General features: G+C 36.5%; 6 protein-coding genes and 4 pseudogenes across 6 annotated transcripts; 6 read left to right on the top strand and 4 right to left on the bottom strand.

Moving 5' to 3' along the window:
• Positions 1-3,196: 3,196 nt before the first annotated feature.
• LOC120121310 lies at positions 3,197-12,336 on the bottom strand (annotated as a pseudogene).
• Positions 7,347-10,064, bottom strand: LOC120121325 (glycerophosphodiester phosphodiesterase GDPD4-like). The gene is made up of 7 exons (XM_039140713.1): positions 10,061-10,064; positions 9,876-9,940; positions 9,271-9,339; positions 9,071-9,163; positions 8,512-8,601; positions 7,659-7,786; positions 7,347-7,562 (listed from the first exon to the last, which is right to left on the bottom strand). The coding sequence occupies exons 1-7, from the start codon at positions 10,062-10,064 to the stop codon at positions 7,394-7,396; spliced, it is 618 nt and encodes a 205-aa protein (XP_038996644.1). The 3' UTR covers positions 7,347-7,393.
• Positions 10,768-11,172, top strand: LOC120121326 (organelle RRM domain-containing protein 6, chloroplastic-like). The gene has a single exon (XM_039140714.1). The coding sequence runs from the start codon at positions 10,768-10,770 to the stop codon at positions 11,170-11,172; it is 405 nt and encodes a 134-aa protein (XP_038996645.1).
• Positions 12,337-18,677: 6,341 nt separating the features above from the next.
• Positions 18,678-19,388, top strand: LOC120121327. The gene has a single exon (XM_039140715.1). The coding sequence runs from the start codon at positions 18,678-18,680 to the stop codon at positions 19,386-19,388; it is 711 nt and encodes a 236-aa protein (XP_038996646.1).
• A 2,539-nt stretch (positions 19,389-21,927) lies between these two features.
• LOC120121328 lies at positions 21,928-41,366 on the top strand (annotated as a pseudogene).
• A 1,220-nt stretch (positions 41,367-42,586) lies between these two features.
• Positions 42,587-66,111, top strand: LOC120121314 (protein SABRE-like). The gene is made up of 23 exons (XM_039140701.1): positions 42,587-42,689; positions 43,319-43,430; positions 50,339-50,614; positions 51,053-51,255; positions 51,488-51,710; positions 52,262-52,432; positions 52,535-52,612; positions 53,425-53,688; positions 54,400-56,514; positions 56,658-58,436; positions 58,628-58,714; positions 58,977-59,333; positions 59,542-59,660; positions 60,725-60,968; positions 61,895-62,119; positions 62,781-62,920; positions 63,272-63,344; positions 64,026-64,127; positions 64,218-64,367; positions 64,500-64,733; positions 64,823-64,990; positions 65,391-65,742; positions 65,840-66,111. The coding sequence occupies exons 1-23, from the start codon at positions 42,625-42,627 to the stop codon at positions 65,983-65,985; spliced, it is 7,683 nt and encodes a 2,560-aa protein (XP_038996632.1). The 5' UTR covers positions 42,587-42,624; the 3' UTR covers positions 65,986-66,111.
• Positions 66,112-68,196: 2,085 nt separating this feature from the next.
• Positions 68,197-71,379, bottom strand: LOC120121308 (GATA transcription factor 25-like). The gene is made up of 7 exons (XM_039140692.1): positions 71,074-71,379; positions 70,750-70,830; positions 70,547-70,677; positions 69,404-69,496; positions 69,115-69,220; positions 68,764-68,823; positions 68,197-68,648 (listed from the first exon to the last, which is right to left on the bottom strand). The coding sequence occupies exons 1-7, from the start codon at positions 71,377-71,379 to the stop codon at positions 68,541-68,543; spliced, it is 885 nt and encodes a 294-aa protein (XP_038996623.1). The 3' UTR covers positions 68,197-68,540.
• A 13-nt stretch (positions 71,380-71,392) lies between these two features.
• On the top strand, positions 71,393-72,902 carry LOC120121329 (annotated as a pseudogene).
• Positions 72,903-76,083: 3,181 nt separating this feature from the next.
• On the bottom strand, positions 76,084-76,612 carry LOC120121319 (annotated as a pseudogene).
• An 18,333-nt stretch (positions 76,613-94,945) lies between these two features.
• LOC120121330 (protein MAIN-LIKE 1-like) lies at positions 94,946-95,410 on the top strand. The gene has a single exon (XM_039140717.1). It carries the CDS (start codon positions 94,946-94,948, stop codon positions 95,408-95,410), a length of 465 nt encoding a protein of 154 aa, XP_038996648.1.
• Positions 95,411-127,177: the final 31,767 nt, after the last annotated feature.

Below are 127,177 nucleotides of genomic sequence, written 5' to 3' on the forward strand. Positions count from 1 at the left end.
TCTTGTTGGCAGCCTATTCAAAACTGTCATTCAAGCGATAACGCAATTCCTCGGAATGTGATCCGAATGCCACACCAGTCTATCATAAGGAGTGTTATCGACACACATACAAATGTTGGAAATCAGAGTTGAAGCATCAACCAGGAGGCTTAAGAACGAGGCAGCTTTACTCTGCAACTGCAACAAACTTGACCACACCCAGCCCTCTCGAGAGAATTCAGAAACCTGCCAAAAAGAGCAACACTGCATCACTCTGTACACTATACACTGCTATGGAGTATTGGAGTTGGAAAAAAAATCTTCCCTCTGTTAGTGGCCGCTGTTCTCTCTTCCTGTAATACTAAGTCTAATATTCGTACAGTCGTGAGGAATTGCCTGACCACATTCTTTTCTCAACCAATCCAACCCCACGAAGCCCCTCCTTTGCCTTCTCCTTCTCCCCTCACGTCAACACCCTCACCGCCCAGTCTGTTGGGGCGGCATCTCTCCTGTCGTTTCAGATGAATGAATCACCAGGTTGTTTCCGACTCTCACGCTTAAGGCTTTGATTTCTTTGATACACACTCCTCAAAATGCCGTCGGCATGGCTGTCCTTTAGATTTATGTTCTACTTGGCTTGGAAGACAATGATAAGCTAAGCGTTTTTATATTTCGTATGAAATGTAAGATTGGAGTGATCAAAACATGAAATAAACAAAACTTGGACATACATTGTTTGGACTTAGTTTCTTCCATTTCTAGCAGAGTAGAATTATTACAAAGCAAATTAACTTTCTTATCCCAAAATCCTTATGGCTTTCAAATTCATGGTTCGAGTGGCATGTTTTATGATTTTTATCAATATGTTAGAAGAAGACCCAAATTACTAATTTGTTGCTTTGTTTTTCCCCTGAAAAGATGTTGTCATAGTTAGGCTATATATATTTGCATATATTGCTCGAAGGTTTGCTCAAAATTATATCTTTGAGGTACTTAATCGTTGCCAGGTTTGCTTTCCTTGAGGTTCAGAGATCATCAATGCTCATCTTCTTTAAACACGGAAGATGATGTAAATATTGCTTCTCTCATAAACACACGCAGCATTGAGCAATTAATGGAAGTGCAGAAATATTTTTTAGCGTAGACATATATTAACAACACGATACCTTTAGTTGACCTTTAATTATAATTTTATGTACACAAATAAAATCTCAGGGTGAACACTATCCGAATTATTTTCTACCTGTTTGAAAGAAGTATGGAGAGAAAAGCTCACAAAAAAAATATGTTAAGGGGTGATATGTTAGGAGCTGGTCAAGGGATGAACTAATATTTCAGCAATATTACCATAATACCATCAGTGATCTGACGGAAAGCTATTTTAGGCTTTCCATTAATGTCGATCAATTTGCAGCCCATATGTACAGTGATAGTGTGGAAAGAAGAATATTTTGGCTTAGTGAGGATGGTTTCAAACATTTCATATCAAGCCAGTGGGAGGTCTTACCTTGTGTTGTAAGAAGATCCTCCAGTGCTCCATTGGTGGTGGATGAAATATTCACATCCAAATGCAATCTCCTAGTTTTAAAGATTCATTCCCTGCTGTTCTCTCTTCTGTCCTTCAAGATCTAAGTTCCTGCTTGCCTATTGATTCCGATGAAGCACTGGAAGATTTTTACTGATTCGAGGAAGGGAAAACATCCGAGGACATGACTGGGATAGACAGGGATAAAAGATATATTTGCTGTATAGGGATGGCGGAAAGTGTTTTCATGGATATCAAATTGAAGTTCTGCAATACGACGATGTTACTGCAAACTATAAGAAATTTGAATGGAAAGTATAAGGAGGTTAGAAAGCAGTATATGAAAGGAATGTTGTCTCGACAAACTGTATGATTGCATCTGCATATTGAACGATTTTCTCAATTCAATTTGTTTCCTTCAAATTAGAATTCATTACATTTCTAGGCTTCATTGCAATGCTTACATGAGAAATTACTGTATAAATTAAGTGAATAAAAATTCTATGGCATAGGATGTTTGGGGATTGGAGTTGGATGAGTAGCGACCCCATGGTAATCTATGTGGTAATCAACTGTCTGATCATTATCATCATCCATATTTTCTTCCCATATTGATTCATCAAGTACCTCCTGCATAGTGCATGCACACCATGATCAATTTCCTTAATTGTTTCAGGAGGCATAATAAGATGAAATGTGCAGGCTTAGTCTTCATTGTTTGTATTGCAGAAATAATGACTTTTCTCTATGTGGAAATAAGTTAATACTTATAGACTAGTAGGAAAATTTTTAAAATGCAATTGAACTGACGTTTAATTAATTATTGTTGTTTGGGTAGGGAGTTTACGTGTGAGCCCCATGCCCCATCATTTTCTGTTGCTGACTTGCTTCCAACACTCACCGCCATGGATGAACCGAGGGGCAAATGGGAAGTGACAGTCTCTTTGAATTTTGAAATTTTCATATAATTCAATATAAATTATATTACTATTGATAATCTAATTTTATAATTCGTTTTTTTTAGACCCACCAACTCAAATCTCCTCCATCACCATCTGTCTTTGATTTCTTGGTTATACGTTAATCCAAGAGTGCTTGTGGTTGAACATGGTTATTACGTGAAGAGGGAAAAGGGCAGTGAAAGGAGGGGGTAAGGGACCAATGGGGTGAAATGGAGCAGAAACGAGAAGAAATGGGTTCACGTGAAACAAAACAACTCACCTTGAGGCCTTATCCATGCTTTGTCTTCACCAATAATGACTAAAGTCTCCTGTGGGAATCTCTTTACATTTTCTTTTACTTAAAATTTTAAAATCATTCTCAACAACCTCCAACCTCCCATCATTATCCATTAATCAAGTAGTGTTTTACTATACTCCAATGAAAATACAATACTACAGGTCTAAAACGAAGAAAGATCACCGTGAACACTTTCTTTTGACAGTTTTCTTTTAATGTACTGAATAAGTCTTTTTGTCTTTCTTGATGATTTAATTTCACATCTTCTGAAAATTAACTAAATTCAAGCAATTGGTTTCACTCAGAGAGAAGCAGGCCTGTAAATGAACCATGCTAAAAGAAACTATAGCCCTCGAGTCAATGTTCATTTACCTCTTAATTGTTTGTGTTCGGTGTTTTAAATTGAATTTTAATAAAACTAACTGTTTCGAACCTAAAAACTAAACAAACATATTTACGAGTTTAATTCATTTCATAAACAAACCTTAAAATCTTGTTCATGATAAACACACCATTGCTCAATCATTAGTTTTCCTAAAGTAATATGCACATCCGGATGCATGCAAGCTCACGAACAATACTCAACACAGTAAGCTCCATAAATTCTTTATCCATGGATTAAGCTTCCTGAAATCACTTATATACAACAAATTATTATCAAGTTGGAAACATGTGTACTTGCAGTTTCAGTCAATGAAACAACAATCAAAACTGTCTCACCTGAAGCCCAACTTCTGGAAGTGAATGATGTTGTTTCCTTGGGCTTGAAGGGACACTCCTGAACTTGGGGACGACAACCTTGAAATTTGGCAAAAATATCATGTAGAGTATGGCCAAAATAATGGGTGCCGCAACAAGCCATCCCAACAACTGCAGCAATTTCCATAAGATGATTTTCAAATTTAATTCCATATTGATAAGACAAGTCTCAAATAATGAACAATCACAAAAAGTCCCAAATGCCATCTTTTGATAAAATTACATCACCTTAAGCATACAGGATAAAAACCTTTCCACTTCAGACTATACTAATGTCAAGTTGAAGAACAGAGTAGATTGTTTAAAACTACAGTAAAACAGAATGGGGGAATGAATTATACTATCGGATAAATTGTCTATAGGTTCATAGTTTTTGGACTCTTCAGCATTAAAGCTGATGTCACGGTGGAGATAAGAGATATGGAAGCAATTATAGAATACCCTGGAGAATTACATCTGTGTTTAATGCAGAGTATCTAGAAGGAAATGAATAAACATTCTTTCTAAAAATGGGAAATAACCTAAGCAAGCACAAACTTAAAATAATGTTCTAAACGAAAAGATACTTTACAATCTGTATAGATTCAGCCTTTCTTCAAAGTTTCCTCTCTCTCTCTCTCTCTCTAGACTTTCAAATCATAAAGTTTTCAGTTTTTTCTTGTACAATTTGTCCACATAGGATAAACCTTTGCATTATTTATTGATATATCTTCATAACAATATTAGTATCATCTTTATGAGATTAATGACACATTGGAACATGAACTATGATCTATTATTCAATTTGGTACCAAAAGTTTGAATATTGGCAATTAGATACACAATCTTTGCCTCAGTTAAATAGCTTGCACCTTTAAGATAACTCTGTTAATCAAGATTTAGAAAAGAACAGCAGATGTGAGGGTGCGCAAATCTTAACTCCTATTTATAGTTCTTGACATGTAACCCCATTTGTATAACAGAGTTTGTAAGCTGTTCAGTCTACAACAGGGAATAAAAGTTGAAGTACTTAATTGCAAAGTTATTTTTCTTCAAATATCAAATTGATAATTTCATTATAATTCAAGTAGCAAATATGTAAGTGGCCCTTTTTTATATTATGCCGGGAGAGGAAACCATTGACAGCAAATATCTTTAAAGTTCTTACATAGAAATGAACAAGTATGCAAGCTAGTTCATCTCTATTTCTAGATGATGTTATGATACATGCCCCATAGATAATATTTGATTTTCTATCAACGAGATCAGAGATAGATGAAGGCATAGTAAAATGTCTGTAAGCAAATTTCCATTCAAACAAGTTGCAAAAGAAAAAATCAATTTTCACATAGACACGCAAATCTAGATGAAGAAATTAAAATGTTAAGGTAAAGTTGAGCAAAAAACAAATTCAGATGACTAATCGATTCAACACTAATTCATGATTGCTACCATTATCCAAACACCATTAGAATAAAGTAGGGTTCTTGGGGAAATCCTCATCACCAAAATTTCAAGCTTCTAAGCTCAATTTGATTCAATCAACAGTTTAATATTTCAATCCTATCAAAATTGACATCTCTATCTACCATAATATGAAAACCAAATCTATAAGATGAAATCAAATAAAGTTCAAGGAGGAACAAGCATATGATCAAAAGAAAAGTTAAACAAGTTACGAGCAGAAAATGAATACTTACAGCACGGGCAATACTAAAGAGGAGCTCACTCGAAGCTTGGCCAGACAAAACTTTCTTCAAAGCATTAGAAGTTAGGGGAAATGAGGTCCACCCGATAACATTTCACCAAAGCGAAGGAAGGGCACCACCAGACTAGACGACAAGGTAGATCCAACCACGGATAAAACAAAGTGAAATGAAGGTAAATTTGCACTCCGAAAAGGAGGGCAAAAGGCTAAAAAAAATAGAATGAAAACAGAAGAAGTAATCACCTCAACTCGATCGGAGTAGCCAAGAAGTTAGCAAGCATGACAGTTGGAGAGTGGCAGTGAGATCCCAACAACGCTATTGCCATCCCACAAAGCAAGACTGTAACCCCTGCAGTATAAACCAATCAAAAGAAAAGCAAAGAAATAACAAAAAAGAAAGAAAGAAAGAAAAGGAAACATTACCGCATATTGGGAAAATTCCCAAAGTAATTCCCAGCGCTGCAGAGAATGCCAACTGCCTGGGTTCTGCTCCCCTGTAATAGGAAACCAATCAGATTTATTGATAAAATATATGAATGAAATTTGGAGCTGTAGCTTACTTGAGGAGGATCTGGAGAAGAGGATCCACGATCTTTTTGTTGAACCAAACCTTCATTGCCATAATGATAGAAAAACTGGAAATCTTTGATTAGATTTTGCAAAAATTGCTTCTCTCCTATACCTGATTTGAGACTGACTAACAAATTTATTTATTTTTTTAATCTTCAAATAATATTAATTTCAGTGGGGGGAAATAAATACTGGAAAATAGGTAGAGGAAGAGAGCAATGAATGAACCGTTTCCCCCTTACCATAATTTATACGAGAGAGGCGCATTTGATGTGAGTGAAGTGCGATTAATTTAAGTTAGTGAAAATAGAAGTAAATTTGGGTTATAATTTGATTTAGTGAAAAAATAATTTATAATAATGTTTTAATGTTTAATTAATATTAAGTATTTTTAGTTAATAGTTTACTTTTTTATTAATTTTGTATTACATAATACTTTATTAAATTTTATAAATAATTTAATTTTGAATAAAACTGAATGTATTTAACTTTCTTTTGTCAAGTTAAAAAAATAATATAAAATAATTGAATTTAAATTATCTTAATGGTTAAAGAGATAATTATTATTCTTAGAGATTCAAGGTTCAAACATTAAATATTACAAGGATAATAAATTATTAATGTTAAATTATTAAAAACATTTAAAATAAATACTACCATCTAATCATTGGTAATTAATAAAAAAAAACAACAAAATAAATTATAGAAATGAATTCCCGTTGTGATTGTATGAAATTATATAGTACTGTAAAAATTTGGTTGCGCCCTTTAGATGGTTACGTGCAACAGAGGTAATGAAAAGAACCAATAAAAGGAATCATTTTAGTTAATTGCACCATACTCTTTAAATTATAATTTTTATTTTAAATTTAATTTAGAATTATAAATTTTAATTTTTTCTCATTTTTTAATATTTTAAATTTATATTCAAATTATGACTTTTATTTCAAATTAACCCTTATATTTTTTAACATTTTAATTTAATCTTTAAACTATCAATAAATAATAGCCGCGTCCTCTTCCAATAATATTATTTTAAAAAGTATAAATTATCATGTGAATATTGATCTACGTTATGTAATAGTATAACGTATCATAAATGATTATTAATATTATATTAAAATCATTATTTAAAAAGGTAGTATTATGCATTTTAATTAAGTCTATTAGAAGTCTAAATATTATATCTAAAAAGTTTATTTTAATTCTTCTACTATAAAAAAATATTTTAGTCCTTTTACTAAATTTAAAATTTTATTTTGATTCATCCACTACAAAAATAAATATTATAGTCATGTTTTAAAAGTCAAAATTTGGTTCAAAATCCTAAAATTATTGTTAATTGACTTAAATATTATATTTTAAATAAAAATATATAAAATAAGTTCTTAGAATAAATCCTATTTTTTGATATTATTTTATTTTATTTAAAGATGTTATTCATTATAATATATTTTTTATAATGGAATAAATCCTAAAAAGATGTTATGCACGTGATTAAATAGTGTCGACAAATGTCATATAGATGGACCCTCAAAAGAGAGTTGAAATCAATAAAGTCAAGCACGATTAGTTTACGCAGTGTACAGAAATATCTTCATCACATCAAATACTTGGAAAATGAAGAAGAATGTTCATCGTGTCAAAGAAAAACCTTCTTCAAGGCATTGTGTTCTTTTATCTTGCATGGTACGTTGAAGTAAACTGGGGTTGCTAGTGACAATGGCATCCGTGTGCGCATGCAACATCCTCGTCATGGAATCGGCATCGTCGACAGTCCAGGCATATACCTTCTTCTCTCTCCTGTCGAAGACCATAACAGATCGAGCAATGGATCAAATTTGCATAACTGAATACACATCAATTACACCAATAACCAGCTCAAAATGAGTTTCGTACCCATGCAGAGTCTTAACCAATCTTTCATCGATCAATTGATGGTATACGCCAGTTACCTTGGCCCCTTTCATTCTAAATAAGCTACATCGAGCCCCAGTATGGGGATCCACCATTATAATGTAGCCTACCTGTGAGTTCATCCACAAACCGGTCAAATGCATAGAAAGAGTTGTTATCGTCAAAACTTCAACAACTTATACAGTATAGACTTAGTTATCGAGTTCAAGAATTATAATACAGAATAGATATTTTTCTAAAATCCAAAGAACGGATCCTGCAAGAACAAGTCGGACATTCTGTAATTTCACAAAGAAACGACATGAAACACAATATGGCAACACAAAATTCCGGGTCTAGTATTAGATATTGAAGAGTTTATTTTTTCAGAATCGAAAATCTATGAGAACTTTAAACAACACGGGTGAATCGATCAGTGAAAAGGAAGGAAAAAGGAAAACAAAAGCAGAAGAGAAGGGAAAAAAATTTTGAGGTCACATATGTGAAAGGACAAGTTGCACAGGATAAAGAGGTCTTTGGGTTTCACCATGGCAGCTGGAATCCCGGTTTGAAACAACTGGTCTGATTTCTTGGTAAGCCGGATTTTGAATGAGTTGGAAGGAATAGTCAAATCAAATCAGTTACAAATATGACTGTATTGAAGCATGTGATAGTTTGCCAATCCACTCGGAAAGAATTTTCATTACCCATAGAAAGTTACTATTATACACTCCACAATCTTGCTCGAATTATGTAAGATAGCCATTCATAAGACATCGCAAGAACCCTTCCAATAGTAGTAACTTCTCTAGGGGGGAAAATCCAAAATAGCTCAGAACAGTATAATTCTTCTCACCATAAGATCCGATGAGAGTTTGATTATGTCCCTCACTAAACTGTCGCTTTTAGCCCAAACGAGGCAATTCTTACACCGCATCTTCTCAACCTGAAAATTTTTATAATAGAACTTTAAAGCAAAATGTTTTTGAATTAAAAAAGCCTGTTGGATAAAACAGTAAAATACTTCAAGCATTGTCTACTAAAAGAATATACTTAAATTTATTTGAAATTTTCAATTCATCTTTTCTATCGATATAGACCGATACAGTCCCACAGTTTTCTCAATCAACTTTAAAGCAGGTAAAACCGTAATATTCCCATGCATTTCTTTCTAGTAAACCTCATAAGTATTTCAAAGTCCAAATTAATTTGGCAATATTTTCTTGCTCCTTCATATTTAAGTATCAGAGATATCATAAACAATAATAGTCTGTCACAATCACATTGAAAAACTAGTCATGACAGGAGAATAGATAGAAGAAAAATAAGTGCAGTGCATAATGCCTCATTTACACATTTCTAAATCAAAAGTTCCAAGAAATCAAGACAAAGGCAGAAGGGGCAAAATAACTCACAGCAGAAAGAATATCTTTTGCAAGTTCCTTTTCATATAATGGAGGCCCCACCTTGGCATCTAGAATCACCTGCCTAACTGATGCCGTTATAAACTGAATATTAAGATGAACCATAATCAGATATTCATCATTACCTTTTGATAGAATAAACTATCAACAACAGAATCTAGTGTATAGACGAAAAACTATCCTAAACATACCGTCAAAGCCTCTTCAATTGTAGGAATCTTTGAATTACCAGACTGATGATAGACATCAAGTTCTTTTATCTACAAAGCAAAACAAAGAATATCAATCAACATTACTCACCAATATAATTCATACTATCTAGTATCTTAAAAAGCACATATTGCCAAAAAAAAATCAATTGATCAATTAAGACCTCATATACAAAGAATTTTTCACAAGATATATATTGATTCTTCTTGTTCAGACTAAAATATTAGCTGAACGAGCAAGACATTAAAGAAATTAATATTTCCTTGCTTAAGCTCAAAGAAAACACATTTTCTCGAATCCAATATTTTACAAGGAAAACCATAAAAATTTTAATCAGAAATGGGAAGGCATGCCGCAAAATAAACATATTAACAAGATCAAACTGAACAGTCAAATCAGATAGAAAGAAATGACATTATCTTAATTCAGCAATTTATATTTTTTTCTTTTTCTGGTTTGGGCCTCGATCCTTGTTTGTATGACATACATAAAGCACAATAATTAGGTGTCATTAGTTATGAAAGTAAAAATGGATTCTTTAGAACTCAGCAAAACAAGCGAAGAATATATTCAGAAATATTTTCACCTCGTGTGATCTCAAATGTCCAACTTTAGAAGTGCTGTTACCAGATATTCGCTGCAAATCCCTGCCTGTGTAACATAAAAATCAAGTCTCCAAACAGCTGCAATATAAGCTTGCAATAAAAATGCAGGAAGATAGACCAGATTTGTAATCCAACAATACCAAGCAATTATTGCATTAAGTATTACACATTATTTTGTTATTCTGCTAAACCCTTTTAATACTACCCACCCACAAAATGCACTTTCAGATTACTTAAAAAGTCACTTAACTTACTAGTAAATGGTTTTCCTTAACACCTTACTCTAGAAAATCAGCAAAGATGAAAAGAAAAGGAATTACCATTTTTTGAGTTTGCAAAAAGAACAAAGAGTAATAATATTGTAAATAAAGGAACAAATAAAGTAATCCGAAACCTTGGTTCAAACTCCCACCAATATGCAGCAATCTAATAAATCAGAATCAGTACAGATGTAATGAAAAATCCAAGACCATGTCCTGAACTGAATGTATGAATTATGATAGTATTCAACTAATTATTATTCCACCAATTATATGAGACAACACATGAAGATTAACACCAAAAGATTAGAGGACCTGGACTGCGAGGGATGTGGAATATAAATGAAAAGATGTTGCTTACATCTTAAGTGTCAACATTTCAGCAAAAGCACTGGGTTTTTTTTTTAAATATTTCTATATAATTAAGATACATCAAGAAAATTTAAAATCCATATATATTAAACACAGGAGTAAACGGCTAATAAATCAACAAACTGACTGCAGCATTTTTTTAAAATAAAAATGACTACTGAAACCATTCAGGGAAGTAAAGTACACATGAATTAGAAGATCACATAACAGGTACATTGGCCACAAAAATTTTAGTCAGAGAATGAGTGCGACTGGTACAGAGAGAAATAGAGGAAATTTGAAAAAGTTCAGTGCTTCCGGTGAGGAATGGACAGCGTTCATTGATAATCTTAGTAAGAGGGTTTCAAGACGTGTGATATGGGATTTTTTTAGTCCATATGGTCAGATTTTAAGAATATTCATTCCAAGGTTTTTAGAGAAATCAAACTACAAGTCCTCGACGTTTGCTTTTGTCCAATTTGCTAATGAGGAAAGTAGGAAGAGAGCTATCCAGTATGTGAATGGGAAGTGGTTTGATGGGAGGAGAATATACGAAGGGGTTGCTAAGTATCAAAAGGTAAATAGGAAGGAGGATGTTGATGGGAAGAGCACGGTGATGATCAAGTCAAGAAAGCAGGATTCGATTCAGAATGGGGTAAAGGCATAGTCGATGAAAAGCTTCAGGGATGGTAGATCGTATAAGGAAGTTGTGAAGTCTGATGTTATCAGGAGAAGAGAACAAGAGCCAAAGATTAACGTGGAGGGTAGGAAGCGGACAGCTACTGGTGTGAGGAATGTGTGGGAGATGCATATTTCGACTAACGATTCGGAATGGGTTAAACGTTCATTAACAGGTATAATGAAATCATCTTATGAGTACGAGTCGTTAAAAGAATCTTGGGAGTTGGAGGGATTGAGAGTTCAAGTGTCGCGATGGGGATATGCTTGGAAGGCTTGTATCATCACATTTGCCTCGGTTGAGGAATTCTCTTATGTTTGGGAGAATAAGATGGAAGAGCTATCCTCGTGTTTCGATTGGTTAGCTCCGGTATTAAATGAGAATGGAATACCTTTGTCGTTGTGCCAGTTAGAATTGTGTGGTTTGCCTTTACTGTGCTGGAATGAGGCTTTCTTGGAGAAACTTATAGGGAAATGGGGAAGGTTCATTTGTTTCAAGGATGAATCAAAACATAGATATGATCTCTCGTCTGCAAAGGTTTTGCTTAGGGTGGAGAGTCCATTCGATGTTCCTGATTCAATTACAGTAGGCTCTTGTGGTAGATCTTTCAAAGTTAAGATTTCCATGGGGTCTGTGTGATTCAACCGAAGGAGTCGGGGAGGAAGAGGATGAGAAAATTTCAAATAAGTTGAGCAGTGATTATGTCTTTTCTGAAGCAGGGGATGATTGTGTTCCTGCTATGGCAGTTGACAGAGAAGAGCCAGTAGAGCTTTCTAGGCAGAAAGTTATCTCATGGTTGAATAATGGCCATAACAGTGATATGAATGGAGTTAGTGGGGACAGGCTGCATCAAGGAAGTCAAATGCAGAAAACTCTAATTGTGGGCTGTCAGGTTTGTGGAAAGTAGGTCAATCCAAGTGGGAGGTCACGTGGGGCTAGGTCTGGGAGAAAATATTTTAGAAGAGGCCAAATCTGATGACAACGAGGTTGCCTTATCCCGTATTAAGAAAATTAGACCTTCTGGGCCTGCTTATAATATAAAATGGATTGGAGATAAATTCATTCTACAGCCCAATTTCAGTTCAGCTAATTCTATGAATTCTAAAGAAGATGTTGAGCCTAGGCGAGTAACAATAATTTCAGGGGGGGAAGGGAACTGGCGCAAGGGGATAAGAGTGTTGACTTGGTTGTAGAGAAGCCTGTTGGGCATAGGAGTATGCAGGAGGATATTATTTTAGGTCCTAATAGGCAGAATATTTTTTGAAGGGATAAAGTATCAAGTGACCAAGTGGTTGTTTCAAAGAAGAGGAAGGAGGTTTTGGAGGATTACCAGGGCAGTCTTAAGGAGGGTAGTGTTTCTAATTTGAGTGTCAAAGAACGAATGTCGGTCTTAAGAGATGGAACTAGTTCAGGAACAATGGTGGTTGACAGGAATTTAATTAAGGAAAGCAGTTTGGATTCTTCAAATATTCTATTCAGGAATTTTCTCGGGCAAAAAATTCAATGAATCGGAGAAGGTTAAGAATGGCTCCATGTCATTCGGGTAGTGTGTGTTCGGAGGGTGAAGTGGAGGTGAGCTTTTATGATAGAGTTTATAGGAGGGTGATTAATAGTATGGTCAGGGAATCCTTGGAACATGTCAGGGAGGACTCTCAGCCTTCTCAAGAGTATGTTAAAGCCAAAGCCGAAGCTGCAGCTACTAGGGAAGTATGTGAAATGCTATGAATTTCTTTTAAAGGGGGTATCAGATGATAGAAGAAGATATTTTCAGGTTGGAGATGTTGGGGTCTGGAAGGGTTTCGGATTATAGTTTGAGGAGCGATTTGGGTGTTGTATGATATAAATCAAATGTCAAAAGTAAAAATTATCACATGGAATATTAGGGGGCTGGGGAAAACTGAAAAAATCAGAGCAGTGTCAAGATTGGTTTATAGAGAAAAGTCGGTAATTTTTTTGATAAGAATTACAGGCCTCATTAAAAACCCCCTTCTTGACTAAAGGAACTTTTGAGAAAGTTCCTTAATCAGTGAAGAGAGGAAAAGAGTGCCTTAGGATTTATTTCTCAAGAGAACATAGTACATAAGAAACACCCCAGACTGACTAAACACCATAAAAAATACAGACCAATTATCACAACCAGTCTGCCCCTATACAATAGCGAAACTACCACATCCCCTACAACCACAATAACCCAAACCCCTGAATGACCTCTAAAACTATGATGTGTGTCAGCCAATCCCTGTTTCGCTAAGGTATCAGCCTCACAATTACAATTCCTCGGAATATGTCTAATAATGATCGCCCTCTCCGAATGATCAGAAATTTAAAGCATGATGAGTGAGAAAGTTAGTGAGAGAGTGAGAGTGGCGCATGGTATTGGTTCTTCAGACAGAGGCGGAGCACTGCCTGGCGAAGGAGTATGGGTAGCTTTCATTGATAATCTTAGCAGGAGAGTTCATAGAAGTGTTTTATGGGAGGTTTTAGTTATTTCGCAAGGTGATTAAAGTATTCATTCCGTTCGTTAATAGTAGGCCAAAGTACAAGGACTACACATTCGCCTTTGTGCATTTTGCAAGTGAGGAGGGACTGTTCAAGGCAATGGATAGGATGAATAACGTGTGGTAGACGGTAGGAGAATATCGGTGTCGATTGCAAATATCAGAAGAGGGCGTTCAGAGAGGCCGTGAGCAAGTTCCTGGAGCGGGGTCAGGAGTGGAAAGAGAAAGGAGTCGAGTGGGAAGAGACCAATAAGCCTTGTTGAGACTAGGAAGAGGGAGTTGCTTAGTAATTTTCACGATGGAAGATCTTACAAGGAGGCGGTAGTGGGAAGGGATATTAAGGAGAACCAGCAGAGGAATAGTGGTTGCGATGTGAAGGGGGGTAAGAAGACTTTGGATGTGCATATTCCATTGGAAGAAAGAACTTGGTTAAGATCATCTCTAACTGGTATATGTAAGCATATTTTCGAGGTGGAGCTTGTGCAAAGAAGTCTAAGGACTGAGGGCTTCAAGGTCAAGGTGGTAAGGTGGGGTTTTGCGAAAAATGCCTGTCTGATTGTCTTTCAGTCGGTGGAAGAGAAAACAGCAGCGGTGAAGGATAAATGGGAGGCACTGTCTTTTTGGTTCGAAAGGCTCGAGCCTGTTATGGAGGAGAAGGGTGTTCCTTTATCTTTCTGTGCAGTGTCTTTGATGGGTGTCCCTGAACTGTTGGTCAGTTCCCTTCTTCTCTAGCTTAGCAGAGAGATGGGGCAAGTTAGTAAAGATTCAGGAGCAAACTGCTCAAAGAACGGATTGCAGGGTGGCTCAATTGTTGATAAGTGGAAAGTCCATTTGATATTCCGTCCCAGGTATCATTAATATATATGGCAGATCATTTATTATTAAAATCAAAGTGGAAGGATGTGATGAGTTTTTTCCGGAGCTGGATGATGGAGTGGAGGAAGCTGGTTCTGTGGAAGGACGAGTCGACCCGGGGGAAGAAACTCATTCGGAAGGGAACATAGGAGATGATAGAGAAGTTGCAAGGACAGTTGAATTTTCAGCCGATGTCAGGAGCCTTTCATGGGGTTGACACGCTGTTTGATGGCAATTTGAATTTAAAAGTGGAAGTCAATGATATTACAGGGACTGTCCAGACTGAGCAGGGGACAGTACTAGGTAAGGTTAAAAGTAGGAAGAACGTGTCAGAAACCTTCTCTGCTGAGAGAAAAAGGTTGTGTAGTTTGGGAGGTGAATCCTCGGGGCAAGATAAAGGTGGTAAAGACTGGGGATTTACCCCAAAACGGGCATATGTGGGGTTGGGCCTGAGAGAGGGTATATTTCTTCAGCCCAAGGTTGTCCTGTGGAGAATGAAAATATTTTCCAGGACCAAACTCTTTTCCAAACATATGTGGAAAATAATAATTTCATGGGGGAGGGGTGAAGGAAAACACAAGGAATTGGAAGAGTGGGCTAAGGGTGGTAAAGAACGTAAATCTAAAAGGCTGTTAGCAATCCAAATGGGGAGAGGTGTAAGAGATGAGAGTGGGATATCAGGTTTCGAAGGATTGTCAATTAGTAATAATTCTGAAGGTGTGAGGGGTGTGGACGTATTGATAGGGTTACAGAAGGTCGAAAACAAGAAGAGTATGGCTATGTTCAGAAAAGAGCCATAAGCAGTCAAAACAGCTGGTTCTTCATAATTTTAAGCAACTTTCTTCAGTGGCAGAGGATAGCGGCCAAGGCAAGATGTAACAGGTTTCTGGGCAAATCCAGAATACTTCTACGGGGCATATGAAGAGCGTTCTTCTCCAACCAGGGGGGCAGACCCTCTATTATTTCAAAAAAGTCGAAGATTGTACAAAAGAGAGAAGAGCTTAATTGCAAGATGCTTTGGCAAGTGCAGAAGTTCTACAGTCTATTCTCGGTCCTTCTCTAAAGTTTTGGAGGAAGCATTGTCTACTTGGGAAGTTGTCAGTTAGGCATTTCTTTTAAGGAAGGGAGGGAGGCTTTCATGGATAAAATTAGAATGATGGAGGAAGGAGCAGGGGGGGTAATGAAGCAGGTCAGTGACCAGTTGCTGTGTCATGCAGGTTTCGGTAGGAAATGCATATGATGGAGTGCAATCTTATTTCGTGGAATGTTAGGGGATTAGTAGGAGAAAAATTAGAGGTGTCGAGACTTGTTAATAAGATTAAACCGGTTATATTGTTTGTACAGGACTAAACTAAATAAAAGTCAGAAGGGATTGAAGAGGAAGTTAGGAGGAAAGCTATTAAGGAGCAAGTATTCAGCCAGCGATGGTCTGCTGGTGGACTGATGTGTTTTGTGGATGATGATGTTTTTGAGGTAAATGACGTGGCCAACCATAGTAGATTCCAGATGCTAAAAGGAAGGTTCAAGGTGTCTAAGACGGAGGTGTTTTTATCAATGTATATGGCATTCGGTTGAGGATCGGTTGAACATGCTTATGCTTAGAAACAGATGAGAGATTGGTGCCTCTCAAACTGGCATTCAATGGGCCTGCTTAGGAATTTCTTACAAAATTCGAATCTAATTGACCTCCCTTTGGTAGGTGGCACCTTCACATGGGGAAATAGAGAGGTTACCACATGGGTTAGGCTGGATCGTTTCTTGTTGAGCAGCACTTCTTAATTGCTTCCCCAAGGTGGTTCAGAAACTTCTCCCTAGATCTCTTTCTGATCACAACCCGATTCTATGGCGGAAGATGGGAAGAATTGGGGACCGAAACCATTTCGGTTTTTCAACTATTTGAGAGGAGGATGGCTTTTGTATATGGTTCAAATGTAGTGTCAGATCAGGCCAACGATAGAGGGGGAAGCAGAATGTTCATTTATTAAAGGAACCAAAAACTTATCAAGGAATGGCCAATCAGAAGTAAACAGGGGATATCGAGGCTATTACTGGGTTAGAGAGTAAATTTATGATCTGGAAATAAGGCACAAAGCAGTGATTATCTTCTTCGGACTGGGAACAGCTTCTATCTTCCAGAAATGAGCTATGGAAATGTTTAGAATCGAGGAAAGTATTTGGGCTTCAATGTCGAGACAGAAATGGATTAAAGACGGAGACAGGACACTAGTTCTTCCACCTATGTCTGTTAACAGAAACAGATTCAACTCTATTTCGGAATTGAAAGTGGGAGGGGGAGGTGTTGACAGACCCAGAAGCAATAAAAGTTGATGTCTCTCAGTTCTTCAAGAAAGCATATAATTCCAGAGATTTTCTAGAGGTAGACAACTTGAACCTGAATTTTGACATATTGAGAGAAGAGCAAAGGAAGGGCCTCGGGTTATTTTTTCAGAAGAGGAAGTAAAGGAGGCCATTTTTTCCTCGGATAGCTCTAAAGCCCCTGATGGTTTTACAATGGGGTTTTATAAGAAAGTTTGGCCAATTATAAAAGGAAATCTTATGAAGTTTATGGAGGACTTTTACTATGGAAGAAAATGGGATCATGGAGTCAATCATGCGTTCATTTCTCTGATTCCAAGAAAGGCAATCCGGAATGTATTGAAGATTACAGACCTATAAGTCTAGTCGGCAGTCTCTATAAAATCGTCTCCAAGGTTTTAGCAAGGAGATTAGTTTCGGTGATCCAAGATATTGTGAGCCCTTCACAGTTTGCATTCATTCCGGGGAGACAATTACAAGATTGTGCTTTTTGCAATGAAAGTATAGATAGTTGGCGGAAGCGAGGGCTGAAAGGGGTGGTTTTCAAAGCTGATTTTCAGAGGGCTTATGACACGGTTGAATGGCCAATTATTTTAAGATTACTGAGAGTCATGGGTTTCGGGAGAGATGGGTTTCCTGGATAGAATGTTGCCTCTCTACGGCGTCGATATCGGTATTAGTGAACGGTTCACCTACAGAGAAGTTCTCGATGGCCAAAGGATTGAGACAAGGATGTAGTTTGTCTCCTCTATTGTTTAACTAGTGGGGGAGCTGTTAAATCGTATGTTGAGGAAAGCAGCGGATGTGGGATTTTTTCAGGGCTTCACTTTTGGAAGGTCGGGTGCCCTCAGTCTAACTCACCTACAGTTTGCGGATGACTTGATTGTGTTTTGCCGAGACTCAACTTCCTACTCCTCAATATTAAAAGAGTCCTGAGAACTTTAGCATAATGACTGGTCTCCATTTGAATATGTCGAAGAGTAGTCTGTATGGAATCAATGTGGAGGGCGAGGTATTGAATGAATGGGCTAAGGAGATTGGTTGTGCTGTTGGGTTTTCCAGTAATGTATCTAGGGTTACCAGTAGGTGCAAAAAGGAACTCAGAGGCTCTTTGGGAGCCAGTCATACACAGTTTTAACAAGAAACTAGCCGGATGGAAAGCTTCACTTTCTATGGCGGGGAGATTAGTGTTGATCAAATCAGTTTTATCCTCCCTGCCAATTTTTTCCTCTATTTTCAGAATTCCGAGTAAGGTCTACAGGAAACTAAATTCTATTATGGCAAACTTTCTGTGGGGGGAGGGTTCTTCAAAAAGCAGAATTCACTGGGTGAATTGAAAAAGGGTGTGTCTTTCCGTAGAGGAGGGTGGGCTGGGAGTCTTGGATTTGAATTTTGCTAACAGAGTACTACTAGGCAAATGGGTATGGAAATTCGCTAATGAGAAAGACTCACTATGGAAGAACTGATTGCAGTATACACAATGCGAGTACTATGTCTTTAGACCTTAACAAGGTAATCTCTCCTTCGGATTCTTGGATATGGAAGGGGATTACAAGAAATTACTTGGCAGAGGATGCAATTGGAAATGGTTTAAGATCTCACTCGAAGATACAAGTAGGTAAAGGAAAGTCGATTGTATTTTGGCATGATGTGTGGCTAAATGAGGAATCCTTGAAAGGTCAATTTCCGAGAATATATGCTCTATCCAACAATAGGTGGGGAAAAGTTTCAGAGTTTGGAAGTATAATAGGCAATAAGTGGATTTGGAACATTCAAACGAGAAGGAATATCTGTGACTGGGAGATGGAGCACTGGATTTGACTGATGACACTATTGGAGAACGTGGGGCTATCGGAATCGGTGGATGATTTTTTGGCGTGGTCGGGAAAGGGTCATGGATTGTTTACGGCTAAAGCCTGCAGGTTGACACTTTCTTCTAACTCAGGGGGCAGTCTCACTTGGAAGAAATTCGTTTGGTCAGGTTTGGCCCCACCGAGAGTCGAAACTTTCCTATGGCAGGTTTCCCATCGAAGACTGGCAGTCAGATCGGAGCTGATAAAAAGGGGTGTTACGTTGGAGGAGGTGTCTTGCCCGTTATGTGCTAAGCAAGAGGAAACAGTTCAGCATTTGTTTATCTCGTGTCAGGTTGCATGGGATTTATGGAGCAGTTTCTGGAGGTTATGGGGAGTTTCGGCAGTTTTACCTAATGATCCAGCCTCTCTGTTGTGTTCCTGGTCGGACTTAAGGCCAAAGTCATTAATATGGTCCTTTATACCGGGGGTAGTTCTTTGGTCATTATGGAAGGCTAGAAATTCGGTGGTTTTTGATGATGGGAAACTGGACAAACCTAATCTTTTCTTCATTTGCAGATTTAGGTTGGTTAAGTGGTTCCTTGCTAAATACCCAAATGATTTCATTCAGGTTGATTCTCTTGTTGGAGACCCGTCGCTTGCAGACAAGCACCAGACAAGCCACCATAAAAGGGTGAAGGTTCAGGAATGGCTTCCTCCTCCACTACATTTTTTCAAAGATTGATGGGGCGGTTAGTGGGGACGGCCTGTTGGGGGGAATCGGGGGTATTCTAAGGGACTCGGAAAGCAAAATCCTTGGGTCTTTCTCACTTGCTGTTGGTCCATGTCCTCCTCCACTTGCTGATGAAAGCAATAGAGAAAGGCATTGAATTTTTTCTATCGTCGATGGGTGACTCAAGGAAGGTTAATTATTGAGTGATTGTAAGACAGTGGTGGATTGGATCTTACAACCGATTTCTCTCCTCCTTTCCTTAGGTTAATGGTTCTAAAAATTGCGTCCTTAATCTCGAGAGGGCGATCATTATTAGACATATTCCGAGGAATTGTAATTGTGAGGCTGATGACCTTAGCGAAACAGGGGATTGGCTGATCACACATCAGTTTTAGAGGTCATTCAGTGGGGTTTTGGGTTATTGTGGTTGTAGGGGATGTGGTAGTTTCGCTATTGTATAGGGGCAGACTGGTTGTGATAATTGGTCTGTATTTTTTTATGGTGTTTAGTCAGTCTGTGGGGTGTTTCTTATGTACTATGTTCTCTTGAGAAATAAATCCTAAGGCACTCTTTTCCTCTCTTCACTGATTAAGGAACTTTCTCAAGTTCCTTTAGTCAAGAAGGGGGTTTTTAATGAGGCCTGTAATTCTTATAAAAAAAATTATATGTTGGAGGAGGAAGGGTTTTAGCGAATTGTTGACAAATGAGCTGCTCAAACTGGGTGCACAGGAAAACTTGATGCCCCTCTCCAATACTTAACAGGGTGAAGGATGTGTAAAAAACGGGTCTAGTAAGATTATCTTCAATTACCAGGAAATCAGAACGTTAGAGTCTGCGATCCAGGATATGGAATTGAAACAACAAGGGTCTTCCTTGGTTTCAATGTTCTTGTTGAAGCAAAGAGAGATTTATGGAAGTTAGAAGGAAGAATCAATCTGGGTGCAAAAGTCTAGATTGAAATAGAGACTGGAGGGTGATAAGAACACAAGGTTTTTTCATAACAGTGCAACAATTAGAGGGAGGGTAAACTGCATTAAAGCCCTCAAAGTTGATGGGAAGTTATAGAAGATCCTAGGTCAGTTAAAGCTTAAGTGATGGAGTTCTTCAAGAGCTTGTATAAATAAAAAAACACCTGGAGGTAGAGGAATTAATCTGGATTTTCTTAGGCTCTCGGAAGGTCAGTGTTTAGCATTGAGAGAAGCCTTTTTCTGAAGAGGAAGTTTGGGAAGCTATTGTTCATTCGGATATCAACAAAGCTTCGGGTTCGGATGGTATGACTTAGGGTTTTTTAAGAAGTTCTGGAATATTTTGAAGGATGATATGATGCGATTTTTTTAGGGAATTCTATGTAGGAAGGAGTGAGATCCGGAGGTGAATTTTCCTTCATTTCTCTTATCCCAAAGAAGGCAAATCCGGAGGGGTTGGAAGAATTTAGGCCAATTAGCCTAGTGGGAGGTCTATATAAAGTTATTCTAAGGTCTTAGCTAGAAGGTTGAGTGTGTATTAATGATATTATGAGTCCGTCCCAATTTGCTTTTATTCCGGGGAGGAACATCTTGGACTGCTCTTTTATTGCAAATGAGCATTGATTTTTGAGAGAGAGGGCTGAAGGGAGAATTCAACTGTCACATCTTCAATTTGCGGATGATTATAATTTTCAGTAAACGCTCTATTCATGAGTTGAGGAATGTTAGAAGAGTGTTACTCATTTATGAGCTTCTGGTAGGGTTGAAGTTAAATCTAGGCAAAAGCATGATTTTTAGAGTAAATGTTGAAGATGGGGAGTTAGCTACTTGGGCAGACGTTATATTCTGCTCGGTAGGATATCTTCCATCGGAATATTTAGGACTGCCTTTGAGGTACAAGAGGAATTGGCTATGTGGGATCCTATAGTGGCGAGATTTCATGCTAAATTGAGTGGCTGGATAGCCAAATCGTTGTCGATAGCGGGAAGGGTGGTATTGGTCAAATCGATGCTTTGCTCTCTATCGATCTATTTTCTGTCTATGTTTCGAATTCCAGCTGCTGTGCTACTTAAACTTAATTCTATCATGGCTTCTTTTCTGTGGGGGGTTCGATGGACAAGGAAAAAATCCATTGGGTCAACTGGAAGTTGGTTACTAAACCAAAGAATTGGGGGGTCTAGGGGTCCCTAATCTAGCACTAATGAACCGAGCCTTACTAGGGAAATGGGTATGGAAGTTTACTTCTGAAAAAAAAGTCTTGGTGGAAGAGAGTAGTTTGTGTTGTTTACAATCTGGATCCGAATTCCATTATTTTGGGGAATTCGTGGTCAGCTCGTGCATCGTGGATTTGGAAAGGTGTGGTGAAAAACTTCTTCAACAGTGATGATTTTGGAGATTGTCTTAGAAGGAATATGCATTTGAAGGCTGGAAATGGGGAAGCTGTGGAGTTTTGGAATGATGTATGGTTGGGTGATGTTCCCTTGAAAATTTTGTTTCCTAGACTTTATGTTTTATCAAATAATAGAGTGGGCAAAGTGATGGAGTTTATGGTGAAGAATGCTTCGGGTTGGGTGTAAGACATCCAAATGAGAAGGAACTTGGCTGATTGGGAAATTGAACAGTGGCTGCAGTTGATCACTATGTTGAATAATACCTCCCTTTTTCCTGCTGAAGATGATTGTTGGATTTGGTTAGGGAATGGGGAAGGAACTTTCACAGCAAAGTCTTGTATAAACTCTTTCTTTGACCAAGGTCGTTTTGAGCATAATCATGTGAATTGGGAAAAGAATATTTGGACAGGTTTAGCTCCTCCAAGGGTGGAAATGTTTGTTTGGCAATTAGTGCAGCAAAGAGTACCGGTTAAAGAGGAGTTAGCTAAGAGAGGTGTTGCAGAGATTGTTGATCAGCTTTGTGTTTTGTGTGGTCGGGAGGTGGAATCAGTTTCCCATTTATTTCTGCATTGTAGGGTTGCGTGGGGTCTGTGGGCTTCCTTCTTGAAAATGTGGAATGTGTCGTTGGTGATTCCAAAGTGTACCATGGACTTTATAATTTTGGGGATGATTTTATGACTAACTCTTTGATTTGGAAATTCATTCCTAGGGCAGTTGTGGTCGGTCTTGAAATGTAGAAATGGGATTATCTTTCAGAAAGGAAGCTGGATTTGGTCAGATTATCCTTCATTGTTAGATTTAGAGTGGCTTCCTGGTTTAGTGCTCGTTTCAAGGATGTGAGCATTCCTTTAGATTCTCTTGTAGGTGATTTGAAACTTGCAGATTCGGCAGGTAGATCAGGAAAGGGTTGCTATCAATCAGCTTGCTGGGTTCCTCCACCGGATGGGTTTCTAAAGTTAAATGTTGATGGAGCGATGGTTTCGGGGTGGGAAAAAGGATATTGGTGGTCTGGTTCGGGATAGCAGTGGACTATTGCTACAGTGGTTCTCTGAATCAGTAGGGGTGGTCCTCCTATCTTGGCAGTTGTTGGCAATTAAAAGAGGGATTTGTCTTATGGAGGAGTTGGATTTTGTCCCAAATCAGAGATTTTATCGTGGAATCAGATCATCTAACGCTCTGAAGTGGATCCAGAATACGGGTTTAAGCCCCCTATGCATCTATCCTTGGTGAAGGATATAGTTCGAGTTGACCGGAAAAGATATTACATTTAGGCATATTTGAGGGCGGCAAACTGGGAAGCTGACAAACTAGCTAAAGATGGATAGGGTGATTTTTGGGTTATATGATCGTGCTGATTAGTAGGAATTGTATTTTCCTGTTTGTTAGGTGGTTTGTTTTTAAGTCTTATGTTCTTCAGTTGAAGTTTAGGAGTTTGTTCAGTCTTTGTAATTTGGCTCTTGTGAATAAAAGTTTCATGGCACTCTTTCCTCCTTCTTTGTTCCGTCATGTTACCTTCATAACATAGCAGGGCTTGAAGGAGGTTTTAATGAAGCCTACTTTCTATCAAAAAAAAAAAGTCTCATTCATTGTTGCTTTCAACTCGGGAATTTTCATCATTGGAGGCCACTGTTTCTTCATTTTGATACATATTTCAAGACTTACTTGTCTTGTAGGAAAGATCTACTATCAGATAAACTTCTAGAAGATGATAGTCCATTTCCAAAGCATGCGGTTCTTCAAATACTACGAGTATGCAAACAATCTTGGAGAATTGCCACAGTAAGAGTTCATTTGATGGCTTGGAGGTATGCTGAGATGGAGTCTGAAATTGTTTTTTAACCACAGTAACTTGCAAACTTATAAATTATTGGATGCTCTCTCTCTGTCTTCCATGTTGTTTCATCTAATACAACTGCCATTCTCCTTTCAGCATTTCAAGCTTCTACTTTTCATCCACTGATCCTGAAGTTCTTATAGCTACATTAAGACTCTTTCTGCTCTTGTTAAAATAAATCCATCTAAGGTCCATGGTAGTGGCAAGCTGATTGGATGGGGCTCGGTAAACAGCTATCTTCTGTCTCTTGCTCAGGGATGGGGGAGCAAGGAGGAGGGGTTGGGCTTGTAATCGTGTGTTTTGTCAAATGAGAGATCACAGGTGGAATGGATTACCTTGTTTCCGTCCGACATGGAAAATGATTGTGATAAGTCAAATCGGATTGGGTCTGACCTTTATTTTGAATTTCATGGGCTCAATACTCAAAGCAACGAAGAAAGCATTGGCAATTCAAGTTCTACAAGAGCCATACACATTCCAGATCTGCATTTGCAGGAGGAGGATGATCTGTTGATAACGAAGCAATGTATTGAGCAGTATAATGTACCACCTGAGCTCTGGTTTTCATTCTAACAAGAATTAGATGTGCATTCCTTTCGGTCGCCCAGGTATGCAGGCTGTACAGCAGGATTTGCCTTCTTGCTTTATTGTGCTTGTTAAGTCTAATGATGCTAATGATGAGCTGTCATCTTTTTTTGCAAATGAACCGGAGTATACAAATGAATTATCAAGATAGTGCGGTCAGAAGAAACTATTCCAGGAAATATTAGAACTCTTGCGATGCTTGCATTGGGTGCTCAGTTAGCTGCATATTCAAACATCTCATGACAGAGCACGGATTTTGAGTGGATCAAGTATTAGTTTTACTGCAGGGAATCGGATGATCCTCCTGAATGTGCTCTAGAAGGCAGTTTTGTCACTCAAAGGTTCCAGTGATCCGTCATCTCTCTCTTTTGTTGAGGCCCTTCTTCAGTTCTATCTGCTTCATAATAATTCTTCCTCAGCATCGGGAAGTAATATTAGAGGGTCAGGAATGGTTCCAACCTTTTTACCTCTCTTAGAGGATTCTGACCCCAATCATATGTGTCTTGTCTATTTGGCTGTAAAAGCTCTACAGAAGCTAATGGATTACAGTAGTTCAGCTGTAACATTGCTTAGAGAACTGGGTGGAGTGGAACTTTCAGCTCAGAGGCTACAGATAGAAGTGCACAGAGCTATTGGTATCTTGGTGGAAATGATAATTCTACAGTCTATGGTGAATGCTCTGGATACAGTGATCAGTTGTATTCACAAAGAGGCTTATCAAGGTACTTTTGAAGGCTCTGGTTCTGCTACATATGCTCCTGCAAACTCCACTAGACCGCAGAATCTTAATGAAAGTTCACTGCCTGATACATTGTCACTCATATTTGGGAGTGCAGATAAATTTGGAGGGGTATTTACTACTCAGCTGTGACTGTTATGAGTGAAAATTATCCATAAAGATCCCATGTCTTCCTGCACTGCTTGATTTGGGTCCGGATGCCTTTTGTTTTCAGTGTTATCAGGCATACTTCCATCTTCAAAGGCTATAACATGCGTCCCAAATGGCCTTGGTGCCGTATGTCTTAATGCCAAAGGCTTGGAGGCTGTGAAGTAAACTTCAGCATTGCGGTTCCTTGTTGATATCTTTACTAGCAAGAAGTATGTGCTGGCGATGAATGAAGCAATTGTTCTTTGGCTAATGCAGTTGAAGAGCTTTTTGCGCCATGCATCTTCATTGAGAAGCAGTGGTGTTGATATAATCATCGATATTGTAAATAAAATTGATTCCTTCGGGGACAGTAGTAGTTTCTCTGGATTATCATCTCTGGAGAAAGTTATGAGAGCACTGCAATGGAAACTGATTCTGAGACAAAGGAAATGAAGAAAACCGTTGCCTTGTCATGGCAGTGGATTCTGCAGCTGAACGAGTCAGTGATGAGCATTTCTTCAATTGTGCATTTTGCATCTTATGGTTTTGCTTCATAAACTATCGATAATTCTGAAACATGTCGCCTGTTTGTGGAGAATTCAGGAATTGAAGCTATATTGAAGCTTCTTTTAAGGCCCAGTATTGTAAAATCATCCGAGGGCATGTCTACTGCTTTACACAGCACCATGGTTTTTAAGGGGTTACTCAGCGTCACTCTGCTCCTCTAGCTCGTGCCTTCTGTTCTTCTCTTAGGGAAAAATTGAAGAAAGCTTTAACTGGATTTGGTTCTGCTTCAGGGTCCTTTTTACTGGATCCCAAGTTGATGCCCGAAGATGGAGTCTTTCTCCCCCTTTTCCTGGTTGAGTTCCTTCTATTTCTTGCTGCTTCCAAAGATAACCGTTGGGTTAGTGCTTGCTTGCTGAACTTGGAAATGGCAGTAAAGATGTTCTGGAAGACATTGGTTGTGTTCATCGTGAAATTTTGTGGCAGATTGCTCTCCTTGAATGCCAAGCTTCAACTGGACAATGATGGTGCTAGTGCTAGTTCTGCCGATCCTGATTCCAGCAACTGGAAACGAGTGCAAGTGATGCTTTTGAGCAAAGGTTGAACATCTTTAGACGGTTCCTTGATCCCTTATTAAGGAGAAGGACACCAGGATGGAGTGCTGAATCCCAGTTCTTTGACCTCCTAAACCTTTATCGTGACCTTGGCCGATCTGGTGGCATCATCAGAGATTGGTATCTAGGGTTCAAACATGCGCCTTGCAGCCAATCATTCACCCCAACAAATGCTTCTGAAACTGCCAACAAAAAAGGATCTTGACCATCTGAGATCTTATCACACCTCTTGCTGTGATATGATAAGTCCCTTTCCTTCCATATTACCCATTTATTTCAAGAGTGGGAAAAGTGATGTTACTTTCTCATCGTCGGTGATACTGTAATTCATCCCTGCATCAAAATCTGTTTCCTCTAGTTTTGCCTCTATTGCATTGGGTCACATGAACTTTGGAGGTCATTTAATTCTCCAGGTTCAGAAGCATCTGTGTCAACAAAGTGTCGCTACTTCGGTAAGGTTATGATTTCGTTGATGGTGTTCCAGGACAGGCCAGATTCTTGTAATGCTATTATATTAAACTGCTTATGGATATGTGGAGTTGTTCAATCGATTTTGATAACTTTCGAAGCTACCAGCCAATTTCTATTTGAAGTTAATAGGACACCAGCATTTCCAATGGATATGGATGATGGTAATGTAAAGCAGGATGAAAAGGAAGATGGAGAACCATAGTCACATGAATCGCGGTTAGGGATGGCAATGGGTCGGGTCGGGTTTTTGGGCCACCCGACCCGACCCGATAAGAAAGGATTTTTCACCTGTGACCCGACCTGATCCGACGAAATTAAGGTTTCACCCGACCCGACCCGACCCGAATATATGATTTAGAAACCTGACCCGACCCGAAATAATAATAAAAAAAATTTATTCAATGAAAACAGTGACTTAATTGAAAAAAAATTATATATGGAGGGACATTATTGTAATTATCCCTAAATATATAGGATAAAATTATATATATTTTTCGGATCGGGTCGGGTCGGATTTTTTTCACCCTAAACCCGACCCGACCCGAACAGTACATTTAAAAAAAACCCGACCCGACCCGAACCCGATTTTTTTTAAAAAAAATCCGACCCGATCGGGTCGGGTCGAAACCCGTCGGATTCGGGTTGAGTTGCCATCCCTAATCGCGGTACGCTCCGGTACAGGAACGTGGAACGGGATCGCAATTCGTTAGGTCTCTAAAATTTGGTATGAGGAGGGGTATCATTTCGGATCGTTCTAGTACGATGTACCATATAAATTGATACGATGTATCAGTTTCTTAGGTTGCTATTTTTCTACCTTAAATTTTATAAGTAACTTTAAGACTTCAAATATCTTAGAGTAATTTCAATACTATAGATTTCATTCAGTAACTTAAATACTTCAAAGTTGAAGGACTAAATTTATAAAATTAAAAGACTAAATTTATAATTAAATCAATATCTTAAACAGTAAAAATACAACAGTAAAAAGAATTGGTCTTTACTTGGGTTTCCGAAATATTAACTTTACTTTTTTTTTTCTCACACTTCAACGCTTCCTCATCTTCTTTTCTTTTCCTTCTCTAAAATGCTAATCCATCTTTCTTTCTTTTCCTTTATCAAATTACCTATTAAAAAAATATGTCGACTCCACCGTCGATCGGCAAGATCAACCTATCCACCGTCTTCATTACCGCCCCTTCTCCTACTTAATACTTACCCCTATATTTGTTTCTTTGTTTTGTGATGGGCTTTTGTTTCCTTTGCTTCTGCTGTGAGGATTTTTGTTTTCTTTGGTTTGTTGTGGTGGGTTTCTTCTTTCTTTGGTTTGCTTTCATGGGATTTATGCTTCCATTATTTTCACTATGGGTTTTTGGTACACTAATTTCATCTGCTTGTGCAACCACTTGGAAGTGGAGATGTTCCTTTCCCAAGGGATGCTGAAACTTTTGTGAAGGTGCTTCAATCTATGGTGCTCAAGGCTGTGCTTCCTATAATCCACAGTTTACTGATTGCAGTTATGATTTCATCACTAAAGTTATTTCTATTATTAGGCACATTTACTCTGGTGTTGAAGTGAAAGATGTTCCCAGCAGCAATAGTGCTCATATTATGGGCCCCCCTCCTAATGAAACCACCATAGCAACAATTGTAGAGATGGGATTTTCCAGGTCTAGGGCAGAAGAAGCTCTGAGGCAAGTTGGATCTAATAGTGTGGAATTGGCAATGGAGTGGTTATTCTCCCATCCAGAGGAAACCCAGGAGGATGATGAACTTGCTCGTGCACTTGCCATATCTCTTGGGAACTCTGAAACTGACACAAATGTAGATGTTATAAATGACAGTAGTCAGGAACTTGAAGAAGAGATGGTCCAGCTTCCTCCTTTTGAGGAGTTGTTGTCAACATGTACAAAGCTGCTTCAGATGAAGGAACCTCTAGCTTTCCCAGTTAGAGATCTCCTTGTATTAATATGCTCCAAAAATGATGGTCGATATAGGTCCAGAGTCATTTCTTTCATTCTTGACCAAGTGAGAAATTCTAGTTCTGCTTCTGAAAACAGAAACAATTCTCTGCTCTCTGCCCTTTTCCTTGTTCTTGCATTAATTCTTTACGTGGATGTGGGGTCACGGGAAATTGCCGCGAAGGCGGGACTGATAAAACTGGTAACTGATTTACTCTCTGAGTGGGACTCTGGTTCGGTAGACAAGGAGAAGCGTCAAGCTCCGAAGTGGGTAACTACTGCTTTCCTTGCTCTTGACAGGCTACTTCAGGTGGATAAAAAATTGAATACTGAAATTGTTGAGCAGTTGAAAAGGGACAATGTTAGTTGTCTGCAGACATCTGTTAGTATTGATGAGGATAAGAAAAGTAAGTTGCATTCTTCATTTGGATCTGCAAGACATATCGATCTTCATGAGCAGAAGTGACTGATAGAGATTGCTTGTAGTTGTATTAGGAGCCAGTTTCCATCAGAAACAATGCATGCTGTCCTACAGCAATGTGCTACTCTTACTAGAACCCATTCTATAGCCGTTTATTTTCTTGATGGTGGGGGTGTAAGTTCACTTCTTTCATTGCCAACTAGTAGTCTTTTTCCTGGGTTTGATAATGTAGCTGCTACCATCAGGGCCGGCCCTGAGCCCAGGCGAGGGGGGCGACCGCCTAGGGCCCAGGTTTGAAGGGGGCCCATTTTTCTCAAATATTTTTAACTTCTCAGAGCACAAAATCACGAATCTAGGAAAAGCAGGGGCCCATTCTTCTCAACAATCTATCTTGTTTTCTATATTCTAACCCCAAATTGAAACTTTCAATCCCTAACAGGCTAACACCACGACTATCAATCTGTGCGTTGGTGCTTTTGTATTCAACCCACCTCAAGTTTATTGTCAATAGAGACCTGAATCCATCGTACTTGAATGATTTTGAGCATTCAGGGTTGCTTCTCAGTTCTCATGTTCTTCTGCTTAGATTCCATCGCTTTGCTTTCGGAGAAAACGAGGTTAGTCATGGTGTTTTAATCAGTTCGTAGACTTTCTTTGTTATTTGATAATGATTTTTATGTTTTTTTTGTGTGTGTAAAAATATGAATGAAATGGAAAGAAGAAGAAGAGGGGAGAGGATCAATCATCAATGGACTTTTGCCTTTGATTTTGTTTACTTTGGAATAACCGACACACAAGATTCCTTTTTGTTGAACATTATGTGAAAGCATAGAAAACCTGCTTTTAATTTTGAGAATCAAACATGACCGTGGACATTAATCAAGACAATAATTAAAGAAATTGCTTTTAGGAACAAATCTTTCTCTTGGTCTCACTTTTTGTTTTATGAATAGTTTAACAGTGCATGTAATGAAGTTGCTGCCAAGTCACTTTTGTTTGCCCTCACTTTGCAGTTCCAACCCTTTTTTTCAGGAAAACACATGGAAAATAGCATTTTTTCTTTTTGCTTGATCAAAAAAATCTTGAACCTCCATTAAACTGATATAATCATGCTTTTGACAGAACATGTGTGAACTAGGTGGTCTCTGCCCTTGTTTACTTTACAAACAATAATAACTTTTTCATGGGATATTTCATAATGAACTAATCCAAAATGTATCTTAGTTTGGCAACAATGTGTTTTTGAAAGGTATAGAGCCGTAGGGGCAGGAGGGAGGAAGTTATAAAGGTTTTATAATCCTAGATTAATGCTTCAAAAATTCAATTCCATCCCCATGCCTAATAATTAATAAACAACTGAATAATGAAATAACTAATAGCTTAATAGCTCCGCATCCTCCAAATGTGGGTAACAGTGTGATACATGTTATTTAAAAGCCCTTAATTTATTGTATCCGCTCACTTGCTCTCTTTACTTTCTCATTTCTAGTCCAATTCGCTCTCATTTCCAGGCTTTATTTAAAAGCTCTTAATTTTATGTCAGACTCTATTTGATAAGAGATTTTATGTATCCACTCACTTGCTCTCTTAATGATGTTTTTATTTTGGTGTTCATGTTATAACTATTAATATTTATGTCAACAGTGTCAATTATCAAATTAGGAATTTGGGATTTTATCTTACTCCAATGGGTTACATTCTAATTGAAGAATCCAGGTGCAATGTTCTTTCTTATACTTTTTTTATAGGAATCTTATACTTATTATTAGAATTTGTTTGTGTTTGACTCTTTGATGAGATGTTGCCTAAAAAACATTTGTCTGGAAGTGAAAAAAGAAAAAAAAAGGAAGCTAGAGGAGGAGTTAAAGAAGTCACAAAAAGGTGCTCTTGACAAATTTGTGTTTAAAAAGGATGATTCTCATGAAACTTTGAATCAATCAACTGAAAATTTGCATACCGAAAATCCTGAAAATGTGAATGATGAAGTGAATGATCCAATTGACTTTAATGATGTGCCAATTGATGAAAATGTTGAAAATTTAGGCATTGGTGAAGAAACACTTCCTCATTGAATATATATGATCTATAAATTGGGAGAATCTTGACAATAATACGAGGGATATATTAGTTGAAAAAGGGCCCATAAGAGAAATGGATCTTGAATTTCCTGTTGATAAATATATAGACATTTCTCATATGCATGTTATTCTAGAAAGTTGAGCAATGGTGAGACTAGTGATAGAAATGGTTAGTTTTTCCAAAAATGTTGACAAAGTATATTGTTTTTGTTGCAAGTTGTTCAAATCGATTAGTAATGTAAGTTTGTTAGCAATGATGGCTTAAGTGATTGGAAACATATTAGCCAAAGGCTTAAACAACATGAAAATAGTGTTGAACATATGACTAATATGAATATTTGGAATGAATTGAGAGTAAGATTGGATAAAAATCAAACAATCGATAAAAATTTGCAAAAAGAGATTATGAAAGAGAAAGAACGTTGGAGACAAGTGTTACAAAGAATATTCTCAGTTGTGAAATGTCTGCTAAACTAATCTTGCATTTCGAGGATCTAATGAAAAACTATCAAGATAACAATGGTAATTTTCTGGGATTGATTGAAATGATTACAGAGTTTGATGTCATTATGCAAGATCTGTTAGACGCATTCAGGATCGTGAAATTCATTATCATTATCTTGGACATAAAATTCAAATGAGTTCATTTCCCTTTTGTCTCAAAGTGTGAGAAATTCTATCATAAGATCATTAAAGAGGCTAAATACTTTTCCATAATTCTTGATTGTACGCCTGATGTGAGCCATCAAACAAATGACCCTCATAGTTCGATGTGTTAATATATTAAATAACAAAGTTAAATTGAGGAGTTTTTTTTGGAGTTTCTAAAAGTGGATGATACATCTGGATTAGGACTCTTTAATGAACTACAAAATGTTTTGAAGTCTCTTGATCTTAATGTTGATGATGTGAGGGGACAAGGTTATGATAACGGTTCTAATATGAAAGGAAAGCACCAAGGTGTTCAAAAAGATTTCTTGAAATTAATCCAAAAGCATTATACATGTCTTGTGCTTGTCATAGTCTAAATCTCACTCTTGGTGATATGGCACATTCTTGTGTTAAAGCTATTTCTTTTTTGGAGTTGTTCAACGCATATAGCATTGTTTTCGGGTTCTACAAAGAGATGGAAATTTTACTTGATATGTTCCTGAATTAACTGTGAAATATTTATCAAATACTCGATGGGAGAGTCGAATTAAAAGTGTCAAAGCTATTAGATTTCAATGTCCCCAAATAAGATGGCTTTGTGTGAGTTATATGAATCTTGTGAAAATGATGCAAAGTCAAAAGTGAAGCTGAAAGTTTGGTGAATGCACTCTCAAGTTTTGAGTTTTTGCTTGGTGTTGTGATTTGGTATGACATTTATTTTCTGTTAATATGGTAAGCAAGAAATTACAATCTAAGTCTATGTGCATTGATACTACCATAAGGCAATTAGAAGGTGTGATGTTCTACTTTGAAAATATAGAGATGAAGGCTTTACAACTAGTATGAATGTAGCTAAAAGTCTTGCTCTTGAATGGATGTGGAGCCTATCTTTCACACAAAACGTTGTGTGATTAGGAAGAAATTTTTGGAGAGAAATAATGAGGATAACGAAGTTGAATCGCCTGAAGAGTCATTTAGAGTCAATTATTTTTGGTTGTGGTAGATATGGCAATACTTCTTTGAAGAATAGATTTGAGAATTGAAGACATTTGAAAGTATTTTTGGATTTTTATATGATTCAAATAAGTTAAAGTCATTAGATGATAATGAGTTGAAAGAATGTTGTGTTCATTTTCATTCTACCTTTTCTCATGGCAATTCATCGGATGTTGACTTAGATGATCTTTTCTCTGAATTGAAGTCTTACAAATGACTTTGCCGACGAATTGTTATCCGCCATTGAAATTCTTAAGTTTGTCAAATTTGCAGATTGTTATCCGAATGCTTCAATTGCTTATAGGATTTTATTAACTGTGCCTGTGACTGTAGCTTCAGCGAAAGAAGTTTCTCAAAGCTTAAATTAATAAAACGTACTTGAGGTCATCAATGTCACAAGAAAGGTTGAATGGTTTAGCAATATTAGCTATTGAGAAGGAGATGATAGGAAACATTGATGTTGATGTTATTATCAATGACTTTGCATCTCAAAATGCTAGAAGAACCCGTTTCTTATGAGAATTTGTGTATGTTGTTTTGTAGGTGAGACGTCAATTTTTGATTGAGAGAAACGATTCTAAGAGATGATTGAAGATATAATAGGAGTAAATTGAGTGAAAAATTGTTATGTCTCTTTATATTTGGTAAAATAATGTTGGTTAATGTAATAGAATCTACTCGTATATTTTTTAATAAAAAAATTTGTTTGGCGTTTACCGAAATTTATTCTTGAATTTTAAATTATTTTTTTAAGGGCCATTTTCTCTTATTTTGCCTAGGGCCCTTAAAATATCAAGACCGGCCCTGGCTACCATTATCCATCATGTCCTTGAAGATCCTCAAACCTTGCAGCAGGCAATGGAAGCTGAAATAAAGCAGTCTTTTGACTATGGCTAACAGGCATTCTAATGGAAGGATCAGTCCGCGTAATTTCCTTGTCAATTTAAGTTCTGTCGTTTCACGTGATCCAGTTGTATTTATGCAGTCTGTTAAGTCTGTCTGTCAAATTGAGATGGTTGTCCAGGGATTGGGCATGATTCAAATTCTAATGTCTGTTAGATGCACTTCTGAAAGCTCGGTAATGTGATTGAGCTTCTTTTGGATTCGGTTAGTGCATTTGTACCTCCCTTGACAGATGATGTCAGAATAGAGGTGTCTGTTGATGCACCATCATCAACTGATATGGAAATTGATGTTGCTTCCAGCAAGGGTAAAGGAAAGGCCATTGCAACCGTGTCCAAGGAGAATGAAGCCTCTGGTCAAGATGCTTCTGCGGCACTTGCAAAGATGGTCTTCATCATGAAACTTTTGTCCAAGTTTCTGTTAATGTACACTTCATTTGTTCATGTTCTGCTCCGGAAAGATAGTGAAATTAGTAGCTGCAGGGTCCCTCATCAAAGGAGCTCAGCTTGTTTATCCACTTGTGGAATATTTCACCACTTCCTTCACAATTTTATTCCTTGTTCCTGGAGTTCAAAGAAGGAAAGCAAAACTGATGGTGACTGGAGGCATAAACTAGCAGTCAGGACCAGTCAATTTCTGGTTGCCTCTTGTGTGCGTTCTGCAGAGGCCAGGAAGAGGGTGTTTACTGAGATTAATTGTATTTTCAATGACTTTGTTGATTCGGGTGAAGGTTTCAAACCTCCAAGTAGTGATATGCAGACTTTGTTGATCTGTTGAATGATATACTAGTTGCTCGTGCACCAACTAGCTCATGCATCTCAGCAGAAGCTCCTGCCACTTTTATAGATGTTGGTTTGGTTGCATCATTAACACGGATGCTTGAAGTGTTGGATTTGGATCATGCTGAGTCGCCTAAAGTTGTAACGGGACTCATCAAAGCTTTGGAACTTATAACCAAGGAGTATGTCCATTCTGCTGATTCTTCTGCTATCAAAGGTGAGAATTCTGTCAAACCTGCTGATCACAATCAGTCTGGGAGAGCAGATGATGTTGCTGATGCATCACAGTTCACGGAATTGGCATCTCAGTCTAATCGCGATGCTGTTGCAGCTGGGTATGTTGAATCATTCAATACTGTCCAAAATTATGGTGGGTCTGAAGCTGTTACAGATGATATGGAACATGACCAAGATCTTGATGGAAGTTTTGCTCCTGCTACTGAAGATGATATATGCAAGAAACTTCTGAGGATGGAAGGGGTCTTGGAAACGGTGTAGACAATCTGGGCATTCATTTTGAAATCCAGCCCCATGAGCAAGAAAACTTGATGATGAAGAGGCTGAGGATATGTCAGGAGATGAGGGGGATGGAGTGGATGAAGATGACGATGACAAAGATAAGGACCAAAATGATTTGGAGGAAGATAATGTACATCACCTCTCTCATCCTGACACAGATCAAGATGATCATGAGATTGATGATGATGAATTTGATGATGAAGTATTGGATGATGATGATGAGGGTGGAGTTATTCCAAGGTTAGATGAGGTATGAATGGGGTGGATATGTTTGATCATGTTGATGTTTTGGCAGAGACCACAGTTTTGCCAATGAAATCTTCATGTAATGCCAGTTGAAGTTTTTGGTTCTAGACGACATGAACGTACAACATCTATTTACAGTCCTTTGGGGCGCAGTGGTGAGAATTCAGGCTCTTCAACACATCCTCTTTTAGTGGGACCTTCATCACTGCTCTCAGCCTCCACAAGGCAGTCAGGTTTTTACTTTCTGTATTTTAATATGTACTTTTGGTAATTTACAGTTGAATGCTCATTAATTTTGTAGTTCTACATTGATCTCCATTTTAATCACCCTCCACCTCTCTGTTTTGGTCTTCTCCAGAAAATGCCCCTGATATTATTCTTTCTAGAGAAACTCAGACAACACCTCATCACGGCTGGATACTATTTTCCGATCTTTAAGGAATGGGGTCACAGCCATCGTTTGAACTTGTGGGTTGATGAGAGCCAACAAAGCAGTGGGTCCAGTGCAGCCACTGTACCACAAGGCCTTGAAGAGCTGCTTGTTTCCCAACTCAGGCGGCGTGTACCTGAGAAATTTCTAATCACAACACATCAACAATGGAACCTCAGACTCATGGTGAAGGTAGTCAGTTACAGGGATCAGGGCCTGATGAAAGACCTGACATTCCTGTAGTGAACAATGAAAATAATGAAAATGTTAATATGCCTCCATGTTCTGCAGCAGTTGATAGCTCTCTCAATGCTGATGGGAGACCTGCAGTTACTGCCTCTCTGCAAGGAACAGATGCATCAAGAATACATCCACAATCTGTTGAAATGCAATTTGAGCAGAATGATGCAGCTGTTCGTGTTATTGAAGCAGTGAGCCAAGATAGTAGTGGTAGTGGGGCTACTTTAGGGGAAAGCCTTCGTAGCCTTGATGTTGAGATTGGAAGTGCAGATGGCCATGATGATGGTGGAGAAAGGCAAGGTCTGACAGAATCGTTGATCCACAAGCTGCGCGTTCAAGAAGGACAAATCTGACTTTTGGGAATTCACTGCTGTTGGTGGGAGGGATGTACCTCTTCATAGTGTTACTGAGGTTTCAGAGAATTCTAGCCGAGAAGCAGATCAGGATAGTACAGCTGAGAGCAGCAGATGAATAGTGATGGTGGTTCTGGATCAATTGATCCTGCAGTTTTGGATGCTCTTCCGGAGGAGTTGCGTACTGAAGTTCTTTCAGCTCAGCAGGGTCCAGTGGCACAGCCTTCAAATGCTGAACAACAAAATTCTGGGGATTGATCCAGAATTTCTTGCTGCCCTTCCCCCTGACATCCGAGCTGAAGTTCTTGCACAACAGCAAGCACAAAGGCTTCATCAATCTCAAGAACTTGAAGGTCAACCAGTTGAAATGGACACGGTCTCAATAATCGCAACATTCCTTCTGATTTACGGGAAGAGGTATAAAGCTGTTATATTGTGGTTAAATTTTCAGTGTAAGTTGAAGATGTCTAGTCATTTTCCTTTTGTTATTTTTTATCCTCAGTTTCTATTAACATCTTCGGATGCTATTCTTGCTAATCTCACACCAGCCCTTGTGGCGGAGGCAAACATGTTGCGTGAGAGATTTGCACATCGGTATCATAATCATAACTTGTTTGGGATGTACCCTAGGAGTCACAGAGGTGAATCTTCTAGGAGAGGCGAAGGTATTGGATCCAGCTTCAACAGGATGGGGGGAAGTATTGTGTCACGCAGATCTGTTTCTGCTAAGCTAATTTAAGCTGAAGGCACCCCTTTAATTGGCCCAGAAGCTCTTCAAGCAATGGTTCGGTTACTTCGCATGGTGCAGGTGCTCTCAGATAATTTTTCCTTTTGATGTTTATCTTTGATTTGATTTATACACTAACGTCTTTGATCTTGCAGCCACTATATAAAGGTTCATTGCAGAAGCTTCTCTTGAATTTATGTGCCCATAATGAAACCAGAACAGAGCTAGTTAAATTATTGATGGACATGTTGACGCTGATACAAGAAAGGCTGTCAATTATTCAAATGCATTTGAACCACCGTACAGGCTTTTGGTTGCCAGAATAATGTGATGTATTCTCGTCCTCAGCATTTCGATGGTGAGATATTCTGTACACATGATTCAAGTTCATGATCCGTAGTGACTCAATGTGGATGCCATCATAACATTTCATTTTTTCTCATCCCTTTCTTAGATGATTTATCTTTTTCTGGGTGGATCTTCTTATTCTTACCGAGTTTACTCTCTGGAGAAGATTTTAGGTTTTGTTCGTGATTTAATCTGTAGTATTTGGGTTCTGAGCGATTTATTTTATCATGTACTTTTCCCTTTGTAGGAGTTCCTCCTTTGGTGTCTAGGCGAGTTCTTGAAACTCTCACTTACTTGACTCGAAATCATCCATATGTTGCTAAGATCTTACTTCAACTTAGATTGCCACTTCCTACCGTAAAAGAGTTAAGAAATTATGATCAGTCACGTGGAAAAGCTTTGATGATCGAGCAGCAGGAGGAAAGAAACTTTTCCATAGCATTGCTTGTGAGCCTTCTCCATCAACCCCTGTACTTGAGAAGTATAGCGCATCTTGAGCAGGTGATAAGTAGTAAGCTTAATAAAGATTTTACATCCGTGTGTTCATTATTTGCTCATTTATAATTTTGCTCCAGTTGCTTAACCTGTTGGATGTCATCATTGACCATGCGGAAAGGAAGCCTCTTTCATCTGAGAAATTGAAGGCATCATCCACTGAACAAACACCTGCTTTGCAAATTTCAACGTCTGATGCTGAGAATCCTGATGCTCCTGTGGTTGCTGAATCACTTTTAAAGACTGTTGATTCCTCGACACCCTCATCAACATCTGGTGCAAGTAATGAATGTGATGCACAGAGTGCACTGAACAATCTCCCACAAGCAGAGCTCCGGGTTTTATGTTCATTGCTTGCACGGGAAGGGTAAACTATATATGTCTAATTTATGCCATATATTTTGACAGTAGACACCCCCAACAAACTCCACCTGCCAACCCACCACCCAAACACACACGCCCTCACAAGAAAAAAATTACAATGTAGAGAATGTCTGGGTGTGGCAGTTAGCACCCTTTGTCAGATATTTCTTTTTCTTTGTTAAATTTTTAATATGATTATGCACTTTCCATTTGCTTGGGCTCATGTTATGTTTCCTACCCAGGTTGTCAGATAATGCATATAGTCTGGTGGCAGAGGTAATGAAAAAGCTGGTTGCTATTGCTCCAAGCCATTGTCGTCTTTTTATTTCTGAGCTAGCAGATGCTGTTCAAAATTTGATTAAATCTGCCATGGATGAGTTAAAGATGTTCAGTGAAACAGTGAAAGCTCTACTCAGCACAACATCTTCTGATGGAGCTGCAATTTTAAGGGTTTTACAGGCACTAAGTACCCTTGTTACCTCAATAACTGAGAAAGAGAAGGATCTGCAGCTGCTTCCTGAAACAGAGCGTTCTTCTGCTCTTTCTCAGGTGTGGGACATTAATACAGCTTTAGAACCTTTGTAGATAGAGTGAGCACTTGCATAAGTAAAATTGAGACCTATTCAGATTCTGTACCAGGTTTATTAGCTCCATCCAGGACTTCCACATCAAGACAATCTGGTTTAACACCACCCTTACTTGCAGGCACTCAGAACATCTTACCATATATAGAATCTTTTTTTGTGATGTGCGAGAAATTACATCCTGCACAACCAGGTTCTGTCAATGCTTTTGGCATGGCTGTACTTTCTGTTGTTGAGGATTCGGCACTCCATCTTCTGGCGTGCAGAAAACTACTGCTTCTGTCTCAAAATTTGATGAGAAGCATTCTGCCTTTGTGAAGTTCTCAGAGAGGCATAGGAAGTTGTTAAATGCTTTCATCCGCCAGAATCCTGGGCTCCTTGAGAAGTCATTTTCACTCGTGCTGAAGGTTCCGCGCTTTGTTGATTTTGATAATAAACGTGCCCACTTCAGTTCCAAAATAAAGCATCAACAACATGATCATCATCACAGTCCTCTAAGGATATCAGTCAGAAGAGCTTACATACTTGAGGATTCATATAACCAACTGCGGATGCGGTCAACTCAAGATTTGAAGGGGAGGTTGACCGTTCACTTCCAAGGAGAAGAAGGTATTGATGCTGGCGGGCTTACAAGGGAATGGTACTAGCTGTTATCCAGGGTCATATTTGACAAAGGAGCATTGCTTTTCACGACAGTGGGCAACGAATCAACATTCCAGCCTAATTCAGTCTACCAAACTGAACATCTTTCTTACTTCAAATTTGTTGGACGAGTTGTTAGTATCTTCTCTAGTTTCCTATTGGATTGACACACTTTTTTCCTTTTAACTTTTTATTCATTTGTTACTGAAATTTTCCAGGTTGGCAAATCACTTTTTGATGGGCAACTCTTGGATGTCCACTTTACCCGTTCTTTCTACAAGCATATCTTGGGGACCAAAGTTACGTATCATGACATTGAAGCAATTGATCCTGATTACTTCAAAAACCTGACGTGGATGCTTGAGGTGTGTCATATGTCAGATTCCCGCATTTCCCCCCTTTTTCTTAAGTGCAGATGGAGCAATTGAGTTATTTGGTTTCCTGGCATTTAGCTTTCATGGTTTATTTGAGAGTATTGTTTAGCAACTTCTCTTCCCTCAACTTTTTTCAATTTTGTTTTCAGAATGATATTGTGATGTCCTGGATCTTACATTTAGCATTGATGCTGATGAGGAGAAGCTAATATATATGAAAGGACACTGGTATTGTTTTTCATTGATTCTATCATGAAGCCCATTGTGGCAAAACTATTTTCTCAGTTATAAATCCATCTTTACCAAATACGATGCAGGTGACTGACTATGAATTGATTCTGGTGGTCGGAATATTAAAGTTACTGAGGAGAATAAACACCGATACGTTGATTAAGTTGCGGAGCATCGTTTGACCACTGCTATTCGTCCTCAAATAAATGTATTTTTGGAAGGATTCAATGAATTAATTCCTAGGGAATTAATATCCATTTTAATGACAAGGAACTGGAGTTACTGATAAGTGGTCTTCCAGAAATAGATTGTAAGCCATTAAATTTAATGTTAGAATACTTTATTTTGCCACTATCTTCTGAATATGACCTGATTTGCGGTTTATCTTTCCTAGTGGATGATATGAGGGCAAATACTGAGTACTCCGGTTATATTGCTGCATCACCTGTTATACAGTGGTTCTGGGAGGTGGTTCAAGGGTTCAGTAAGGAGGATAAAGCTAGACTTCTACAATTTGTGACTGGAACCTCAAAGGTAACATGACACCTGAAATTGTCGATAATACTATTTGTAATGTGATATTGAAAGTTATTTACTGTATTTCAATCTAAAGTTAGACTATTTAATGTTTGAATTAGGATTAAGATATTGAAATCATAACTGTTTATTTCTTTAGAGTATGTGGACATATGCCAGGGGTCTAATAGTAGTTTAGAAGATAATTTTTTTTTTCATAACCGGTCTCTAATGTTAATTCTCGATTTGTAATTTCACAGGTGCCTTTAGAAGGTTTTAGTGCACTTCAAGGTATTCAGGTTCCCAGAAGTTTCAGATTCACAAAGCATATGGTAGCCCTGACCACTTACCTTCTGCTCACACCTGGTAATCAGTCCCGTCATCTGTATGCTATTTGTCCGATATGTACTTCGCCTGGACAATATATGTGCTACTCCATGTCTTCCTTCTTTTGGGTTTTCTGCTTTTTCTTGGTTAACAAGAAGCGTTTCAGTTAATCGTGCTAGTTAATGATTTCTCTTTCAGGTTTTGTGCCCGTTATTTGCAATTTGCATTGAGTTACTTGTAGACCTTTGTTTGTTAATAGGAAGCATTTCTTTGTGATTAATGCAGTTTCAATCAATTGGATTTACCCGAGTATCCATCGAAGGAACATCTGGAAGAGAGATTGTTACTCGCAATTCATGAAGCCAATGAAGGGTTCGGATTTGGTTAAGATTTGGAGCGTAATCATAGATTGGGTGCGATCAGGGACTTGTAATGGGGACGGACTTGAACCGACATGTGAAGTGGTTACATGTCTATAGACTCTGTACAGTCGCATATTGACATTGGAATGGCTCTGGCAGTTTTTAAATTGCCATTATTTTCCCCTCTTTCTTCCAGGTTTTGCCTTTCCTTTGTTAAAAATAAAACGAAGCTCTCTCTGTGGGGTAGTTCTAATTTGCTAAAATATTTGGAAATTTTAATATTGGAAAAATTATCTTATATGAAATTATTGACCTCCCTAATTGAAAGTACATAAAAATATCAAATTCTGGACTTTTCTTCTTGGATAATTGAGGAAAATCGTAGACTTAAAATTGAGTTATCGATTTCACTGATTTTTATTTACAAATAAAATATTTTAGTTATACATTAATATTAAATACGACAAAAATATTATTCTTAATTTGACCGAATGAAATTCTAACAGTAAATTAAGAAGTTAAAATCTAAATTGAAATATTGATTCAACTGTTTTTTATTTTTCTTTTAAAAATATTTTAATGATAAATTAATAATTTATTATAACCGCTCTTTCCAACAACATTAATCTTTGAAGTTCAATTTTTTGTTTTTTATTTGGATAATGTGTCATATATGATATTGTGATCTTTAATTGAATTAATATGAGACCAAATCTTTGAAATATATCGAATTATATAAATTAAATTTATGGCTTTACTAATTAAACGGCTCACAAAACAAAGTAAACATATGATTTTAGTATGAAATTTAATGTTTAAAAGATTATTATTTTATATACAATGGTACAAAATAATTTTATAAATTATGTTAAGAATATGGAAAATATATTCAAATTATTTTAAAAAATCAAAATATACAAAACTTAACATATTTAATCACTTCTGTTTAAGAAAACATTTTTCATCACTTTAAAATCGTTTTTGTAATTATTTTTGTCTCCTGTTGGATCGAATAATATTTAAAATAAGATTTAGGTCGAATCTAGCTGGGAATTCTTACTGTAGGACATAAGAAACACCATTTCCCCTGCAGCCTCACCCCATCTGATACAAACCCATCGTTACAATACCAGAAAAAACGGAAACAAACAGAATAACAGTCACTCCATCTGATCACTGAGCACCTCACGGATCGGATCATCTATCACATCGAGACTCTCTCTTCCGATCGCTGCGCTTCGAAGACTCAGTTTCATTTCCTCAGATAAACACTTTGATCTCTTTATATTTTTTCGGAGGCTCAAATTCTGTAGGTTTTCCTTGCTCCCTTTTAGTCTATTTTTCAGCTTCATGTTATTATGTTCAGAGGCTTTCATTCTTATCCTTTGCTTCGTCTTCTTTCTCGGATTGGATAATTCGATTGGATTTTTTACGGTTAAGTGCAAGTAAAATTTTGTCACTGGGAAAATAATGGGGGCTTTAAGGTTTCTCTTTGGACTTTTGGTGATTTCCTTTACATCGTGGATATTTTTCATGTAAGTGCATCCATTCTTCTCCATTTCGTGTTTAATTTGATATGTGAAGACGTGGACGTGATTATTATTAACTTATATTATCTGAAATATTAATTGAATCATCTTCTCGCTTATGCATTTCGATTTTATTATTCTGTGTTTGGAATTCCTTTTAAGGGAACCTTTCCATGGTTCTTTAGTGTTTGTTCACGATGTTTATTTTTTATTTCTTGAATAGTCTGGGGTGATTACAACCTATTCAGAACTTTCTTTACCCTATTGACAACGTGTACACATATCGCAAACGCAATTGTTCGCCTTGTTTATAATTGTGGTGATAAAAGCGGTTTTATATCCAGTAAATTTGTGTATGGAAACAGTTTTTGTCTGTACTTAAAAAAAATCTTAGGTAATGTATAATTGTCTATATTATACCAAATATAAGTGTTGGGTGGCGAGACCCAGGTTTGAACTTTAGAGACAGCATTGTTGGCGGGGACTACCCCGAATCCTGAACATGGACCATAAAATGGACATGAATTATACCAAAAAATGTTTGTATTATGTTTGAACTTGGAGGTGATGACTGATGATCCATCTGTGACCGAGATTGCTAAAATTTATGTTATACGTTTTATTTGACTTTACAGATTTGCTTTGAGGTTGCTGTTTTGGGTTCTAAGCAAAACAGTCGGAGTATCCATTGAATTCCGACTTGGAGGATGGAACTGTTTGAAAGATATAGCGGTGAAGTTAAAAAAGGTCTTTATCGAATTTCAATTGATTGTTTCCATCTTCAATATTCTGTTAAAGTAGGACTCTTAAATGTAAGTTAAATTGTTGAAAAACTCACTTTCTTCTGTTGTTATTCTATTTACTCATTAAACTATCTTGTCGGGAAGGATGGAAAAGTGAGTTCGAAAGTCAGTTCATTGTAGTAGAGGGAGAATGAGAAATAATTTATATTTTTTTAATGTTCTTCAGTCGAAAAAGTGGTTGCAAAGAGTGATATTAATGTTTTGCGCTTCCTTTGTAGGATGGAAGAATGAGAGGAGAGAAAGTAATTTGTTATTGCACTTACATCTGTTATTATTATTTCATAATTTGATCTTTTACCAAAACTATTTCATGTTCTTTTCAATCTAAGATGAGGGGAAGGGGTTTAGCAGATAGGATCTAATCATTCTGGTGTTTTTGGTCTGGAATTTGTTAAAACTGGAAAATGGGTGGTTATGGATTAAGAAGAAAACTGGTGTCTTACATATTCTTCCTGTTAGATTTGTCTAGAAATTAAGTTGACAAGTTAGAAATTTCATCTTGGTTGGTGGCCAACTTATTGGAAATTTCATCTTGGTTGGTGGCCAAACTTTGAACATGTGAATTTCATATTTAGTGGCTAACTTGTACACATTGAAAAAATTCTTTGGTAGGTGGCCAAACTTTGAACATATTGTTCTTGAAACTCAACTATAAATAGGCCTAAGTATTTCCATTAGAAATCATCCCAAAAACAAGTTCTCTCTTCCTCTTGTATTCTTCATTCTCCCACTTTGGGAATTCCAAAGAATTCCATTTGTTGTAATATTGGCGATATAGTGAAGTTATCATCCGGTGTGGTGCCCGAGGAGTAGACGATATTCTCGTCGAACCTCGTAAATTTGGTGTGTTCTCTCCTTTATTGTTTTTTATTCGGTTCTTTTCCATTGTGTTTCAATATTCAATAGTTTGACAGGATTATCCGCTGTGCAAACTTTGGTGGTTTTAATCTTGACATTTTAGGTCAATTTTAAAACTACGTTCGTGTGGGAAATAACCCGTTTTCCCCAACAATTGGCATCAGAGCTTCGGTTGAGGTTATCCTGGTGGTTCCGTTGCTGAAAAGATACCGTTCGTGATATTGAATATTGTTCGTTAGAATTAAAATGCCAAAATACGGATCAGTTGAGACATCAAGCTCTTCATCTGGACCGGTGAGGAGGGTGATGTCAAATGCAAATTTCTCGGTGGAGTTGTTCGATGGATCCGGTCATTTTGGCATGTGGCAAGGCGAGGTGTTAGACGCTTTATTGCAACAAGGTCCAGACATCGCCATTGAGGAAGAAAAGCCCGAATATATGGAGGAGAAAGAATGGGGAACAATCAATCGTTTGGCGTGCAGCACTATTCGATCTTGTCTTTCCAGGGAGCAGAAGTATGGCTACAAGAACGAGACTTCTGCAAGTAAGATGTAGAAAGCTTTGGAGGAAAAATTCCTGAAGAAAAGCTCTCAGAATCGTCTCCACATGAAGAAAATATTGTTCAGATTTGATTATCAACCAGGCACCAGTATGAATGAACACATCACTGCGTTCAATGAGCTAGTGGAAGACTTATTGAGCATTGATGAAACCTTCAAAGATGAAGATTTGGCTTTGATGTTGTTGTCATCTCTTCCAGATGAATTTGAGCACATTGAGACAACGTTACTTCATGGTAAGGATAATGTTACCCTTAAAGATGTAACTGCTGCTTTGTATAGTTATGAACTCAGGAAGCAAACCAAGAAGGAGAGCAAGTACGAAGCAGCAGAGGCCATGGTGGCAAGAGGTCGCTCGAAAAGTCAAAAGCCAAAGTGGAGAGGGAGATCAAAGTCGAAGTCCAGACTGGGAAAAGATGAATGTGCCTTTTGTCATGAGAAAGGCCATTGGAAGAAAGATTGTCCGAAGCTGAAGAAGAAAGGAAAAGCTGCTCCAGATGCATGTGTTGCAGAGCATGATGCACATGACTCTGACATATCATTGGTTGCTTCATCAACAACATTCCATTCCGATGAGTGGATATTAGATTCGGGTTGCACCTATCATATGTCCCCTAATCGGGAGTGGTTCTCCAATTTAGTGGAACTAAATGTAGGAATTGTTTATATGGGCAATGACAATGCCTGTAAAACTGTTGGGATAGGTTCAATTCGATTGAAGAATCAAGATGGATCAACCAGAGTTCTGACAGATGTCCGATACGTGCCCAGTTTGAAGAAAAATCTCATCTCGTTGGGAGCTTTAGAATCCAAAGGCTCAGTAGTCACTATGAGAGATGGAGTTTTAAAAGTCACATATGGCGCACTTGTGATGATGAAGGGCATCAGGAAAAATAATTTGTATTACTACCAAAGTAGTACAATTATTGGAGTAGTTGCAGCAGCTTCTGGAGGTGATGATTTGGACGCAACCCAGTTGTGGCATATGCGGTTAGGACATGCTGGAGAGAAATCCTTGCAAATTCTGGCAAAGAAAGGATTGTTGAAAGGTGCAAAGGCTTGCAAATTGAACTTTTGCGAGCATTGTGTTCTGGGAAAGCAGAAGAGAGTGAAGTTTGGCACCACTATACATAATACAAAAGGTATTGTAGATTATATTCATTCAGATGTATGGGGTCCTTCAAAGACATCGTCTTTGGGGGGAAACCATTATTTTGTAACTTTTGTAGATGACTTTTCCAGAAGAGTTTGGGTGTATCCGATGAAATCTAAAGATGAAGTGCTTCAAATTTTCCTGAAATAGAAAAATATGATCGAGAACCAGACTGGTAGAAAGATCAAATGTCTTAGAACGAACAATGGAGGGAATATAAAAGTGACCCATTCTTTGACGTTTGCCATGAGTATGGTATTGTTCGACACTTCACTGTTAGACATACACCACAACAGAATGGGGTGGCAGAGCGTATGAACCGAACACTATTGGAGAAAGTTTGATGTATGTTGTCTAATGCTGGGTTAGGCAAGGCATTTTGGGCTGAGGCTGTGACATATGCTGGCCATCTCATTAATCGTCTGCCGTCATCAGCGATAGGAGGAAAAACACCATTGGAGGTATGGTCTGGAAAACCTGCTACTGATTATGATTCCTTACATGTATTTGGATCCACTGCTTATTATCATGTGAAGGAATCCAAGCTTGATCCGAGAGCAAAGAAGGCTCTCTTTATGGGAATCACCCATGGAGTGAAGGGATTTCGCCTTTGGTGTTTAGACACCAAGAAGGTAATTTGTAGCAGAGATGTTACCTTTGATGAATCTGCCCTAGTAAAGAAGGTAACAAGTGAAGCTGTCCAGACAAGTAGTACTCCGCAGTAGGTGGAGCATACTCCAAAACAGGTGGAGTTTCAGCAGATGATGATCCCAGAAGTTGATGCATCTGATTCTTCAACTCCAATAGAAGAATCAGAAGATGAAGAGGTTCAAACCCAATAACCATTGGAGACACCAGAAACACTTGCAGTTACAAGGCCAAGGAGAGAAATTCGTAGACCTGCTCGATTTGTTGATATGGTGGCCTATGCTCTTCCAGATGTTAATGATGATATCCCTATCACTTATCAAGAAGCAATACAAAGCTTGGAAAGTGATAAGTGGAAAAGTGCCATGGATGAAGAAATGCAATCTCTCCAAAAGAACGACACTTGGAAACTGGCACAATTACCGAAAGGTAAAAGAGCCATTGGATGCAAGTGGGTATTTGTAAAGAAAGATGAATCTCATAACAAGAAAGATGTTCGCTACAAGGCATGGTTGGTAGCTAAAGGCTACGCTCAAAAGGAGGGAATCGACTACAATGAAGTATTTTCCCCTGTTGTGAAGCATTCCTCCATTAGAATATTGTTGGCCTTGGTAGCACAGTTGAATTTGGAGCTAGCTCAACTTGATGTAAAGACGGTTTTCTTGCACGGTGATTTAGAAGAGGAGATCTATATGACACAGCCAGAAGGATACAAAGATGGTGGTTGTGAGAAATGGGTTTGTAAGCTGAACAAATCGCTATATGGATTGAATCAATCTCCGAGGCAGTAGTACAAGCGATTTGATAGCTTTATGAGGAGGCAAAAGTATACTAGAAGCAAATATGATCATTGTGTGTATTTGCAAAAGCTCAAAGATGGATCTTTCATTTATCTTCTCTTGTACGTTGACGATATGTTGATCGCTTCGAAGAGTCAAAAGGAGATAGACAAATTAAAGGCTCAGTTGAATCAAGAGTTTGAGATGAAAGATCTAGGTGAGGCTAAGAGATTCTTGGTATGGAGATAAGCAGAGATAGACAGAGAGGGAAGCTTTGTTTAACACAGAAGCAGTATCTGAGAAAGGTATTACAATGTTTTGACATGAATGAAAATACCAAACATGTAAGTATCTCATTGGCTTCTCATTTGAAACTTAGTTCTCAATTATCTCCTAAAACTAACGAAGAACGAGTGTATATGGCAAAAGTTCCATATGCTAATGCAGTTGGGAGCTTGATGTATGCAATGGTGTGTACGCGTCCTGACATTTCACAAGCAGTTGGAGTTGTGAGCAGGTACATGCATGATCCTGGAGAAGGACATTTGCAAGCTGTGAAATGGATCCTACGGTATCTCCAACAAACTGTGGATGTTGGTTTAGTTTTTGAACAAGATGAAGCACTTGGTCAGTGTATGGTTGGATATGTTGATTCCGATTATGCTGGTGATTTGGATAAGCGTCGATCAACTACTGGGTATTTGTTTACTCTTGCTAAAGCCCCAGTAAGTTGGAAATCTAAATTGTAATCTACGGTGGCCTTGTCTACTACAGAGGCAGAATACATGGCAGTTTCAGAGGCTGTAAAGGAAGCAATTTGGCTTAACGGATTGATGGAAGACTTGGGAGTTGTTCAAAGTCACATTAGTCTCTATTGTGACAGTCAAGCGCTATTCACTTAGCGAAAAATCAAGTCTATCATTCAAGGACTAAGCATATCGACGTGAGGTATCACTTTGTGCGGGAGATCTTTGAAGAAGGAAAGATTCTACTTCAGAAAATTGCGACATCAGAAAATCCTGCAGATATGATGACCAAGGTGGTAACAGTAATCAAGTTCAATCATTGTTTGAACTTGATTAACATCCTGAAAGTATGAACACTTTCGGGTGTGTGGCGCTTGTGAGCGCAGTTAGAGGCACTACAAATTTAGGGAGTTGAAGAAGTTGAGTAGGCTTGGTAATTTCAAGCCAAGTTGGAGATTTGTTAGATTTGTCTAGAAATTAAGTTGACAAGTTGGAAATTTCATCTTGGTTGGTGGCCAACTTATTGGAAATTTCATCTTGGTTGGTGGCCAAACTTTGAACATGTGAATTTCATATTTGGTGGCTAACTTGTACACATTGGAAAATTCTTTGGTAGGTGGCCAAACTTTGAACATATTGTTCTTGAAACTCAACTATAAATAGGCCTAAGTATTTCCATTAGAAATCATCCCAAAAACAAGTTCTCTCTTCCTCTTGTATTCTTCATTCTCCCACTTTGGGAATTCCAAAGAATTCCATTTGTTGTAATATTGGCGATATAGTGAAGTTATCATCCGGTGTGGTGCCCGAGGAGTAGACGATATTCTCGTCGAACCTCGTAAATTTGGTGTGTTCTCTCCTTTATTGTTTTTTATTCGGTTTTTTTCCATTGTGTTTCAATATTCAATAGTTTGACATGTTTATCCGTTGTGCAACTTTGGTGGTTTTAATCTTGACATTTTAGGTCAATTTTAAAACTACGTTCGTGTGGGAAATAACCCGTTTTTCCCAACACTTCCCAGTAGAGTACTTCTCCTATTTCAGAAAAAGGCTTTATTTTTTCCCAGTTTCTTCTTGCACCTATCTGTCATATCACTTCTTTTTCCTATCTAAGCTCAATAAATTTCTGAGACTAGAATTTGGTTGAACTATCATATGGATATTTTCACTTAAGGAATGGTACGGACCTTTGTATTGATGTTTCCTTTCATGTTGTTTCTTCGGGTGGAGTTCTTGGTATTTGTCTCTTATATGATGCGCTTCACCACTTGGCATATTACTGCAATGATGATCTGCTTTGTTTGCTTTCAACTTATATGATGTACTTTGCCCTAGTTATGACTTTGCAAAGGTCCACCTTTTACCTCTGTAAAATCTAATTGTGTTCTTCCATGGAGAACCTGATCATCACAAATCTTTTATTATTTTTATTTATTTATTTTAGTTCTGGGTGGGGAATTCGCCTTGGAAATTAATCTTATATGGGATGTCCATGAGGCACAGGAAAGAGTTAAGTAAGTTTTTTAGTAGAATTTCTTTGACTATATAAGTTTTTTAGTAGAATTTCTTTGACTATATATATATAGGGCTAAATGATGAGTGGGATGGTATGGTTATGGTTTGGTATGTAGCTTTTTTTTCATTGCCTACCATTCATGATTCAACTTATAAATGTACATTTTGAAGCGACCTCGGTGTTAAAGAAATTGTTGTTTTTTCTTGAGGTCTTGGTTAGAGCACCAACAATGCCAGGGGTGTGAACGTTCAATGTCAAATGGTTGAGATATCTTTGAACAAATACTGCCTTGTACTTATCCCAATTAATAAAAAAAATAGTTTAGTTGGCATTATTTCTGTAATAGCAACTTGGAGGTTGTGGCCTGTGGGTTTGAAAGCATTTAAGTGCGTAATACCCTCCACTATAGTTAGTTTGGGGGGTTTATGGGTAAGTTAGGAAATGTATCAAGGAAAAAAGCATGAAGGCTAGTTGGATGTTGTTATGTTTTTCCTCCTAATTTGTATCATTTCTTGCTTTTTGCTCTAGATACTATTTTGCAACCTATGTGCACATTATTCATCATTTTTTTCTTTGCTTGGATAATTTTCAGGGTGCTCTTGAATCCATATCAGTGGATGAAATTAAGCTCAGTTTATGTCAGTCCTCGGTTAAACTTGGGACTGGCAGAGTTTCTAAGAGCTTAAAGCTACAGTTGTTAATAAGTAAGCCAGAAATTGTATTAAGGCCTCCAAGTAAAAGCTCAAAGAAAGCTAAATCCCGTAAAAGCTCTTCGAGTAAAAGCTCTTCAGGAAAGGGAAAGAAGTTGATGGCTGTAGGTAACATTGCAAGATTTTTGTCAGTTTCTATTACAGATTTGGCTTTGAAGGTAATCATTCTTTGACCATTTTCTTTTTCCTTTAAGCAACGGTTTTGATTTTATATGATTCATTAGCTGCATATAGCATTTTAATGCTTTTATGAGGTGGTTGTGTCTGTTTTTTCACTGGAATAAATGTTAGATAAGGAGAGCTGGGCAGAGTGTGATGGGGCACAATGAATAATGATCTAAATTCAGCAAATTTGTGTTGGAGCATGATTCTAGTAGACATATTTATTAGCTTATTTTCATAAAAACGAACTGTTAAGAGTTCGATCTTGTTCATGCACTTATTTCATGTATGCTTTATCATGTAGTTCAGGTTCATGGTTCTCTGAATGATTCAGTTTCACAAAGATCCACTGCCAGTTTATACTAAATTTTTTTTTGTCCTGTTATATTTGAAAGTTTGTGTTCTCAAGTTATTTTTATCTTGAAATCTTACAGGCACCTAAATCAACTGTTGAAGTTAATGGAATCAAACTAGATATTTCTAAAGATGGTGGGTCTAAACCCAGTCTGTTTGTTATATTACAAATATTACCCATTTCTGTGCAAGCTGTTCAGCTGCTCTCTGGCAGTGTGGAAAAGCCTTCTGCTCCTTCTAGTTGTGAAGAGTTTTCTCTCTCTTGTGAATTTGGCCGTGATAGGTATTTCTTTCCTCTCTGAATTGTTCTTTACATAGGCCACATAATTCCAGCCCATTTAATCTTTGGCGTAATTTCGTTGGCTAGTTAGGGATAGTAAATTTTTATCTTTTGCATAAAGCTCCTTTGGGTTTCATTTCTGTCTCGTACACATATTTTCTACTTAAACATGTATTTGTTGTTTTGGCTTTTGCTTTATGTGCTAATATGCTCATGTTTTTTAATTTGCATTCAGGGAAGCTGGTTTAGTTGTCCGAAATGTGGACATTAACTTTGGAGAGATAAATGTAAACCTCAATGAGGAGCTTCTCTCCAAGACTAAAAAACCACCAGATGATTCTTCTCAAATTGATAAAGTTAAAGAGTCAACAGATGATTCTTCAACCACTAAAAAGCCTGATAAGAAACAAGCTGCAATTTTAGCATTGACAAAGCATATTTCTATTTTTCCGGAAAAGGTTTGTTCTTTTACTCATCAATAGAGACAAGCTTGCTATATCTTTTGTCTTCTAAGGTTGGAATCCATTTTCTAATTAAGGTTACTATTGAATACAGCACTTCATTATCAGAGTGCAAAAACATAGGTATTGATCCTTGGTCATAATTGTTTTGCCTTCTTATCTACCATGAAAATTGTTATTTAATGTTCTACTGGATTGGACAATTAAAGATGTAGTTCCAACCTGATTCGGATAACTGCTTTGGTTTACTATTGATGAGCTTAAGAATAGGCTGTATGTTAGCAGAGGGAATGTGGAAACTAAGAATGGAAGAAATTAAATAAGCATTCCTATGAAAGGGGGTTTTATTGAGAATCTCTACCATACAGAAGAAGATAGGTGTTTGTTTGATGGAGCCATATTGTCTTGTTTGAATATTGAGAACTCAGAATTAAAATATGCAGCTCAGAGACAGTGCTCAAGTTATTGAAGAAATACAATGTTCAAGTTTTTTGAATGCACTGGTCGCAAGTTCTCTTCATTGTTATTTTATTTGTTTTCTGAGACAGATTAGTTTCAACTTACCAAAACTAGATGTGAAGTTTGTGCATCGGGAACATGATATTGTTGTTGAAAATAACATCAAGAGCATTCAGTTGAAAAGCATCAAATCAAAATCGACTGAAGAGGTGGGGGAGAGTACACGAGTTGATGTCGAGTTGGAATTCAGTGAGATACATGTATAGCCATTACTATTGATTTTGCACTCTCTTTGTTTTAATTTTAACTACAATATTCCATTTCTGCATATTATTGAAATTGATTTGTCCTCTCTATTTCAGCTTCTTAGAGAATCTGGCTCTTCTGTATTAGAGATAAAGAAATTTGGCGTTTTCTCATTTGTCAGCATTCCAGTACAGGTGAGTCCTGTTAAATCATGCCAAGTTGGCGTCTTTTTCAAGTTGCTACACTATGTGTTTTACTGGGATTCTCCTCCCTAAAGTACCTGTATCAGACACTTTTGTCCAAAACATATTTGGACTAGGGCGGCTATAGTTCTCCATGTACATGGAAAAACTTGAAAAGGATGAGTATACTTACATCAAATGCATTCCTGTTTACATTTACCTGAACTTTGGATAATATAGCTAAAATGGCCCAAGTTGACCTGCCTTTAACATCAGTGACTTCTATAAAATCAAAAATTGCCAGGCAGGAAATTTATTTAGAAGGAAAAACCTTGTCTGTTTCCCAGGTGGGAACTGGTTTGATCATTTTATGCCCAATGCAGTAGGAGTTAAATTTCCCCGATTGGTGAATGATTACCTAATTCAATTGATTGAACTTAGCGGGTTAGTGGCTCTTGGATATGATCTTATCAATTGGAAAAACAAACTACCTAACAGGGCTACCTTTAGCAATTCTGACTTCTCTAGTTTCCTTATTCTATTCATTTGATTGTTAACGTGGGTGGCTAAAACAGCGTTGACTGCTTTTATTTTGGTCCCCTTCAAATGATGTACTATTGCCAGCACCCCATTTTTGTTTGGGAGTAGGGAATACTTTTTCTCCTCATTTCCATCTAGTTCTACTACCAGTTTATTCATCTTTTGTGTGGTAGCAGTATATGCTCTAACATTTGGACTTCTTAAGCATGATGCGGGTGCCGCATTTTTATTTTTTGAGTTGGTTCAGTGGCTTGTTTATTTATTTTAATGTTGTTGCTTTTCAGCCAATCTCACTTGTTAGAGCTGAAATAGATGTTAAGCTTGGAGGGATTCGGTGCAATGTTATGATAAGTACGTTAAAGAAACTGTTGAGGTTGAAACCCTCTGGTACAGGAGCCAAAAAGAAAGAAGTGGTTCTTCAAGAGGAAACTTCTCCTATTGAGAAGCCAAAATCAACTGAATCCAAAGCCATCGTGTGGAAATGTACTCTCTCAGTTCCTGAGATTACAATTGTGCTTTATAGTATCAGTGATGTGCCGCTGTATCAAGTAAGCAACATAATTTTTTTTTTCTATTGGGTACCTCTGAATGGATGACCATCTTGCAACTCATGCTGTTGTATATAGCACAGTGTTTTATATCTGAGGGTGCATAACCTGCTAGTTTTCCCTTTTTGCCAGAACATCGTTAATATTGTCGGATATATGCAAAATAGCGCTCTTTAACTCATAGTTTAGTTTAATTTCAGGTAATCATCTCCATTTTATTCTCGTTCCCGATGATCCCGCCAAATATTTAACTTATTCTACCAGCACATTGCTTCTGATGCATAATCAGGTGCCTTTTTTGTTCTAGGAACCATGGTGGCAGACTATATAATAAAAATGCGGTTTTCACTTTTAGAGTCAGCATATTGCTAAAATAAGAATCCTACTTTACTGTTTATCAATTCCGAATACATGAAAGTTGCTAATTGGGCTACTCAAATTAAAATCAAAGTTTATCCAAAAGGTTTAGATGCTTATGACGGTTTTACAAACCTAATAAGTTTCTTTGTTATAGATAAGGTTGTAGGATATCTTAGTTCCATTCAGGTTACAATTATAATATATTTACTTTTCTGAGAACATGATATTCTATTTGAATTCCATGTTCTTTCTGTTCCTTTTTTGTTGTTATTCACTTGTATGCCTTAAAAAGTTGGTTTTTGCCTTTTGGAATAAATCAATGAGTCACACCAATTTTGATTTCCAATGCAGGGCTGCTTACAGTCATCATATGTGTTGGCTAGTGACATTTCAAGTACAGGACCCACAGTACACACGGAACTTGGCGAGCTGAATTTGCGTGTGGCAGATGAAAATCAAGAATGCTTGAAAGAAAACATTTCCAGCGTGAAATCAAATTCAGTTTCATTACTGCATGTAGCAAAGGTTAATCTAGATTGGGGTAAAAAGGATATGGAATCATCTGAAGATGGCGGCACTAGATGTAAATTAGTTCTTTATGCTGATGTGGCTGGAATGGGGATTTATTCCACGTATAAGCATGTTGAATCACTTATAGTAACAGCCATTTCCATTGAAGCACTCTTCAAAAATCCATCTGCTAGTAAGAAAGCAACACAGAGCCGGACATCACGTTCATCAAAGCCATCAGGGAAGGGCACTCGACTTTTAAAATTTAATCTCAAACAATGTTCAATTAGTTTTTGTGGCGACACTTGCTTGGAAAACACACTTGTTGTGGCAGATCCCAAGCGTGTAAATTATGGTTCTCAGGGTGGTCGAGTTGTTATTAGTATTTCGGAAGATGGTACACAACGTACTGCCACTGTAATCTCCACGGTTTCAGATGAATGCAAGAATTTGAAGTACTCTCTTTTGCTTGACATCTTTCACTTTAGTTTGTGTGTAAACAAGGAGAAACAATCCACTGAAGTTGAGCTTGAACGAGTCAGATCTATCTATGAGGATCATCTCGAAGAAGATAAACCAGACAAAAAAGTTACATTATTTGATATGCAGAATGCAAAATTTGTACAACGCTCTGTTGGCCATAAAGAGATAACTGTTTGCTCTCTGTTCAGTGCTACTGACATCTCCATCACATGGGAGCCTGACATGCATCTGTCTTTCGTTGAACTTGGTTTGAAACTGAAAGCACTGGTTCAGAATCAGAAGGTTAAGGCAAGTGGTAATGAACATGCAGATAATGTCTCTAGTGAAAGAGAATTTGAGCAGAAGAAAGAAGTCATTGAGGTGGAGTCGGGTCATGTTAATAAACCAATGAAAAAAGAATCTATTTTTGCTGTTGATGTAGAGGTGCTGAGTATATATGCTGAAGCTGGAGACGGTGTTGATGCATTTGTGCAGGTTCAGTCGATTTTCTCTGAGAATGCCCGCATAGGGGTACTTCTTGAAGGACTGTTGCTTGGTTTCAACGGTGCCCATATATTGAAAAGTGGCCGAATGCAAATTTCCCGTATTCCCAATGTTTCCAGCTCATCTGATGCAACAGTACCAGTTGTCACTGTGTGGGATATTGTGATTCAAGCACTTGATGTTTATGTTTGCTTGCCTTTCAGGCTGGAGTTGCGTGCCATTGATGATGTTGTTGAAGAGATGCTGCGAGCTTTGAAGATTGTAACTAATGCTAAAACTAACCTAATTCTTCCGATGAAGAAAGACAACCCCAATCCCAAACCTAAAAAGCCTAGTTCAAACAAATTTGGATGTGTGAAGTTCTTCTTACGCAAGCTGACTATTGAAATTGAGGAAGAACCAATCCAGGGCTGGCTTGACGAGCACTACCATCTAATGAAGAATGAGGCCTTTGAGTTAGATGCTAGATTGAAATTTTTTAATGATTATATTTCGGCCAATCAGTGTCCTAAAACTGCTGAAAGTAATGATTCTTTCTGTGAAAGAAAGATCCAGTATAATGGAGCTGAGAATGATATGCAAGATCCTTCATCAATCCAAAAAATGCAAGAAGAGATATATAGACAGTCTTTTCAATCCTATTACTTAGCGTGTCAGAAGCTAAAGCCAGCGGAAGGCTCTGGTAGCTGGAGAGAAGGTTTCCAGGCTGGTTTCAAGCCAAGCACATCAAGAATTTCACTTTTTTCTATTTCGGGTACAGAATTAGATGTGACCGTGACATTGATTGATGGTGGAACTGATGGGATGATAGAAGTTATAAAGCAGCTTGATCCTGTATGTCGTGAACTTGAGATTCCGTTTTCTCGTGTATACGGGTGTAATCTTCTCTTAAATGCTGGCAATCTAGCTGTTCAGATAAGAGACTACCCATTTCCTCTTTTTTCAGCATTTTCTGGTAGATGTGAAGGCCGTATTGTGATGGGACAGCAGGTAAACTCCTAAGTTAACTCTGTTCACCTTTCTTCTCTTTTCCCCTTCTATATTCCAAGAAAAGAATATTTGAAATTCTTTGTATGTATATGAAGGTTGCTCTGATCTTACACTGATTGAAATAATTTTATTATGAATTTTAGGCAACAGCTTTTCAGCCCCAAATGTCGCATGATGTATTTATTGGGAGGTGGAGAAAGGTCCGCATGCTTCGGTCAGCCACTGGTACAACTCCTCCAATGAAAACATACACAGATTTACACTTACGTTTTAAAAGTGCAGAAGTGTCCTTTGGGGTGGGATATGAAACAGTTTTTGCTGATGTCAGCTATGCTTTCACTGTGGCGCTCCGTAGGGCTAATTTAAGCAAAAAAGGTCCTGGTCTTCCAGTGCTTCCAAAAAAGGAGAAGAGCTTACCATGGTGGGATGACATGAGAAATTACATCCATGGAAATAATAATTTATTCGTTTCCGAAACTAAATGGTACATTCAAGCATCTGCTGATCCTTATGAAAAGCTTCACATGCTTCAAATAGTTTCTGGTCCTTTGGAGATCCGGCAATCTGATGGCCGTATTTATGCCTGTGCAAAAGATTTTAAAATTTTCCTGAGCAGTTTGGAGAGTTTGATAAATAGTCGCAGCGTAAAAATTCCTACCATTGTATCTGCTCCATTCCTTGATGTGCCAGTCTTTAGCATTGAGGTTTTAATGGATTGGGATTGCGACTCTGGCCATCCCTTGAATCATTATTTATTTGCACTTCCTGTTGAAGGGAAATCTCGGGAGAAAGTATTTGATCCTTTCAGATCTACTGCTCTTACTCTCCGATTTGATGTTTCTCTTAAACCCCTCCTAAATGAGCCACATTGTAAGGCCGAGAATGTTTCAATTGCTTCACCAACAGTGAATTTCAATGTACATGATCTAGCTTGGCTGGCTAAGTTTGGAAATGTGGTGGCTTTACCCCCGTGCAAAATCCGTTTGTTTGCTCGGTTTAAGCGTTTTGGAATTCCACTAATTCCTAGATCAGGAAACTTGCCATTAGATAGGGTGATCACAGAAACTATGTTCCGTTTAGATATTACACCTACTTGTATAAAGTACAAGACGTTTGCTGAAGATGACCCAGCAAAAGGACTGACATTTACTACGACGAAGTTTAAAGTTGAAGTTTGTTCCAGTAGGGGTAAGCAAAAATTTACGTTCGAATGCATGCGTGAACCTCTTGGTCTTGTCTACCTGGGGCTTGACCTTCATTTGCTGAAGGCCTTTTTAGACAAAGGAGATAGCACTAGTGTCATAAAAGTAGGTCAAAGTTCTCAGTCTGCATCCATGGAACAAGTTCCTAGTCAAAAGGGCAATTCTACGATTGATTGCACAGAGAAGTATCCTGATGAAGGATATTTTGTGTCATTTGACTATTTTACAATCAGAAAGCAGTCCCCAAAGGCTGATCCTGAAGGCTTATCGGCTTGGCAAGAGGCTGGGAGAAAAAATCTTGGAACGACATATGTCAGATGTAAGACGGAGAAAGTGAGGGAGAGTGACGAGAATGCAGAGTCAGATACTAGTGATGACGATGGATACAATGTGGTTATAGCTGACGATTGTCAGCGTATTTTTCTTTACGGCCTTAAAATTCTGTTGAACATAGAGAATCGAGATGCTGTGAGGTCTTTTGGTGCTGGATTAGCCAAAGCAGTAGAACCTCAAAAGCCTTGTGCTTCTCGGCAGTATGCACAGAGGAAGTTACTGGAGGAGAAACAGAAACTTAGTGAACCTGAAATGCCTCAAGAGGATTCTCTGAAGTCTCCTTCTACAAACAATGTTGTGCCTTCCTCTTCTCAAAATATGGTGACATCAGCTTCAGATTCATCTGTATCACATTCAGCTGGAATGGAAAATTCATCTGCTGCTGCAGTTGGTATGTCTCAAGCTTACATGGAAATTGAGATGTATATATTCCATATAATTCTAATGGGATTTTTATTTCTGATTCATTGTTACAATTATTATCTTTTTGGTTATTTACAAAAACTGGATTTTTTTAGTTTCAAAAGTTACAGCTGTGACTTGATTGTTTTATTATAGAACGAGAAAAAAATGATAAGGTTGATGATTCCGAAGAGGAGGGGACTCATCATTTTATGGTGAATGTTATCGAGCCTCAGTTCAACCTTCACTCTGAAGAAGCAAATGTGAGTCAATCATTTTTTTCATCTTATGAGCTTATTCATTCTTCATAATACGTATCATAAAGATTAACCTGGTGTTGTAAATATTCAGAGTATTTCATATTCTTCTGAAATCATTGCTTGATTTCACTAGCTATATGTTAGGTAGGTCTTATAGTATATTCTAATCTGTATGATATACATTGTTTCTCTTATAACGATTTGTTGATAGTTATCATCTTATGTTGGCTATGTTTCGATAAAATAACTTCTTCTTGCCTATCAGGGGAGATTTCTGTTTGCTGCTGCTAGTGGTCGTGTTTTGGCACGATCTTTTCATTCAGTTCTTCGTGTTGGCTCTGAGGTGATTGAGCAAGCACTGGGTACTGAGAGTGCTCATATTCCTGAAGGTGGGCATGGCATGACATTGACACGCATGGAGTTTTCTGTGATGCTGGAGCATGTGCAGGCTCATGTTGCACCTACTGATGTGGATCTTGGAGCTGGAATACAGTGGCTTCCAAAAATTCGTCGAGGTTCTGAGAAGGTTAAGCGTACTGGCGCTCTACTGGAAAGAGTGTTTATGCCTTGTGATATGTACTTTCAATTCACAAGGCATAAAAGTGGAACCCCGGAATTGAAGGTGATGTAACATTTACAAAGTATTCATTTTTGCAAAGATGCACATGTCCAAGTATTGGCATATTATTGATTATAAGTAAAAATGAAATGTATTTTAATAGTAAAAGTATTAAAACTAATTCTTTCATGAAGAGAGTACAATATTGATTTTTATTTTCCTGAGCTCACCTTATGTTAAATTTGCATATGTTTTTTTTACTGTGTTTCAGGTGAAGCCGTTAAAGGATCTCAGCTTTAACTCTCAGAGCATAACAATGTCCATGACATCTCGCCAATTTCAGGTTATGCTGGATGTATTAACCAACCTTCTCTTTGCTCGGGCTCCCAAGTAAGTACATGCCCCAATTGTTTTCCTTTTGTTTATTTTTTACAATGTCTCTTTTATGAAATTATATTATGTGTTGTTATTAATTGTAAGAGTTTCTGCATGTCATGTACTTTGTCCTCGTTGGAATTTGATCCATCTGTTCGCAATATATATATGGTAAGCCAAAACTTTTATTAAAAACCAAGGGGTTACAAAACCAGCATAGAGCTAGTAGATTTTTTTTTTGATAAGAAGAGTAGGCCTCGTTAAAAACCTCCTTCATGATTTATGGAGCACAAGGTGCTCCTTAATCAGAGGAAGGAGGGAAAGAGTGCCTTAGAATTCATTAATAACCAAAAGACACATAATGTTTCAAAACAAACATAAACACTCCCTTTACAATAACCAACCCAAATCATAAAAACAGCCTAAACAAAACAGTGAAACTAGCCAATACCAGCCTTAGCTAAGCAATGAAAATCTATGATCTCTTTTCCTCTTTTTTTGTTTTGTTTGAAACTTGACAATTCTGAAAGTGGATATTATTGTAATAGTGTTCCTAAGTAAACAACTTCATTTTTTTTCAAATTTTAAAGAGGGACCTACTGATTTGGTATGTGTGCAATACCCTTTATGAATCCAAGTCCAACTCCAAATCAAAAAGTTAGATTTGATGAAAATATCAGTTGGAGATAAAGCATTTGTTTTTTTAGGGTTAGGCTGGTTGAGTGCTATTCTTCTTCCTTTTCTGCATGTGTTTAAACAATATATTAGACCTTTATTTCAGATTAGTTTGATCAAGTGTAGAGCATATATTATAAAGTACAAGGATGGTCAGTAGCTGGGTTTTCTTAACGTTACCAGGCATCCTTTTACATTATCTTAAAAACAATAAACATCTATTATATCTTGATTCAGATCTATGTGAAATGTAACCTATGCTTCAATATTCATTGTATGTCAATTGAATGCAATCATCTCCTTCGTTAACTACTTACAGCAGTCACAAAATCTCAGCAGCAAAAGAGTTTTATGGTAATATAGTTCCTCTCTTCAAATTAATGGAAGTAACATGTTTAATCCAGGCCTAAAAAAAGTTGCTTCACTTGTCCTGGAGAAGATGATGAAGATGAAGGGGAGGAAGCAGATGCAGTGGTTCCTTCTGGTATTGAAGAAGTAGAACTTGCCAAAATCACCCTTGAGAAGAAAGAATGGGAGCATAAGTTTATCCTCAACAACATTAAGAATTTATCTCTTCATTGTGATACTTCAGGAGACAATCTGGAAAAAGGTGATTGGTGGATGGTAAATGGTGGGAAATCTATTTTGGTAAGAAAGTGAACATTTTCAATAATCTCTAATTATCAAATTTCCATGTTTGTGGATTTATGCTCTCTTTGAACCTTCTTAGCTTTAAAAGGTTAATATTGTTATATGAGCCAACTCATATTAGAAAAGTGGAGAGCAGAACTTTCCATTGTTTCACTTTTCAACTCCATTTTAATGTGATGTGAAAGAGCATGAACCATTGAGAGGTCAAATAATTTAGCATGCCTGTTTGATTCCCAATTTCCTCTTGTCCGGGAAATTGCTCATGATCTTTGTTCCGGAGATATATTTCCTATGAATCCCATAAATTTTTTTTCTGCTGAGAATGTACTTATTGGTGAAATAGTGTTATGGAATTTAACTAAGATGCATGGTATCTTACTGGTTAAGGCTGAATTTCCTTCTTGGCATATCTTTCCTGCCAGAACCAATTTCTAAGGTGTTTCCTCAGCCAATATACTCGTCACTCAAAGTGTGAGTATATTTATTGGTTAGCATGCGGAAAATTTCCTTGAAATTGTATGTGGGTCAGTCCCTTATCCTTTACCTGACTATTAATTTTTCAGGATAACTCTTTGAATGTGGAAAGATACTTCACCTACATGTATAGAATCTTGAAAACTAGAAAAGGCCGCTCTGATTTCCATAACTCTACAAATCTGCAATTTCTTTAAAAATGCACTTTGGGGCTTAAAAAAGGGATGTTTATTGAACTAAAGAGGCTAACTATGGGGATAAAGAGTGTACCTTGATAATGCATTTTAGGGTTGCTGTAATTGTTGGAGGCTTTCTGTTCAGTGGTTTTTACTGTATCTCCTGTTATCTGTTACGACATTACTAATGGATTCATTACAGTCAGGGCATGGATTTTGTGTTTCTCATTAGTCTTCTTATAGATTTCAAGCAATAGAACTTGATTTGTGTAGGTGCAAGGACTGAAGGAAGAACTTGCTGACGTAAAAAAACTTAGGAAGGAAGCAACAGCAGCCTTAAGGGTTACCATGCAGAAAGCAGCTCAGCAACGGCTGATGGAGAAAGAAAAGAACAAAAGTCCATCCTGTGCCATGAGAGTTTCTGTGCATACTACAAAAGTCGCATGGAGCATGCTTATGGATGGCAAACCATTTGCCGAGGTAGAGATGAATGACCTGGTGAGTTCCTGAAAACGATAAGGTTACTTTGTTTTATGCTTATGCTAAAGAATATCAAATGATGCCTTTCTTTATCTTTTAGTGGGGGTTGTATTTCCAAATAGATGAGCTTGTCCTGAACTAACAGTGATTAGGGTCAGTCCGTTCAGTCAAGCCATATGTTTAGGCTCAAATTCACAGATGATAGGTGAGATGATACATGTATCTTTTATAGGATAAGAAACGAAGAAAATGTTAATTTATATCTTGTTGAAGGTGAAGTGAAGGAAAGTAAGAGCTCAAGTTTAATGACTTTTATTTAGGTCTGATAGTACCTATATCTGGAATACATTAGAAAATGATTGAACTCAACTTTTGAACTTGTACTAACAAAGTTATACATTTGGAGGTTATTGAAAATATTATATATGTGTGTTTTGATCGATTATTTATTTTAGAAATTAGTACCTTCCTCCTCATTGGTCTGTACTAGTTATGCAACTAGAACCTTTGATCGATTATTTCTTTCCATTGCTCTGTTTTAATTTGACATTTGTCTTCTTTATTTGTTCGTTATTGAATTAGGGTTTAATTGAGGCTTAAATTCCACAAGGAATTGCACTCAAATAATGTTTGCTTTTGAAGATGGAATCTTACAGCTTTTGCTCATCTGTTCATGCAGATTTATGATTATGATCGTGATTACGAAGATATTGGTGTAGCCCTGTTTACAACTAAGTCCATTTTTATAAGAAACTGCCTGCCTAATGCAAAATCTGATACACTTTTATCAGCCTGGAATCCTCCTCCAGAATGGGGAAAGTACGTACTTTTCCATGATTATGTTGCTTTGGTCGTGCCTTTTTTTTTTTGCTGGTCATAGTTTGTGACTACTTTTAGAATATTACTTTTTCACTTTTCAAGATTTATAGTCGTTTTGACAACACGCCTCATCTGAAACTCTGAATTCATATTCTTTAAATGCCAAAAGAACCCAGTCCTATATTTACTTCTGTCTTCCGGTCCTCTGGTTTTGCCATTTATGACATTTGGAGCTTGCTTATGTACATGATCATTCTTCTTGAAATATGTGTGTGAAGATTTTGGATTAGATACCTCAGCTTGTTGTAACGATTCTTTAGAAACTCATCATACCAACTTTCCTTGGAGCAGAAAAGTACTGCTTCGCGTCGAAGCAAAGCAGGGAGCTCCCAGGGGTGGAAACTCGGTTATGGAGCTTTTACAAGTAAAATTCACTTCTTTTCTCTCTTTTCCTTTCAAATTCATTGTTCAAATGTGCGAGTATTTTATATTTTGAACGACTTAAATACAGAACATTTGGAACCATTAATAGCTTTTATATAGTGCTGAGTCCTGCATGAATTCATTGATTGCATGTTGATTTAACCATGTTCTGGTTCATATGTTTGTTCTAAGTTGGATCCCCTTCCTCTTTTGAAAACCTTGATTATATCGTTGATGTGCATCCAGATGTCTATAAAATCTCGTGGAGAAGATATGATAACTGCTATAGACAGATATTTATTATCCCATACATAGCCAATCTTCTCTATGTATTCCTGTGAGTTGATTTTACAGATTAGATTAAATAATGAAACTAATATGTGAGTTGAAAGATTGTCATAGCTTTGTGAGAAATTATAGCTGGATCATCGGTGAATATGATTAAAATAAGATGGCATCTGGAATTGCTTCCATTAAAAAATGTATCAAAAACTATCAGCAATTACGGAGAAATAAGATTGTAAAGAGAAAACAAGAAGCAAGGTCCACAGAGAAAAGACATGGATTTTGGTGATCATGCTTTTGGTCCTTGATTCCTCGAAACTGAGCTTGAGAGTGTTCAATGAATTTGATGAATCAGTGTTGAGAAAAGTTGAGACAACCTATTTCTTATGTACTGTAGGTAGATGTATATCCGCTTAAGATACATTTGACCGAGGCAATGTACAGAATGGTATGGGGATACCTCTTCCCATCAGAAGACCAAGATTCTCAAAAACGAAAGGTTAGTTTTGGGCTTTGTATCTTTGAATCTGTAAGCAAATTTTCACTGCTATTGGTGATGTTCTTTATGGTTGGAACCTGGGAAATGCAGGAAGTTTGGAAGGTCTCAACAATAGCTGGTGCAAGAAGGGCAAAGAAAAGCATGGATGTTACTGCAGCAGTCAGCCAAGCATTAAAGGAATCCGAGGGATCACACAAATCAAGACCGTCCATTACTGATCTGCCAACTGATTCTAACAAAGTAAGCATCCTTATGTTTTGGTAACTTGTATTAACGCTGAAACTTATTGAGTTGTTTAAGCAACCAGGTTCTATAGAGGCTTTGGATCTTTATATTTCTAATGCATAAGATGTTTCTGGAACCCACTTGCAGGCATCAAAATTGCCAGACCTAAAACCTGGAACCCACTTGAGGAGAACATCTTCTTTCGACAGAATGGAAGACGCTGTTGCAGAGTCCATAGCTACCGAACTTCTCATGCAAGCTCAATCTTCGAAAACGGACCTACTTGAAGACACACGATCTGCTAAAGCTGGTCAACCCATTGAAGAGAAAAAGCCTAGGCCTCCGAAACTGATTGAATTTCGCAGTATCAAGATAAGTCAGGTGGTTCAACTAATTTAATTGGCTGTCTCATGTTTTGTATTGCCATTATTTGGTTTCTATTGTCTTATATTTCTGTTGTTCTGCATTAGGTTGAGCTGTCAATAACGTACGAAGGGTCCAGATTTGTTGTAAGTGATCTCAAGTTGCTGATGGATACATTTCACCGAGTCGAGTTCACCGGAACATGGAGGAGACTGATCTCTCGAGTTAAGAAGCATGTTATATGGGGAGTCCTAAAGTCTGTAACTGGAATGCAGGTAAGGGATCTTAATGATACTCCTGTAAACCGACCTTAAAATCTCCATACTATGAATCTTCTCTTACTTAGAACGTAACAGTCTTGTCTCCCTCCTATTTGTTGGATTAGGACATGGAAATTTCTAATGCTTAATTTTACAATAAACTATGATAATAATTGTTCGTTTCTTCATTTTCTTAAAGCATCCACTACCATCACATATTAGATTTGTGTGGGATTTTATGAAGAAACTAATAAAAAAAATTGAATATACCCGTGCCGAACTTATATTCATTTCTAGCACTCGCACTGATCTCAAGTAACATATTATTTGCAAACATGTAGGAGCTTAGTTTATACCATAAAGTTTGGAATGCAGATCTTCTGACCTTCCTTTTAATTATTTGACATTTTGGTAGGTCAAGAAATTCAAAGACAAGGGACACAGTCAACAGCCAACTACAACTGCTGCTCCTGATGGTGAATTCCATCTCCTTGACAATGACCAAGCTTCTGATCAGAAAAGAGCCTTTCCTAAGCGTTCAGCTGATGGCGCCGGTGATGGATTTGTTACTTCTGTTAGGGGCCTCTTCAACAATCAACGGCGCAAAGCCAAACAATTTGTGCTACGAACTATGAGGGGTGAAGAGGAGGGCGACCAGCAGGGACAGTTGAGTGATGGCGATGCTGAGATCTCTCCATTTGCTCGGCAGCTGACAATAACCAAAGCTAAGAAACTTATTAAGCAGCACACAAAGAAGTTCGAGAAAGGTATGAATTCGTTTACTTCCCCCGATTTAGTTTTGTTTCAAACAATGGTTGTCTATGAAAGTAAGAAGTTTAGACCGACTTTTTTTTTCTGGTTCAGGTTCTGGTTCAATTTCGGGATCGGTTGATCTAGATAAAGAACAAAATCCATCATCTCCTATGAATTCCACCAATCCAACTGCATATGAATCCGACTCTTCTAGTGGATCTGAACTCATTGAGGAACTGAACAGGATTCAGAAATAGATCCATATCTAAAAGAATTGAATTGCGAGTAGGGAGCAAACGCACATACACAATACAACAATAATATGCCTTATCAAACAAAAACAACCATGACCCTAACTTATTTTCAACCCAAATCTGAAGGTGCAAACTTGCATTGCTGACACACATCAAGTGCTTCAAGCAGTTCAATTCTGAAATTTTTGTAGCCTGAATTTAATAATTTTTTTATTTTGTAAAGTACATTTAAACATTTTATTTTGCAATAAAAATAAATAAATGTCAAAGTTGCTATCTTTTTCTCTTTGGGGCATGCTTCAGATATAAGACCTCAAAACATATTTCATCTGCACGGACTGACATGCTTCAAAGGGTTTCGGTGGCATAAACTTTATATCATGTTAGAAGGAAGAAACAAATGGCAACCTCAAAAGCTTAGATCAATATTTTACATGCTCTTCCTTGTCAGCACAAATGTCACACTGGCTTGATTCGACCGAGTTTGACTGAAATAGCAAATAGTATAATAATCTTATTTGAATTTGAATACGACTGTTTGACAAATATTTTAGGGTAATGAATCCAAATATTTAAGTTCTAGGTTAAACTATAAAAATAGTCACCAAACTTTTATGGCACTTTCATTTTAGTCATCAAACTTCTAAAACTTACAATATAATTATTAAACTTTTAATTCACTTTCATTACTATCATTGTTATTAAAGAATGTTAGCGTTAACACATTATATCATCTTCTTTCCCATTAAAAGTAAATTTTTCTGTTCATGAGAAACTCTTCATTTGCAACCTCCCATTTGACTGAATCAATCTTTCTAAAACCCTAAAAAAAATCAATCTCAGTTTTTCCATCAAATTATCAATCACAAAAAAAAATTAAAATAAATGAAAACACAAATTATAGTTTTTAGTACTTTCATTATAAAGCAGTTACAAAACAAATTCTCTAATGAAAAATGAAAAAAAAACTGAAATAAAAGAAAGTAAAGAATCCTAAGAGTATTTATTAAAGAAATTGAAATTAAAATTCGTGCTGCCTAACAATGATAGTAATGAAATATATAGGCAGCAGATTAATGGAGAAAGAGTGAAGATGTTATACAACAAAATTGCTGCCTCCTATGCTCCAAGAAAGTATATAGTTAGTGCTAGGATCATTCACCATGTTAAAGGCTTTATTCAGAAACGACGATCCTGAATTATGAAAATTCTCCATTGGTTGCAACAATGAAATCATCATTATCGAGTTATCTTCATACTTTAAATAATTCAAACACCAATACTATTTCTTTAAAGAAAAATATGAATTCACGGTTTCAAAAATTATGCTCTGTTTAAAAATAAGGATGCATCATACCCTTCAAACCATGGTCTCAAAATTGGTTGAAAAGAGGAAAAGTTGATCATCGGTTGTAGAAAGATAATGAAACTCTTGAGCATGATAAGTGTTGTATTTAGAGACGATGACAAAAGAATGTTGAACATTGATGGCACAAACAAAAAAAATGGACAACTGCCAATTAATTAAGGAACTTTAAGCTTTTTTTGGGAAAATTATGACTTAAATGTGTCATGTCAACATTCCTTAACAACAATAACCACAATGAAAACAAGTTAAAAATTCAACGAATATATTGCAAGTTGCAAAAAAATTAATAATCATATTACAAGCACCCTAAAAGTTCATCGACTTTTTTTAAGTTACCCTAAATTTTATTTCAAAAAATATGAGTTATTCCTTCAAATGTTAATAGATTCAGTTTCTTAACAAAATACCGTTTAATTTAAATTTGAATGATGCTCAATTTTATGCAAATAATAATAAATGGACTCAAAATTGAAGACTAAATATACAAATTCTGATTCAAATATCAGACACACGCACACATACATACAAGTGAACTATAATTTGATAAACTGACAATGTGCCTTGTTTGTGAAAAAACAAAATTCTACTTGCAGTGTAACTTATATTGTTAAGGTTGGCAAAGATGAAACCCTAAAGGGATTAGCTAGTTCGAGGCTAGACTGGTTAAAAATTGTAAGGGGTAGATTCAAATAACAGCGGTCAGAAACATTCATTTTATCTATAATAATGGTGGCTTATAACAATATAGATTCACTCACCACTAGGAAACTGATAGATCAGAACAAGGATTTAGCATAGAAAGGGAAAAGAAATATAAAGTACAATTATCATTACAGAAAAAAGATTATTCATCCTTTACATGAACTAATATGCATTTTGATTAGTACATAAACGAGACTTAGCTAGTTCGTCTAAGGTAATTCTTGTGAGGGATAAGATATTGGATCGTACGGCCTATGAATTTATAAAAGCTAAGATACATGAAGCTTCGGGTAATACAACATCCAGAATGGCTTTTTTCCCCACCCAAAGAGGTAATCTCATGCAAAAGTACCCTAAACGAAGGAACATAGGGGGGAAACCTTGTATACCTATGAAGGCAGCTATGATATCTGTACATATTGCACAAGTTTAAAGGAAATTACTAATCAAGATCTACCTGAAACAATGACCATATTAGCACAGACAATTAGTGTTCGGTAATTAGCACAGAGCCATCACCATTTGAGAAAGAAACTACATTGCTTTGAGTAGGAATAGCAGTTCCAGAATCTGAGTCATTTGCTTCACTATCTCTCTATATCATAAGAAAATGCAAAATCATAGTTTAGGTTAATGAAAGAATCAGGAGGTAAATTAAGACATATGATCAAGAAGCCTAATATAAAAAGTGTATGCATTGAGGAACTTACATGTTCGACTAGAGGCGGGGAATGATCCCGAGTTTTCTTGGGAATATCCTTCAAAGTACCCTGCATAAAAGTTCCTTTGTTAAAAACAGAAAACATGGGGCATGCTTCAGAAGAGGGAAAGCATTGATACACATGCAAAATTAAGCAAATGTAAAAGAAAATGCCCAAAAGAAAAGTGATAGAACTTAAATGTAAGAAACAAAAGGGGAGGCTTGAGGGAAAGAGGGGGGAGACCCACTTCCTGTACCCAGCACATTGGAAAACCTTCTTAATCTTGCATTTTTGAATCAGCGAAATAGTTTACCCCCACCCCAGAACTGTGGACTATCAAACAAAGCAAGAGACAACAACCTTATTTGCCCAGAAAAGTCCACAAGCATTGCACAAAGATCTCGGACCAGATGGACCACGTCGCATCATTGGAGTGGAGTTTGAGCTAATGCCACAGTGAGTACATCTGAAAAAGTAGAAATGGCATTATACTATAACTACAATTATTATAAACTTAATATGAGAATTCACCAGGAAATTTTGAAACTGGCGTCAGTAAATGGAGTGTCATAAGAAAAGAGAGAAATCTAGCATACTTCAGAGAAAGAACATATAAACAATAACACTCTGAAGATGGTATACAACTCACGAAGTATCTGATAGTTTATCACCATCCTGAGTACCCGAGCTCTTAGTTCCATCAGACTTCTTGGAAGTAAATTGACCCTTATCACGCTGCATCCTGAAGCACTCACAGAAATCAGAAACATAAATTAGGCAACTATGGGAACAAATATAAAGTTAACAACAAGGACGGACAGTCCCTGAAGTTTTTCTAGATTCTTTTTCAGTTAAAATAAATCACCCTAGATATTAAGATTCAATTTACGTGAACTCAAATAATTGATATGGACTCAATTACATATATATTTCTAAATTATGCTGTTACTTAACAATGATTACAGTTATAATCCTCTTCCATTTGTCCATGTAATTATACTGTTGCATTTTCTACTAGACAGGGAATTAAAATTTTGAATTTTTAATCATTAATTTATTTTGCCTCTTGAGAGAACCTTATTCGACTTCATCCATTTCTTCTGCATAAGAGTGCCTAACTGAAAAAAATTTAAAGAGACAGAATCAGTCAAACTTTCCTGACTGTAACAACTTAAACCTTACACTTCAAGTTAAGAACAAAAGTCCCAAATGAGTTGATCATTAAGCCTTGGTAACACTAGATGCAAAGTTATGAAGGGTCAAGGGTGCAAGGCACTAGAACACTTATATTCTTGTGGCACAAGATGCAAAAAATATGCTTGCTTGAGTGAAGTTAGGTGCAGCATATATGTGTGTATTTACACAGGTGTGTCATGTACATACATAAAATAACATTAAGATATACAATTATAAACTAGCATGAAAAGGAACACGTGAATAGGATAAATAGCGCATGAAAGTTAAATCTCTCATAATATAAACCATGAAAAGGAGCAATGGAAGGGGACATAAGAGAGAGATGCCAAAAAAAGTGTGAATAAAAATAATTTACTTTGGCTATCCATACAATCAACATAACTCTCATAATATAAACCATACTCTCGTCCAAGTGTTAATGCTCAGTAATTCATAAAACCCGAAAAGGCCATACTCACTGTATTAATTCTGGGGTTAAGTTGTTAGAATCAATTGCAAGATCAATATTAGGATCTTTCTAGTTCAAAATTTGATGAAAACTTTTACAAGCACAGTCACCTAAACTAACTGCATGTCAGGGAAGGAAAATGCACACCTAAGAGCAACTTCCTGGCGAACACCATATCTGACTTTCTTATCAAAGCATCGCTCTTTTCTCTTCTGACGGAACCTATCTAACGAAGCTGCCCTGTGAAGTTGATTAGATCTCGGAATGTCCAAACCACCCTAAGAATGAAAACAAGGTAATTACAAAATAATGTAAAATAATTTCTAAATTAAAAAATTTAAGTGAATTACCCTTAGGTTCTGAGATGACATTTCAATATGGGGACCTGAAGTCAGTTCACATCCCCCTAGCAGTAATAAAACCGCATGGAACTGCAAAAATCGACTCAAAATGAAAGTCTTTACAATGTGCATTTCATTGGGGAAATTATAGAAAAGGAACAATGAAGTATGATGTTGAATATTGCTTTAATAACTTGAATTAAGTGGAAATGAAGTCACATCTCTTTTCAATTTAAGTTGTCTTTTGGTTTTAAAAAATCAAACATTTCAGCAAACCCTAATTGGTTTAACTGGAGAAAGAGAGAGAAAGGCTGTGAAGGCAGAAAATGATACCTTATCCGAAGTAATTGCATCGAATACATAGACCTGGCCGCGAAACGAGAGAGTGAGCTGGCTGGAATCCTCAGCTCGCTGAACGATAACCAAGTCAGAGGCCAAAGCTGCTGCGGCTACGGCTGTGGAGTAAATAGAATCGGTGGCGACGCCCTCAACTCCGATGCCGTTGTCAAGTGGATGAGTGTCGTAACTAATGTTTTGGTGGTTATCGACGGACACGGAGGCTGAGACATCATCACAGACGTCGGCTCCAGAATTGACCATCGGAGCTGGAACATTCATGGGCTGGGACTGTCCGTACATAAAGGAAATTGGGATGTTGAAGCATTTACTGGGAGCAAAAGGGAAAAAGGAGAGTGAATGGGAAACCCCTAATAAATTAAGGGTAAAGTACAGTAAAGGTCACTTAACTTTTCCAAATATTTCATTTAGGTCTCAAAACTTTTAAAACTTGCAATATAATCTCCCAATATTTAGTCTGTTTGCAATATGGTCCCCCAATAGTTATGTCAGGGACCATATTACAAACGGAATAAATGTGGAGGGACTATATTGCAAACGGATTAAATGTTGGAGGGATTATATTACAATTTTTAAAGGTTTTGGGACCTAAATGAAATATTTATAAAAGTTCAGTGACTATTACTATACTTTACTCATTTTATTATTATTGTATATTGATTTTTGATTGTGCCATTACTGGATATAGCTGTAAATCTGAATTACATGGAAGAAATTTAGGAAGGTGTGCAGAAAAGTCTTTGGAAAAAGGAAACAGCTCATCCCAAACTCCACCACTAACCTTCCGCCTATATAAAGTACAAATCCTCCATTCTCCTACCAACAACAACTTCAATTTGTTTCTCTGCCTGCTCAAGTCATGCACGACAATACCCTGCAAGGCCTCCATGTCTTGGGCAGAGAAGACAATTCTTCCCCTCATCCTAGAAGGTAAACACCCTCTTCTCCATAGCTTCTACACTACTACTTCTCTTTCATAAATTTTAATCCTTGGTGCTGTTGTAGGTTGGAGGGAAAGATTGCTATTGTCACCGGCGGACTGCTGGAGAGGCCACGGTGAGGCTTTTCGCCCGACACGGTGCCAAAGTGGTAATTGCAGATGTGGAGGACACTCTTGGTGCCGCTCTTGTAACTCACTGTCTTCTTCCGTCACGTTTGTTCATTGCGATGTGAGCCAATAAGAAGACATCGAGAACTTGATAAGCTCGACGGTTTCCCGGTACGGCCGTCTCGACATCCTTTTCAACAATGCCGGGGTGCTCGGGAATCAGAAGAAGCACTAAAGCATCTTGGATTTCGACGTCGATGAGTTCGATGACGTGATGAGGGTGAACGTGAGGGGAATGGCACTCGGAATCAAACACGCTGCACGTGCAATGATTCCCAGAGGCGGCGGTGGGTGCATCATTTCAACGACGAGTGTAGCTGGAGTCATGGGTGGACTCGGTCCACATGCTTACACAGCCTCGAAACACGCCATTGTCCGGTTGACGAAGAACACCGCCTGTGAATTAGGGCGGTTCGGGATCAGAGTGAAATGCATTTCGCCGTTCGGGGTGGCGACGCCAATGCTGGTGAATGCATGGAGAAGCGACAACGAAGAAGACGATGAGAGCCCAGAACTTGTGGAGAAGACGGAGGAGTTCGTGAGAGGGCTAGCCAATCTGAAAGGTTCGACATTGAGGGCTAAAGACATAGCCGAGGCTGCATTGTATCTTGCTAGCGATGAATCTAAATATGTTAGGGGCCATAATCTTGTAGTTGACGGTGGAATTACAACATCCAGGAATTGTGTTAGCTTGTAACTTCATCATCGTCTTCTTTTCATCTCTTCATTCCTTATATATTCTCAGTCTCATCCTTCCTAGTTGTAAATTTTCAGTTGATGATTTTTTTTCCAAAAAAAAAATATCGATTTGGGTTTAAAAGTTTTGTTGTCGCCATGCATTTTATTTTTTAGTTTTAGATGGTACGTAAGATGCAGTCGCTAGGGAGCTACGGGGAAGAAGGAAGATTAATAACCAATAAATTCAGCGTGTAATGCTAGTTAGAGTCCAGCACGATATTACTTCTTTTTCTGACTTATTTATGAAAATAATATATTTTAAAGTTTTTAAGTAAAATAATTCAAATAATATTATGGGTAAAGTATAGTAATGGTCACTGCACTTTTCTAAAGCTTTCATTTTGGTCTCCCAACTTTTAAAACTTGCAATACAATCTCCCAACATTTAGTTTATTTGCAATATGGTCCCCCAACAGTTACGTCAGAGACCATAAATTAATTTATTAAGAGTAGTTATGTTGTACGGCAGCATATAAGTCTTAGGAAAGATTTATAAAAAATGTTAATATTTTTTTGTAGAGTGCTATCTAAAATGTTATTTTTTATTGTTAATGTTAATTTTATTATCTAGAATGAATATTTTCGATATTAACATTTAACGTAGAAAAAAAACATTTTAGATAGTGTCCGATATTAATATTTTCAATATAAAAAATAAATTTTAGGTAAACATTTCCCGCATAAATTGAGAATGGTTAATTTTAGGTAAACTACGAAATTTCATCACTTAACTTTGATAATATCTTATTTTCATCATTAAACTTTAAACTAAATTAATTTAATAACTCAACTTTTAAATTATTTCAATTTTAGTCACTTAAGTTTAAAATCAGAAATAACAATATTATATGGCATGTTTTCTTAATGATGTTCGACTATTTTTCGTGTTGATGTGAAAGTTATCTCATTTTTTTCATTTCATTATATTTTACAAAAATTTTAAATATTTAGATTTTTTTAATTTGATGTCATCCTTAATATTTTATTCTCTGACTTTTTTTCTCAGATTACTTCAAAAACTAACGAATTAGCCTCATCCCAATTGTTCTATCATTTTAGATTTTTTTTTCATTTTTTAAATTCGTAAAACTGTAACCTAAAATCTTAAGAAAATTTAATACATATTCATATATTTTTTTATAAATAATAACATTTAATCTATTAATTGAATAATTTAAACTAAATACTACATACTTTAAGGTTTAGTGTATCCTATTATTTTGGAAAAATTGTTAAATTTAATTTAATGTGTTAGGGAGAAAAAAATAAAATTAAAATTTTTATATACCTATTAATTTTTAAAAAAAATTAAAATTTTGAATTATCATTCTTAAATTTCTAAATCCGCCACTGCTTTAAACAATCACGGTATCAATTTGTGTGCCACCACCTTCGTAACGTCATGTTGCTAAGATCCTTGCTGATAGAAATGTTACAATAGTCAGAAAATCAATTCATAAGTATATAGTGAAATAAGGTCTAAGACCTCAAAAAAAAAGCTAGAAAATAGATCATAACTTTAGAATGTCCAAATAAAAAATGGAGGAGCTTCAAGCGATGCAACTAGGACGTCCATTATTAAAATTAGGTAAAAGGTATCAAAGTCCTTCATATTTTTCAAATAAAATTAATGTGATCTTCTATTTTTTTTACACTTAACGTGACCCTCCATGTCAAAAAAAAAATCTCAATGTGGTCATTTGATTAGCGTTTTATGTCGTTGACCAACGACTATGTTACTTTATGCTGACATAACACGTTAAGCAGGTCAAAATCATATTTTTTTCTCTCAATCTAGCCATCCAACTCAAGAAAATAACTCAATCTGATCCTCTTATTTTTTTTATCTTCTATTTTAGTCATCAAACTTTAAAAAAATTCAATTTAATCACTCAATTTTTGAATTTTTCATGTTTTAATCATCATGGTTTATTTTATTAATATTATGTATGATGTGGCATTTTTTCTTCAACAAAAGATTTTTTTTTACTTTCATTACCAACTTAAATTGAACTTGTAAAAAATTGAAAAAATTGAGGATGAACTAATTGATCGGGTAATGAAAGAAAAAAAGAAATCTTTAGTTGAAAAGGAAGAAAAATGAAATGAGAGGATAAAGGAGGAGAGTGGAGATTTAGATATATATAACGCAGAGGGTCGTATATCAGCTTGAAAATTATCTTTGTTGCCTTGATGTTGTTGGAATTCTTCTTTGGAACCAGAAGTTGGTAGTTCTTGGGACATGGTCAATGCAAATGATCTTTGGCAAGATGAAAATTTTGATTTGGATCAAGAAGATTATGTTATCGTTAGGCAGGAGGATATTGTATGTTGAGTATCTAGTGAGAAAGCAATGAAATCATGTATATTGAATAGAGAAGATGAATTGTGTTCTTGATCTACATCCCTCTCTTCCTTATATACAACTCTACATAGTTGTTATAGTCTTAACGGACTTTTTAACTAAACATTAACAACCTCAACTAATCATTAACAACAATCTTCTAGAATCACTATGCAACATGCACTAGAGCTCGAGCAGTGTAGGAGCACAATCGTTGATGCTCACTAACTCATTATGCTAACATTCCCTCTTCTTCTTCTTCTTCTTCTTCTTCTTCTTCTTCTTCTTCTTCTTCTTCTTCTTCTTCTTCTTCTTCTTCTGTTCTTATGACCTTGAACACACTATTACAACAAGCTTTAAAAACTAATTACAACTAATTTCTAACATTCAACCTTCTTGATGAACAATTGAATCGAAAGTGCGAATGTTTCCTTCTGTTCACTTGAATTGAAAGCGCCGATGCTTCCTTTTGTTCTTCTTGAATCGAAAGTGTTGATGCTTCATTTCTTTCACTGAATCGAAAGTGCTGATGCTTCCTTTCGTTCTTCTTATTCACCTTCATTTATTTCTTCTTCATTGTTCTTTCAATTATACAAGACCAGAAAAAAATTAATACTACGCTACACCATTTACCCATCAGAAAAATTTCGTTGCTCTGCCTATTACCGAATACATCATTAAGCATGCATGGCTTCTTCCAAAAGAAAATATCCATAAGAAAAAAGAAAAGCATTTTGTTTAACCAGAACCACCCACCTAACTTAGCCCTCTAAAACGAGCCCTAAAACCCAGAGATTTAAACACCAGTGGAGCTAAATCCCCCAGCCCCTCAGTGGCAGCATCCAAATCCTCAACTTCCAAAACATCGGGTGTAATGATCTTCTCAATAATCAACTGGGCAATTCTGTCACCCACTTTCACTTCAAAGTCAACATCTGAATAGTTGAACAAAATCACCCAAGGGGTCCTCTGTAATCTACATCGATTACTCCAGCTCCCACATGGATGGAATGCTTCCAAGCCAAACCAGACCTTGGCGCAACGCGACCATAGGTTCCTTCAGGTATTGAAATGCTTAGATCAGTAGGAATCAATGTTTTTCCTCTAGCATGCACTTTGGTATCCGTTGCACTTGACAGATTGTAGCTTGCGGCAAGAGCAAAGCCTCTAGACGGCAAAACAACTTTTTCAGAGAGTCTTTTTACTTTCAAGAGCGTGACTGAACCTTGGATAACTTCATGTACTTCGTTTTGACTGAGTTTTGGTACTTTAGGGGATGACTCTTTGATTTCAGGGTTGTAGTTGATCAGATCTGCTTGGGCCATCGCGAGAGATATTGAGAACGGACAAAAATGAAATAAATGATTCCAACAGGCTGGTTTAGTTTTCGTACGCAGGCGGCCTTCCATTTTAAGCGGCGCTGAAAACGGAAGCCGGCGACAACGGAAGAGGAGAAGGATGCAGCGGATGAACAACAAGGTCAGGACCGTTTGGCGAATGTTACCATGTTGAGTATCTAGTGAGAAAGCAATGAAATCATGTATATTGAATAGAGAAGATGAATTGTGTTCTTGATCTACATCCCTCTCTTCCTTATATACAGCTCTACATAGTTGTTATAGTCTTAACAGACTTTTTAAGTAAACATTGACAACCTCAACTAATCATTAACATCAATATTCTAGAATCACTATGCAGCATGCACTAGAGCTCGAGCAGTGTAGGAGCACGATCGTTGATGCTCACTAACTCAGTATGCTAACATTATAAAAGGCATTGCATGTTTTATGACTGCATATTTGCTATCCCTTAAACATACTTAGGTATGCCAAATTCTTGCTCTTTGTTATGCTACTATCATTTTGGACTTTAAATTTTTCTCTGCGTAGTCATTCATACATGATAGTATGATAATATGCTTAAACCAGAATTTTGATTAATTTATATCGAAGTTTTTCTATGGCCTTTACTCATTGGTGGAGTGAATGAAACCGTGTTTTTGCATGGTCATCATTATTTTATATTGCTATGACTCTTCATTTTGCTCAGCTACCCATATCTTACACCTGTATCCAACATATATTTGGATATGGGTATGAGGGTACGATCCAAAGTCCCTCTAAATACATGGGAAAACTTGAAAAAAAAAATTAACTACATGTACCCAAATCGAACACTCACACCCAAGTCCGAGTAACATAGGAATATTAAGCTCTGGATGCTAATGATAATTTCTTTTTCCCCAGAATTTGAGCCCTAATCAACTTCAGCAAGGTGAGTTTTTCTTTTCCTGCATGTTACCAAAAATTTTAGGACCATGTCCGTGTTGAACTTATATTTTCTTTATTATATGATCTATAATATCTATGTCCATTTGGAATAGGAATTCTTAACAATGTTTTTGATTTTCTTGTAGCACTGAGAGAGACCTTCTCCCTTCAAAAGAAAAAGGGAAAGCTTCGAAGAGCTTGGGATGGAAGCAAAGTTATATATAATGTGGCGTCTTGGGGGGCAACTGCAATTGGGTAGGTTATAATTTTGATCTCGACAACTAAACTCAGTTCCTATATATTCTGCAGAAAGTACCCTCAGTTGGCTATCATGTGCTTCGTATTCCACACCCGTGTCCTATACATAATTGGACACGGGTATGAGGATCTTATCCTCACCGGAGTTCAAGAAGCATAAATACGAATTGAACAGGCTGATGATGACACAATACATGTATTTGTTTGTTTTAAACAAGATATACCAAACCCTGCACTTATAAGAGCCGCCTCAAAAGCCTTCTGGACTTCTTGTGAGGTAATATCAAAACTTCTCTGACTTCCTTGCAATATAATTTGAGAACCAAAGCTTGATATCGGAGGAGTTCACTGTTGTACACATATGCTTTCTCGCTGTCCAATGCAGCCGCGTGACCATGAATAACATTCTTTCTCTCCTGTGCTCTACGGATTTGTGGATTTATCTTTGTAAATTTATTTGTTAACGATTGTGATCCAAATTCCACTGGCATCATGTGATCAGCATATGCAAATGCCTTAGGCAGTCATATATATCTAATAGTATTTGCTTTCTACATAGTTTTTAAGCTTAAAATACGCATCACGGCAATATTGATGGGATCTTTGATAATATAATTTGGGACAGTGTCGTAGATTGACCATTGACTGTGTGATTGCCGTCAGCTTGGGGTAGAATTGGATCACAAAATTCTTAATTCATATAAATTTTATTAATATATTTATATGGCAGGTCCATTTTTTGTACGGTGGATGGTAGTACATTTGGTACAAACCCATTTTTTTATTATTTAGTTGTATTTTAAATCTTTCAAAATTTTAAAATCATTAAAATTAATTCTTAGATTTTCTCAACTTTTCTGTTAATCGTTTTTTAAGATACTGTCAATTTTGAAGTTAATGAAATAAAATATTGTCTTTAAATGGATACTTTGTATTGAACACAAAGTACCACCCCAAGAGCCTCGTTAAAAAACCTCCCTACACCTAAATGGAGGAAAAAGAGTACCCTTAGGATGAAAATAATAAACACCATCCATACACAACAATACCATAACCATACACAGAAGTAATGATAACACTAACCATGCAGAACCTAGCGACACACCACCCCTGGAGGAAACCAAATCAGTGATAAATAACCAAACCAAAAGCAGTACTAGCTGCAACCTAAACAAATAATTAAATGGGACGAAATACTATCTCTGAAAAACCAGAGTTACACCACTACTCAGCCATAATGAGCGACACCTTCAATGAAGCAAGAACCTTGACAAATAAGCGAAGCCTTGGAAGGAACATATTTGAGACTAGATGAAAGGAAAACAGCGAGCAACAGGCGACTTAACAACGAATGAAGCAACCCAACAAAAGACAAAGAAAGATCAGCAATGGGGCACCAAGCTTATTGGGAAATAGCCTCCAGATATCAGCAAGGAATCGAAGAAAACATATTTGATAAATCGCCCCCACAAATCCAGGGAAATAGAGCAACCATGAAAATAGAAGCAAAGACAGAAGAAACAAATCAGTAGCATCCTAACACAGTTGGAACACCATACTTACGACAAGCCTTGAATAGGCGAAACCAACTTAGAGCAGAAAGCAAAACTCTCCAAGAAATATAGCACCAACAAAACCTTAGCACGACTCAGAGAATTACCATCAGATTACCCCACGACAAATAGCTTCCGGATTCCGAACAAAATTAATCACCACTGGAACCAACATCGGCCATAAAAAATGTGCCCATAGCCCAATCTGAAGCAAAGCTTTATAAAAAAATTTGTTCTGCTGAAAAGGCTAATCCATTGAATTTGGTATTGTTCTTGTATAGCCAAATGGTCCAAATCAATCCAAAAAAACCTATACGCCATAGTGCCCGCACTCTCTTCCTAATACTCTGAGAGAACCATACTTGTAACAATTGACTAACGTTCTTTGGAGTCACTAAGTTGATACTCCACACGCTACACCAACGATGCCAAACTTCCCAAGTTACAACACAATGACAAAGGACATGGTTGATATCTTCTAGCTCTTTTTTACAAAACAAATAGCAAATCTGATCACTACAATTGACCCCTCTTTTAATCATCTCAAACGTAACCGGCAGTCCAAGGTGTACCGCTTTCCACACGAAAGCGGACACTTTAGGCGGAACAAATTTAAACCAGACCAACCTCTAAATTTGATCACTTGCAATACCAGCAGTAGCCGCTTTAATACAGAAATCTTTTGAATTATAGATCCCATCATGCGCCCCAGACCAGATGACTCTATCAGGACCTTGAACAGACTAACCGCTCTATCCAAAACCTGCCTGAATTCATTCCATAAAGGAATTTCCCATACGAACAGAGATCTCCTCAAGACAATCCTCCATTCCCAACTACCATGAACCCAATATCCGAAATCATTTATCTTGCCGCATTTGATAGCCGCTAGACTGAAAATTCTCGGAAAAGAAGATTTAAGAGAAGTGAATTCTGTCCAACAATCCGACCAGAAATCAATATTATTCCCGTTACCCATAATACATCTCAAATCAGCATGAAAATCAGACTCCGAAGACCTAGAGGAATTCATAATATTGTGCCACACCCATGAAGACTTTTTAACATTAACAGCTGAAGGAATAATAGCATTCTGATCATAATTATACTTAGCAATCACAACTTTCCTCCATAAACTATCACTTTCAATACTAAACCTCCATATCCATTTATTAAGAAATGATCGGTTCCTGATTTGAACATTGAATATGCCCAGCCCCCGTGAGATTTCGGTTTACAAATGCTATCCCACTTAATCCAATGAATACTCCTATCAAACTTAGCATTCCAAACGAAATTCGCTATAAGACTATTAATCTTATCAACAATTGACTTGGGCATAGAGAAAATAGACATGTAATATACAAGCAAATTAACTAGGACAGATTTAATGAGGGTTAACCTCCCACCAAAAGAAAGCAATTTACCTTTCCAACTTTGGAGCCGACTTTTGACTTTATCCAAAATGGGTTGCCATAGAGACTTAGAATTCTTGAGATGTCCTAACGGCAATCCCAAGTACAACGACGGGAGTTCTGCCCAACCACAATGAATCAGATCAGCCCACCTCCTTACTGTACCACCATGTAAGTTAATGCCAAATAACTTAGTTTTACTCGTTTTCAACTTCAAACCAGCAGCCACTTCGAAAAATTTTAGCAGACGATAAAAATTCAAAATTGAATTCTGATTAGGTTCTGAAAAAATAAGCAAATCATCGGCGAATTGAATATGAGATAAGGAAAAACCGCCAGACCCTATATACACTCCACTACAACTACCCAAACTAACTGCCTTCCTTAGTATACCGCTGAGCGCCTCACCTACGATATTAAAAAGCAAGGGCGACAACGGATATCCTTGTCTAAGGCCCCTCTTGATAGGGAAAAATTTTGATGGACAACCATTGACAAGAACAACCATAGAAGGAGTAGATACACAGAATTGAATCCAATTTCTCCATCTTCTTCCGAACCCCATTTTCTTAAGAATCATATTTAAAAACTGCCAATCCACTGTATCATATGCTTTAATAAAATCTTCCTTGATCAACACCGCTTCTTTCTTGCTTTTAGATAACCCATCTATAACTTCATTGACAATCAAACTGCAATCGACAATCTGCTTACCCTTAGTGAATGTGAACTGATTTTCTCCAATCACAACAGATAGACACTCACCCAACCTCTTCGACAAGACTCGAGCAACAATCTTATACAAGCTACTAACCAAGGAAATAGGTCTGAAGTCTTCTGGGGAAGAAGCCTCTACTTTCTTTGGGATAAGCACGATAAAAAATTTATTAAAAGAGGTGTCAACCACTATGCCCCAATAAAAATTCTCAAAAAAAATCATAACATCACCTTTCAAAAGCTACCAAAATTTCTTGAAAAAATCCAAACTAAAGCCATCTGGACCAGCCGCTCTTGAACCATCGGAAAATTGAATAACAAACCAAACCTCCTCCTCTAAAAAAGGACTCTCAATGTATCGTCTAGTGACAGCATTAATTCTCTTAAGGGGGATATCAAATTGTTTCAACGGAATTGTCTTCACCTTATTATAACCAGCTACGAAATAATTGACAAAAGCTTGTTGAATTCCAGCCTGATTTTTTAACAGTGTATTCTGAAAATACAGCTTTGAAATATGATTTTTCCGACCCCTAGAAATAGTTGAGAGATGAAAAAATTTGGTGTTTCGATCACCCTCTTTAAACCACTTAAGCCTAGATTTTTGCAACCAGTCACGCTCTTCTTTCTTAACAACATTCCACAATCTAGCCTTCGACGAGGAAATCTCCGCCTGTAACACAGAATTACAAGGATCCGACAACCATCTCGCTTCTAACAATTCAATCTTTTTACCAAGCTCATCCGCCGAATCAGGATTCTACTCCCAAAATTCTCTGTCTCTGATTTTGGTCGCATTCTTCACTAGCATTAGCAAATTGTTAATACCAGAACCATAGTTAACTACACATAAATCACTGATTCTTTTAGTCAAAATAGAGTCTTCTGCCCAGTAGTTAAACCATTTAAACAGTCTGATAAGCTTTCTTAACCTCAACTCTTTCAACACAATCGGCTTATGATCAGACAACCCCTTAGGCAAAGAACATTGAACCAAGCTCGGCCACGAACTGAAAATTTCAGTGGATATCAAGAATCTATCAAGCCTGCTAGCTGCAACACTTCCACCGCCCCTACTCCAAGTGAACGAGCTACCTTGATTGGGCACCTCAACCAGGTCACATATATTGATGAACTCCTCAAAAATTCTCGATGCAGACTCATAATCCTGAGTCCCTATTCTTTCGAAACTTGTCCTAACAGCATTAAAATCACCCCCTACAATCACCGGAACGCTCCAATTAGATATAATCGACTTCAGAAGCACGAAAAACTCTCTCCTCTCCCCTTGCACATTAGGCCCATAAACGTTGATAATCCCAATCTCCCTATTGATCGAAACCATTATGCCTTTTAGAGCTACCACTCTCCTATGAATAGAAATGCAACTGACATCGAACAAGGCCTTATCCCAAAAAGAAATCAGCCTTCCAGAAGCACCTTCAGCAGGCGAAGATACAACTTCTTTAGCAAAATTTCCCATTAATCTTCTTAGCATAAACCCACTCAACTCGAAAATCTTAGTCTCTTGAAGCAAAATTAAACTAGCCTTACACGATCTGATGACCCTATGAACTTCTCTAATTTTTTCCGGTCTCTTTAATCCACGAACATTCCATGATAAAAATGAAACAATGTCTACCATAGTCTAGTGAAACCGCACGAACAGGAAGCACTCCACAACCCAGAATGGAACTAACCCATCTCCTCATTCTCAACCAATCTCTTCAGCACCGCCTCTCTCTGACTTGCGAATTCCACACCCAGAGCTTCAGCAACAGATAGGGTCTCCTCCGCTTCAATGATTGCGCTTTCCTTGATGCCATCATATACTCCACTCGAAGACCCATTAAGAATCCTTTTGCTGCTACCAATCTTCTTCTTTTTAGCTCGTCCCTTACCTCCATGTGATTTCCACTTCACCTTGCTATATCGAGAAGAAATTTTAAGACTGAAACTTTTTATCCCAATCGAAACTGTTAGAAATGCTCATTCTACCCTCATTACGGGATTTTTTATTCATCCTATTCGACTTCATATTTCCACTATCGCTACGTCCAACAATTAAATCGTCATCAATAGTTCGTAGAGAATACACCACTTCTATTGGGACCTCCAACAACCTAGAGCAATTGGAAATGGATGGTGACTCCCCAATAAAATAAGAATCCCTATTAAAGGCTATAAGTCCAACACTATCATCAGGAGCATGTTCCCACACCATCCACTTTGGACATATCCTCGACCAAGTCACATGGCACCAATCCATTATTAAAATCGGCCCTCTGACTAGACACAACATTAATGTCCTGCCCATGCGAGCCTTCCTTGGAGCAGTCGCCTATCACACGCTCAACTTGAAAAGAATGATAGAATTGTCCTTCATCCTCTTCCACATCCCATTTACCACCCCCCCACTATCTGACCATCAATGAATGCTCTAGCTTGTTCCTGTACTTCCGTAAGAATTTTAATAGAATAAAAAACGACCTATGAAAATAATGAAGATTTTCTCAGGGATGGACGATTCAGATCGAACTTCCAGCAGTACTCTAGCAATGTCAAACCTCTCTCTATCCATGGTTTCTTTGTCAATCTGGATAACTTTCCCCTACAAACTTCCAATATCATTGAAAAACTTTGCACTCCAGATGGACAAGGGAACATCCTTTAGAGATATCCAGACTTTTGATTTGACTCTTGTCTCGTAACCTTCCAATAATTCCAGTTCGTCAAACCAAACTCGAATCCAACCTTCTCTTTTTAACCAACATGCCATCTGATCTGATGCGTTCCTAAATTTGATAATCACCAAAAGATCATGCCAGATGCTAACCTTCACGTCCAGACCTTTGGCACTAAATGATGTACAAATAATATTTTCGTTGAACCTATTTTTGATTTTACCAACCAAACAAGAATCCCTCCACGAAAGCTCCTTACTAGGGATAGAAATATTCTTGAAAGCAACATCGAAAATAATAGAAGAACCAGCTCCCCTGTCTTCGGCTACGTTAACATGAATAACTGTATCAGAACCTCTAAAGCAACCTGCCTGCAAACCATCATAAATCTCACGATCCTTAGCATCAACAACCTCACCACGAAGCACTTCTTTGAACGACCTAGTATCCCTAAGAGCTGGGTTCCAAACCTTCGAAGCACTTCTGACAGTGTCTTCCTTCTTCCTTTGGCTGCCAGACGATTTATCATGGAAAACTCTAATCTTAAACCCATCTAACCACCTTCCATTCGCTCTACTAACAACGTTATTTGCTTCAAATCTACTCTTGAACCTTACAAATGCAAAAGTTGAATCGAACAACAGTCTACTACGATTCCGGTACGCAATGAAAACATCCATCACCTCACCATAAACTTGAAACGCTTCCTTTAGCATAGATAACTGAATCCTTTTGCTAACATTGAAAACAAAAACCGAGAAACCGAAAAAAGTTATTCCTCTCGCTAACCTTGCCAGCAGCTCTCCTAACCCTCGGACTCATTGTTCAAGAATACAAAATGCACCCCCACCCTTTTTAACAGACAAAAATCATGGTTTGTTTTTTAGAACATACAAATTCTAAATTAGTGAAATTAAACATCAATCTTTTTATTTTTTTTAATTTAATTATTTTTAATACCTTGTTCGTTTAAAAATAAACAATGTATCTCCTCCCATAAATTCATCTAATTCCGCCTCCGTTGCTGGTGTTTTGAGAAGGACAAGCATTTTGTTGATTGAAGTAACCTCAATATTAACCAAGTGTTTGAGGCAACTGGATTGGTCTTCCTTTACTAATAAGTAGTGATAATGATAATGCGACTTTAATACCAACTTATGCACTGACCCATCTCGTGATTATTACGTGGGACGAAGGATTATTGATCTAAGTCAACATCATAATTACTTTACTGTTATAAGTGGATAATTTTGACCTTAATTACTGTGTAAATAATTGAGAGAGAGAGAGAGAGAGAGAGTAAACCGATGCTCAAAACTTCCCATGGAAAACCTAATCTTTATGATATGCACATGAGTCAGGTTTAAGGGTGTAATGAAAAAAAATCAAGTTAAAATTATAAGAAATAGTTTTTTACTAAAAAATAATTAATATTTATAAGAGTTAATTGCATTATTTGTCCCCAAACTATGACCCTCATTTCAAAATAGTCCTTAAACTTTTAAATATTACAATTTCATCCTTAAATTAGGGCTCTTATTCTAAATTAGTCCTTAAACTTTTGAATATTCTAATTTCATCATCAAACTATGAATCTTATTCTAAATTGGTCCCAAAACCTTTAGGTCTTCCAATTTCATCCCCAAATCCACCCAAATACGTAATCCATTTCAACAATAGTTTAACATAAATTCTATTTTTCTCAAACATATAATAATATGACTTGGACTGATGATTTTATTAACAAGAGACGTGATTAGTATATACGTATAATTTAGGATAAAACTGAAATATTCAAAAAAGCTTGGGACCAATTCAAAATGAAGATTACAGTTTGGGGATGAAAATGAAATGTTCAAAAGTTGGAGGACTAATTTAGAATGAAAGCCATAGTTTAAAGATGAAATTGAAATATTAAAAAGTTTAGAGACTAATTTGAAATGAGGGTCATAGATTGGGGATGTATGATGTAATTAACTCTATTTATAAAAATTTTAATTGGAAGTTAAAACGCCATGCTTTCGGTCATCGGTTTAATTAAAATAGGCACTTGAATTTCAAGTAAATGAGTAGGTTTTGTGTTTGGAAAAGGTAATGTCGAAGCAGGGAGTGATTTGTGGATTATTTTTAGAGAGATTAGCGGGATTGTTAATTACTCTTATAATCACTATTTTTTAATTAATACTCCTATAATTACTAATATACATATGTTAGTGCTCATTAATAAACTGCTGTCTTTATTAATTCCCATGTTTGAAAAGAGTAATGTTGAAGCATGAATGAAAAACAATACCTATGTGTTTTTAATTCTTTCTCATGTATCAATGGGGTGAAGGGAAAAAAATCATCGTAAGATTGCAACAACTGCACGTGTTTGACGATGCAAACTCCAATTTCATGGCCTAATTGCCCGATATTTTTTAAATATATTTTTATAATTATTAATATTTGATCCATCGGTTAACTAACCAATTTAATATATTTAAAATGTTATTATTAAAATATTAACTCAAATATCAAACGATAGTTAACGAAGAAGAAATGCAAATGAAAGTATAGCTTGACATTCATGTAATCATATAACTTTATATTGGTCATATGTGACTGTTTTGTAAAAAGCAAAAAGAAGAAGGTTTTTACATATATAATTTCCATTGTAGTGCGGCATAGGAGTGGTATTGTTCTAAGCTTTCTAAGCGTGGGATGTTTTGTTGGAGAATCCACAACTAAATTGGATCCATGTCCCACCAATCAAAATTACTTTATTATTATTATTATTTAATGGCCGCTCCCAAGAAAAGTGGTTTCCTTTTCCCCTCCACAAAACAGGGTCAGTGAAAAGAATCGAAATTCACTCAATACGTACGTGTACACCTCAAAACCTAGGCAAGCAAGAATACACGAGCAGGATGATACTTTTACAGCTATCAACTGGCCACAATTAAAACTTCATAACTCCATTATTAGAATTGTCTGCTCCGAGACATAGCACTCCCTCAACTCAGTCTGGACAGAACATACAACATTCCCAAACCACACCAGCTAAAAACAAACCATATAAATGAAGCAACCTTCGTCTCAACACAGCAGGCAAACCAAGCTATGGACACTTGCACTTTGAAAGCTACAACGAACAGTCATTACATCACGATGGTCCGTGCAACTATTCAATTAAATTTGTGGCACACAATTAGGGATGTTGAATGAAATCAAATGCTGACAAGATAAGTAAAGGCCACTTATTCTTTGCCCATGTAGCAGTCCTTAATATGGCCGAATCAAAGATTCTATCCACATTGAAACTAACCTTCTTAAATAGAGCTTCGTTTCTAAAAAGCTATAGTGACCATATGAATCCAAAAAGACCCAACGACCATACTGGTTTTTCCCTATTGATTATTCCATACCTGTAAAAAGGATTTGACATTTTCAGGGATAATGAGATGAACCTGCCGGTGTGAACACCTTTGCCATGCACACCATACGATTTTGCAGTGGCAAAATAAACGATTTGTAGTTTCCGGCTCGTCACCACAGAAAACAAAAAGTTAGCTATCCACTCCCACCACCCCTCTCTTGTTAAAATCGAAAAGAGAGGGGATTCTTTGATGCATCACCCTCCACACAAAGAATTCGACTTTAGGTGGGGCTAGGTTCGCCCAAACCATTTTCCAAATCGATTCTTCCTTTCATCACCACAAACCACGCTGGAACATAGACTTTTCGGCGAATAAGAACCGTTCGAGGAACCAATCCATAGCAGGCTGTCCGCTAAAGCAATATTCAGAATCACTCTGTGTTGAAAGTATTAAAATGGTTTTCAAGTTTGGTAACCAATTTTGAAAAAATAGTTTTCAAAGTTTGGTAAATGTTTCTTTGAAAATGGTTTTCAAAGTTTGGTAAATGTTTCTTTGAAAAATAGTTTTTCAAAGTTTGGTAGATGTTTTTTGAAAAATGATAACGGGATAATCACAATTAATCTCTAGGTTTTAGGGTATTTACAAGATTAAGTCCTTAAGTTTTAACTATAAATACCTTAGCTCATTTAGCTTCAAAACCATCCCAAAAATCATTTTCTTTCTTCCAATACTAGAGAGCTTTCTTGTGAGTAGTGAGTGTTTTGTAAACACCTGTAAATTTTCTCTCTTAGTAAAAGATCTGCAGCAGTTCGGAGACGTAAGCACAATTGGCTGAACTCCATTATCAATTTCGGGTATTATTTTTCCGCTTTTATTTCGCATTCTCACTAATCTGGTTATAGGGAAATTACTTGTACTCAGTTTATTTCCCAACAACTGGTATCAGAGCTTTTGGGTTGTGAATTTTGTCAATTTTTTGCGAGGTTATTATTCGAGTTACTATTCATATGAATAGTAAATTTCGTGAATAGTAAAATTCGGTCGGCGATACGAGTTTGTCGACGGAGATGTTCTAATATACGGCGGTTCGCAGAAATTGTCAGAAACGATCCAAACGAAGCCAGATTCGAGTGGGAGCGATGGCTGCAGACGAAGGGAAGGTGAAAATTGAAAAGTTCAATGGTGCAGACTTTGGATTTTGGAAGTTGCAAATTGAAGATTTTCTATACCAGAAAAATCTATATCAACCCCTCTCAGGAAAACAACCAGAGGGCATGAAGAATGAAGACTGGGCTCTTCTCGACAGACAAGCCCTCGGAGTTATCTGACTGACGTTATCCCGCAATGTTGCTTTCAACATAGCAAAGGAAAAGACCACGGCGGGTCTTATGACGGCTCTCTCCAGTATGTATGAGAAGCCATCGGCCTCAAACAAAGTTCATTTGATGAGACGATTATTTAATTTGCGGATGACGGAAGGGGCATCGGTGACACAACACCTAAATGAACTCAACACAATCACAACCCAGTTGAGTTCAGTGGAAATTGAATTTGATGATGAAGTTCGAGCTTTAATTCTCTTATCATCTTTACCAGACAGTTGGAATGATACTGTTACAGCAGTCAGCAGTTCGTCGGGAAACAGCAAATTAAAATTCGACGATGTTCAGGATCTGGTACTGAGCGAAGAAATTCGACGGAGAGAATCGGGTGAAGCATCAACCTCCTCAGCCTTGAACACGGAGTCCAGAGGGAGAACTTCAGAAAGAAATTCAAATCGTGGCAGATCGAAATCCAAAAGGGGAAAATCAAGAACAGGAAATAAAGATTTTACCTGTTATAATTGCGGCAAGAAGGGCCACTTCAAAAGAGATTGCCGAGCACCGAAGAAAATACCGGCGCACAAGAATCTACCAACATGACGGATGAGACAGGTGATGCTATGATTTTAAGCATCAACAGTCCGATTGAATCATGGATTTTGGATTCAGGGGCATCTTTCCACTCCACGTCATGCCAAGAAATCATGGAGAACTATGTCAGTGGTGATTTTGGGAAGGTTCATCTTGCTGATGATGAAACCTTGAAGATCGTCGGAAAAGGAGAAATCTGACTAAAGCTGCCAAACCAGACCACCTGGAAGCTGACAGGAGTGAGACATATTCCTGGTCTCAAAAAAAATTTGATTTCTGTAGGACAGCTTGATGGAGAAGGATACAGTACAACCTTTTCAGGCTGTGAATGAAAGATTACCAAAGGAGCACTCGTCATTGCTCGTGGTAAGAAGACTGGTACTCTCTATGTAACCTCAAATTTAGAGAATATCATTGCAGTAGCAGATGTTGATGGAAAATCAAACCTATGGCACCAAAGGCTTGGCCATATGAGCGAGAAAGGAATGAAGATACTTCTGTCAAAAGGGAAGCTACCGGATCTAAAGAATGTAGATGTTGGACTATGCGAGGATTGCATCTTTGGCAAATAAAAGAAAGTCAGTTTTGCAAAGATTGGCAAGACACCCAAGGCAGAAAGGTTAGAATTGGTTCATACTGATGTATGGGGACCATCCCCAGTTCCATCTCTTGCAGGCTCACTATATTATGTCACCTTCATCGATGATTCAACAAGGAAGGTGTGGGTTTATTTTCTGAAAAAGAAATCAGAAGTCTTCGATACCTTCAGAAAATAGAAGGCCATGGTGGAAAATGAGACTGGTTTAAAAGTCAAGCGGTTGAGGTCTGACAATGGAGGAGAGTACAGAGATAGTAGATTCAGAGATTTATGCGCAAATAATGGGATCAAGATGGAGACAACAGTTCCCATAACACGCAGCAGAATGGCGTAGTAGAGCGCATGAACAGAACTCTGAATGAACGTGCCAGAAGTATGAGGATACATGCCGGATTGCCCAAATTTCTATGGGCTGAAGCTATTAACACTGCAGCTTACCTGATCAACCGTGGGCCCTCAGTTCCTTTGGATGGCAGAATACCAGAGGAAGTTTGGAGTAAGAAATAAATAAATCTTTCACACTTAAGAGTATTTGGTTGTATTTCTTATGTACACATAGACTCTGCTGAAAGAAGTAAACTTGATGCTAAGTCCAACAAATGTGCCTTTGTTGGTTACGGTGGTGATGAGTTCGGTTACCGGTTTTGGGACTATGAAAATCGGAAGATCATTAGAAGCAGAGATGTCATTTTCAATGAGAATGTGATGTACAAAGACAGGTCAACTGTAGAATCAAGCAGCTCCAATACCAAAGCTGAAACAAAGGAATTTTATGAGTTTGAGGAGATTTCTGGAAATGATGTTCAGATCAGTCCTGAAGCAGTTCAAGAAGAACCAGGCACACCGGAACTAAGACGCTCCTCCAGAATTCCTAAACCAACCCAACGGTATTCTCCTTCTTTGCACTACTTGTTGCTGACTGACAATGGTGAACCAGAGTGCTATGATGAAGCAATGCAAGTGGAGGATTCAGTCAAGTGGGAGTCTTCCATGAAAGATGAGATGGACTTGCTTTTGTCAAATCAGACGTGAGTATTAGCTGAATTACCACTAGGCAAGAAAGCGCTTCACAACAAGTGGATTTACAGGATCAAAGAAGAGCACGATGGGAGCAAACGCTACAAAGCGAGATTGGTTGTCAAAGGTTTTCAGCAAAAAGAAGGTATTGACTACAATGAAATTTTCTCTCCAGTCGTGAAACTGTCTACAATCAGACTGGTGTTGAAAATTGTAGCTACAGAGAATTTACATCTTGAGCAGTTAGATGTAAAGACAACTTTCCTTCATGGTGATTTGGAGGAAGAAATCTATATGAGGCAGCCAGAAGGCTTCATAGAGGCAGACAAGAAAAACCTGGTATGCAGGTTGAATAAGAGCTTGTATGGTTTAAAACAAGCTCCTAGACAGTGGTACAAGAAGTTCGATAGTTTCATGAGTAGCAGTGGTTTTACCAGATGCCAAACAGATCATTGTTGCTACATCAAGAGGTTCGACAATAGCTTCATTATTTTATTGTTGTACGTTGATGACATGCTCGTTGCAGGCTCAGACATGCAAGAGATTATAAACTTGAAGCAAAAATTGTCAAAGTAGTTTGCTATGAAGGATCTGGGCACTGCAAAGCAGATTCTTGGGATGAGGATCAAGAGAGACACAAAGTCAGGGACTTTGATATTATCACAGGCTGAGTACATCAACAAAGTACTCTCCAGGTTCAACATGCAAGATGTTAAACCAGTAAGTACACCTTTAGGTGTTTATTTCAGACTCTCCAAAGAACAGTCACCAAAGACGGAGGAAGAACGTGCACACATGGTGAAGGTGTCGTACGCCTCAGCAATTGGAAGTCTGATGTATGACATGGTTTGTACCAGACCAGATATTGCTCAAGCAGTGGGAGCTGTTAGCAGGTACATAAATAATCCGGGCAAGGTACACTGGGAAGCAGTCAAATGGATCCTCAGATATCTGCGGGGTACCACAAACAAAGCACTTTGTTTCAAAGGTGGAGATACAATACTGACAGGCTATGTAGATGCTGACTTAACCGGAAATGTTGACATCAGAAGGAGCACTACAGGGTATATCTATACTCTAAGAGGAACCGTAGTGAGTTGGGTTTCTCAACTACAGAAGATAGTTGCTCTCTCCACAACTGAAGCAGAATATGTCGCTGTTATGGAAGCTAGCAAGGAGATGGTTTGGCTCCAAAGTTTCTTGGAAGAGTTAGGCAAGAAACAAGAAAACAATGTCTTGTATTGCGACAGTCAAAGTGTTATACATCTAGCAAAGAATCCGTCTTTTCATTCCATGACAAATCACATACAATTGCGATATCATTTTATCCGGTCTCTTCTGGAAGATGAGATTTTGAAACTTGAAAAGATCAGTGGAGCTCAAAATCCGGCAGATATGTTGACAAAGACGGTGACTACAGACAAACTGAAGTTGTATTCAACTTCAGTTGGCATGCTAGAGTAACAAGACTAGAAAAGTTGTTGCATTGATCGAGGTGTGAAGACAGATTAAAATCAGCCTTCAAGTGGGAGATTGTTGAAAGTATTAAAATGGTTTTCAAGTTTGGTAACCAACTTTGAAAAAATGGTTTTCAAAGTTTGGTAAATGTTTTTTTGAAAATGATTTTCAAAGTTTGGTAAATGTTTCTTTGAAAAATAGTTTTTCAAAGTTTGGTAGATGATTGTTGAAAAATGATAATGGGATAATCACAATTAATCTCTAGGTTTTAGGGTATTTACAAGATTAAGTCCTTAAGTTTCAACTATAAATACCCTAGCTCATTTAGCTTCAAAACCATCCCAAAAATCATTTTATTTCTTCCAATACTAGAGAGATTTCTTGTGAGTAGTGAGTGTTTTGTAAACACCTGTAAATTTTCTCTCTTAGTAAAAGATATGCAGCAGTCCGGAGACGTAATCACAATTGGTTGAACTCCGTTATCAATTTCGGGTATTATTTTTCCGCTTTTATTTTGCATTCTCACTAATCTGGTTATAGGGAAATTACTTGTACTCGGTTTATTTCCTAACACTCTTGTCACTTTAAACATAAAATTATTCCATATTCCAACTTCCCAGTCAAATAAAGCCCTCCTTAATTCCATTTTCCACACCCAAACATTACTTAACCAAAGCCCAAAGTCTTTCACTTTTCCGGATTTATTAATGGCAATATTAAAAATCCGACGGAACGACACTTAAGAGATGGAATATCAATCCAGAAATCTTCCCAAAAATTAATTTTTCCCCGTCTCTCACAACACATCTCAAATTGTTGTAGAAAGGATTTTCGATCTGACTCAACGGAGATGAGATGTTTCTCCATATCCAGGACATTTTCCTCTTTGGAACTGATTTTGACAACAATGAGGGCTGTTCGAATCCACATTTGGCTGCTATTACTTTCTTCCAAAGACATTCTTCTGAGTTTTCGAAACGCCATGGCCATTTGTTGAGTAACGCTGTATTTTTTAATCTCACATCAAAGAAGCCTAATCCGCCGAATAATATTGGCTTAAACAGATTTTCAAACTTCACCAATGAATGGCCCTGCCAGAATTGGATCCCCGTATGAAATTAGCTATGCTCTTGTTTAACTTCGCTGCAATCGTTGCCGGGATTTGAAACAAAGATAGATAGTAGATCGGCAGGTTAGATAAAACAGATTTGACCAATGTGATACGTCCACCATAGGAAAGAAGACTGCTTTTCCAATTATCCAACCGGGATTGAAATTTTTTAACAACAGGTGTACTTGAATTCATAATCTCTAAAGAGATAACATTCTCTTTTACTAATAAATGTACTTAATGAATTCAAAACTAATGAAAAATTATATTTAATTGATCGAAATATAATGTCCATACATTATTATTGAAAGAATCAAATACATAAATTTGTATATTATGAATATATATATATATATAAATATATTAAAAAATCCATTGTGTAAAGTGTAACGTTTTGTAATAGAAAAGATGGGGGAATAATCACGGACATCTCGGTCGTTCTTTTGCGAACAAAATGCGGTGGGTTTGATTAAACAAGTTGTAATGGAAGAAAACATGGAGAATTTGTTTTTGGTATATTTATTAGCGAAAACAAGTTGACTTTTATCTTTAAAAAAATTGTTTTTATCGAAAAATCATTTTAATATTAAAATATTCTCAAACATACACCCAATCACCAAATATATATCCTAGATAACACTCATTAAAAAAACTCAGCTAAGGCACGTTTGGTGCATCGCGCCTTTGCCTGTGTCAGTGCCCCACAAAGGCGCATCCAACGTGGCGCGCCTCCCCCTCCCCCTCCCCCCGACTGCTTTTCCGCCCACGTTTCTCGCCCTTACATTCCTGCCTGGCTTTCCCACCACCGTTTCCTGCCCTCCCATCCCCTATGTAAACCACCCTTGACCTCATACAAACCACACCCAAAATTACATCTTCTTTCCATCTATTGATTTCTAGCCAATAAGGTATATTGTTATTTTTTATATTTAATAAATTTATTATTCTTTTATTACATAATTTTGTATTATTTTATTATTTAATTGTAAACTTATTTAATTTATATTTATTATCTACAGTTAAAAGAAATGGAAAGCGAGACGTTGCTATTGGATACTGATCATATTTCGAGTTATTTTGCTGATACGGTCAGAATACAAAACTATATTCTTTTTAAATTTTTGAATATTAGGAAATCGATCATATATTATTTTAAATTGTTAGAATTTATTTAAATAATTTTTGAAATATTAGTTCAAATTTTAATGGTTAGAATTTATTTATTAGGAAACTGGTCGAATATTAGAACTTTTTATTCATAACAACAAGATGAATACATCGAGTCGTATCTGGCAGTATTTATCTATGGTTGGATTTGGTTACTTAGCAAAAATTGAAGGAGGTTGTAAACTTAAACCCATCCTTATTTATGCACTAATTGAGAGGTGGAGGCTAGAGACACACACAATCCATCTACCATGTGGGGAGTGCACAATTATCCTAGAGGATGTTTCAATGCAGTTAGGGCTCCCAGTAGATGGAACTGCCATTTTTAGTGTGGCAGATGATGATTGGGAGAATCTGTGCAAAGAGTATCTTGGAATTGCCCCGACGACTTTCAACTATGGTCGAATAACATTATCATGGTTGCAAAGGACTTTTAAAGAGTTACGCGAAATTTTTTTCGAGGACGAGGTAAAAGCATTTGCCCGAGCATACATATTACAAATTATTGGAGGGACATTGATGCCTGACAAGTATGAGAATCAGGTCCATTGTATGTGGTTGCGTTATCTCATCGATTTTCAAATAGCCAACATGTTGAGTTAGGGCTCTGTAGTGTTGACTTTTTTGTTTAGAGAAATGTGTCGGGCCACGAAATATAGTAGAACTACTATTGACGACTGTCTCATGCTCTTCCAATTGGTCATGGTATCGCATGTCTTTTTTGTGTCCGATCGTGAATGAGTCATTTGTCTTTCCATTACTATCAAGAAAATTTCAATGCTAAATTTATTTTTAAATAATATTTTTTATTATTATAGAATGACACACACACACACACACACACACACATATATATATATATATATATATATATATATATATATATATATATATTAAATAGGTGGTCATCAAATAGAAAAAATATCGTAATATCCCACAAGAATTAGAATATATTCGATTACTCATTGACCAGAAAGCTGGAGTATAGGTACATTTTTTAATTTTAAATTTAATTTTTTTATTTAATTGTCTTTATATAATTTGAATCTCATTTAAATTTTGATAAGAAATATATTTTTTTGTTTTGGTTCAAATGGTTGTCCTATTTGAACGATGAAATGACGATTTGCATCCCAACTGACTTGAGTGGGCAATTGGATGTATGGTTGGCGATTGTACCTCTTATTTGTTATGCTATTGTTGAGTGGCATCCGACTGACTGTGTGCTTCGTCAGTTTGATTTCACACAATATATTCCTGAAGCACCAATAAATCTCAACAATATGCATAACATCGATAGACAGGGGGGAAATGAGGTTAATTGGTTGGTGAAGCATAGAGATTAGTTAGCGATGTGGGAGAATTGGCATCAATGATTGTCCCATCGAGAGTATATGTTAGAAATTGGTATCGTGTTTTTAGATGGCTATATTAAATTATTCAATGCAAACGGGAAGTCATCATCGTCAGAAGTATCGTATACCAACTCCTAGAATAAACCCTCATCCAAGTAGACAACCACCATCATATGGAACACATTCAAGGAGGCATCAATATATAATGTTGATAATATTTTCATTTATTGTAATATTTTTATTTATTGGTTTTTAGGTTTCCATCAAATAACATGAAATATGTTTTTAGCTCTTATTTGGTTTAATTATTATGTCTTTATATTAAGTAAGTTTTTATATTATGTGTAATGTTTACGTTAAGGGGTATCTTGTAAAATAAATAAGCTCAAATCACGTTAATTGGTACTGAAATAAAATGAAATAACATAATTTGAAACATTAGAAAATAGAACTACATGAGTAGTGGTCATCGATTACGTGATTATAAAAGAGATGGACAATTTTTCCTATTGCGGCCTAGGTTTCTACAACGCCCACATCTTTTATGTTCTTTTAACTTCTCTCGAATATCCATATTACAATGAATTCGAGTGAATTTTAGACAACCTAGATCCCATAATAAGTCTGGATCTGATATAAGTGAAAGCTAAGTATGAACCTCATTTGGGTTTTTTTTCATTACCTATGGGGGAAACTCATATTCATATACCTTGAATACTTCTAAAAGTTGGTATATGAGATCCAAATAACGCTTATAGTCTTGACGAGAATGTGAGCAAACTGTTATGACATGGGGCATGGATACTTCAGAGCTTGAAAAAACTCACAATCACACCACCTCTTTCATAGATTAACTCTAAAAGAGTTATATTCAATCCCTTGAAGAGGTCGTGGCATTTCTATGACATGAAATAATTTTTGGGTGCAAGAAAAGCTTATCACCGACATTCTGTTTAATGCTGCAACTTTTTCCTGTAAATCTGCTATTAATCTTGGGTGATAAGCATGACCATTTTGTATCCAAGTAAGAGCTTGACTCCCGAGCTTCGTAAAAAGCTGTTCCAAATAAAAATATGTCGTTTTAACCAAAGCAATTACGGGTATATGACACCCCCTTTAAGGTTGAATTGATATCCTCGACCAAGTTGATTGTTATATGTCCATATCGATATCTGTCATCGTATGCATTTCTTTACTTTTCTTTATTGATTTCACTGATGTAATTATATACATACTAATTGTTTCCTCACAATTCTTGAAGCATATCCTCAAACCTTTGAGGTAAGAGTTTGTAACCTAAGCGTCATATGTACTAGTTAGTACGATATAGAAATAGATAAGTTAAAAATGATTGAGAAAAAATTTGAAAAAATAACATAACCATGTGTATAATTAATTGGCGTTCATCATTCTTCTTGTATTTTCCTTGGTAGTTGTCGTAACCGTATTTCGGTTGGGCCCCAGAATTGGGCTTCGACTTGAAAAATGTGGATTGGAGTCACCACCGATCATTTTAAAACGAATTTCGGCGGGTCGGACACCATCTTACCTGATCTGCGTTTTTACCAGAAATGTGTCGGGTTCGGGAGTCAGTTACGGTCAAGGAAGGATTAGCACCCTTGAACCGCCCTTTCGGTACCAATTAATTTGCCGGTTGTCTTAGTTGCGAAAATTCAAAATTAAAATTTAACATATTCGATTCAAATTACTTACAATTGATTGATTTGAATACCCTTAAAAGATAAAAACGTTTGACTCGTAGCGGAGTATAAAATCGAATTAGGATAGCAAGTGTGCAAACGTGAGAATAATAAATAAAACAAGAAAAAATGAAAAATAACAAAACATGTAAAAAAATAAAAAAAATAATAAAAATAAACAAAATGAATAAAATATTAAAAAAACAAAGACACAGATAAAGGGAAAATATTAATGGAGTAAAAAAAATAAAAAAGGTAAAAGAAATAAAAAAGAAATAAAAATAATATGTACATATAAAGTAGTATTTACTAAAACAAATAAAAATAATCAATATATAATACTAAGTAAAAACAAATAAAAAAAAGATATACATGATATTAAGGAAAAAAATAATAGAAAAAAATAAAATAAAGTAAAAATATAATATATATAAATAAATAGAAACAAAAATAGAATATTAAGAAAAAATATATATAAAAACGTATAAAATATAATATTAAGAAAAAATATATATACATAGTAAATGGAGAAAAATTAATACATCTATACATATATATATAATGATATAAGATATATATATAATAAAAATAATATAATATAAATAAAAAAGGAATATAGTAAATAAATAAAAAATATAATTAAAAATATATATATAGGAGACGAAATTAATATAAAAAGTAAAATTAAAGGGAAAATTTCAAGGTAAATTAAAGATTAAGATTGACTTAGGGGGAATATTAAATACTTTAAGAAAATGAACATGCTCGGGAGTAGATCTAGGTTCGAAACTTCGAAAGCCCACCCCTTTTTAGTCATCGGCGCAACCCACACTTTGGGTTATTCAAACCAAATCTCAAGAAAAATAACATGCACATGAGTGAAATGAACGAATCAATGTAAAAAAAGATAATACATTTTATTTCCTTTTCGAATCGTTTTAAATAGCTTTGCCTTTGTATTTTTTCGTGTTTTCCTCTGTATCTTGTATATAAATCGTGTTACAAAGGGGGAGGATTACATGTATTTATAGTGAAAAAAACTAACTATTTTTAGAATCCTATTAACAATAGAATCCTAATGCAACTAGACTCCTTGCTCGGTTGTTGCACGTTTGTTGGTGTGGTTGTTGCTTTAAAAGATATGAAGGTGGAAGAGTCCTCTTAGGAGATGAACTCTTGCTAGTTCTATCTTTTAAGAAAATGGGTGTCTACAGTAGTTTTCAACAATTTGCAGAAACAAAGTCAATGTTGAACGTATGGGGGTTTCCACATTGGACCCAAAGAGTCAATCGCTGCTTTGATCCCAACTCCTTGATTTGACATGACATAAATATGTTCCCTCGTGACTACATGCAACTATAGATTTCTTAGATAAAAAACTTCAGACTCTGTATCTTCTCATTCAACAAGGGCAAAGGCAACGAGAAGAATGTGGCGATTACCATCTTGGCCTACTACCAATAAAACTTGTTTGTATTTTCCATACAAGAATGTACCATCAATTTGGACTACAGGTTTGCAGTATTTCACAACATTAATGCATTGTAGGTAAGTCTAGAAAACACAATAGAATTGGCATTGATCTCGAAGCACTCGATCATTCTCGTAGGCATGGCTAGTTTCGAACTCAACTACTATCCCATGATTCAGTGTTCGTAATAGGTTAAACCAACTGGGTAGTTTGTTGTAATATGCATCCCACTCACTGTGTATTTTTATAATGACATTATGTTTTGTCTTCTATGCGAAGACAGTGTACCTATATTGAGATTGTATTGCAGAAATCAACACTACAATAGCTATGTGAGAGCTTGCTTTGACCATGTGTATGATGGCTTGACAAATCACGTTTGAGTCCAAGTTTTGATGATCATGGTTGATCCCTCGTGCACAACATGTATATGAGGACCACTATATTTTGTTAGTTCTCATATGTCGTTATTTCTCTTCCTCTTTGAAATACGAACAATCTAGTTGCAACCGTTATCACGTTCGACACAATAACATACATATTTTTTGTGGTAGATCGATCGACTCTAGAGTAAACTGAATTACAAATATTGTAATTCTTTATTGTCATCATTGCTTCGTCTTTAGATGTGAACTCCATTTCACGATATAAATCACCATCATTGACTGGTAAATGCCTCTCATAGTCTCTAATGTTGGGCATATCCAAAAATTATGACCCGTACATCGCGTCATAGTCATCTTCATAAATGTGTGATGGAGGTTCATATTGAAACATATTTATGAAAACTTCATATGTATCATCAGAGTCCTTGTTGAATTGCGGTGATTCGGGTTCAACGAATAATACAATCTCAACACCATCCACTCATGCTCACGAAGAGGTTGTTCTAGTGAAGATGTGAGTTCCTATGTAATTTTGATGTTTAGGTCGAACAAGTTTGCAGATGAATGCCTTACTCTGGAACTTGAAGGGATATCGTCATATGGGTTATAAACTAAGTGTTGTGTCGAAAACATCTCTATATTGAGGTCAAAGAAACTAGAATATGAATGTCTCCCCTGTAACTGTGAGACATATCCATATTGAGGTCGAAGAAGCTGGCAGATGAATGTCTCCCCCTGGAACTTTATGGAATGGTATCAGGAGGTGGATTTGCCATTAATGATATGAAATCATTACAGATTGTTTAACTTGAATTATCAAACTGGTTGAGACAACCCATAGTGGAAGAATAATGACATACCACGAACTACATGAATGTCAAGAAATGTGGCATACATTTATGTAATAGAGTATGAATTTTGATTGGAAGTATCAACCTTCATAGCAACATATTCATCGGTGGAGAGGTTGAATATGGTATATGTTAAAGGAAAATTTTCAGTTGAAAATTTGTACTGAAGTTTAAACAGTCTTCTAGTATTTCCAACGCGAGCCTTCAATGAGATTTTTGTTACTAATTCCTCAATAGTGATGTTTCTCTTGAAGGTAATGAGTATATAATGATCTGATCAGAAAATAACCTCGGATTCATCTTCCCAAATTTCTTCATCATAATAAACAACAGTTGAAATATGTCATTTTGAGAATTTGAGAGTTGTTCGAAAGTATGAGAGTTTGATAGTTTCATAGTTAGAGAGTTTGGGAATTTAAGAATTTAAGAAATTGAGAGTCGGGGAATTATTTTCGTCAACTATGTTTGATGGGATGAGACACTATGACATAACAGAGACTTTTTGTAAAATGGGAAACCGTTTCCCTTTAAACGAGCCTCTCAAACAATTATGTGAATTGAGATTTTTATATGTCGGTAGTCGGGGACATGTTTCCATAAACGCTATATATTTGATGAGATGAGACACTATGACATCGCAAATATTCTCTAAAAAGGGGGGAAAAAGTGCTTTCCCTACAACGAGTCGTTCTGATTTTTTCAGTCAATAAATGGTATGGGTGGAAGGGAATAGAAGGGATGAAGATGGGTGGGACACGGTGAACGGCGATCGGAGAGAGGTGCGCCACGTCGGACGCGTCTTTGTGGGGGAGCTGACATATAGGCGAAGGCGCGGTGCACCCAACACTAAGTGGATTTTTTAATATATGGGTGTTAGTTCGGATATATTTGGTGATTGTGTGTATGATTGAGGATATTTTATTATTAAAGTGATTTTTCTGTAAAAACAAAAAAAAATTATAAAATATGATCCGTCAATGATGTAAAAGTATACGATATATCAAATTTAATACCGATAGTGCATGAGCGATAATTGAAGTTTATGGGTTGGCTCCTAGATTATTTTAAAGATGTTTACAATATCTAAAACTTTAATACGGATCTTTAGAACTCTACCTGGAATTACATTATTAGTAATTATATTATTATCGTTTTTGATTCTTAATTATCATTTTTAAATAAAATTATTATTAACATTATTTTTTATTGCTTTTATACAAATTAATGACGATATCAATATAATCTTTTATAAAATCTCTATTATTATTATATCATTTTCTCTCTCTTCATTAGTAATATACGTGATATTTTTTAATAAATTAAAAAATTAATGTTAAAAAATTAATGGGATAATATTATGAAGTTGAATAATGTTAGTCTATCACAGACAAACGTAATCACATGTTTTTTTTTCATTCACAAACATACAAATATAGAGTAAAGTATCTAAATATTTATTTTGGTAAACATTTTAGTGGTTAAATATTGAACTTTTTAATGATTAGTTTACTGAAAAATAATCTAACGAGTCAAGTAAATTAATAATAATAATAATAATAATTTAATGAGTAATAATGTAATCTACCCTAAATAAAATGCATTAAGTGTTAGCTCTCTAGTTGAATATTAGGCAAAATTTTTAGGATAATAGTCCCAAAAAAATTACTCAATCCTAACGAAATACAATACCATGGTTTTTAGAATCGGACCGGTTAGCGAACCGGTCATGCTACCGGTTCACTGGTTTAACCGGTCGGAAGAACCAAACGACGTAATAATTATTTAAAAAATTAAATAAAAATACTAAAAATATTTAATAAAAAAAAATTTATATCACAAGTCATATTCAAAGCAAGTCATAACATATATAAGTTAAAAACCATAAAATCAAGTGAAACAAAATGATTCAAATTAACTACAACATAATATTTAAGGTAAAACATATTAAATAACAAATATAATTATATAATTATAATTAAAAAATTAATTTGGGGTTAAAAAAATCATAACAAAATGATATTGTTTGGTTTATTTAAAAAAAAAACAATCCAACATGACTAAGAAACATAGAAGAGCATTCTAAAAGTCTAAAGAGTAAAAATATGAGAACAAAACAATCTCACATTGCTAAGAAACATAGAAGAGCATCACAACTAACTTCTATAAATAATAGAGGTAATTTGGCATTTAAAATCATGGAGTATTTTGGTGAGCATTGAGTGAATTATTATTTCACTTCAATCAAGCTCGAATTTTAGGCTTCAATCGAGCTTCTAAATTTTTTTTAGTTCAAGCCTTTTTGAGTTCAAATTTCAATATTATATTTCGAGTTTGAGTTGAACTTGATAATTTTTAACTTGTGAGTTTGAGTCGAGTTGAGCTTACTTTTAAAGTTTTCAAATTCGACTCGAGCTCAGCAATACTCGAGTTCGACTTGGCTCGTTTAACAAAGTTGTTTGGTTTAATTTTAAAAAAAAAAACAAAATTTCCGTTTTCTAAAAAATTTTCGGTTTTCAACCGGTCGGTAGTTTGAGTTGAACTTGATAATTTTTAACTTGTGAGTTTGAGTCGAGTTGAGCTTACTTTTAAAGTTTTCAAATTCGACTCGAGCTCAGCAATACTCGAGTTCGACTTGGCTCGTTTAACAAAGTTGTTTGGTTTAATTTTAAAAAAAAAAACAAAATTTCCGGTTTTTTCTAAATTTTTCGGTTTTCAACCGGTCCAGTTCAAACGGTTCAACAGTTCTGGCCGGTTTACTAGTAACGGTTCAACTGGTTTAGATTGAACCGGACTAGTACACGGTTCCCGATTAAACCGACCGATCCGGTTTGATTTTCAAAACAATGTACAATACCTTTTCAAGCAAGGCGTATTGTAGTCAAACTTTCAAAAAAAAGCATACATACAAGACGAACGTCTAAAATTTTTATCTTTTGCGTAAATTATACCAGTGACCACCAAACTATAGTCTCTTTTCATTTTGACCACCATTTTTAATTTTTTATCAATCAGATCACCCAACTATTTAAATACATTTAATCATATCACTTGTCGTCAACATTTAACAAAAGTGATGACCTAGCAGTTAATAAAATCGGTATAATTACACATTTGGTCACTGTTACTTATATATTCTATTAATTTGATCATAATTTTAATAAATTAAAATAAATTTAATCTTCGAATCAGATCATGTCATGTGTCACTAGTGCCAATATCATGACATGTGTTTTCACTCGATTGGAGGATTTAATTTATTTTAATTTAATATATTTAGTTTCCACCAATTAGAGGATAACATGTGTCACCCTCTGTGTGAATTAAAATTAAACTAAATGTGGATGATAGCTCAACACAAGCATTTGAAGATTCTACTGTTCTGACATACATACCAAGTTTATGCATCTATCTATGTTTCTACCAGCGATGAGAGACCAGAGTGGTGGGTATATGTTTACAACACCGGATCAAATGCCCTTAGTGAATGAGGAAAATGGATACCACACCCTGAGCAACCACAATGTCCACAACGCAATCGACGTTCTCCTCGACATTATCATTCCACAACACCATGACATTGATAAGAACTATATATGGTTCATTATATAAAAAATAATATTAAATCAAATGTTTGTTATATTTACGTATTCTTCAAATGATGATGGTTTAATTTCGTTTATTAAAAAAAATATGCAAACATTCATTTAAATAAAATATGGAAATCCGTCACACTCGTTCACAACCAAATGTGTAATTATACCAGTTTTATTAACTATTACGTCAGCACTTCCTCTAAATGTTAACGACAAATAGCCTGATTGAATGCATTTAAATAGTTGGGTGACCTAATTGATAAAAAATCAAAAATAATGGTCAAAATAAAAGAAACTACAATTAGGTATTGACTTGTATAATTTATCAATTTTTTTGTTGTTGAAAATTTGGACTACAATGCGTCTTGCATGCATGAGAAAAGTTTTGAAAGTTGGACTGCAATACGTCTTGCTTGGAAACGCATGATATTCCATGCGAGTTAAGGTTCACCATTATTCAAACAAATTTTTTTTTGAATCATTATTCTAAAATTTTTTCCTGAATATTAAGAGTTTAAGAAGAGTAATCACTCGTTCTTATAAACCAAATATTATTTCAAATGATATATATATATTTTATTAATATAAGGTGTTTACAAGTGGTTGTATATGTTCTAAAAACTTTTAATTATTTGATATTAAACGCTCAAATATCCCGCAATCTTTGATTGCTCAAACTTAAGACCTTTAAGAATAAAAATAATTTCTTTAATTACTAAGGTAATTTGATCCGTACTATTTTAGATGATATATTAACCGACTTAAAAACATATAAATTAAAATGGATTAAAAAAAAAGAGTACTGAATTTGAACTTGATGATTATAAGGAACCAAATGAGACGCGGGGTGGGGATAAAGAAAGGGGAATCCTTTGCTTTACGTCTCATACATATACCTATAAAGTTTATATACATAAATAATAATAATAACACTTAAAAAAATATTGTATATCTTTTGTACGATCCAAGTGAACATAGTGATTATTATTTTTAGAGGTCTTCGATTCAAACATGACGTCTACAAGAGTGTTTAAGTATTTATTATCAAATGATTGAGAGTTTTTTGATCAGATATTACTTTATAATCACCTCAAATTAATCAATATATATATATATATATATATATATATATATATATCTTTTTAGATAATCAAATTTATTAAATTTAATGAGTAAGATTAAAAGTTCTAAATTAAAAATATTTTATTTTTATATGTATATATTTTTTAATATTAATTTTATTCATTCAACTTCACTCATGAAACAATGTAAAAATTATATTTACCCTGTATGAATAAATATTACATGTGATATATATATATATATATAATATAATATAATATTGGTGATAGTGGTTTTAGTGCTACAAATAGAGAGGATAAATCTTGACTGGGCTTACTGATTGTTCCCTCTCCTCCTAACAACATGGCATGATGAAAGTTATCCATCATTTTTTAAAGAAAATAACCTCAGTGACCAAAAATGTCTTATAATATACGATTTTAACCAACTTTTTTTTGGATTTGCCAAAATGACCAACTAAATCGCAATGCGATGGATAATTCGCAGCGCGATCTCCGGTATCGCAAATCAGTTTCCAGATTCGCAACGCGATTCTGACTATCGCATTGCGATTTCCCAAATTCGCGTTGCGATTTTCCTAATTCGCAATGCGAATACGTAAATCGCAACGCGATTACGTAAATCGCAATGCGAATTAGGAAAATCGCAATGCGAATACGTAAATCGCAATGCGAATCTGACTATCGCAATGCGATTTACATAGCACCATTCGTATTAACGCGTATTATTTTTCAAATTCCAAACACGAATTTCTTAATATATCAGAAACTGAACCGTCCACTGTATATCCCGTAATCGTAACTCATAACCTAAAACCTAAAATCACAACTCAGTCCCATCTCCATCTCTCACTCTCTACGACGAAATCCGTCCCCATCTCCGAAGATTTCCGTCCCCATCTCCGGCGAAATCCCTCACAACCATTCACGGTCAGAAATCCCTCACAATCATTCAGAAATGGAAAATCAACCTCTGAGAGTTAGTTTTTTTAATTATTTTTATTTTGAAATTTTTGCATTATTTTAGGTTTTTCATATGAACTGGTAATTTCAATAAAGATTAACCATTCACTTATATTTCTTATTAATTCATTCGATTGCTGCCAATACTGCTAAACTGTTTAGTATTTAACCCTGTGAAGTTAGTATTTCTCTTTGTTTTGTCTTTTGGTTGAAGTAATGCAGAAGAAGAATAGTTTATAAACTTAAAATTGCAACATGAAAATGAAAATCGCAACACGAAAATGACTATCGCAATGAGAGAAATGAAAATTGCAACGAGAGAATCGCAACGCGAAACCAAAATCGCATTGCGATTTTCATTTCGCGTTGCGATTCTCTCGTTGCGATTTTAATTTCGCATTGCGATTCTCTCGTTGCGATTTTCATTTCGCGTTGCGATTCTCTCGTTGCGATAGTCATTTCCGCGTTGCGATTTTTATTCTCTCGTTGCGATTTTCAGTTCAACCAAAAGACAAAACAGTGTTGCAAATTTTAGTTTCAAGAATAAACTACTATTTATGTTTATTGTTTTTGGTATATCTTCACAGTGTAGTTTTTGGTATATCTAACTTGGTATGTTTATTTTTTTGTAGAAATTTTTTCGGCTTCATTGACATTAAGGAATAAAGTTAGCCTAGCCACTACAATTGCTTTGAAGCTTTCACCTGCACAAAGAAAATTGTTTGAGGAAACCTGCTTCGGGCCATGGCTGAGAGTACAGCATCCGGGTGGAGATGCTAATTTGACCCATTTGTGGCTTCAAACCATGACTAGCGATCTACCCGACAGTATACAACGTGGTGAGGAAGAGATATGGTTTCATTTTCCACCGGCGTATACTTGTTTTGGGCGGAAGGAGTTATGCTTAATCACTGGTCTACGATTCGGACACGATGATGTAGGCCGGTACACTCGTCATATCACCCGCCCATCATGGTTATCCAGGGTTTTTCCTGATGAGTCAATAGAGAAGCCGAACTTACACGTCGACGACCTGAAGAAATTGTTTAATAAGAAAGATGATTTTACTCGGATGAATGACGTCGATGTTGTCCGAGTATACCTTCTACTACTTTTGTATGCCGACTTTTTAGGCAGAGAGGCCAGACAACCTATTCCTCAGGAGCTAATATTATTGGTAGAGGACCTAAATGCATGGAATCTGTTTTCGTGGGGTTCGTATATATGGAAAGCTACCTGGACTAAGTTGTCGTCTGCCTTTGAAGACCGCAAAAGTTTGCGTGGCGATGGGTCGAAATACACTTTGGCAGGCTTTGTTTGGGCCTTTAAGGTAAGAATTTCTATATAATGCTTTCAAAATTATAATTAATTATTTAACAATACTAATGTTTATTATATTGTTTGTAGATTTGGATATTCGAGGCTTTCCCCAGCATGCAGACATATGCATTAAAAACTTCAAATGATATTCCTAGGGCTATTTCCTGGAAGAGGAAACGTCTGTTGGATTGGGAAGACTTAATACCATATGCGACAATAAATAATGTAAGTTAACACAAATACTATCATATATAAACAAGTTATTAATAGTAGACGTTTAACTTTGTTTGAGTTTTTATATTTTTAGGAGGCCAACACTCCATTAATGAGACTGACACCCACGGAGGCTAAGCTTGCCACTGATTGGTGGCAAGCTAGTCAGTGTTTTCTTGATGGCACGAATGATGAGCAGCCTCCACTTCCTCCACTTCGAGAGCCATCACCTCACCCAGAGCCATCACCTGATCGACCCGACTATACACCTCTACAACGAGAGCCATCACCTATCCCGTCACATCATCGAGCCTCTTCTCTACCATCACCTCATGATAGGCGACCGGAAAAGATGCCACGACTTCTATCTCCCTGTTCTCCACCTCCACGGGATGAGTCAAGGGAGTTACGTGATGAGGTCAATGCCTTGCGTGAGGAGATCAGTACTCTACGCGATAACGCTGGTGCATGGCGTGTGGAGGTGTTTACTTTACGTGGTGAGGTTGCCGCTCTACGTGAGATGGTAATATCGTTGCAGAATGAGGTTTATACTCTACGCAACGAGGTAAGTTTAAGATTTTCCATATTTAACTTGATGATAAATTTACTCGTAATTTCACTTAGATTAACCATTTCACTTAGATTGCTTAGTAAATTTATTCGTTTCTGCCAATACTGCTAAACTGTTTATTAACATTGTGAAGTTAGTATTTGTCTTTTGTTTTGTCTTTTGGTTGAAGTAAATTTATTCGGTTGCTGCCAATTCTGCTAAACTGTAAATTTATTCAGTTGCTGCCAATTCTGCTAAACTGTGTATTCTTTAACATTGTGAAGTTAGTATTTGTCTTTGTTTTATCTTTTGGTTGAAAGTAAATTTGTTCGGTTGCTGCCAATTCTGCTAAACTGTGTATTCTTTAACACTGTGAAGTTAGTATTTGTCTTTGTTTTATCTTTTGGTTGAAAGTAAATTTGTTCGTTTGCTGCCAATTCTGCTAAACTGTGTATTCTTTAATACTTTGAAGTTAGTATTTGTCTTTGTTTTGTCTTTTGGTTGAAGTAATGCAATCCATTCAAGTTTCAATTTGCAGAAGAAGAAGAATAGTTTATTCTTGAAACTATATTTTAGCAACACTATTTTGACTTTTGGTTGAAATGAAAATCGCAACACGAAATGAAAATCGCAACGACAAAATCGCAACGCGAAACTATAATCGCGTTGCGATTTTCATTTCGCATTGCGATTCTCTCGTTGCGATTTTCATTTCGCGTTACGATTTTCGTTTCGCGTTGCGATAGTCATTTTTCACGTTGCGATTTTAAGTTCCAGAAACTATTCTTCTTCTGCAAATTGAAACTTGAATGAATTGCATTACTTCAACCAATAGACAAAGACAAATACTAAGTTGACAGAGTTGCAAGTTTGAAACATATTTGCCTTTGTTATCTGATGCATTTTGTGAACTATGATAGAATAATGACTTGGGTGAATTCAATGCAAGTGTGAAACATATTTGTCTTTGTTTTCACTGTTTAAATATCATGTCTGTTTATTTACTGATTTTTGTATTTAATTATTTAGCGGCCCGATAAGGTGGATGCTTTACGTCGGGTTTTTCTTATACGACAGAGTTCACGCATCAGACGGCGTGCACGTGCTATTAAGTCTCCGTACACCCCAATAGTGTAAAGACACCGCAAGAAGAAGCCCGACTCGCCTGTCATCCCTCAAGAGTCCACTCCTATCGTTGAAGAGGCCTCTATCATTCCTCGAGAGTCCCCTCCCACAGTTCAAGAGGCCACTGTCATCGTTGAAGAGGTCCCTCCCACCATTCAAGAGCCCGATTCACATGGCGTCATATGTAAGATTCTTGAGAAACCCTCTGACGTGCCGGACATGATGGATGAGAGTTGACTCTCGTATGAGTTACCGGCCAGTACCATTCTGGTATCTGAAGTGGAGAGGAGACAACTACCGGACACAATTCTGGATAACACCCTTTGGGCTAAGACCGTAGTTGATTTTTATCTACATGAGCGGAGCCAGGGGTGTTTCACTGACATATGCAAGCTCAACGATGATATCTATTTGTTGCTTAATCGGTCTTGGTGGGGTGTATTATTAGGGGTCGAAGACAATGGCTATTTCGATGGTGGGGTAAGTCTTATATTTTTCTTATATTTCAATTTGATTATTTTTTTTTAAATTTATGTAAGTTACTAATATATGTCTTTTTTTGTAAAACAACATATTGATGCGTGGGTGTCACGTCTTCTAATAATTAGGAAACTTAAGGAAAATAAAAGAAATACACGATATACAATTATGCCGACGTCTTTTAACACCGTTCACTTGAAGAATCAACGAGATGAATCATTTGCGTTGGGCAATGGACAAACTAAACTTTATCCTGCATGGTGGGAGGTCGATAAGGTTAGTATTTATTTTAGATTGAGTTTAAAGGTATTCATAAATAAGTGCGCAAATGAATAAATTATTACTTATGATTGCAGGTGTTTATCCCTGTTTTGGAACGTAAACATTGGCTTCTCGTCGAGCTTCAGCTCCCATCCCTTAAGGCAATAGTATATGACAGCATGATAAATTACATATCATTGGTTGATTTAAGAGATATTATTAAGGGATGGAGCTCTCATTTGGCTAAATTCTTGGATGCGATAAATTATTGTACTCGTTCTGGAAACAAGAAACCAAATAAGCTCAATATTACAGTTAGCATAGACGAGACCGCACCACAACAAACGAAAGGACCCAGAGGGGATTGTGGTCCTCTCGTATGCTTGCTGTTGGAGCGTTTGATCACAAGAAGTATAAAGTATCTACCTCCCACCGATAGAGATAGAGTTGCAGTAGGCTTGTGGTTTCGGTATTATATGGCTAGATCGATATATACGAGACGCTGCCTACCTGCATCCGCGTTATAAAAATGTCTATAAACAATTGGTAAGTTTATAGGCTTTTGGTTTGAAAATGTTTGGTTAAGTACATAGAATTCAATAATTTGCTGTTTGTAGGTTTTACATGTGTAGAAAGTGTTGTTTGAGCAAATGTTTGGTTTCTGCAGGTTAATCTCAGAAGTGAGCTGCGTGAAAATGATGTATGGCTGCAAAAGTTGATTCAATAGTAGATGAGGAAATAAGAATTATTGCTTATTTTTTGATTGTTTAATTGATTTGTAAAAGATGATTTGTAAAAGTTGATTTGTTTAATTGATGTGAACATAATTCTTATTTGTGCTTGTTTAATTGATTGAAATGTAATGGTTGATTTTGTTGATTTCAATCTGTAATATGTTGAAGGTAAAAATGACTATCGCAATGCGAAATGAAAATCGCAACGAGAGAATCGCAACGCGAAATGAAAACGCAACGACAAAATCGCAACGCGAAACTAAAATCGCAACGCAAAACTAAATTTGCGTTGCGATTTTCATTCGCATTGCGATTCTCTCGTTGCGATTTTCATTTCGCATTGTGATTTTCTCGTTGCGATAGACATTAAGATGATTGCGAACGTCATTTCCGTGTTGCGATAGTCAAATGAATGCCTAATAAGTGATAACAACTGAACAAATCATAGCAATTTTCAAACTCAAGTTACTAATACATGCCTAACTGAAAATGTTAAAAGTTCACATATAAAATCCACATAATACAACGTTTGCATTTAAAAATCACCTAAGTTAAAAGTCCCAAAAGGTGAAGCCGGTTGTGATTGGGATTTTAAAGATGATTGCGATTTTGATTGCCTTTTGCTTGACACCATATGAGCTTTGGATTTTGATGAGGATCCATATTTTGGTAGAGGAAAAGATGATTGTGATGGCACTGGTGATCCACATGTCAACCTTGTATGACCACTTTCCTTGCACCGACTACATGTCGATCTCTTCTTCTCTTCACCCTTAGACGGTATACGATCGTGACTTTTTGGTCGGCCATGTAGCCTTCTGTCCATGGCTGGTGGCAAAACTGTTTGTAAGTCATCTGGTATGTCCCACTCCGAAAGATGTGGAATAGGGTAGACAATCTCGCCATAAGTCTGTCGATATACTTCTGTAGTGTAGCAATCCATAGCGTATGCGCTTGAATCATCTTGGTTTAGATGAAGAGAAACTTTTATAACATGGCCACATGGATAACCAGATGTTTGCCATTTCATACAACTACACGTCTTTGCATTTAGATCGACAAGCCCATTTAAGTTATTATCCAGTACTTCAAACAAAGTGTTTGAACATGGTTCAACTCTCCATGACGTTGACTTCACAATACATTTCGTTATCTTTTTTTCTGTCCATGGTGTAACACGATGTTCCAATGTTCCTGTAAATTTAAATAAATAATACTTAGTAAAATATATGATAAGTTACAAATTTAAAGAAATAATACATGCATGGTTTCTTTTCTTGTAGTACCACTGTTGAATAGAGGCTCGAAAAAACTCCATTAACATAGTAATGGGTAATTTCCGGGAATGACGACTTAGAGCGTTGATTGATTCTGCACTATTAGACGTCATGAAACCATATCTTGCTCCAAGTTGATGTACTCTTGACCATCTTTCAAACCCGACATCTTCTAGTGTTTGAGCACACTGAGGCAAAACACGTCTTAAACAGTTTATATGCTTATTAAATTTCACTTCCCGATAAGCTTTTACAACCTTCCAGTATGTCCATTTGTGATTTTTTATACCAGCATACCTTGATTTTAGATTTCTATACAAATGAACACCACAAAGTCCATGAAAAGCATCTGGGAAACACCTTCTAACAACGTTGTCAATTGAGTTTGCCCTATCGGATATGATTGTCAGATTGCTAATAGGACCTATGCAATCCCTAAGATACCCCATAAACCATGTCCATGAATCATAGGTTTCAGATTTTCCAACCCCGTAAGCTATTGGCAGTATCCCATTGTTAGCATCCATGGCTACTGCTAATAAGTTTACTCCAAGGTATCGACCTTTTAAATGTGCTCCGTCAACTATAATAACTGGGTGCATGCAAGTAATAAACGAACGAATCTACAAAATCATATACACAAGAAATATAATCATTTAAATGTGAAATGCATGTAACTAACAAAAATGAGTCAACAAATTATATTGATTTACTAACCGCAACACCAATGGCGGTAAACAACAACTCAAAGCGTCCATCTGTATCTGTTTTGATATGAGTTACCGACCCATGATTTTTCAGCTTTAAATTGTGACAATAAGCCGGCAGTTGGGCAAACGATGCTTCTGGTGACCCCCTCAACAATTCCAAGGCATAACATTTGGCTCTCCAAGCTTGAGAATATGAGATACTAATCTTGAACCGAGCATTCATGTCAGTCATAATTTCATGTCCCCGATATACCATGCCATTCAAAAACATTAACTCAGCCAGAAAACCACCCAACACCTTTTTGTTTGTCTGTCTATGGTGAGGAAAAACTTGGGTTCTTGAACATGTATGTTTATCAATAAAAGTCCTAACTTGAAACATTTCGCAATCTTTTATCCTCTTTGCAATCATACGCCACATACAGTTTTTGTCAATCATACACATTGTTTCGAAACGATCTTTGCTTGATTTGTTAACTTTTAGTTGATAGCCATCTTCCACACATTTCGTATACAAAGCTATCTTCAAGTCTTCCTTTGTATCAAAACAATCATCTTTCTTGATACGAATAATTTTTGTGTAACAATCAACTGCTATATTTACCAACTCTTCTTCCGGTATCTGAAGTAATTCTGGCATATTCCAGTTATACTCCCGTGACATTTTCTTTGGGGACTTTTCTTTGGGGATTTCTTCTTCTTCTTTTTCTTCTTCAGTGTTATATGAATTACAGAATGGATGTTCAACATGCTCATTTACAGTCGTAACTTCCTCCTCATTATCATCAATAACATCTTCCTCTGCAACGGCTGTTTCATCAACAAAATTCGGGTATTGACCAATATCAAAATCATTACACGCAGGGTCTGTTTCTTCTTCTGAAAAATCATCAAAATCTGAGTATTGACCAAGATCAAAGTTCGGGTATTGACCAAGATCAAATTTCGAATACTGACTAGTACTCATAATTTTTTCTGTTGGCTCATCACCGTCTAACTGGTCAATACGAAAACTGGAATTTGGTGCTGAAAGTTGATTGGGATTTGGATTAGGGAAAGGTTGTGGGTATTGAGATTGTGTTTGGTATTGGAAATGTGGTGAAACAATATTTGCTTGGTGATGAAATTGTGGTGGAACCATTAAATTTTGAGCACCATAAACTGTGGTTGAAAAACTTAGTTGATTACTACCTGCTACTGACCCAACTTCACTACTTCTAGGTTCAACAACATACAATGTAACATCATCACTTGAAACACTAATATAAGCAATGAATCGTTCAACATCTTCATTGTCGGTTAACAAATAAACTTTACCATTTCTCTGATAAGATAGCCTAAATCCACTTAGGGGCTCTAAATTCAATTTATTTGCAACACGTAATATTAGAGTTTCATAAGTTAACTTTTTTTAATGACAGTTTTAGTTGAAGATTCATGGGTAAAGGCATATATTGTAAAACACCATGAACATTCTCCCATGACCCTCCAAAACACAAATCTATCCAAACATGATCAACATTAGATGATTTCATTATTGTAAATTAATTTACTAAACAAACGAGCTGCGAAACTAAAACTTGTTGCCGGATGGGAAAAGATGTCGTTGGATACAGGAACGGATGTCGCCGGAGAGAGTGATAGATGGAGATGGAATGAGTTGCGATTTAGGGATTTAGGTTATGAGTTGCTGCTGCTGCGTAGTTATATACCCAAAACATTTGTGTTGCGAAATTAAAACCTGTTGCGAATTCAGAAATCGAGTTGCGAATTTGAAATTCAGTATTGCGATAGTCAGAATCTCGTTGCGATTTCCTAATTCGCATTGCGATTTACGTAATCGCATTGCGATTTTCCTAATTCGCATTGCGATTTACGTATTCGCATTGCGAATTAGGAAAATCGCAACGCGAATTTGGGAAATCGCAATGCGATAGTCAGAATCGCGTTGCGAATTTGGAAACTGATTTGCGATACCGGAGATCGCGTTGTGAATTATCGATCGTATTGCGATTTAGTTGGTCATTTTGGCAAATTCAAAAAAGTTGGTTAAAATCGTATATTATAAGGCATTTTTGGTCACTGAGGTTATTTTCTCTAATTTTTTTATTAACATAACTCTTTAAATATATGATATTATAAGTGTCTTTAAATATTTTTTTTAAATCTGCTATACATAATATATTTGTATTTAAAAATAAAGTTGTAAAAATATCATTAAGACAACATTATTATCACAAATAAGTTATAAACTAACTTTCTAAATATTATAAATAAATATAATATTTTCTCTAATATTTAATGCTAAAATGAAGTTATAATTGTGGGCAGTGGATCTTATCTGTGCACAAGATCTCCTTTTCAGGTGATTAAATCATGGGTCTTTTCCCTTTTCTATTTTATTCCTTGTGGGTGCAACCCTTCCCTCATTTCACTTATTATTATATTATAAATTGATATTGATTTTTGTTATTTTATTGAAATCCATCACTACAGGTTTTAATTACATTTATTTTGAACAAAATAATAAATTTGACATCAATTTTCATTATACAAAAAATGCTCTAATATACTTGGTTACAAATGTTGAAACTTAATTTGCAAGTTGCAACAACAATGAAATAAAATGTATACCATTTACAATTATTGTTTGTGTAACAATAAATTTACATTAAAATATATTATATTCTTTAAAAAACTAAAAAAAACACAACGAAGTAATGGAAAATAGAAATAAAAAATGGGGTCACATCAAATTTGTATGATACATGCTTTGAATGGTCAAGATTAAAAAGATGGGTCTTCATGTTTAAACATTGGATGCATTCTATTTTTAGGTGTGTTTGATTAGGGGAATATAAGATTTTTATGGGAATAGAATCTATATTCTCTCGTTTGATTGGTTGATAATGTTATTCCCGGTAATCTTACATTACCAATAGTGTATTTTTTGGGTATATTACCGGGAATGTCATTACCTCTCTTTCTTTAGGTATTGTTGGATTATCGGCGTTTTGGACTAAAATAAATTAATTTTTTTTCTTTTAAAAATATCCTTATTCTGTCATTGAATAATAAAAATTCTACTAAGGTTAAATTATAAATTTATCCTTAAACTATTTTAGATTTACAAAAAAATCTATAATTAAAATTTTATATGAAGCTCAGGGGTTAAAATAAAATTTTACCCTTTCATTAAACTATTTTATATTTTTTAATTTTGTAAAAAAAATTATATAAATTTTATGAATTTAATTTTTTTAAAGAAAATATATAAATATTTTCCAACTTGTTAAAAAAAATAAATATATAATAAGGACAATTTGGTCAAATATAAATTCTAATAATTTTTTATTTATTTAACCAAACACGATAATCTTACATTCCTGCTAAACCAACCAAACACAAAATATAATATTTTCCAATAATCTTATTTTCTTGTAATCTTTTATTCCCACTGGTAATCTTACATTCCGAGAACCAAACGCACTCTTAGGGGCGTTTGGTTGGGGGAATGTGTGATTCCCATGGGAATGGAATCCACATTTCTCTGTTTGGTTAGCCAAGAATCTCATTTCCGATAATATAAGATTACAAATAGTGAATTTTTAGGGTATATTACCATGAATGTCATTACCTCTTTTCCTTAGGTATTATTAGATTACTGGTGTTTTGGACTAAAATGCCCTTAAATTTTTTTTTCTTTCAAAAATACATTTCTTCTGTCATTGAATAATAAAAATTTTAGATTTACAAAAAAATCTATAATTAAAATTTTATATGAAGTTCAGGGGTTAAAATAAAATTTTACCCTTTCATTAAACATTTTTATATTTTCAATTTTGTAAAAAATTATATAAATTTTATGAATTTAAATTTTTTAAAGAAAATATATAAATATTTTTCAACTTGTTAAAAAACAAATATATAATAAGGATAATTTGGTCAAATATACATTCCAATAATCTTTTATTCATTTAACCAAACACAATAATCTTACATTCCTGCTAAACTAACAAACACAAAATACAACATTCTCAGTAATCATATTCCCTGATAATCTTACATTCCCACTAATAATCTTACATTCCGTGAACCAAACGCCCCTTAATTCATTTATTTTTGTGACTTGTACGAGTTCTTCATTATTTTTCCTTTCAAATTCTTAACTCCTAGGGAGAATAAATATATGAATACATGGATGAAAATTAAAAGAATAAATCAAAATATTAAAAATTAATTATAAATATCATTTCTCTTTGAAAGACATCAACCTTAATCGCCAACCCCACCCGCTCAAATTGTGCTTCATTATTGTTCACTAATACCTTGCGTGCACTCCTTCGCATCGCACGCACTTATTAAAGCTTTAATCACCATTTATTTATGAGAAAATCGCCTCAGTGACCAAAAAAAAGTTATAATATACGATTTTAACAATTTTTTTGGATTTGTCAAAATGACCAACAAAATCGCAACGCGAAATAAAAATCGCAACGCGATCCCCAGAATCGCAAATCAGTTTCCAAAATCGCAACGCGATTCTTGAAAATCGCAATGCGATAGTACAAATTCGCATTGCGATTTTCCAAAATCGCAACGCGAATATTAAAATCGCAACGCGAACACATAAATCGCAACGCGTATCCGTAAATCGCAACGTGTATCCGTAAATCGCAACGCGTATGGGTAAATCGCAATGCGTATCCGTATATCGCAACGCATATCCGTAAATCGCAACGATAATCCGTAAATCGCAACGAGAATCTGTAAATCGCAACGATAATCCGTAAATCGCAACGAGAATCTGTAAATCACAACACTGAAATTTTGGGTATATAACACTGAAATCATAAACTAAATCCCTAAATCGCAACTCATTCCATCTCCATCTATCACTCTCTCCGGCGACATCCGTTCCTATATCCAACGACATCCTTCCCAATCCGGCAACAGGTTTTAGTTTCGCAGCTCGTCTGTTTAGTAAATTAATTTACAACCATGAAATCATCTAATGTTGATCATGTTTGGATAGATTTGTGTTTTGGAGGGTCATGGGATAATGTTCATGGTGTTTTACAATATATGCCTTTACCCATGAATCTTCAACTAAAATTGTCTTTACAAAAGTTAACTTATGAAACTCTAATGCTACGTGTTTCAAATAAATTGAATTTAGAGCCCTAAGTGGATTTAGGCTATCTTATCAGAGAAATGGTAAAGTTTATTGTTAACCGACAATGAAGATGTTGAACGATTCATTGCTTACATTAGTGTTTCACAAGATGATGTTACATTGTATGTTGTTGAACCTAGAAGTAGTATTGTTGGGTCAGTAGCGGGTAGTAATCAACTAAGTTTTTCTCAAAACCCACAACCTTTCTCTAATCCAAATCCCAATCAACTTTCAGCACCAAATTCCGGTTTTCGTATTGACCAGTTAGACGATGATGAGCCAACAGAAAAAATTGTGAGTACTAGTCAGTATTCGAAATTTGGTCTTGGTCAATATCCGGACTTTGATATTGGTCAATACACGGATTTTGATGATGTTTCAGAAGAAGAAACAGACCATGCGTGTAATGATATTGATATTGGTCAATACCCGAATTTTGATGATGAAACAGCCGTTGCCGAAGAATGTATTGTTGATGATAATGAGGAGGAAGTTACGACTGTGAATGAACATGTTGAACATCCATTCTGTAATTCATATAATCCTGAAGAAGAAAAAGAAGAAGAAAAAGTCCCCGAAGAAAAGAAAATGCCACGGGCGTATAACTGGAATATGCCAGAATTACTTCAGATACCGGAAGAAGAGTTGATAAAGAAAGCAGTTGATTGTTACACAAAAGTTATTCGTATCAAGAAAGATGATTGTTTTGATACAAAGGAAGACTTGAAGATAGCTTTATATACGAAATGTGTGGAAGATGGCTATCAACTAAAAGTTAACAAATCAAGCAAAGATCGTTTCGAAACAAGGTGTATGATTGACAAAAACTGTACGTGGTGTATGATTGCAAAGAGAATAAAAGATTGCAAATGTTTCAAGTTAGGACTTTTATTGATAAACATACATGTTCAAGAACCCAAGTTTTTCCTCACCATAGACAGGCAAACAAAAAGGTGTTGGGTGGTTTTCTGGCTGAGTTAATGTTTTTGAATGGCAGGGTATATCGGGGACATGAAATTATGACTGACATGAATGCTCGGTTCAAGATTAGTATATCATATTCTCAAGCTTGGAGAGCCAAATGTTATGCCTTGGAATTGTTGAGGGGGTCGCCAGAAGCATCGTTTGCCCAACTGCCGGCTTATTGTCACAATTTAAAGCTGAAAAATCCTGGGTCGGTAACTCATATCAAAACAGATAGAGATGGACGCTTTGAGTTGCTGTTTATCGCCATTGGTGCTACGGTTAGTAAATCAATATAATTTTGTTGACTCATTTTTGTTAGTTACATGCATTTCACATTTAAATGATTATATTTCTTGTGTATATTATTTTGTAGATTCGTTCGTTTATTACTTGCATGCGCCCAGTTATTATAGTTGACAGAGCACATTTGAAAGGTCGATACCTTGGAGTAAACTTATTAGCAGTAGCCATGGATGCTAACAATGGGATATTGCCAATAGCTTACGGGGTTGGCAAATCTGAAACCTCTGATTCATGGACATGGTTTATGGGGCATCTTAGGGATTGCATAGGTCCTATTAGCAATCTGACAATCATATCCGATAGGGCAAACTCAATTGACAACGCTGTTAGAAGGTGTTTCCCAGATGCTTTTCATGGACTTTGTGGTGTTCATTTGTATAGAAATCTAAAATCAAGGTCTGCTGGTATAAAAAAGCACAAATGGACATACTGGAAGGCTGTAAAAGCTTATCGGGAAGTGGATTTCAATAAGCATATAAATTGTTTAAGACGTGTTTTGCCTCAGTGTGCTCAAACACTAGAAGATGTCGGGTTTGAAAGATGGTCAAGAGTACATCAACTTGGAGCAAGATATGGTTTCATGACGTCTAATAGTGCAGAATCAATCAACGCTCTAAGTCGTCATTCCCGGAAATTACCCATTACTATGTTAATGGAGTTTTTTCGAGCCTCTATTCAACAGTGGTACTACAAGAAAAGAAACCATGCAGGTATTATTTCTTTGAATTCGTAACTTATCATATTTATATATTTTACTAAGTATTGTTTATTTAAATTTACAGGAACATTGGAACATCGTGTTACACCATGGACTGAAAAAAAGATAACGAAACGTGTTGTGAAGTCAACGTCATGGAGAGTTGAACCATGTTCAAACACTTTGTTTCAAGTACTGGATAATAACTTAAATGGGCTAGTCGATCTAAATGCAAAGACGTGTAGTTGTATGAAATGGCAAACATCTGGTTATCCGTGTGGCCATGTTATAAAAGTTGCTCTTCATTTAAACCAAGATGATTCAAGCGCATACGCTATGGATTGCTACACTACAGAAGTTTATCGACAGACTTATGCCGAGATTGTCTACCCTATTCCACATCCTTCTGAGTGGGACATACCAGATGACTTACAAACAGTTTTGCCACCAGCCATGGACAGAAGGCTACCTGGCCGACCAAAAAGTCACGATCGTATACCGTCTAAGGGTGAAGAGAAGAAGAGATCGACATGTAGTCGGTGCAAGGAAAGTGGTCATACAAGGTTGACATGTGGATCACCAGTGCCATCAAAATCATCTTTTCCTCTACCAAAATATGGATCCTCATCAAAATCCAAAGCTCATATGGTGTCAAGCAAAAGGCAATCATCTTTAAAATCCCAATCACAATTGGCTTCACCTTTTGGGACTGTTAACTTAGGTGATTTTTAAATGCAAACGTTGTATTATGTGGATTTTATGTGTGAACTTTTAACATTTTCAGTTGAATTAATGACTCAGGCCAACCATTTTGACTTAACCAACTCTTGTTATTCAGTTGTTATCACTATTAGGCATGCATTTGACTATCGCAACACGGAAATTACAATCGCAACGAGAGAATCGCAATGCGAAATGAAAATCCCAACATGAAAATCGCAATGCGGAAATGAAAATCGCAACGAGAGAATCGCAATGCGAAATGAAAATCACAATGCGAAATGAAAATCGCAACGAGAGAATCGCAATGCGAAATGAAAATCGCAATGCGAAATGAAAATCGCAACGAGAGAATCGCAATGCGAAATGAAAATCGCAATGCGAAATGAAAATCGCAACGAGAGAATCGCAATGCGAAATTATAAACGCATTGCGATTCTCTCGTTGCGATTTTCATTTCCGCATTGCGATTTTCATTTCGCATTGCGATTCTCTCGTTGCGATTTTCATTTCGCATTGCGATAGTCATTTTTGCCTTCAACATAATGCAGATTGAAATCAACAAAATCAACCATTACATTTCAATCAATTAAACAAGCACAAATAAGAATTATGTTCGCATCAATTACACAAATCAACTTTTACAAATCATCTTTTACAAATCAATTAAACAATCAAAAAATAAGCAATAATTCTTATTTCCGATCATCTACTATTGAATCAACTTTTACAAATCAATTAAACAATCAAAAAACAATCAATTAAACTATTGAATCAACTTTTGCAGCCATACATCATTTTCACGCAGTTCACTTCTGAGATTAACCTGCAAAACCAAACATTTGCTCAAACAACACTTTCTACACATCTAAAACCTACAAACAGCAAATTATTGAATTCTAGGTACTTAACCAAACATTTTCAAACCAAAAGTATATAAACTTACCAATTGTTTATGGACATTTTTATAACGCGGATGCAGGTAGGCAGCGTCTCGTATATATCGATTTAGCCATATAATGCCGAAACCACAAGCCTACTGCAGCTCTATCTCTATCGGTGGGAGGTAGATACTTGATGCTTCCCGTCGTCAAACGCTCCAACGCCAAGCATACGAGAGGACCACAATCTCCTCTGGCTCCGCTCGTTTGTTGTGGCGCGGTCTCGTCTCTAATAACTGTAATATTGAGCTTCTTTGGCTTCTTGTTTCCAGAACGAGTCCAATAATTGATCGCATCCAAGAATTTAGCCAAATGAGAGCTCCATCCCTTAATAACATCTCTTAAATCAGCCAATGATATGTAATTTATCATGCTGTCATACACTATTGTCTTAAGGGATGGGAGCTGAAGCTCGACGAGAATCCAATGTTTACGTTCCAAAACAGGGATAAACACCTGCAATCATAAGTAATAATTCATTCATTTGCGCACTTATTTCATAAAACCTTTAAACTCAATCTAAAATAAACACTAACCTTATCGACCTCCCACCATGCAGGATAAAGTTTAGCTTGTCCATTGCCCAAATCAAATGATTCATCTCGTGCATTCTTCAAGTGAACGGCGTGAAAAGACGTCGGCATAATTGTATATCGTATATTTTTATTTTCTTAAGTTTTCTTATTATTAGAAGACGTGTCACCCACGCATCGATATGTTGTTTTACAAAAAAAGACATATATTAGTGACTTACATAAATTTAAAAAAAAAATTAATCAAATTGAAATATAAGAAAAATATAAGACTTACCCCCCCATCGAAATAGCCATTGTCTTCGACCCCTAATAATACGCCCCACCAAGACCGATCAAGCAACAAATAGATATCATCGGTGAGCTTGCATATGTCAGTGAAACACCCCTGGCTCCGCTCATGTAGATAAAAATCAACAGCGGTCTTAGCCCAAAGGGTGTTATCCAGAATTGTGTCCGGTAGTTGTTCCCTCTCCTCTTCAGATACCGGTATGGTACTGGCCGGTAACTCATACGAGAGCAACTTGAATCCATCATGTCCGGCACGTCAGAGGGTTTCTCAAGAAGCCTACATATGACGCCATGTGAATCGGGCTCTTGAATGGTGGGAGGGACCTCTTCAATGATGACAGTGGCCTCTTGAACGGTGGGAGGGGACTCTCGAGGAATGATAGGGGGGCCTCTTTAACGATAGGAGTGGACTCTTGAGGGATGACAGGCGAGTCGGGCTTCTTCTTGCGGTGTCTTCGCACTATTGGGGTGTACGGAGACTTAATAGCACGTGCACGCTGTCTGATGCGTGAACTCCGTCGTGCAAGCATAACCCGACGTAAAGCATCCACTCTATCGGGCCGCTAAATAATTAAATACAAAAATCAGTAAATAAACATACATGATATTTAAACAGTGAAAACAAAGACAAATATGTTTCAAACTTGCATTGTATTCACCCAAGTCATTATTCTATCATAGTTCACAAAATGCATCAGATAACAAAGAAAAATATGTTTCAAACTAATACCCTGAAGTTAGTATTTGTCTTTGTTTTGTCTATTGGTTGAAGTAATGCAATCCATTCAAGTTTCAATTTGCAGAAGAAGAAATAGTTTACTTTCGCAACACGAAACTTAAAATCGCAACGCGAAACCAAAATCGCAACGCGAAATGAAAATCGCAACGACAGAATCGCAATGCGAAATGAAAATCGCAACGAAAGAATCGCAACGCGAAATGAAAATCGCAATGCGATTTTGGTTTCGCGTTGCGATTCTGTCGTTGCGATTTTGGTTTCGCGTTGCGATTCTGTCGTTGCGATTTTCATTTCGCGTTGCGATTTTGGTTTCGCGTTGCGATTTTAAGTTTCGTGTTGCGAAAGTAAACTATTTCTTCTTCTGCAAATTGAAACTTGAATGGATTGCATTACTTCAACCAAAACACAAAACAAAGACAAATACTATTTCACAGTGTTAAAGAATACACAGTTTAGCAGAATTGGCAGCAACCGAACAAATTTACTTTCAACCAAAGACAAAACAAAGACAAATACTATTTCACAGTGTTAAAGAATACACAGTTTAGCAGAATTGGCAGCAACCGAACAAATTTACTTTCAACCAAAAGACAAAACAAAGACAAATACTATTTCACAGTGTTAAAGAATACACAGTTTAGCAGAATTGGCAGCAACCGAACAAATTTACTTTCAACCAAAAGACAAAACAAAGACAAATACTATTTCACAGTGTTAAAGAATACACAGTTTAGCAGAATTGGTAGCAACCGAATAAATTTACTAAGCAATCTAAGTGAAATGGCTAATCTAAGTGAAATTACGAGTAAATTTATCATTAAGTTAAATATGGAAAATCTTAAACTTACCTCGTTGCGTAGAGTATGAACCTCATTCTGCAACGATACTATCATCTCACGTAGAGCGGCAACCTCACCACGTAAAGTTGACACCTCCACACGCCATGCACCATCGTTATCGCGTAGAGTACCGATCTCCTCACGCAAGGCATTGACCTCATCACGTAACTCCCTTGACTCATCCCGTGGAGGTGGAGGTGGAGAACAGGGAGATAGGAGTCGTGGCATCTTTGCCGGTCGTCTATCATGAGGTGATGGTGGAGAAGAGGCTCGATGATGTGACGGGATAGGTGATGGCTCTCGTTCTAGAGGTGTATAGTCGGGTCGATCGGGTGATGGCTCTAGGTGAGGTGATGGCTCTCGAATTGGAGGAAGTGGATGTTGCTCATCATCCGTGCCATCAAAAAAACTCTGACTAGCTTGCCACCAATCAGTGGCAAGCTCTTCCTCCGTGGGTGTCAGTCTTTGTAATGGAATGTTGGCCTCCTAAAATATAAAAACTCAAACAAAGTTAAACGTCTACTATTAATAACTTGTTTATATTATATGAAAGTATTTGTGTTAACTTACATTATTTATTGTCGCATATGGTATTAAGTCTTCCCAATCCAACAGAGTTTTCCTCTTCCAGGAAATAGCCCTGGGAATATCATTTGACGTTTTATTGCATATGTACGCATGCTGGGGAAAGCCTCGAATATCCAAATCTACAAACAATATAATAACAAAATTAGTAATTGTTAAATAATTAATTATAATTTTAGAAACATTATATAGAAATTCTTACCTTAAAGGCCCAAACAAAGCCTGACAAAGTGTATTTGGACCCATCGCCCCGCAAACTTTTGCGGTCATCAAAGGCAGACGACAACTTAGTCCAGGTAGCTTTCCATATATACGAACCCCACGGAAACAGATTCCATGCATTCAGGTCCTCTACCAATATTATTAGCTCCCGATGAATAGGTTGTCTGGCCTCTCTGCCTAAAAAGCCGGCATACACAAGTAGTAGAAGGCATACTCGGACAACATCGACGTCATCCATCCGAGTGAAACCAGCTTTCTTATTAAACAATTTCTTCAGGTCGTCGACATGTAGGTTCGGCTTCTCCATTGACTCATCCGGAAAAACCCGGGATAACCATGATGGGCGGGCGATATGACGAGTGTACCGGCCTACATCATCGTGTCCGAATCGTAGACCAGTGATTAAGCAGAACTCCTTCCGCCCAAAACAAGTATACGCTGGTGGAAAATGAAACCATATCTCTTCCTCACCACATTGTATACTGTCGGGTAGATTTGATGTCATGGTCTGAAGCCACAAATGGGTCAAATTAGCATCTCCACCCGGATGCTGTACTCTCAGCCATGGCCCGAAGCAGGTTTCCTCAAACAATTGTCTTTGAGCAGGTGAAAGCTTCGAAGCAATTGTAGTGGCCAGGCTGACTTTATTTCTCAAGGTCAATTGAGCCGAAAAAAATTTCTACAAAAACAATAAACATACCAAGTTAGATATACCAAAAACTACACTGTGAAGATATACCAAAAACAATAAACATAAAAAGTAGTAGTTTATTCTTAAAACTAAAATTTGCAACACTGTTTTGTCTTTTGGTTGAAATAAAAATCGCAACGAGAGAATCGCAACGCGAAATGACAATCGCAACGCGAAATGAAAATCGCAACGAGAGAATCGCAATGCGAAATGAAAATCGCAATGCGATTTTGGTTTCGCGTTGCGATTCTCTCGTTGCGATTTTCATTTCATTTCTCTCGTTGCGACAGTCATTCTCTCGTTGCGATTTTCATTTATCTCGTTGCGACTCTTCTGCAAATTGAAACTTGAATGGATTGCATTACTTCAACCAAAAGACAGAACAAAGACAAAGACAAATACTAACTTGAAAATCGCAACGAGAGAATAGCAACGCGAAATGAAAATCGCAACGACAGAATCGTAACGCGAAATGAAATCTAAGTGAAATGGTTAATCTATTATTGAAATGACCAGTAAACTTATCATCAGTTTCAATATGAAAAACCTACAATAATGCAAACATTTCAAAATAAAAATAATTAAAAAAACTAACCCTCGGAGGTTGATTTTCCATTTCTGAATATTGTGAGGGATTTCTGACCGTGAATGGTTGTGAGGGATTTCGCCGGAGATGGGGACGGAAATCTTCGGAGATGGGGACGGATTTCTTCGCCGTAGAGAGTGAGAGATGGAGATGGGACTGAGTTGTGATTTTAGGTTTTAGGTTATGAGTTGCGATTACGGGATTTTGTCTTAATATTCGTTTTTGTAATTTGAAAATAAAATACGCGTAGCGATTATAATGGCGCTTTAAATATCGCGTTGCGATTTACGGATACGCGTTGCGATTTTATGTATTATCGTTGCGATTTACGGATACGCGTTGCGATATACGGATACGCATTGCGATTTACCCATACGCGTTGCGATTTACGGATACACGTTGCGATTTACGGATACGCGTTGCGATTTATGTGTTCGCGTTGCGATTTTCATATTTGCGTTGCGATTTTGGAAAATCGCAATGCGAATTTGTACTATCGCATTGCGATTTTCAAGAATCGCGTTGCGCTTTTGGAAACTGATTTGCGATTCTGGGGATCGCGTTGCGATTTTTATTTCGCGTTGCGATTTTGTTGGTCATTTTGGCAAATCCAAAAAAAGTTGTTAAAATCGTATATTATAAGGCATTTTTGGTCACTGAGGCGATTTTCTCTTTATTTATTTATATTTTTATGTGTCAATTTAATTTTCTATATAATAATCGTAATCTAAGCTTCCGTGCTTTCCAAATGCCTCGACCTTTTCACTCTCCGTTTTCTAGTGTTTCTCTTTCCCTATAGCTTAAGGATTGACGCAATTTCAGGTAGCTTCTTTTGTTTTCTCTATTTGGGTTTTGGGGTTTTCTTCTGCTTCATTCAGTTCTGTAAGTCTTCTCGTGTTTTTCTTTTTCAATTTATCCGTTTTAATCGGTTTAAATTTCTTCTTCTTTTTGTTTAATTTTCTTGCTTTCCTGTTTTTTTTTTTATTTTTGGTTTTAGCTGAATTTTTTTT

This window comes from Hibiscus syriacus, unplaced genomic scaffold (genome assembly GCF_006381635.1).
Source record: "Hibiscus syriacus cultivar Baekdansim isolate YM2019G1 unplaced genomic scaffold, ASM638163v2 tig00110370_pilon, whole genome shotgun sequence".
Taxonomy (NCBI): Eukaryota; Viridiplantae; Streptophyta; class Magnoliopsida; order Malvales; family Malvaceae; genus Hibiscus; species Hibiscus syriacus.

Bases quoted from the DNA above. Each gene is read 5' to 3' on its own strand.
- LOC120121326 (XM_039140714.1), top strand. From the start codon at position 10,768: ATGAGTGCGACTGGTACAGAGAGAAATAGAGGAAATTTGAAAAAGTTC.
- LOC120121314 (XM_039140701.1), top strand. From the start codon at position 42,625: ATGGGGGCTTTAAGGTTTCTCTTTGGACTTTTGGTGATTTCCTTTACA. The intron at 58,715-58,976 runs GTGAGTCAATCA...CTTGCCTATCAG, and splicing joins TTCACTCTGAAGAAGCAAAT to GGGAGATTTCTGTTTGCTGC. The intron at 65,743-65,839 runs GTATGAATTCGT...TTTCTGGTTCAG, and splicing joins CACAAAGAAGTTCGAGAAAG to GTTCTGGTTCAATTTCGGGA.
- LOC120121330 (XM_039140717.1), top strand. From the start codon at position 94,946: ATGGTTGGATTTGGTTACTTAGCAAAAATTGAAGGAGGTTGTAAACTT.
- LOC120121308 (XM_039140692.1), bottom strand. From the start codon at position 71,379: ATGTACGGACAGTCCCAGCCCATGAATGTTCCAGCTCCGATGGTCAAT. The intron at 68,824-69,114 runs GTTGTTGTCTCT...ACTTTTATGCAG, and splicing joins GACTTTTCTGGGCAAATAAG to GGTACTTTGAAGGATATTCC. The intron at 68,649-68,763 runs GTAAGTTCCTCA...CTTATGATATAG, and splicing joins CCCCGCCTCTAGTCGAACAT to AGAGATAGTGAAGCAAATGA.
- LOC120121327 (XM_039140715.1), top strand. From the start codon at position 18,678: ATGACACTATTGGAGAACGTGGGGCTATCGGAATCGGTGGATGATTTT.
- LOC120121325 (XM_039140713.1), bottom strand. The intron at 9,340-9,875 runs GTGAAAATATTT...TTTGCTTTGTAG, and splicing joins GACATTTGAGATCACACGAG to ATAAAAGAACTTGATGTCTA. The intron at 7,787-8,511 runs GTGAGAAGAATT...ATGAACTCACAG, and splicing joins AACTCTCATCGGATCTTATG to GTAGGCTACATTATAATGGT.